A 141,750-nucleotide genomic window follows, 5' to 3' on the forward strand; every position below is an offset into this window, starting at 1 on the left:
ACTAGTAAAGTTTATCTCTCTAACTTTTACCTATTTATAACACATCTATATTTGATTACTCTTTAATAATATTGTTCTTCTTACATATAAAATGGACCATACTTTGTACCTACAAATTGGTTCTTGAAACCACCCAATTAATAAAATTCTAGAAGCAAAATACAAAGTGGTTTGGTAGCCGTGAGAGTCTTATGACTGGTAAAAGATCACTCCACGACCCATGAGGTAGTTGTAGCGACCCCAATTCTAAATATACATATTCACCCTTTAAATATATATACATCACACCCTAGCCTCACCAAGACAAACACAAAACATACATATTTCCTTTGAGCCAATACCAAATAAACAGAGCCAAACAAATTCAACACCAAAATATGGCTCCTCCTGCTACTACGCTGACATCCATTGCGCATGAGAAAACCCTACAACAAAAATTCGTCCGAGACGAAGACGAGCGTCCAAAGGTTGCCTACAACGAATTCAGCAACGAAATTCCGATCATCTCGCTTGCCGGGATCGATGAGGTTGAAGGCCGCCGGGCCGAGATTTGCAAGAAGATTGTGGAAGCTTGTGAGGACTGGGGTATTTTCCAGATTGTTGATCATGGAGTTGATGCCGAGCTCATATCGGAAATGACCGGTCTCGCCAAAGAGTTCTTTGATTTGCCATCGGAGGAGAAGCTCCGCTTCGACATGTCCGGTGGCAAAAAGGGTGGATTCATCGTGTCCAGTCATTTACAGGTGATCACAACGCTATATATAGGAATTCGAAATATCAGGATCTTTGTACACCAAAATAAAATTTGTTAGCTTATTGTTATTTTTAAAAATAAATTGTTAGAACGCATTAACTCGTTATTAGTTTAGTAATACAAGAAATTGAAGTACTACTGACTTATGTCCTAACACATGACATATTTGGATTGTAAATTTAGGGAGAAGCTGTGCAAGATTGGCGTGAAATTGTGACCTACTTTTTATACCCGATTCGCCACCGGGACTACTCGAGGTGGCCGGACAAGCCAGAGGCATGGAGGGAGGTGACGAAGAAGTACAGCGACGAGCTGATGGGGCTGGCATGCAAGCTCTTGGGGGTTTTATCAGAAGCCATGGGGTTGGATACAGAGGCATTGACAAAGGCATGTGTGGACATGGACCAAAAAGTGGTGGTGAATTTCTATCCGAAGTGCCCTCAGCCCGACCTAACTCTTGGCCTCAAGCGCCACACGGACCCGGGCACAATTACCCTTTTGCTTCAGGACCAAGTTGGTGGCCTTCAGGCTACTAGGGATGATGGGAAGACATGGATCACCGTTCAACCAGTGGAAGGAGCTTTTGTGGTCAATCTCGGAGATCATGGTCATGTGAGTAAAATACTAAACAATCTTATAATTTTTTTTGGCAAACGATAGGTTTTGTTAAATTAAATGTTAAATTAGCTACCGACGGAGTTTAAACAATTTTATAATTAAACTTGCAGTTTACAAATATTTTTTAACTCAAACGGTTTTATTAGAACGTTACAAGGTGCATAAATAAAATAAAATTTACAAATATTTCTTAGCATGGTAATGGTTTAAAAGTCGTACAGAAATGGAAGTAAATTATGATTACATTTTTGTCACGTTATAGAGGGGTTCATGTGTCATAAAAAATTCAATAAAAATGGGTATGCTCGTGATGATGATGGTGGGTAATTAAATGCCATTATATTTATGTGATGAGCAAGATAGGGGCGTTTTTTATATGGGGTTTTCTGTACCACACAACAATGCATATGAACACCTCATATTTAATACAATTGCGTGTGCTGTTGGCAATTGACATTAGAGAATAGGAAAATGGCTGCATAGGGTTTATGTTATGGTCAGTCGTTTACATTTATTTGTGTGACCATTGTTGAGAGTGAGATTCCTGATGCATCAATAGTCGAGATTTACTTACACGTGCATGAACGCAACACTAAGGTTTAGCGGTTTAGCATATAACGAAACATAAAATCATGGGCTTGAGTCAATTGAACTGATTGAATTATTGTGCATAATTGTTTGAGCAGTTTCTGAGCAATGGGAGGTTCAAGAATGCTGATCACCAAGCAGTGGTGAACTCAAACAGCAGCAGGCTGTCCATAGCCACATTCCAGAACCCAGCTCAAGATGCAATAGTGTATCCACTCAGTGTGAGGGAGGGAGAGAAGCCGATTCTCGAGGCGCCGATCACCTACACCGAGATGTACAAGAAGAAGATGAGCAAAGATCTTGAGCTTGCCAGGCTGAAAAAGCTGGCCAAGGAACAGCAACTGCAGGACTTGGAGAAAGCCAAAGTGGAGACAAAGCCAGCGGACGACATATTTGCTTAGACTTCTCCCCAGCCACTTAAAAGCTCTTTGTGAAACTATAGCCACGTGTAACTTTGCCTTCCCACTTCTTGTACTCGTAAACTTCACTTTCGTGTGCCATAATGTGTTAGTAGGGCATTTGCTCCCTGGGATGTTTATCTGCCATAAATTGATGATAAATTAATAATCTGTTTACATCAGTGAGCTAACTACATGATTCCCCATATAACTAATTTTTCACTCATGTCATTTATAAAGCTTCGTTTTTACGATATTCAACCATCCATTACTGCTATTGTTCGCTCAATTAATTGGCAGCTCCTTGACATTGATCCGCTTAGCAAGGGAAACATGAAAAACTACGTGGAAGAACTTTGTAATCTTCGCGCTATTGGTTTGTCTGGTCGTCCTGCCATGTCATCTCGTGTTACTGAAGTTTTATGGAAACCACCTTCTCTACATTGGGTCAAGGTGAATACCGATGATGCAGCTTATGGATCACCAGGATTAGCTGGTACTAGCAGCATCTTTCGTGATCATTTTGGTTCATGCATAGGGTGTTTTGCTACTTCTTTAGGGGTGGCTACATCTTTTGAAGCTGAATTGCATGTTGTAATTCATGCGGTAAACTTGGCTTATGAGAAGGGTTGGTGTTACCTTTGGATTGAGTGTGATTCATCCTGAGCTGTTCTTTTCATTTATGCTTCTCATAATAGTGTTCCCTGGCGTTTGAAGGAATGTTGGTCGAATTGTCGAGCGTTGCTCTCTTCTATGTGCATATGAGTTACACATATTTTTCATGAAGGGAATCATTGAACCGTCTTATATGTTGTCTCCTCGACAAATCGAGGAAAACCACCAGACAGGTACTCTCTAGAAGGAAAGGTGCGGTATTCCATTTCAAACTATGTCTCTACTTATTGACTTTCACCGAAATACTGTGCATTTGTTCAGCAAATGGAAACCATCAAAATACCCACCAGGGTGGAGGAAGCTTTGAAAGATTCAAAATGGACAAAAGCAATGCAAGTTGAAATGGAAGCGCTACAAAAGAATAATACATGGAGTGTGGTCCCACTTCCCAAAGGAAAGAAATCAGTGGGGTGCAAGTGGGTGTTCACTATTAAACATAAGGTAGATGGAACAATTGATAAATACAAGGCGAGGCTAGTGGCCAAAGGTTTTACCCAAACCTTTGGGGTTAATTATCAAGAAACTTTTGCCCCTATTGTAAAGATGAATACCATTAGAGTTTTATTATCTCTTACTACAAACCATGATTGGCCTCTGAGATAGTTTGATGTTAAAAATGCTTTTCTACATGGTGATTTAGAGGAAGTGGTGTACATGGATATTCCATCAAGTTATGGCGCTGCGAACTCCAGTGGGAAAATGTGTAGACTTCAGAAGACACTGTATAACCTTAAACAGTCACCCAGTGCGTGGTTTGGGCGGTTTACCCAGGCGATGAAGAAATATGGGTATCAATGGAGAAACGCAGACCATACATTGTTCATCAAACGCAAGGATGGCAAGGTAGTTCTGCTTATCATATATGTAGATGATATGATTGTCATAGGTGATGATACAATGGAAATCAAACATCTGCAAAGGCATTTGTCTTCTAAGTTTGAGATTAAAGATCTTGGAAGAATTAAATACTTCTTGGGAATTGAGGTGACTAGGTCTCAGGAAGGAATATACTTGTCTCAGAGAAAGTATGTGTTGGATCTTTTGTCTGAAACTGGTATGTTAAGGTGTAAACCAATGGATACACCTTGTTTATACCATATTTAGGGCCTCCGTATTTAGATCTCCTATAAATACTCGGGAGACTTAAATGTAATTATGTAATACAGGAAGGGGCAAATATGTAATAAGTAAGGAGCCCTTATTCTATAAAATGACTCATCACCCTTACAATTAGGGGAGGCCAATTCCTAAGGCTCCTCACCCTCTCAACGCTCTCACTATCATTCAGAGCTCTTTCTCCCTCAGATAAATACATAATCAGTATGGACGTAGCCCAAACCTTGGGGTGAACCACAATACATCTTGTGTTATTTACATTTCTTGCAGATTCACGGTCGGATTTACGTTGTACCAAGACCTCTGGTTTTGTGCATCAACATTTAGAGCCATTTGTGGGAATCGATACGAAAAGTTATGTCGGTTCTCTTTCATTTTTTCACATCCACTGTGAATCTGCAAAAAACCCACAAACCTCATTGGATTTTTTCCAAAAAAAAACATTCACTAGCTCTGAGTTACTTTCTTTCTTCATCCATTAGTTTTCTGTTCCAATATTTTCAGTTTCAATGAGGTTCTGTCTCCCTTGCATCCTTGCTTTTCTAACTCTCGTCACTCACTTTCTCTCTCATCGCCACGCAGACCCTCACCTCATCTCCACTTATAGACTTTCTTCTCCTAGAATTCAAATCCATGGAATTGGTCTCCCCGTTTGGATTCTACTCAGAAATCATCGATTCCTCTTGAGAATTGGGGAGTTCACTCCGATCCTACGGCAGAACACTCATCTTTTCCTGCATACTCGTCTAAGATCCGAGTGCCTTAATCGACGGACTGCTCGAAACCCGAGGAAGCTTAACAACTTTTCAGCTCACCCAGAAGAGAGAAACGAGTGAAGAAGATGGACAAGAAGCTTCTGGATGCAACCATGGCGGGAGACACTGCGACGCTTAAAGATCTGATCGCAGAAGACCCACTCGGTCTCGACAGAGCTTTAGTCTCCTGCGTCTCCGAGACGCCGCTTCACGTAGCTTTAATGCTGGGTCACCTGGGTTTTGTTACCGAGTTACTGAGCTGCAACCCCGAGCTAGCCTCCGAGCTGGACTCGCATGGGTCAACGCCTCTCCACGTAGCGGCCGCCAAGGGGCGAGTTAAATCAGTGAGAGAGTTGGTCCGAGTTGGGAATGAGTCGACCTGGGCTTTGACCGACTGAGGTGAGACGGCGCTGCACTTGTGCGTTGGGTGTAACCAGTTGGAGGGGTTGAAGGTTTTGGTCGAGGCAGCTGGGAATGATGATGATTTTGTGAATTGGAAGAATTATGATGGTAACACTGTTTTGCATATTGCCATGGCCAAGAAGCAAACCGAGATTACCAAATTCTTGTTGTTTAAAACTGGCGTGAACGTGAATGCGTTGAATGCAAACAACGCTACCGCCTTAGACATTCTGAAGCAAAGTTCTAGAGATTTGAGGGATATGGAGATTGAGGATTCTCTTCGAGGTGTTGGGGCTTAACAGACATTGACATTCTCTCTCTTTGATAAGAAAAAACCGCATGCGTATCAGCCATTCCTGTCTCTAGCAGTTCATCGCGAACAGCCTGAGTGGCATTAGGCGATGCAACTCTTTTGATTTCCCTTTTCAACTTATTGAGATCAGATTTATATTCCCTTAACTTGGCAAGAAACACCGCCTTCACGCTTGGTTGCAAGTTTCTGGCTTCGAGAAGCACCACCTTCTCTCGATTCGCCATCACCATTTTCAAGAAAGAGACAGAGAGAAATGTGCAGTGAATAGAGAGAAAGAAAAAGCAAAAAGAAAAAAAGAAGTGACAGCATCGTGTAACTTTGCGACACTTTCACGTTGCGAGGCCCTTGTTTGCCATCTGCCAAAAAGGAAAAAGAGAAAGCAAAAGAGAAAAGGGAAAAGAGAAAGCAAAAGTAAAGCAAAATGAGAGAAGAGAATAAAGTCTGCAAGATTGGGTTTTTACTGAGCACATACATGACAACAGCGCAGAGACAGATACAGAGACAGAGAGATATGTGTGGTGGAAAAGTAAAAGCAAAAAGCAAAAGCAAGGAATAAACACCCCACCGGAATGATGTGATTTACTTTTCTTATTTTTGAATGATGTATTTTTCTTATCTTTCGGGAACATCTGTATAAACCCCATCAGAGGGTAAAAAAACAAAAAAAAAACAAAAAAAACGGCAAAGCCCAAAATAAATGGGCTGGAATGTTGTGTAGAGGGCGAAGGCCCATAAGCCCAAAATAGCTCAAACCAGATGACCAAAAGTACACCAAGTACTCCACAATTATTCAGCAACTCACCGCTATTACCACCAACCAGGTGATCAAAAGTACGCCCAGTACTCCAAAATTATTCGGCAACCTGCCGTTATTACCACCAACCAGGTGATGAAATGTACAACCCGTACTCTAATATTATTTGGCAACTAGCCATTCATGCCACCAACTAGGTGATGAAATGTACAACCCGTACTCTCCTTCATGCCACCAACTAGGTGATCAAAAGTACGGCCAGTACTTCATATTATACATGAGCATTACTCATGTCAATCATACATAAACATTCATGAGCATCACTCATATCAATCATACATAAACATTCATGAGCATCTCTCATATCAATCATACATAAACATTCATGAACATCACTCATGTCAACATTCATGAACATCACTCATGTCAACATCCATGAACATCACTCATGTCAATCAAACATTCATGAACATCACTCATGTCAATCAGCTTCAAAAGCTTCATTTACAAAAGCTCTAGCTTCAAAAGCTTCATTTACAGAGCTCCAGCTTCAAAGCTTCACTTACAAAGCTTCAGTGCAGGGTATACAAATACCGCCTCTAAACAACCGCCACTTCGGCCCATACATGGATTCAATTTGAAGTTTCCAGCCAACAAACTCTATTGACCGAAGACTTGAGGGACTACATTATGTACCATATATTGGGCCTCAACTGGGCCTCATGAAAAATACTTAGGGGACTCTAGCCCACCATTCATGTATTGAGAAGCGAGCCCTTATTCTATAAAAGGGACTCCCTCACCACCATTAGAGAGCATTAACTCTAGCCCGTATTTATGTATTGAGGAGCGAGCCCTTATTCTATAAAAGAGACTCCCTCACTACCATTAGAGAGCATCGCCGCCTACTGAGCAACCACCTCACCGCAAGCATCAACTCTAGCCTATCATTCATGTATTGAGGAGCGAGCCCTTATTCTATAAAAGGGACTCTCTTACCTTCAACGCCACAAGCCGAGCCAACCAAGGCAAACATAAGCTATGAGCCGAGTAGCCTCGGAGCATGTGCTATTTCTAGTTGAACATCATTTCAGATTGAGCACCGCCTCATATCGAGCATCAGTTCAAGACAACATCTAGTTACTTTGGCCCACACATGGACTGAATTTCAAGTCTCCAGCCGAAAGACTCTCTTGACTGAAGACTTGGGGGACTACTGTTTATACCATATTTAGAGCCTCTGTATTTAGATCTCGTATAAATACTTGAGGGACTTAAATGTAATTATGTAATAAAGGAAAGGGCAAATATGTAATAAGTGAGGAGCCCGTATTCTATAAAATGACTCTTCACCCTCACAATTAGGGGAGGTCAATTCCTAAAGCTCCTCACCTTCTCAAAGCTCTCGCTCTCATTTAGAGCTCTCTCTCCCTCAGATAAATACATAATCAGTGTGGATGTAGCCCAAACCTTAGGGTGAACCACGATACATCTTGTGTTATTTACATTTCTTGCAGATTCATGGTCGGATTTACGTTGTACCAAGGCCTCCGGTTTTGTGCATCAACACACCTATTATGCAGAATCATTATCTAGCAATTTATCAAGATCAAGTCCCAGTGAATAGGGAAAGGTATCAAAGATTGGTAAGGCGGTTGATTTATTTGTCGCTTACAAGGCCAGATATTGCTTACGCAGTAAGTGTAATGAGTCAATTTATGCCTGCTCATAGTGAGGATCATATGGCAACAGTAATTCGGATTCTGAGTTACTTAAAAGGAGCTCCAGGAAAAGAGTTGATGTATAGAAAGCATAGGCATATGGAGGTGAAAAGGTATATAGATACAAATTGGGCTGGAAATATCACTGATCGGTGGTTTACGTCAGGATACTTCACATTTGTAGCTGGTGATGGAGAAGTAAGAAGCAAAATGTGGTGGCAAGGTCTTCGGCCGAGGCTGAGTACAGAGGAATGGCACATGGTATTTGTGAGCTTCTATGGCTTTGGATTCTACTTACTGAGATAGGGTTTAAACCAAAAGGTTCTATACTGTTGTACTATAATAATCAAGGAGCACAGGAGATAGCTAATAATCCGGTGCAGTAAGATAGGACCAAACATGTTTAGGTGGATAGACATTTTATCAAAGAAAAGTTGGATGTTAAGTTGGTTGACACTCCGTTCCTGAAGACAGAAGAACAGTTGGCAGATATTCTAACTTATGCAGTTTCTGCAAGAAGGTTTCAAGACTCACACGACAAGTTGGGCCTAGATGATATCTATGCACCAACTTGAGGGAAAATGTTGGCGTGAGTCAACAATAATACAATAGGAAAGTAATTGTGTTTGCTAGTTTGAGTATAACTCACCTTTTATGTCTTTAATATTCCTTGTAGTACAAGGATTGAGTATGTATATTATGTGTTGCCTCATATGAGAGAAGAATATAAAAAGAAATATATTGAAACCCTAAAATTAGTTTCATCTTATAATCTCATAATAAGGCATGTCCATCACCAATGTGGGACAAACTTTTCCTCACATCATCAAATCTCAACACAACATGCCCAGATTCAAATTAAATAACCTCAATCAAATTTAGGGACTCGGATATTGTACATGAATTTACTTAATATAATTCACCATCTAATAGTTAGATATTCAAACTAATGATGAATGAGATGAATATTTTAAATAAATGCATACTTTTGTGTACCTAGTCAAATTTGTTTAAAGTTTGAACACATGCTCAATTTATGAAGCACACATAACACGTCATAACTCAATCTCTCTCTCTCTCTCAGATATTTTATCACAACCAAATTTTTAAGAACTCTGTTTTCAGCCTCAGTTTTTTTTAGTGTAAGTAAGATATTCATATATTAAGAAGGAATATGTACAGATTATTGAGAATAGAATGTTAACAATGGATCTCGATAAAAATTTTGCTAGGAATTTCAATCTGAATAAAGAGATAAAAAACGTCCCACACCAACCATTTATAAAGTTTTTCAAACCTTCTACACAAATTGAGTTGTCAATAAGGATATATGGGTACGCGATTCTACCATTTAACAAACTGTTATGAACTTGCTATAAAGAGGCTGATTCAAAGCTCTTTAACTAATCAATTTAGAATGAATGGATTTGCATACTTACTAGAAAAAAAAAAAGAGGCTACTTAGGTTTTTTTCTGGTTAAGTATAGAATTAACATAATGATTAAAATGTATTTAGTGTTTCTCAGATATTTTATCACAACCAAATTTTTAAGAACTCTGTTTTCAGCCTTAGTTTTTTTTAGTGTAAGTAAGATATTCATATATTAAGAAGGAATACGTACAGATTATTGAGAATAGAATGCTAACAGTGGATCTCGATAAAAATCTTGCTAGGGATTTCAATCTGAACGAAAAGAAAAAAAACGTCCTGAACCAACCATTTATAAAGTTTTTCAAACCTTCTGCACAAATTGAGTTGTCAATAAGGATATATGGGTATGCGATTCTACCATTTAATAAACTGTTATGAACTTGCTATAAAGAGGCTGATTCAAGGCTCTTTAACTAATCATTTTAGAATGAATGGATTTGCATACTAGCTAGAAAAAAAAAAGGCTACTTAGGTTTTTTCTGGTTAAGTATAGAATTTATATAATAATTAAAATGTATTTAGTGTTTCTCAGATATTTTATCACAACCAAATTTTTAAGAACTCTGTTTTCAGCCTCAGTTTTTTTTAGTGTAAGTAAGATATTCATATATTAAGAAGGAATACGTACAAATTATTGAGAATAAAATGTTAACAGTGGATCTCGCAAAAATCTTGTTAGGAATTTCAATCTGAACGAAGAAAAAAAAAACGTTCCGCACCAACCATTTATAAAGTTTTTCAAACCTTCTACACAAATTGAGTTGTCAATAAGGATATATGGGTATGCGATTCTACCATTTAACAAACTTTTATGAACTTGCTATAAAGAGGCTGATTCAAAGCTCTTTCACTAATCATTTTGGAATGAATGGATTTGCATACTTACTAGAAAAAAAAATAAAGAGGCTACTTAGGTTTTTTCTGGTTAAGTATAGAATTTACATAATAATTAAAATGTATTTAGTGTTTTAATTGTAAACTAAAAAATGCACGAAAGCTCTAACTTCTGATACGAAATTCAGATTAAAAGTTGTTGCTTGGACAAGTAAATGAGGAAAACCTAATTATTCTAAAGCTAAAAATAGTATCTAAGATTAGGATTCGGCAAGTGTGCGAGAGCTTTCACTTTTTACGTTATTTTTAGAGTGTTGATATCTACACATTTATTTTTATTTTCCACGTACTCCTTTTAATTTATATCATTTGATTATCTCCAATTCATTTGATTTAATGACAGAAAATTAAAAGAAATGTGTTAAAAGTAAAAAAATAGTGTAAATAGTAACACCGTCTTTTTAATATGAAATAATAGTGTTAAGAAAGTAAGGGAGATAAGATAAGGAATAGGATCCTATCGCGATCCTATTTGTAGTGTTTCAAATGATCAATCAATTGTGTTTGTTCACCGTATATAGTGTTGTTAGAAATTATTTTAAATTATTTTATTTAAAATTAAATATAAATAGTATTTAACGAAAATTGACCGTACGATATATAATAAACATACAGAATTATTAATCTTCCGGATCCCCACAAAGAGAATCCGAAAAAGATCATCTTCCATAAGAAATGTGGTTGAGCACAATCTTCGACGAAGCCGCTCACCACACAGACGGTCTTACCAAAACCTCACAAAAATATCTTGCTCTAACTTTTATATTTTATCTCTTGACCTCTTTCTTTTTTGTTAATCAGCGATAGAGAACGAAGGCCTCCTGGGATTTGCTTCTGAAGCTACGGAGAGGCAAATCTGAGGATCTGAAAGTCCATTAAACACCATATACAAGACATCCCTAAATTTCTTTCTTGGTTGTTAAAATAAAAGTCATAATTCTTATTATAAATTGTTACTCAGTACTACGGTCTGATAATATTTATCTTCACTTAAAAGTGAGAGGCCTTAGGTTTGAATCTCATAAATGACGAATTTGATACTAAATATAGCTAAAATACCTTAAAATTTGCACAAATAATCCTAGTAAAATTCTTATAGCATTTTGCAAGTTACATGATCCATTGTTGTGTTTTCCTTGGTTCAATCTCTCTCCCGCTCAATCGCTTGCATTAAAACGAAATCAAAAGAAATTGTTAAGGCCCACTTGAAGTTGAAGCCCAACCAAACTATTCTTTAAGCAGACAGGAAGAAAATTAATGAAAAGATAAAGAAAGTGATAAAAGCAACATCCATCCACTCACTCACTTGGAGTTGGCTGCACCTGCAAACTTCAACAACAATGGACGCCAAACTCCTCCACCTCCTCAGCTCAACGCCAGCCTCCCCAACCCACCTCGCCCTCACAAAACCTTCGCCAACTAAACATAACCATATCTTCTCCCCCGCCCGTCCCCGGCCTCTCAGAATCAGCACACTAGTTTACAACACCACCGGCAGTGATGGTGGTGGCAGCACTAGCAGTCCGGACACTGACGGCAACAGCGTGGCAGCCCCAGACGCCACGGGAGTGCGGTTTAAGAAGAGGTTGAGAAGGCGGACGAAGCAGCAGCGAGAGGAGGGCGGTGAGAGGGACGGGGGACGGGTCATGAAGGCTCAAGCTAGTGCTGCTCCAAAGAAGTGGGAGGATATGAGCCTGGGGGAAAAGGCATTGGAGCTTTATGTGGGGGAGAAGGGTGCTTTGTTTTGGTTAAATAAGTTTGCTTATGCTTCAATTTACATAGTGATTGGGGCTTGGATTCTCTTCAGGTTTGTTGGACCAGCTCTTAACCTGTACCAGTTGGATGCACCTCCTCTCTCTCCCACTTCCATCCTCAAGGGTTCCTGATTGATTCAATCATTCTCTTCTCCAAGAGATTTTCTACTTCGCGTTTTGATTTCGATGATGTTATAGTAGACTTCGTTCACATACAATCTACAACTTATCGATTCTACGAACCAAATACTTATCGTTAGCGAAAGGTCTATAGCTCAACTGGTCAAAAGCATTCACCTGCATCCGAGATTCTGGTGTCCAATTCCTCAACCCCGATATTGTTTGTATTACGAAGAAAACATGCATCTTTATTGTTAGCATAAATTAGCACTCCAGGACAATCCGACGAGAAAATTCCGGAGGAAAAACACAGTTTTGAGCATGTAATATTACTGATGAATAAAGCGTACACAGCCATGTCTTCTCTGTGAAACGGAACTATGGAGCTGTAAATTACATTATTGCAGTGCAACGATTAAGAGTGAATATCAATATGCTATCTGAATAATGTGAGATAACCCGGCGCTTATAGCAAAAGGTTCATCTTCACCTCAACATAGTACACAATGAAAGGCTAAATCAAAACTTGAATGAGCACCAAGCATACAACTTTATGAATTTGAATGGCTACATGGCCTTCACTGGCTGAGCGGTTGCATCTCTTTCAGTCTTGCACCTGCAGATAACAAGGGTTCCAACATTCAGAGCAAATTACTATGTATAATGCAGATCATTTACACGCCTCAACTCGGAGCATAATTGATACACAAAATTTGAAAATTATTGTTCTATCAGGATATATCAAGAAAGAGGTTTCACTGCTCCATCAGGATATATTCCATACCATATGGGAAAACAGTTTACTATGCCATTGGTAAAGTTGGGATTAAAACCCAAGGAAAAGGATGAAGTAACGAATGTTAAGCAAAAGAGGAATCAATGCTTAGTTTAGAAACTAACCTATTGCAGTTTAATCGAGATGCATAATTATGATTGTTGCAATTTGTGCACATCCAATCCCCATTACGCCATTGCTTTGCGCTGCGAAGTCAATAAAATATAAGTAAGAAAATCCTTATCAAAGAAGCTAATCTTACAATAGCTGATTTTGTGCTAAAAAATATAGGCTCATCATAAGTGACGTTTATAGGGGCCATATTTAATTAGGGATAGATATTATCCACGTTTAAAAAGGGGTGGAAGCAAACTGAAAATAGTTAAATAAACATGAATAATACACTGCAAGAACAAATATGCATATAATAACAAAGACTCAAAGACCAAAACTGTTATCTAACCAACCGAATGTGGTACCTAAGCATGCATATGTAAAAGGAAAAGCTGATTCCAAACTCACCCTTTTCCAAGAAGCGTAGGTGTCATTGCTTGCTGTGTGAATGGCATGGGTACTTGCAAATTCGGAGCCACGCCTGAGCTTATATTGGGATGATAAGGAGCGTAAGGTCCAGTTGCGGGGTTACCACTGGTCCCTACTACTTGCTCAAATCCAGGATAGGATTGCTGCTGCCCAACTGTCTGCACATTTAGTGAAAAGAATACGGAGAGAATGAGGAGAGGAAGAAAGCAAGGGATACTGTATGAAACAATATTATAAAGTTTTATAATCTAAAATTCCATAGAAAAGATAGATCATCCTTACATGTCCTACATTCAGTCTCTTGTTATCCCAGTCATGAACAAGCTCTTCGGATGCTAATCGCTTCATTCCAAGAGCTTTATATGAAAAAAGAGGAATGGAAATAAATGAGCATTAGTTACAATATGATACCAGTGATTAATAATGGAACCCAATAACTGTAGCTCAGGTGCTTCTAAAACATAAATCCATCATACGACAATTGCAATGCTGATAAAGAAAGGGCGTACACGGTGGAAAAGCATCGCATTTTTTGCACTGCAGATAAATCAAAGTTTGATCAGAAATCAACAGTTAGGTAAGGAAAACTCTTTGCTTCAAATGCTCATGTAGCATCATCATACCTGTGTTCGAGATGAATAATTATGGAAACCACAACTGCATAACCAATCACCACTGCGCCATCCTTTTGGAACTGAAAGAAGCTGATTAGTAGAATTTGCATGTGGAAGTCCAGCATTATGGTTTCCACCTACAGGCCAAGTAGAAGCCAGCTGAACTCCAAACTTATCAGCCCCTGGTATAGACCAGTTCAGAGGAAGCGAATGTGGGGGAGCACCATTGCCCATCATCATCCTTTGGTCCCGTCCTCCTTGGACCCTGGCAAAATGATGTGAATAAGTTGGGAGAGAAGCTCCGGGGATTGCAACCGCTGGCATTGCCGCTACCTCCTTTGGTTGCCCGCACTTTTTGCACTTTTCTCTTGATGCATAATTGTTGTTAGTGCAACCTATTGATCCATTGCCACACACACCCAACCCACAATCCAGCCAAGTACGCACACCAACAAGTCCACCCCACACCAAAACACCCATACAAGAAACAGAAACCACTCAACCTAATTGATAGCGAGTTGCTAACCATTTTTTTTTTCAACTTGATAAAAAAATGAAAAGCAAAGAAAAATACAAGCTGCAATAACAATTATGCATTCACATTGAATAAACAAGGTCAAGGAAATGTGTCATTACTCATTAGGCTACGAACGTGCAAGTAAGATATACTCTTTCTGTAATTGAAATCGAACGCACCCAAAGAAAAAAGATCGTATATTTGTTCAACTGGGAAATTCAACTTCAAAGTTGTACTTCATTCCTTTCCTATATTCTTATATACCAAACAAAGCATGTACCCTAACTGCCATACTCAACCTCTATCTCTCTCAACAAAACTGATAAACGATTTGTAAAATGACCGTCTTTCCCTTTGAACCCAACTTACAAAAAGGCAACTGAAAATGGGTAATTGGAATGAACTGAGAAGACAGCACTCCCCAAGCTTTAATTCTCAATTATAAACAAGAAAGAAGAGTGTGAGATGTTATTAGGCTTATTACCGTCAATGAAAACTAAAAACTGATAACGAAATGGTTATCAATCGGCCATAAGCATCTAAGTTTCTAACCGTTAATGAATAATAAGGAAAGGGGACTGTTTACATCTCTAATTTTCTTCCTAAAAATAGAAACACCAAACCCGTTGAAGTAACCATTATTATATGTGCAGTACAATTCAATCAAAACCCCATATAAATACCCTTAAACCCTACAACTCCCAAAACCCATATCCATATACAAACCAAAATTAACCCTAGTAAAATTCTAGCAATCTTAGAGAGAGAAAGTTAGAGAGAGAGAGAGAGAGGGGCGTGAGGTCTAACCGGTGCAGATCCAATCGCCGATGCGAGGGAGCCACTTAGAGTCGGCGGGGGTTTTGGTGTCGACGAGAAGGCGAGGCTGCTTGCAGCGATTGCAGAAGGATCTGAAGGCGTAGTTTCTGTTCCTGCATCCACTGCACTCCCAATCCCCTTCTCTTCCTTCCGCCATTGTTTGATTAGATTACAGTTCTCACTCCTACTCCGCTCCTTCGTCTTCCGCCTATATATCTGTGTGTCTGCTAAGCTCCGAGGGTCGACGAGCAAGCAAGCGAGACGCAGGGATCGTACGGACTACGGAACTCTCGAGTTGCCGGGCGAGCTCCTACCTCTCGCGCCCTTGTCCAGTTGACCTTGAAAAAAAACAGGATAATACGGGCCGTCACTAGTTGATTAGGGCCGTGGCCCAATATCTTCAGGCCCAATAGGCCCAGCACGAGTGTTGATGTTTGTTTTTTTTTTTTTTGTACCGCGCAACAAACAAAGCAAAAATCTTTCAAAACAACGGACAAGCCGCGCCAGCCGTTTTTGCAATTCATAAGGTTGTCCCGACGCTCATAACGGCATCATTCTCCGGCCACGTCTATCTGCCTTCCACGCAGACCCGCGGTCGCGTTGGGCATCACACAATCTGTCTCTGAATCCATCAAATAAAACAAAAGACCGACTGTTTTTTCCTTCTTCTGGGTCGGGAAATCACAATCGGAATTGGTATTTACGGATCAAAAGCTCGAATCTTGTAGAAAAATGGTTCGGAGAACTATCGCTTTGAATCGGATGTGAAACATGGAACTGAAAGCTGGGAAAGAAGCCGATTGCAGCACAGAGTCGAAGTCGAAGACGGAGAGATGGTGTTGGCGGTTACTTCTGTTATTAACTATCTCTCTGCTAGCAGCAATGGTTGCACTTACTCTTGTACAGTATTTCAAGCACTGGAAATCAAGCAGGGTCTCAGGTCACCGTGGCGCCATCATGCCAAAATACTCCGAAGCTCTTCAGATCTCCATGCAGTTCTTCGATGCCCAGAAATGTAACATAAACCCAATTCTCCGTTTCTTGTTTTGCGGTCTTTTTGGGACTGCTTCTGGAAAGGCTAAAAGCGGTTTTCTGTCAACTAGAAGCACATTTCTGCTTTTGTTTGTCAGAAAAACTTAAAAACGTTGTGCTTTCTGCAGAAACAGTCTCAATGATCCCTTGATTTTATTTGTAAGTTATAAACCAAGCATGTTATGATCCTGTGTTACTTCTTCTTCTTGTTGCAGCTGGTAAGCTGGTGGATAACCCCATTCCGTGGCGAGGGGATTCGGGCCTCCAAGACGGGAGTGAGGATGATTTGGATTTGTCAAAGGGACTGTATGATGCAGGTGATCTCATCAAGTTTGGCTTTCCCATGGCTTTCACTGCAACTGTGTTGTCTTGGGCGATTCTTGAATATGGAGACCAAATGAAAGCTGTGAAGCAGTTGGATCATGCCCATGACTCACTTAAGTGGATCACTGATTACCTAATCAATGCACATCCTTCTCCAAATGTGCTTTATGTTCAGGTTAGTTACATTATTTAGGTTAATTACTTCAAATTTTCAATGATATCCTAGTAAACTCTTCGATACATGGACGGTAATGCTCAAGTTGTTAGACTGTGAATCGGGACAATTCATTAGATCAATTATTGTCTGAATTTGTGGTCTAGAACCAGTGTCTCGCAAATCGCAGTGTAAAAACATCTGTCTTGCAATATAAGTTTGTTTAGAGAACATTACTCTTAGTATCATGTTTGTTTGAATACACTAGGATTGCTAGATCGTGAATGGGGACAATTCATTAGGTTTATTCTTGCCTTAATTTGATCGCATTCACAGTCAGGCATATAAGAGTGTCTTGCGATACAAGTTTCGTAAGAGAACATTATTTAGTGAACGAATTTTGGTGACCTAGTAGTGCCCTATTCTCTCGGATTTTCTCGCCTACAACTAATAGTATATAATTGTCTATCTCTATCATCATGTGATAAGATTGCTTTGTTCTTAATCTCTTTCTCTTTCTCTAAATTTTGTTTGTTTGTTAATTTGTTAACTTTTATGTGATTGAAGGTGGGTGATCCTGAGTTGGATCACAACTGTTGGCAGAGACCGGAAGTCATGACAGAGAAAAGGCCTCTGATTCAAATCAACACATCCTTCCCAGGAACAGATGTTGCAGCAGAAACTGCAGCTGCCATGGCGTCGGCATCTCTGGTGTTCAGGAAAATCAACTCCTCTTACTCTAAGTTGCTCCTCACGCACGCCGAGCAGCTGTTTTCTTTTGCTGATACTTATAGAGGTGCCTATAGTGTCAGCATTCCCCAAGTGCAAATCTACTACAACTCTACAGGATATGGAGACGAACTCTTATGGGCAGCTACCTGGCTCTATCATGCAACTGAAGACCCAACCTACTTCAAATATGCAACCGAACAGAACGGGCCAGCGTTTGCAAATTGGGGAAGTCCGTCTTGGTTTAGCTGGGATGACAAGCATGCTGCAACTCAGGTACATAGTATATAACAATGGTTTACCATTGTGTAGTTTATAGGCCAAGATTAACTATTACAACTAAGCATTTTTGTTGTTTAACTATCCTGAAGATACGGCAAGCCCTTTTTGTTTAAGTAAAACGGGTTGTGAACCCGCATTTAGTTGCTTCTAATCATTTTCAGGTCATATGCTGTCACGAAAAATTATTTGTTGTAAGTCTCTTGAAGAATAAATACAATTTGTGTCATGTTGGAGCAGGTTCTGATGTCTAGGATAAGTTTCTTTGGCACAAAAGACATGTCATCTGCAGAGAACATTGATCTTCAGGAATACAGGGAAACTGCAGAGGTTTTCATGTGTTCACTTCTACCCGATTCCCCCACGGCAACATCCAGCAGAACATCCAGTAAGCTATTCTTTTTGCTGTCACTATTTCGCACGAATTAGCATCTTCGCACTCACTAATCTCTTCACATATATTCATCATTGTTGTCTGACTACAAGAAACTCATGTACAGAACATGTTAGCTTATGCCTCATTATCCAATGGAAAACAATCGGTTTTTTTTTCCTTTGATACATGCTAATTGAATGCACACGCACGTCACATCGTGTGTGCGAAGACTAAATTGATGAGTGCATGTCATGCGATGTAGGCGGTCTGATTTGGGTGATAAAATGGAACTGTCTACAGCATGCTGTGGCTTCAGCATTTTTAGCCATTCTCTATAGTGACTACATGCTAACATCTAAAACCGAAATCCTGTATTGCGATGGAAAATCCTACAATCCTGTTGACCTTCGCAAGTTTGCCATCTCTCAGGTATTCGATTGGGCTAGTTCATCATCATATATAAGTTGGTTTTTCTTGCCCGTTTTCATCAAACTAACCTAATTGCAAACAAAAACCCTTGCAGGCAGATTATGTGCTAGGAGAAAACCCAATGAGGATGAGCTACCTTGTAGGGTACGGAAGCAGCTACCCTCAATATGTTCACCACAGGGGAGCTTCAATTCCAGTGGGTGCAGAAACCGGCTGCATAGACGGGTTTAAGTGGCTGGACTCACCCAATCCCAACCCAAATGTAGCTGTTGGTGCCCTAGTTGGTGGCCCTTTCATGAATGAGACCTACATTGATTCCAGGAACAATTCAATGCAAGGTGAGCCAAGCACTTACAATAGTGCCCTTATTGTGGCACTCCTATCAGGCTTAGTTGCCACTTCTCCAGTGGCCAAGACTTTCTCGTAGACACAAGATTTTGTGTGGCCCCTCTTGATGCGGGGCTTTAGGCGGTCGCTTGACATTGTAATATAGCATGTAGGTATGGTTATATATGTTCGAGTGACATTGTAATATAGTTCAAACTTGGGGAGGAGATCCGAGTTGGAGTGCAAAAGAAGACACTGCTCTAGCCGGCCAACTTGGTTACGCCGGGTTTTCGCTCGTACGGTATCTTTTTAGTGATTCAGGTGGAGACAGAGGTGATTGATCTCATGCTGGTTTTAGCTAGCAGGAACACCAGACTGGGATTTGCCCATTTCCCTGATGTGAAAATATTGAGCTGTGACTTGATTTATCATTGCTGTTGGATGTTGTTCTCTTTGTAATATTGGCAGGTTTTTGGTTTGAAATGTTGGGTTCTTCCCATTGTGGTATAAGCATATTAAGCTCAACCAGTTAGAAAACACGTCATCTCAATCTAATGTTAAAATGACGACATGATAAAAACTGATAACTTCTGCGAACAAATGCCAAAAATCGGTATGGTCAATTAGTTGCAAAGATCGGTTTTGACATTTGATTGTATATGGATGTCTCAGCAGTGATGTAATGATGCTAAAATAACAACATGATAAAAACTGATCATTTCTAAGAACAAATACCAAAAACTGATTTTCAGCTAATTGCCCCAAAAACAATGCAAGTTTTTAAAGAACTCCAACATCCCAAACAAAACAAACACTTTCCTCATCATAAATCAAACTTAAGAAACATATCTCAACCTAGAGCTCGTTTAGAAGACTTTTAAAATAATTGAAAACGCTTTTATAGAAAATATTTTTTGGTTGCAAAAGCACTTGAAAGGTTTCTTGCAAGAAGCATCAGTTATGTTCTTCTTGAAGTGTTTTCTAGGATTTATTTGCAGTTTTACTTAGAATTTGTTCCAAAAATATTTTCATCGAAAACGCTTTCAACTATTTTAAAAGTACTTCCGAACGAGCTTCTAATGTTATTGATATATTCCATGTAATGGATACGAACTCTATCGATAGAACTTGTTCCAAAATAATTAACATAGCTTTGGAGCTTATTGCGTCACTGAAGAAACATTTGAATCATATGATATTTAGTCGACCCTGTCTTCTTTGTAAGGTTCTAAACCCTACAATTGAATAGAAAAGAGAGGAAGAAACCACGAGGTTCTAAGTTCGATTCGTCCTCTCTCAACATCACTTGCATAAAGGGCACAATATTTATTTTCAAAGCGGATCATAGATTTGATTTCTTCATCGCCCAATATCTCTTATATTTAAAAAAAAAAAAAAGAAATTTTTTAAAAATGTCTTATGAATTTATATATTTTTTTTAACTTGTCATATGAAATAAAATTTTAAGCGACTTGTCATATCATTTTTTCGAAATCATTAATTTGTCATATCACCTAACACCGTTAAGTTTTTTTTTATTCAAAATAAATCATATACAATGCGCATGACTTGTGTTCAGAATTATTTCGAACTTTTGAGACCTTTTCACAAGTTTTTTATTTTATTTTTATACATAGATATATTTAAACATGGAGTGGGAGAATAAATTGGCCTAAGACTTTTGACCTCTTTTTCACAAATTCTCTACTTCTTTTTGGTACGAACCGAAAACTTTTGATGGTAAAAAGAACATGCTAGCTTCGTTTGAAAAACTTATTGTCAACTACTAAGAAAGACATTAGGTTCACTAACATGAATTTTAACTAATTGCAAGCTTGCAAGCTTTGAGAATCAGCGAGGTCATTCATGTCTATAAAAAAATGAAGTTGAAATGTCTGAACCAATCTTGAACAGAGGTGAGGATTTGAAATGTCTAGAATAACTTTAAAAATAAGTCATAGGAAAGTCCCATGACTTATTTTAGATGGATAACTTAACGAAATTAAGAGGAGATAATAAATTAATAAAAAATTGGTATGAAAAACTGCTGAAAATTTTAATTCGTATGATAACTTAAAAAAAATGTAGAAGGTATGTGAATAGACATTTTTCATCAAATTTTCCCGTTTATATTTTGTTTATTTGAAAACAGAAAAAGAAAGGGGCAGACAGAAAAAAACCGGTGTGCTGGACGAAAACGAAGGAAGACGGCACCCACCACCCACCCATCTGCTCCTCCTCCACTCCAACTTTCGTCGGAATTCCTTTTCGTTTCCTCGATTCCGAAGGTCCCTTCTCATCTCTCTCTCTCAACGGTTTGAATTTTGCTTTAATCGTTCATCGTTTCCTTCTCTTTGGTGCGTCCGATGCTAGATTTTCGTTTTATTTTTGGAGATTACGCGCCTTTCTCAGTTTGCTATGTAAATTTGTTCGAAGTTTAGGTTTTTTGTTAAGATCGGATTGTGATTGTATGCGATTAGTTTGATGAGCTGTAGAGCAAAAGTTTACAGAATTAGTTTCGAAATATGATAATTAGGGTTAAGCTTGATTTAAGTTTCTGTGCAAATATAAATATATTTTTTTAATTTTCACTTCCATTTCTCAGAATTTTTGAACTTGAAATATACTTAGATTTATGATTCGTATTTTGGATCTTCTTTAATCTGTCTGTCGTCTAGATTTCTTCTGCGTAATGCTATCGAGTTGTAGTTGAGGGATGCATTTGCGTTGCTGGCCTGTTGTTGTTTGGTTATCTGATTGCATGTATGAGTGATTGTGTAGCTTTTCAGGGAAATACCTAAAAGTACTTGGGCGATGATCACCCATTTGTTCCGCTATTGGTGAACTAAAACATTTCTTACGCGTGTTAATATTTTTTTCTCGAGGCGTAGATTTGGCTCCATTCGACTAAGTTTCGTTTAAGCAACCTATTAGGTTCTTTGTACTAGAGTGTATAACCTACATTGCTTGAACCTTACAACGACCACATCATGCCGAATATCCCAGTTCTTTAGTGCTAGCATATGCAGCTTGGATTTAAGCCTTTTTCCGTGATTGAATAGTTTGGAGTGGTGAATGTGTTTAATATGATTAACCTTATATTTATTTTGATTTGGGTGCATTTCAACTGCATTTACAAGAGAACTATGCCAAATATCCCAAGATGGAAACTTCGTATATTTTTTTATGCTATCAAGCCTATTTGAGTTACTAGGAACCTTGTTTTCTGCTTATAACTTTATTTAAGCTTCATAATATGTTATTCCTTTGAAGGGTCAATAGTCATTGTCGTATTAAATTTCAAAGATTTCATTTTCGCAACTTTGAACAGGGGATGGCAGCAGAGGAAGATGCTGACTTGTCAACCTTGAAGTCTCAGCTGGGTCAAACACATGAACCGTGGAAGCAGGAGATAGAACATCGCCAATCCCAAGTAGATGTATTACAAACAAAGCTTATGGAGGTAAAGCTTTGTATAGAGGGGTCGAAGGTAGATTCCAAAAAGGAACTGGAGATTCTTTGGCGGAGAGTTAAAACTACTGCAACGGTGTTAACATACTTGAAATCAAAATCAAGAGTAATGGCTGTTCCTCATTTAGCACATACATCATGCGGCATCAAACAATTAGAAGGGGTGGGCCTTGTTGATAAAAATGGTACACCATTGTCTGGTTGGTCTAGGAATGTTGATCTTACTTCCTTTGATAGTCCAGATGAAGACACTTGGGTTGGGATTAGCAACCAGCATGGTCCTCTGGATGAACAAGATGCGGCTTATATTGGTGAACTACTTAAATCTGTTCAGATGGTTACGGATGTAATGGAAGCTCTTGTGAAGAGAGTTTTAGTGGCAGAATCTGAAACTGCAATTGAGAAGGAGAAGGTGACTTTTGGTCGGGAAGAAATTAAAAAAAAGTCGGTTCAAATTGAGAACATGTCTGTGAAGCTAGAGGAGATGGAACACTTTGCACTAGGTACAAATGGTATTTTAAATGAAATGCGGCAGAGAGTTGAGGATTTGGTTGAAGAAACTACTAGGCAGAGGCTACGAGCTGCAGAAAATGAACAGGAGCTTTGCCGTGTCAAGCGGGACTTTGAGTCTCTGAAATCATATGTTAGCAGTCTTATAACTGTACGAGAAACTCTGCTTTCATCTGAGAAACAGTTTCAAACTATAGAGAGACTGTTTGAGCGGTGAGTATGTTTACTTCTGCATTCAATATATATTCATTCATCTCGAGTGCTTCCACTTCTATCATTTAGCTGGTTATGCCATATTCTTTGCTATCCTTGTTTTTCTCTTGTTTGTCCCACAAATTATCATGGATTGAGTGCCCCATTATCATGGATTGAGTGCTTTGCTGGGCACTGTATTGCTTGTGTCATGGCAAGTGACATCAAACATGAACATGGTAAGTAGAACTTCTTGGTTTGATCAATTGAGGTGCTGATTTTTTTCTTTAAAACAATTGGCCACTCTCTTGAAATCGGAACTTAGTCAATAGAAAAAGATTTTTACGTTGGTACTCTTATATCCTTTAGTTAAGAAAGTGTTGGGCTTTTTCTTTGTTTAGTTTCATTTACATGGCCAAGGCACATAGAATATTACAGAAAAAATGTATTTGAAGTATTTATAATGCTAAATGATGTTTTTAAACATATCTATTTGAATTTCTTTTTCCATTTTTATGAGAATCTTCTTCTCAGTAAAAAGAAAAAAATAGAGATAATCTTTGTCATTATTTCCATAGAAACATGAACGTGTCAGTCTTCTACATATGTGCATGCGCAGGCATATGCATGTGTTTTCGTGTGTGCACAAGTTCTTACGTTTTTTAACAATCGTTGTAATATGGGTTATTCCTCTGTAGCAATTTGATCTCGGCCCTTTTCTGCAACCATCAACTCTAGGTAGAAATGTTTGGTGCTTTATCATTTGATGTTGCTTTGAAACAGGCTAGTTGCGAAAACAACACAGTTAGAGGGTGAGAAAATCCAGAAAGAGACGGAAGTCCAGAAACTTATGGAAGAAAATGTGAAGCTGAGCGCTCTTCTTGACAAGAAAGAGGCCCAACTTCTGGCCATGAATGAACAATGCAAGGTGATGGCTTTGAGTGCCTCGAACATCTAATTTGCTGACGCTCGCTTGCCAGTGGCTTGCTTTGCAACACAGTTCGGATCAGTTCCACCTATCAACGTACCAGAGAGGCATGCAGGAGTGAGCGACTCTGGATTGCAATCTCTGTCCGAGACTCGTTCTTTCAATTGTAACATTGTGAAGAGCCCCTTGAACTCATTGTCTAGTTCTGCATTTACGCTGTTGTTGGACCGTACCCAGAACATCATACATTGATTGGAATACAATCTCATTGTTAATCACTTGCTGTATAGGTTTCATTTGAATGTTATTGGTGAATGATCTGCACTTTGTCTGAACTCCGGCCACATTCTAACTAGAAATGTTTTATAATCTATAGGCTAAACGGGAAGTTGAATCGGCTCTTTTATTCTCAGCATTTGTATTTGCTTCTAAACAGGTACCACAGAAAGACTTGCACAATTTCCTAAAATTATCATGCATCGCCATGCATTTTATTTTTTTACAAAGTTTTATATTTCACATGATAGTGTTACCTTCCAACAGGATCCCCCCAGGATCTTTTTGGTGAGAATCTTGAAAATCCGTGAATTGTGTCCGTTTATCGTACATCGTGCAGTTTTTGTCAAGTATTATTTGTGTTTAATTTTAAATAAAAATATTTAAAATAATTTTTAATCGTACGATGTACGATTAATGAACACGATTCACGGATTTCTAAAATCCTCATAAATTCGGATTCGTGTTACCTTGACTTTCTTTCTTGTATGGGGCCGTTGGGTTTTTATCCTTTTGTAGGATACCTTGAAAAATAATAAGGGACGGTACAACAGCTATTTTGTTTTTAATTTTTTTTTTCAAAAAATCAAAACTCGTTTGTTAATTATTTACATTTTTTTTAAAGCTATTCCCGTGAGTCAACAAAATTTGTGTATCAGTTTTCATTTATTTTAAAACGCAAGACTTACTACTTAAAATACGAGTTTTCAACTTTCATTTTGACAAAAATTAGGGTTACAACGTAAAATTAATTCACAATATAGTGCAATCTAATAATCTATGCCTATTCAAAGTTACCCCTCTGGTAAATGTGGAATTCGTTCTTAACATTTTTTTTTTAACAAACGATATTATCTCAATAAGGGAGAGGGGGTGATCCAGCTATAATTTGCTTCAAATTCACATTTGGCCAGAATCGAAGTTAAGACTTCTCATTTAAAAATGAAATCATTAGACTGTTGTAATAAGTGGTAACATAATTTTTTTTTAAATAAAGAATTTTGTAAAAAAATAATTTGTGTTTTTTCCCTCGGAAAAAACAAAAGGAAAACTTGGAAATCCCGCTGAAAATAACAAAGGCAAACGAACTGAAACCCTAACCCCTCTTTACTCCTCCAATTTGCCCTTTCTGAAACCTAATTTCTCCAAGGGAATTGCAATACCAGATGGCAAATATTCCCAATTGAAAAACCCTTTCGTGCTTTTCCCGTCGAACTACTTGTTTCGATTCCTTTGTTTAAACTGAAGACACGAAAACCTTGACATTTACTCACAATGTCAGTGAGAAAAGCAGGTGAATCTGAACCGCCTCAGCCGGAGGAGGGTGGCAGCTCTTCCCAACTGTCACAGCCAGTCCGAACTTCAAAGCCTGCAGAAGATGGCGACAAGAAGGTAGTGCATTTTTCCGCTGTTCGTCTTAACATTTGGGTTCTAATTTTTTCTTTTAAATTTGTAAATTAGCTCAATAATGTAGTGGGTTTCTAGTGAATCACAACTTAGAGGCTGGAAATTTTGAGTTTTTCTTCTTTTTTCGTTGCAAATTTGTAGTCTTTTGATATTATTTCTGGAACTAGTAGATTTTTTAGTTCATTGACTTTGAGGAAGCAACGGGAAGAATCGAAAGAGATATGCATTTGTTGGTTCCGTATATTTGAATGCCATTTACTTTTCATTTTAGACGTAATACCATAACATGTATGATGATTTTTCGTTTCGGTTGTCATAGAGCACAAACAAGAGACTTAAGGATGTTGATATCTGTGTGCCGATAGTATACGGGACAGTTGCATTCTACCTCGGTAGGAAGGCCAGTGAGTAAGTATTAATTGGGTCTTTGAATAATTTCCGTTTATGCCTTTTTGTATCTTTGAATAATTTCCGCATATGTTTTCTGTTTATTAGGTCTCAGTCCCATAAGTGGACTGTTTATGTTCGTGGAGCAACAAATGAGGACCTTGGTGTGGTGGTAAAGCGAGTTATATTTCAGTTGCATCCTAGTTTCAATAACCCTATGAGAGTGATTGATTCGCCCCCATTTGAGTTAACGGAATGTGGTTGGGGTGAATTTGAAATTGCCATCAGTCTGTTCTTCCACAATGATGTCTGTGAGAGACAGTTAGACTTGTGAGTTGCGTATTCTGATATTGATTTCATCTACTTGAAAACATCCACAAGACAGATCAGTAATTACCAGAGCTCATATCATGCAGGTATCACCATTTGAAGTTATATACTGAAGATGAATCTGGGCCCCAGTCAACCAAGAAACCTGTTGTTGTGGAGTCTTACAATGAAATAGTTTTCCCTGATCCTTTAGAGGCTTGTTTTGCTCGTGTGCAGAACCATCCAGCTGTAGTAGTACCCCGTTTACCTGCTGGTTTTAACTTGCCTAATCCTGGTAAATTTATAGCTTTGATGGATTTTGAACCTTCGCTTCTTATAATCCTTTGATTTTAAATGTTTATGTGGATTTTTTCAGTGTCAATTGATCAGAAGAATGACAAGGAACGGGGGGACACAAAAGATCATCCCCTTAGTCAGTGGTTCTTGAATTTTTCTGAGGCAGATGAGCTCTTAAAACTTGCAGCGGCTCGTCAAGAGGTTAGAATTAGTACCTATGTTCTCTTTCAATTTTTACTAGTCAATGTGGTCAATGCTCTTTTAGTTTTATTCTATTCGTCTAGTTGTAAAATGCTAATACTTTGGAACTAGTATACAATTTCTTTTTCCTCACTCCCCCAACCTAATAAGAATGGAAATACTGGCCTTTCTTTTTTAGCTTATATGATCATGTTAATTGTGGTCATGTTTAGGGTACTGCTGTCTAAGATTACTAGAGATTACATTCTTTTATTAGCTTCTGTTGAGGTGGTTATGATGATCTGTTTCTCTTCCCTTATAGTGTATGTATATCCTCTCTAGGTCTGTCCATTGTTTTCAAGTCTGAGTCGTTATTGCTGGATGTCTTACATGTCCCACACTATCTTGAATGCATTTTTAATCATCTCGGGTTTCACTTGTAGCTATGACCCTTTGCATGTACTGTTGCCCTTATCAATTCTTGCAACTTGTATTCCTCTTTCTTCTTACTTTTGGTCAAGTCTAATACCGGGTTATAGTTGAGTGTCCTGTGTTTTTCACTAAACAGAAAGCGTATGATGAGTTTCATCTTGTAACTTTTATTTTATGGGCCTGGTTTCACGTGTAGGCATATGCCTAGTTCAAAGTACTGAGTCGTTGCTCGTTTTGCTCTTCCTTTTGTGCCTGTTTGAATGGTCTGACTGCAGATTTCTATATTGGGATTTTTGGGAGAATAACATGTTTACATTGCCTTCAACTTGATAGGTCCAAGCCCACATTGTCAGTGTGAGAAGAAAACTGAGTATGTTGGATGGGCCGCCCCAACTGTCAAAACCACCGTCAGGATACGAATATGCATGATCATGCTAGGTCATCCTTGAAGTTTCCTCGTCGGTGTAAATCACGGAAGATCAATGAATGGTTATTGATGTAAACATGTGTATCCACAGTTACGGTAAACTCCATGTTTTTTAAATCTCTCCTTTAGAGCTAACTGAAGGTTAGTAGAGGAACAACAAAGGAGCATATCACTGAACACGAATTAGAAGTTTGCGTGCACGAACACATGAATGTAAAATATGTATGAATGAACTTATGCGTATGTTGAAGTTACATGTATATTTTGATTGGTCGATTTGTGAGTATGACGTGAACTATCATAAGCCACTCGGTTTCTTTGTGAGTATGACGGAACTATCATAAGCCACTCGGTTTCTTTGCTCATTTTGTCTTAGTAATTTTGATGGTTTTCAGTCTTACAAGCCGAGTCTACTGTCACTGAACGCAAGAGGTTCAATTTCAGCTCTCAGCTAGAAGTTGAATACATGATTCGAACCGCTTCCAGTCATTTCACACATTTTAGTTACTGTTGCATCAAACATTCTAGTCATTTCAAGCAGCTTTAATCTGTTCATTAACTTCTGCTTATTCAGCGACAATGAATGTAATCGGATTAATCAAGTGTTCGAGTGGAACTCTGAATTCAAATGCAGAGAATTCTGACTTTCGATACAGTGATTTGCAATGCAATGTTCAGTTTCTGTGTTGTTTTCCTCTCACGTCAGGTTCTTTAAACATGGCATTCGCATGACCATAAATTGTTAGGTTTTGAACATCTACTGTAACACGAGGTCTCTCTCTCTCTCTCTCTCTCTCTCTCTCTCTCTCTCTCTCTCTCTCTGTGGATTGGCAATCATGGTCGCGCCTTCAGCTAAGATGATATGGTCTGTGGTGCCTCCAGTATTCAATTCTGAACTCTCTACCCATATTCATATCCACAACATGGGTAGCCGCATATGTGACTCGGTTCTTTGGTATTGGAGGAACTCTTTGGTTCATTGAGTTTTGCCATAATGAATTTATAACACCAAACTGGTATATGATATATTGATAGGGAAAATTCTTTCATACGAAGACGTATATCGTATGAATACAGTCAAAACTGCTGGACCAGCATAATTGGTGTTCGTATGACAAATTTTCCTATCAATACATCATATACCAACTTTTAATTGGTTCGAGCGTTAGCATGTAGTACCAGCAAGGGCGGCCATTTGCGTTCATGGGTTGGGTTTTTGTTAACACATATTCCGTTCGAGCATGATTAGAGTCAATCCGAACATGACACGATTATTAAAGGTACTATACGATTGATAGATGACACGATTATTAAAGGTACTACACAATTGACAATGACCCGTTTATTATTCGTAAGTACAAAATTATCCATAAAATATAATATTTTCATCAAAGAAAAGAGTTAAGCTTATAGTCTCACCCCTCAATGGAAATGTCTTATCTTGTGATCTTCGGTTATGTGAATCATATACATGTTAAAATGTTACATGACTGTGAAAGTGTTAAAGCATGTCACTTCCGGGACATGCAAATTGACTCGAAACACGAATTGTCTATTAATTGTGCTACACAGGTTGACACAATTATGATACAAACATATTATGGTATGAACAGTTCATTTCATGTCATTTTCGAGTTTGGTTATCGCGTCGTGTCCAAACTTACCACTCCGCATACATATTCTCATACAACCTGCATGGATACGAAACATTGTGTCTTTGTTTGTTTGTATATAGGAATTTAGGGTAATCATTTGGAATGTGAAAGAATACAACAACAACAAAGCATTTTCCCACTAAGTGGGGTCGGCTATATGAATCCTAGAACGCCATTGCGCTCGGTTTTGTGTCATGTCCTCCATTAGATCTAAGTACTCTAAGTCTTTTCTTAGGGTCTATTCCAAAGTTTTCCTAGGTCTTCCTCTACCTCTTCGGCCCTGAACCTCTGTCCCGTGGTCACATCTTCGAACTGGAGCGTCAGTAGGCCTTCTTTGCACATGTCCAAACCACCGTAACCGATTTTCTCTCCTATTTCCTTCAATTTCGGCTACTCCTACTTTATCTCGGATATCCTCATTCCTAATCTTATCCTTTCTCGTGTGCCCACACATCCAACGAAGCATCCTCATCTCCACTACACCTACGTGTTGATGCTTCACCGCCCAACATTCTATGCCATACAACATTGCCGGCCTTATTGCCGTCCTATAAAATTTTCCCTTGAGCTTCAGTGGCCTACGACGGTCACACAACACGCCGGATGCACTCTTCCACTTCATCCATCCAACTTGTATTCTATTGGTGAGATCTCCATCAAATTCTCCGTTCTTTTGCAAGATAGATCCTAGGTAGCGAAAACGGTCACTCTTTGGTATTTCCTGATCTCCGATCCTCACCCCTAACTCATTTTGGCCTCCGTTTGCATTGAACTTGCACTCCATATATTCTGTCTTTGATCGGCTTAGGCGAGGACCTTTAGATTCCAACACTTCTCTCCGAAGGTTAAGCTTCGCGTTTACCCTTTCCTGCGTTTCATCTATCAACACTATATCGTTTGCGAAAAGCATACACCAAAGAATATCATCTTAAATATTAAGTTTGTGATCTTCGCTAGATTGCTCCGGTCATTAGTGTGGATAAATATGTAAATGGATAGAGACAGGAAGCAAACACAAGATGTACGTGGTTCACCCAGATTGGCTACGTCCACAGAGTAAAGGAGTTCTCATTAATTGTGAAGGGTTTACACAGTATATAGGTTCAAGCTCTCCTTTAGTGAGTACAAGTGAATGATTTAGTACAAATGACATTAGGAAATATTGTGGAAGAATGATCTCGTAATCACGAAACTTTTAAGTACCGAAGTGTGGTATCGTCTTCACTTGCCTTATCTGTCTCATAGGTAGATGTGGCATCTTCTTTGGAAGTACTCTTCCTCCCTCCAGGGGTGGTATCTTTAACTGGTGGAGATGCACAAGGTAATGTATCAATTTCACTTGACGCTTACTTGTAGTTTCAGGCTTGGTCAAGCGCGATACAAACCATGTAGTAGGAGTCCCCCAAGTCGCCGAGCTAGGGGATCTGCTGAAAGAGGTGACAGACAAGGTAAGTAATCAGAGCTCCAAGCAATCAGTCCCAGATCAGAAGTTTTGATTTCGAGTTCCGGCTGATTGTTATCCTTCTCCTTATCTTGCAGGTAGCATGAAGGATAAAGAGAAGAAAATGAGAAAAGGTGATATGAGATACTTTTGCTTTTGAAGAAGTAACTTTCCACAGGCTTATTCTTGAACTAGGCTGGAGGGTTTTCTTGTTTCCACCAGAGTATAAGGCCGACTGAAGAATTTGAGGGTCAAAACAAGTCCATCAAATCTAGAGTACGTTTGACCCTGCTGATATGGGATACTTTTGCTGTTGACAAAGTAGTGGATGTATCGGCACGTGTTCTGTTGCGCGTGTCTCCACATGCTTCCTTGTATCCTTCTCACTTGCCCTATTTGTTCCTCAGGCAGATGTGGTATCTTCTCGGGAAGCATAAGATGTTGAAGATGAGTACTCGAGAGCAATAGGGTTCCAGGCAGTCAGTTCCGGACTGGAAGCTTGATTCCAAGTGCTGACTGATTGCTCTCTTTCTCCTTGTCTTGCAGGTAAGAACAAGGCCAAAGGAAAAGACAGGAAAAAAGCATGATATGGGATACTCTTGCTTTTAACCCTGATGATATGAGATATTCTTGCTCTAGTGTAGCTTGTTTGCAGAGGTATTCTCGGGGGGAAAGAAAGCTGAGTATTTCGAGAGGCTTCGTTGGGAGTGCCCTCTCAGATATGAGGAAGGGTTGAGCATTTTTGCAAGTCTGCCTGTCCGTTGAGGATGGAGGTCGACATATATAGGAGTCTCCTTAACAATGAGTAATACTATTCTTTTACCCTGCTTGGTCATAGCACGGTAGTGGGAGCTGCCAGCTTCACGTGTTTTAACTCTGTCAGAGCACTTTGAAAAAGTGGTCTGTGGTATCTGGAAAGCTGATGTTACGTGTGGAGATTACAGACAAGCTTTATCCAAGGAGATATGGCTCTCGAAGTTGAGAAAGCGGTGTGAGGATTACAGACAAGCTTTATCTAAGGGGCTCTCGAAGTTGAGAAAGCGGTGCCTTTTCGGTTTTCGAACAAGCAATCCTGTTGGGGATCTGTCTCTCGAGATTCGGAGAACGGTGCCTCTTCGATTTTTGAGAAAGCAATCCTGCTAAGAGTCTGGCTCTTGAGATTCGGAGAGCGGTGTCTCGTCGCTTTTTGAGAAAGTAATCGTGTTGGGAGTCTGGCTCTCGAGATTTGGAGGACGGTGCCTCTTCGATCTTGAAGCAAGCAATCTTGTTGGGAGTGTTTTCTCGAATGTGAGTAAAGGTTAGGCCTGTTTGCTAGTCTACCTTGCCACGGAGCACAGAGGTTGACCCACAGGGACTTTCCAATTATCCAGCAATGGTCCTGTTCCTTTACCCTTGTGGGTAAAAATATGGTAGCTAGACCTTCCAAATTTATGTGTCTAAACTTTGTTCGTGCTATTTCTTTGCTATTCTTTTACCCTTCTTGGTCATAGCGATGTAATGGGAGCTGCAAGCTTCACGTGTCTAAACTTTGTCAGAGATTTTTGACAAAGTTATATGTGGTACCCGTGAGCTGATGTTGCGTGTGGAAAGTGAATGATTGAACAGTAACATTCACGTGCTTTCTACTTCACTAGAAATCTTCGACAGAATGCCCGTGATTTCCGCAAAGTTGAGTGTGCATGTGACAGGTGCTGACAAAGCTGAAAAAGCAGGTGCCTCTTCGATTTCTGAGATCGGCCCTCGTGGTCTCTGAGCAGCCCAGCTTTTGAGAAAGCAAGCGCCTTTTCGATTTCTGCGATCGACCTTCGTGGTCTTTGAGCAGCCCAGCTTTTGAGAAAGCAAACGCCTCTTCGATTCCTGAGATCGGCCCTCGTGATCTCTGAGCAGCCCAGCTTTTGAGAAAGCAAACGCCTTTTCGATTTCTGAGCAGGCGCCTCTTCGATTTCTGAAGCTCCATCGAGTGCGGATTTTTATAGAGGCTGGTATTAAGTTCCAAAGCACACTTGAATCTCCACCAGTAGAAGCTCCCTTCTTGCATTTCTAAGATCTTGATTTGTCCGACTTCTTTTCTCTTCAACACCTTTGAAAATGTCTGGCCCCTCCGACCGTCGTTTTGACTTGAACCTTGTTGAAGAGGCAGCCACGCCTTCTCCAGACAACATATGGCGCCCATCCTTCGTATCCCCTACTGGTCCTCTTATCGTTGGGGATTCCGTGATGAAGAATGATATGACCGCTGCGGTGGTGGCTAGGAACCTTCTCACTCCCAAAGATAATAGACTACTTTCTAAACGGTCTGATGAGTTGGCTGTTAAGGATTCTCTGGCTCTCAGTGTTCAGTGTGCAGGTTCTGTGTCTAATATGGCCCAACGCCTATTTGCTCGAACCCGCCAAGTTGAATCATTGGCGGCTGAAGTGATGAGTCTCAAACAGGAGATTAGAGGGCTCAAGCATGAGAATAAACAGTTGCACCGGCTCGCTCATGACTATGCTACAAACATGAAGAGGAAGCTTGACCAGATGAAGGAATCTGATGGTCAGATTTTACATGATCATCAGAGGTTTGTGGGTTTGTTCCAAAGGCATTTATTGCCTTCGTCTTCTGGGGCTGTACCGCGTAATGAAGCTCCAAATGATCAACCTCCGATGCCTCCTCCTTCTAGGGTGCTGTCCAGTACTGAGGCTCCGAATGATCCCCCTCCGGTGCCTTCTCTTTCTGGGGCTCTGCCGACTGCTGAGACTTCTCCTAAGCAACCTTTGTGAAGGCTCCCTCTTGTTTGTTTATTTTGACTTGTGTATATGTACATATTTGTAACTTCTTAGAGATATCAATAAATAAGCTTTGTTTCATTTCAACGTATTGTGTTAAATACACCAAAGCCTTCTTCACTAAGTTCTTTGAATTTTTCTTTTGTTGAAGCTTGTATGTTGAAGCTTTGTGAGTGGAGCATGTAGGTTGAGGTAGTGTTCCCTTAATTTCCCGGGTGGGGAAAACTTCTCGATTGGAGACTTGAAAAATCCAAGTCATTGAGTCAGGTCGGCTATATGAATCTTAGAACGCCATGCTGGCTGAATTTTTGAGCCTTAGAACATGGGTTAATTAAATTCTCTCAAAAGTGAGTTAGAGAGACAGAGGGAGAGAGAGACTAGTACTGTAACAACTGGTGCTCATTTTATTAGGAACATGTGTCTTTAACTTACCAGCAGCTCCTGCTGCATACATCTTTGTATTTGTATGGTCTGGTTTTTGGCTTTTGGTTTTATCAAAATGGTAAACATGGGCAGTCTTAAATGGTGAGACATTTCCAGAACTCGTTGCGCATTTGGAACTCAAGTTGAACATGTGCACCTACAAATTATCTCTGTATATACATGTGTGTGTGTGTGTAAATGAATTCATCTGCAAAGTTTGATAATTTTATACGAATTTTAATTCTATTATTTTTGTTTATAAAAATGTATGGTTGTCAATGAGTTTCAGTGCCACAAGGCGGCAAGCAACACCAAAAGATGTGACTGAGAGAAGTTTGCCCCCCGTTTTGGAGGCTTAGGGCAACTGGGCTTTTTCTGTTGGGCATGGGAGTTTGGTTTGTTGCTTTTTCTGTTGCTTTGTGTACATGACAAGCATAGAAAAAACGGTGAGACAAATGCGTGTTCATTTGGTCCCCTATTGACATCGACGAGATCCTAACATATTTCTGAATCATTAGCACTCCTGAGTGTGGTAGGAATATAAGGTTATATTTTGATGACACTCAAGTCTTTACGTATTTAGTTAGGAACTATCATTTCTTATACCACACTATTGAGTCTTAAACAAAAGGCTTCTAACAATTCCACTCACATGTGGACGCAATTTGTTATTAAACGATAATATATAAACATCCATTTGTAGACCGTTCAAGGACGAGAAATTGAAGTAGGATATTGATTTGGTGGTGGAGAATATAAGTATGAGATGAACAGTAAACTCAAACGTTTTATGTTCTCAAACGTTTGATACGGAGAATAACATGTACTCAACCTAACTTTAAACCTAACACCACCTTTTTATCTTAAGGCTTTGTATCCAATGGAGTAATTGCATATACGCGTGATTACTTTGCTTGGTACCGAAGAAGAAAAAGGCAAATCCACACCATTATTTGGATTTGGACCACCTTTTGGAAAAAAGAATTATATTTCACTTGCCAACCAAAAGATCTTTTGACCCCTTGTTCTTGAAAGATTTAATATTGTTTTTCAGTTAGCTGGATTCTATTGCACTTAAAAACGAAGATTTCGCCTTTATTCTTAATAGTCACTAAGTAACTAATTGAGGTTAAGAGTTGTATCAACTTTCAGCTTAAGCGTCTGTATTTGATTAATAGTTGATAATTATTAATCGAGTTAACAATTTAGTTACTTTTTACATCTTTACAAATCTTATTTCCGTAATTTTTTTTAATTGTTTTTGTATTCGTAAAGCACAAAATGAAAGTTGTTAAAGAAAGACATGCTTAAATTTTTGGATTGTATGGTTTAGAAGAAGACTGACGTATTTGCATATATATTAGTCTGGTTGTATTTCTCTCCTTAAAACTAAAAGAGGCTGCATATTCAATCCTCCTTCAAACATTCATCAAACAAATTTGTTATGCAGTATGCACCATGGACGCCCATCGTCTATTAAACAAATACAGTCACTTTATTTTTTGACCAAGAATTGGATGTACCCAAAAAGTTTACCAAATAAAGGACATCGCAATTTCTTTACCTTTTTGGTGCGACATGCAAAATAGTTTACTATAATAGAGAGTTAGATCCATTCAGTGTCTTATTTTTTTTCATTTAAATTATAATTTCATTTACTATAAAATTTAAAAGATTGAAATGTCATTTCTTGACCCATTATTATTCTTAAAATAGCTTCTAGTATGCTATTTTCCCACACATTATAATTCCTAAAAAAATTGAAATGATATTTCTCCAACAACGGAGTCTGATCTGCTAATAATCTATCAGCAACGAATGATCTCCTCCAAATGCTTTGCTGATCTATGATTATGCACTCCAATAAATATCATTAATATCCAATCATCATCAGTTGCTAACTTCTTACACTTTAATTGGAGGGGCGTCCATAATTTTTCGTTCCAAAATTCCTTCAATCATTATTCTTTATGTCTTTTTTGCAAATTTGTCTTACATATTATCCATTCTTGTTATTCTGTTTTAGTTCAGGATTAATTTATAATGGATGGAACACAAAATTGTCAAGTTTATAGAGGAAAGGGATCATAGCTAAATAATTAAGAGCAAAGGGTCATAGCTCAGTAATTAAAGCAAAGGGGTCATACTAGGTCTGAATTTTCTTTCTGCCAATATCGTTTGTATTTATAAAAAGAAGGTTACGGAAGCATGTATTATGCAACTCCAATTTTAGCTACTGTATATGCTATATTTACATTATAAAAGTTCGAAACATCCAATAACTTTTACTATATATAAAATAACATTCTTGTCTGCGTTAGTGACTATGAAACGAAACCTAATTGAAAGAATATGTTCCGTTAAGGTTGAGAGGAATACAAGAGAGTTGAGTGTGACAGATCCTTCCATCAAGAAAAACATTACAGATTTTTCTTTGGCCAATCCACTGTTCATGATAGTAAACTTCGAACAAACACATTCTCGAATTTTCCAAAGCTCATATATACAGAATGAATAAAACTATTTGAACATCTGATCAAACTATTTCTCTAAAAGGGGACCTCAACCTCTAGTTAATAATTAATAACCATTTTATAATCACTTTAGTTTTTTTGATACGGAGAGTGTTGTAAACATTCCTAGAATAAGTATGATTGTGTAAATCCTAGATTAGATTTGATTCTAGTTATCCTTTCCTATTACAACTTGTATTACTTGGAGGAGAATGAATATCTTCTCTCCCTTTACTACTATAAATAAAGGCACAATGTAGGAGGGATAACAACACACACATTCCCCTACAATTCTACAAACACACATCTCTCTCATCTCTCTCCACTGCCGCCGGCCCTCTCTATATTGTCAGATAAAAATAGACCACAACAGAGAGAACATATCACTTTAGTTTTTGTAATACGGAGAGAACATATGGTAGAAAGGAGAGGGAGAAAGAATAGAAAAGGGTGGGAGGATGAAAAATACAGAGAATGTATACTTTTAACTGCATTGAAAGATTTGAGAATCGAAGAGAAAAGGAAGAACAAAAGAGAAATGAAATCTCTTGTATATTGAATACAATGAATGTCTCAAAGTTACAAATGAAAGTTACAGAAAAATTCAAGTTACAAAGCACTATAGCTGGCTATTATAAACTTATTAACCATCCTATTGAGCTAGACCAATCTAATTCATTATAAATTAACCACTCACAAGTTAATGCTTGTCAATATGTACAAAATAAAAACCTGAAAAGGAGAATCATATATTTTTTTAGTTTTCACTTATGTAAAATTCCATTGTGATTTATTGTTTTCCTCTGTCTTTCGATCTTCTTTCTTCCTTTTATCTTTATGCCATTTGAATTCTGAATTAGAAAGACAAACAACACAAAAAACAAAACTATTATCAAACATATTTTAAACATTATTAGGAGTAACAGAATACTCGTATGAGTAGTGTGGATGCAAATTTCTTTCTCCTTGATCTTGGACAAAATTGCACCTACAAAACAATTAACACCTTAGGGTCAAGGCCAAGAGCCTCACGCGTCCACGATGAATAGGGGGCTTTGGCCGAAGAACCTCCGATGCCAAAATTAGAATTTAGAGAGAAAAGTGTTCAGAGAGTATTGGGAATTTCGCAAGTGTGTTGGATTGATTTTTTGGTGAAAATGGGAGCCTATTTATAGGGATAGGGTGTAACTTATGGTTTAATGTGCGATTTAATTGATTAATTAGGCAATTAATCCATTAATTGGTTAATCAACATATTTTTAAAATAAATATTTTGGGGGTTATGTAATTTATATGGGATGTTTTGAAGGTTATGAAATAATTACCTCATGAAAAATATAGGATAAGGATGGATGAAATAACTTTAAATTTGTTACCTATTTTGGACACTTTTGATTTGGTTGAAGGATGATTGCCCGCTGCTCGCGCGTAGGAATCCCGTTGTACCTCAAGAGTATTTTTGTTCTCTTTTATCTAAAAATCTACGTATCGCCTTGTGATTATTTTTTGTTCCACAAGTAGATACTAAACTAGTACATAGAGATAGAGAAAGGGTTCCCATGGTGTACATTTCGAGGGAAGCAAGGGTAGGCCAAGCCGCCCCAATGGGGTTGCTAGCAACCATGCATGCCTCTTGAACACTGTTTTCCCTAATTGACTTGTGAGTTGTTCTTTGCCCCCACATATCACATGGCCTTGTTTGCTCACAAAACCAGTTCCCTAATTCACTCCCTCCTCATTTTTTTTTTTTTTTTTTTTTTGAAAAACACTCCCTCCTCATTTAAATACCTCCCTAGCCCTCCAATCTCCCCCATCAAATCATCTTACACACTTCCCCTCATCTCTCATCTCTCTCTCTATACCCTCAACCCATTACACAATACTATTCAAACCTTTTACACAAACACAACAATGGCTATCAGCAAAAAATCAAACAAGCTACCTCAAACAGCAGCTTTAAAGCAAATTCTGAAGAGATGCTCAAGCTTTGGGAAGAAAAATGTGTACAACAATGAATGTGGTCTTCCGGACGATGTGCCAAAGGGGCATTTTGCAGTGTATGTCGGTGAAAACAGAAGCAGATATATTATCCCAATTACATGGCTGGGGCATCCAGAGTTCCAAACTCTTCTCCAAAGAGCTGAGGAGGAGTTTGGATTTAACCACGACATGGGTTTAACTATTCCTTGCGAAGAAGTCGTTTTTCGCTCTCTAATCTACCAAATATATTGATTTCTTGATCGTCGTCTGGGTGATAAAGAAAAGGAAGGGTTTTTCTTTTTTGGGTTTCTGCAGAATGTGCAACAGAAATGAAGCTTATTGCTAGCTGCGTCATTCTTTTTTCACGCTTTCTGCAAACCTTGATTAATTTGTAATATAAATTGATGTATATGTCGTCGAAACTTGGTGGCTCTAATTGACAGTGATTTATTAACGTTAGTGATTGTATATTGATGATGCTTATGATCATATGTAAGGAGTTATTCTTCAGTGAGACATTTAATGAAGGACTTCAAGGGGAGCTCTAAATCTCCCTTTTTAATCTCTCTCTCTCTCTCTCTCTCTCTCTCTCTCTCTCAATCTATTCTGTCTCGTTTTGACTTCTATCTTTAGGTTTAGACACCTTAATTATCTTGCATTAGTATGAAAAGTTGGAGTTCATGCAATAAACACTATGAAAAGTTGACTGATATCCTTCACGTGAAATGCTAAGGAGACTCGCTCAAAAAGCAAGTCTCCCAGACTCACTAGCCACATACGAATTGGCTTAACAAAGAAATTGTAACACGAGTCTACCATTAAATAATGAAATAAAAAAAAAAACTGCAACAATAACTATGAGTTTTGAAGAAACCAAAACGTCAATCTGACTTCCAGACAAGCCCGACGAGCTGTGAGGGCCACCTTGAATTATAATTTTTACCGAGTAGCGGGTAGAATCTTTTGCAAACGAATACGCGAAGGGCGACAGTCTTGTTACAATATAGTAAGTTATTCTTAGTGGATGTCTTGAAATTATCCATCGTCATTATTCATTTTTGACTCTCTACCTTCACATTTAATGGGTTTATTAACAGAAATGCCACATGGCATTATTCTAGTGGTTAAGTTTGTTAATATAAGTAGAAGAGTATTATTGTAATTGGGATATATGGTTATATAAAGGATTGTATAGCTATCATTTCCTTAAGTTTAGTTGTATACATTTTCTCTAATCAATCAATACAATCTCTCTTGTTTTCTCTCTACCAATTCTTTCTCTTCCTCTGTACCAATCTTCATCTTTTGCAATGTATTTAACATGTTATCAGAGCCACCAAGGCTCACGCCATGGATCTTGGTGGTCGATTCCTCTTCTATTTTTCTTCTTTACTTTCTTTCGTTTCCGCGTATTTGATTGTTTATGCTTCCGTATTCATAGTTCTTATATTTTTTTTTTTGGTCTTTGGATTTTTCTTCTGAGGGTTTTGTGTTTAGTTTTGGGATTTTTCTGCTATGAAAAGATCCAAGCATTTTCATGGATAACAGGAATCAAGAATCTCAATTTTTCATCTGGGTTTCACCGCAAATTTTCACTGGGGCTTCGAGTTCGAGCAAATTGGGCTGCTAGAGAAAGATTTCCCTGGAAGCGACATAGAGTCGCTTGATCTCCAACTCCGAGAGCTGAACCTGTTTCCCCGGCTTGGCCTGTCAGACCTCCTTAAGCTGAACCTGTTTCCCCGTCCATTGCTCCCTGCCCCTGCGATGCCATTCAATTGGGTTCTCAGATCCTCCCTCGAACGGCTCGGATATCTCCTCGAAAGAAACCCTAGAAATCCCAGAGAACAATCTTTCGGGTTTTCTTGAATCTGATTCTTAGTGTGGGTTGAATCCTCAGAGACTGATCTTTTGATGTCAGATTGGGTTTCAATGGAAGATAGCAATTTCGGGATCAAAGGATTTATGGGGTTTAATTCCAAGTGCAAGATTTCTAGGTTTAATTAAGAGATTATGGAAAAGAGTTTCAGTTTTTCAGGGTTTTGAGTTTGGGTTGCTTCTTGGTTCTTGAAAATGGCAATGGACAGGGTTGCAGTCTTGCTCAGACAGGGGTGCAGTCCATGTGTTTGTTGAAATGCCCAGCTCAGAATTTTCATATGAAGGATCTGCAAATTTTGGTAGGACGACGCCGGGTATGGAACCCATGCCTATTTTGATTTGCCTTTAGATGTGTATGCTCAACGAGAACTTGAGTCCCTGGCTCTGTTTTCTTGCAATTTTAATGCATCTTTGTATGTGAATTTTGGTCTACTATAGCACATATCATTGGGTTGGATTAAGCTGCCGGTTTTAGTTCAAGAAACTTTGTTAGCACAATGTAGGTTTCTTGAGAGCCTAAGTCTGAAGAAATGTCGGGGCATGAACTAGTACCTCGATATTCGTGGGAAGAACTTCAAGTTAAGCTAAAAAAAAAACTTTGGTGGCGTTGTTGGAATCAGAGAGTTGTCAATTGGTTTTTCTCCATTTACGATCCTGAAGATGTTTTCCGCTAACTTGTTTGGTGCTCAAGTTGGAAGTTCGAACGTCTGAAAGGTGGATTGTTTGTATGAAATTGCACAATTTGAAGATTTTGGGAAGTTCATGCTGAAAATCAGGTGAATTCGTCTTTGCTAATGATTATGTAGTGTTTGGGAGTTTTGGTTAAGAATTTTTATGTGTTGATATCAGAAAGTGTCATTCTTTCTGTGTATATCTTGGAGTGTTATTCTCTAGGATTTGAGTTTCTTAGTTAAAGATTGCGATTTGTAAATGCAAAGGCAGGAAGTGTCATTATTTCTGCGAGTATGGAATGTCATTCTCCTTGGTTAATTTTGGTGTTAGTATTTGGGAAGATTTAGTAAGCTATCAGGAGTGTCATTCTCCTTGATTGATTTGGTTTCTTGGAGTGTCAGTCTCCTTAATTGATTTGGTGCCAGTCTCTGTACAATTTAGTTAGTTCAAAATATTTTTTTTTTTGGCTCAAACTCCTCTGTAGATGACGAAGACTTCAACAGATTAGGATTAGAAACTGTATTGTGCAGAGCATTTTTCAGCAACAACATACATTTCAGCGAGCCTCATGGGTTGATCAATTGAGCTCTCAAGGATAAAAGCGTGCTTGTATGGCTTTCAAGAAGTGGTTTCCTCAGTCACATGGTCCTTCTACCAAATCCCAGGCTTCACCACAACCTTTGTCATGCATTCAAAACGTCATGCAGTTCTAGATCAGTTTCAGAGCTCTAACTGGTTCAAACTTCACTTGGCTACACCAAGTTCAGTTTGAGGGGGGAGTATTAACAGAAATGCCTCATGGCATTATTCTAGTGGTTAAGTTTGTTAATATAGTTAAAAGAGTATTATTGTAATTGGGATATATGGCTATATAAAGGATTGTATAGCTATCATTTCCTTAAGTTCAGTTGTATACACTTTCTCTAATTAATCAATACAATCTCTCTTGTTTTCTCTCTACCAATTCTTTCTCTTCCTCTGTACCAATCTTCATCTTTTGCAATGTAGTTAACAGGGTTTACAACTAACGTTAACATAACATTTGGAATATAAGAAAAATAAGATCACATTATAATCCTCAAAGTTTACAATTTCCAATTTTATAATAATGGTAATTAAGGTTAATTATAGTTAATAACACATAACGACATTCTTATTACTGTAGCAAGATTGGTTTTTACACTCTGAAATTCATATATTACACTGTCAATGTGAGAAGCATGTTATGCATGAATATGATTACATACATAATCATCTTTTAGGTTAAATGATTCTAGTCCTTTTTAAACGATACGAGAAATTTTTAGTTGTGACGGGAATACGGATGGTACACCATGTGTTTTTATGCAAGTGGTGGAAAATTTTAATTTTTAAGTTATTAACCATTTAACACACATAACTCACTATTTATATAGGAACACGTGGTGTACCATCTCATGTGACGGCCACACTGAAAAATCTCTCCCATGGACAAACCTTTCAGTAAATAAACCAATAGAGAGGATAAATTAAAGGAGACGAAAAGTTATCTCAGAAAACTAAAATCAATGGAGAAAAATGTATATATTCAACGAATTAATTTAAACCCCACGGAAGTTCACTTAATAACTAATAAACATTAAGTTAAGCAAAATGTTAATCGTCAGGAAAGAAGACATAACAAAACCCAATTCTATAGCCATCGGTTCACTTTGGAGATAGAATGAAGTTGTTGGTTAGAGTTAATTTAGGGTTCCAACTAATTAAGGTTTGTGTAAATGGTACGGATCATTTGTAGGTGAGAACGACCTATATATTATTTTTCGTCATACACTTAGGGCTCGTTTTGAAGTGTTAAGTACTTTTGATGAAAGTACTTTTTGAGTTCTAAAAGCACTTAAAGTACTTCCTAGAAGAAGCACTTAGTTATGTGCTTCTTGTAGGAAGCACTTCAAGTGCTTTTTAAAGATCCTAAATAATACAAACTTTGTACTTATTTGATAGTTGGAGACACCCACACAACATGATTAATTATATCGTACAAAGTTGAAGTACCTACTTCATATAATTTGTGGGAAAATGATCCTCGTTAGATCCTTTTCCTAGGGATCCATGGGATCCCGTAATCTTATCTGTTCATCGTATATCGTGCGATCAGTTTTCATTAGGTACTATTTATATTTAATTTGAAATTTAAAATTTAAAATGATTTCTGACCGCACGATGTATGATGAACGGATAAGATTATGGGATCCTTTGAATCCCTAGAAGAAGGATCCGAGGATCCTTTTCCTAATTTGTGGAAGTCACTAACTTAAGCAAATCCGTTGATCTCTACTATTTTTATTATGGATCCTAACCAAGTGCCAACCACAGACCACTATCATGCTCCACAAATTCGATCTTCTTCAAAAGCCATGAAAAAAAAAAGATATTAAAAAAATACTCAACCAACATTAGTATAAAACCTAATCCGCTTAATGGTTAGCTGTGACGCGCATGCTTAATTGGACTCCGTTTTTGTACGTTCAGAGGCACATGAAAGTATGTCTCATTGTCCATTTTGAAGCTCTTGGTGGTTAGGAGACTCTTAGACCTAGTTTGGGAGTGAGGTGCTTAAAAAAAAAACACCTATGAAAAAAAGCTGTGAGAGTTTTAGGTGTTTGGTAAACTGAAAAAAAAAAAGGGCTTATTTTGGAAGCTGCTGTGAGAATAAGCTGAAATCAAAGGAAAAAGCTGAAGCTGCTATTTGCAGCTTTGGAAAACTGGCTTTTTTTCAAAGCACATGGAGCTACAGTGCTCCTTTAATGAAAAGACCCACTATCAGACTGCTTTTTTTTCCAAAAGCACTTTTACAAAAAAGTTTACCAAACGCTCTGCTGCTTTATTTCACAGCCGCTTATTCTCACAACAGTTTTTTTTCAAAGCACAGCAATACCAAACCAGCCCTTAATCATACTTCAGTTAATCAATTGCATCATTAATTAGACGTACGTACCCTAATTACGATCTTAATACATTAACGTTGGATCGATTATAGCTATCTAGCTATCGTAAATACGGCATGCAAATAATTTGGACGGTGCAAATTCCTTTTCATTTCCTTAATCTCCAAAATCCCAAACTAATTGCGTTTAGAGGCATATAACCTTATTTTGGTAGATAGGGATTGGTAACTAACCTAACATTGTGCTATATAATCAAGGAGACAAAGCTCACATGAGAGTGTTGTGATCAAAGAAAGACGCCATAATGTTTCACATCATCTTTTTCTAAACACCATAGTTAAAGGTTCCCCTTAATTGATTATTAAGTTGATTGATCTATTTTGCCATCCATATCAATCAGTTTTACCATTTCCAGTTCAGTTCTTGTAAATAATCCCTTTTCGTGCACTTCAAATCATTTTGCTTACTATTACAACGTAAATTGAAAAGAACGTCTCGGTACATTATTATCCACAATAAAATTATCAAAAAATGATCCGGACACACAAATGAAAAAGTGCATTCGGATTAATAACTTATACCTAAATCTTAACAAATAAAAAGTTTTAAGTCAATGAAAGTGCCACTCATCATGGTCCAATGACAAGTTAACCAAGCCTGGGTAAAATGTACTACATAAACCCCTATAACCTAGCTAATATCATAACTAACCCCTCTAGACACTAGTAGAAAAAACAGCTTGCACGACAAATAAACATACTCGTTGTGCAAAAATGGCAGGAAAGGAAAATAAATAAATAAATTTATGTGACAAATACTTATTGCCGTCGGGCAAGAAAACGCGGGAAAAAAAATTTTGCCGCCAAATGTTTGCGCGACGAAAATTTCCACATATTTGTCACGTAAACTTTCACTGAAATGGTTAGATGCCTTCAAACGCTCCCATTTAGTGCGCATTTATGACGCGTTTTGCGCGACGAATAAACCAATTTGCGCGACGAAGTGGTTCATTGCGCAAAGTATTCCGAGTGCTATATAAACACAATTTCAGATTCATAATTTTCAAAGATTAGGTAATGGCCGATTCTGGAGAAGGCTCTCACAAAAGGAAAGTTGTATTGCGAGTAGAGAGGTACTGACACAAGCAAGTGCCCTACTTTGAAGACAAAAGTAGGGTTGATGCGTATGCCAAACTTAGGTTTGATATTGGGTGTTTGGTGCGGAGGGAATGTTTTGCCGAGTTTAAGTCTTGGAAAAAGATGCCTGAGGAGTTGAAGAAGTTCATGCTAAGGGAATTATGGGTAAGTTTGTATTAAATAATGTATAATTACTTTTGTTAAAAAGTAGTATTTTTAAATTACGAATTTATTGTTATTGGCATTAATGTAGGTTCATTGGGATGTTGATGAAACCGATGAGATGCAGCGGAAGTATCTGGATGACCTTTTCAAGAAGCATTTCTGGCAGTGGAAGTTTGATGTGTTGCGGGATACGGAATGAGGTACTGCTACCCCAGAGGAGGATGATTGAAGTTGAATTGTATTTTTTTTTATGAAATAAGATTTTTAGGACTTTATATTTGATTTTAATTAATAAATTTATGTTATATGGATGACTATTAATGTTTACATTAATTATAATATGTATTTGAGATAATAAATTAGTTTTGTTAATTAATTTGGTAATGTTTAATTAGGTTTGAGTTTTTTATTTAGTTTAAAATAAAAATTTACATTAGATAAAAAGAAAACGGAAAAAAAAAATATGCATTTTGCGCGACCAAAATAGTATTCGTCATGCAACTTGTTAACATTAATAAATTATAAAGTAAACAAAAAAAAATGTAGACTTGAGCGACAAATGATATATTAGTCACGCAAAGTGTATTTGCACAACGAACACTGTATTTGTCGCGCAAAATCATTCGTCCAAAAGTTAACTTTATAATCTGGATTCAGCTGCAAAGGCAGAACTGCAATAAAATTGCAGATTTAGCCTCTGCACTCCTCCCCTTCGTTTTTCTTCAATCCGACATCTGTCACTTCCATTTTCTCTCAATTTCATCATCTAATACTCCATCCAGGTTGATCAAGCTATCTCGGTGTGTCTGGTAAGCCTTTTTTTTTTTGTTAGGGTAAAATTATTAATGTAAATTCATACTAAAGCCATGAAATTTGTTATCTATAGGGATAGTGTGTGATTAGAGATTGGTGGAGAACGATTTAGAAGGTATTTTCTTTGTTTTATTTTTAAAAAATATAAAATTAATTAAATTATTTTGTTATGTTTATATTGTGTTGTGAAATTATATTAATATTATGTTGTTAAATTTGTACGTGACGTACAAATATGTGTTGTGATTACAAAGTTAATTATAATTAACTTCGTACTTTTTTTTTTTGAGTAAAATTTAGTTTCCCGTTCGAGGATTAGTTGGATTTCGTGCATGGATGCGAAAACATGACTGCGGTCCAATTGATTCTTGAATTGTCCCATTATTTGGACACTTTGGAAATGCATAGTTATGGCGCGTAGTTTATGGTTGAAGGATTAGGTTTCGGTTGTCGGGATTTCGGTGCCATCTCTATATGTTCTTTGGGTGGCACATAGGTATTTCATATCTATGTTTTCCATCTGAAGAATTTACCGAGATGCTACCGAAATTCCTCCACATCAAAATCTAATTTGATGTAACCATAAATTACGTGACTTAACATTGCATTCCCGAATGGGATAGGGCCCTTACCTGATGCATAAGGTGACAATATCATTTGTATGAAGTTGTTGTGATTGTTGTACTATTATTGTAGTTGTAGGAATTATGGACAAAATGTGGATACAAAACCCGAATAGATACGTTGACGAATACTTGGATGGAATTGAGGATTTTATTGAATTTGCACGTACACACAGCCCAAATGCAACTAGAATTCGGTGTCCATGTAGAAGGTGTAACAACACGTTAAGGGACAATTGAAAATGTTCAATTTCATTTAGTAAGGAATATAATGGTGGAGACCTATATTACTTGGAACCATCATGAGGAACAATTAGACAATGCTTCGTCTTCAAACACCACAAAAGTGGGCAATGTTGAACCTATTGTGGATCCTAATGAACAAGTCATGGATATTATAAATGATGCTTTTCCATTAGCATCAACAAACACCAATCAGGAAGGGAAAAATGACGTGCCTATAGCAATGGACAATGCAAAGTTCGAACAATATGGAAAATTATTAAAATTGCCAACCAAGAGTTATACCCGGGGTGCGAGAGCTTCTCGGTTCTCACGGCCATTGTGAAACTAATGCACGTAAAAATAAAGTATCGTATGTCGAACTAGTGTTTCAACTACTTTTTGGGGGTTTTCAAAAGAATGCTTCCAAAGGACAATTGTTTGCCGGAAGACCATAGACATGCGCAAAAGGTGTTGAATGGTCTCAGATTGGGTTATGAAAAAATTCATGCTTGAAAAAACAATTGTATTTTATTCTTTAAAGAGAATAAAACATTGGATAAATGTCTTGTATGCAATGAGTCGAGGTTCAAAATGACATCTGAGAATAGAAGGACTAAGATCCCACAAAAAGTCATGCGTTATCTGCCCTTGAAACCTAGGTTGCAACGATTGTATATGTCGACACATACTGCCACTAACATGAGATGTCATAAGGAAAAACTTGTAGAAGACGATGTGATGAGGCATCCTGCAAATGGGGAGACATGGAAAGAGTTTGATCGAACGTTCCCCAAGTTTGCTGCTGATCTTCGAAATGTTAGATTGGGATTTTCCATTGATGGATTCAATCCATTCGGGGTTCTAAACCTACACCACAACACTTGGTTGATTTTCATATAATTTGCCGCCTTGGAAATGCATGAAAAAGAATATATAATGATGACTCTTTTGATAACTGAGGATCTTGGTAAGCTAATCGATGTTTACTTAAGGCAGTTGGTTGATGAGTTCAAGGATTTATGGACAAACGATGTGTGCATGTACGATAAGTGTACTAGGAAGATGTTCACTTTGCAAACAGCAATTATGTGGAATGTGAATGATTTTCCTACATATGCAATGGTTTCTGGGTGGAGCATTAGGGGTTATATTGCCTCAGACCTATATAATGGTCTGGTGATCAGATTTTGGAACAGCTTAACCGTTTGGATTTTGCTCTATTCGAGAAAACAGTGAGTAGGACCAGACCTTCTACACATATGAACTGAACGTACAAGTCTATATTTTTTAAGCTCCCGTATTGGTTGAAACTAAAATTGAGACACAACCTCAGCATTATGCATGTTGAGAAAAATGTATTTTGACACATTGGTGGGCACCATTCTAGAGATCGAGGGCAAGACAAAGGACACGATCAAAGCTCGTCTTGATTTGGAAAGAATGGGCGTACGGAAGGGTTTATGGATGAATAGAGACAGTGATAAAGGCAGAAGGGATCTTGCGTTTTTTTCCATGAAATTGAATGACAAAAAAGAGTTTTTAAAGTTTGTATCGTCTGTAAAGTTTCCAGATAGGTATGCTTCTAATATCGCGCGTTGCGTGAATGTTGACGGGGGTAAATTTGCTGGACTAAAGAGCCATGACTGCCATGTGGTTATGCAATGCCTACTTCCTGTGGGTATTCGACACCTATTGCCAGAAGATGTTGTGAAGCCAATCATGCTGTTGTCTAGATTTTTTTCCCAACTGACGGCAAGAATGTTGCGAAAGACGGACGTTAATCAGTTGCGCCATGACATTGTCCAAGCCCTATGCAAGTTTGAGATGATATTCCTTCCAGCTTTCTTCACAAGTTTGATCCGCGTGATGGTTCACTTGCTGAAATAGGCATTGCTTGCTGGTCTTGTCAACTATTGCTGGATGTATTCAATAGAAAGTTATATAATCCTCATCATTTGTTTATTCATCATTAACTCATGTTTACTAATTTGTATTGTATCATTTTATTTTGGCAGGCTTCTCGGGGAGTTGAAAAAAAATGTACGCAACAGGGCAAAGCCTGAAAGATCAATTATAGAGGCTTGGGTTCAATATGAGTCGCTTACATTTTTTGAAATGTATTTAAAAGATGTGGAGAAGACTATCAATCGTCCTCAGCACAATAATGACCAGGGTGTGAGAAATGAGAAACTTTATGTTTTTGCCCAATGCGCATGACCCTTTGCAGATCCTATACTAGGCAAGTCGTTTTCCAAAAATGACATGGAGGTAACGCACTGGTTCGTACTGAACAATTGTGACAAGACAATGGTATACCTAGATGAGCATGAATAGATGATGAAGCAAGAACATCCATCACATTTGTATGCCAGGAAACACCGTGAATTGTTTCCATAGTGGTTTCTCAAATATGTAAGTTATAAGTGTTTTGTGTTTGACATATATATTGTAGTATTTAATTTTCTCAAACTAACATGTGTATGTTTTTGTATAATGTTAGGTGAATAAATTGAAAGCATCAAATTCCCCCACTTACAGTGAAGAGTTATATACCTTGGTGTTCGGACCGATTCGTGCTAAATTGTTCTCAGGTTGCCATGTTAATGGCATCAAGTTTTTGAGGGCTGCACGAGATGACAAGTTGTGTACGCAAAACAGCTGTGTCCATGTCCCAAGTGAAGGAGAAAGCACGGATATTGATTTCTATGGCAAACTAACAAGTGTTGTGCAATTGCTTAACAAAGACCGATGTCAAATGATCATGTATAAGTGTCGATGGTTTGATACAAACCCAAATAGGCATGGAAGTGTTAAAATCGACCATGGCTTACTATTTGTGAACACTAACAGAACTTGGTACAATGATGACCCTTACATTGTGGCAAACATGGCAAAACAGATTGTGTATCTAGATGACCCTAAAGCCAATAGAGGTTGGAAAGTTGTTCAAAAGATGGATCAGAGGAATGTGTATGCTATACCAGAACAAGACCCTATTGACGACGACGTCGACAACGTCACTAACCAACGTTTAGAATCTTCAATGGAAAATGATGCGGAAACATTTCGAAATACAAATCTTATCCAAGAACCGTTTCAGATACAAAGAGTGGCTTCAATCGAAATACCGATTCAGTCAATTACAATTGACCTCGGTAATCTTCCACGATATGATGGTGTAGTGGGCCCGAACGATGATGATAACATACCTATCGAGGAGGAGGTTTGGGAGACGGAAAGTGATGATAACGACGATAGTAAAAGTTATTATAGTTCGAATGATGAATAATGCAACTTATTTGTGACTTGCTCTGTAAAACATATTAAATGATATTTTTTTTGTAATTTATTTATCTTATGTTATAAATAAATTGTTTTTATCTGAATAAATATAAATTTAAAAAAATTTGACCCGGGTAAATTATATTTTCAACTCATTGTGCGACGAACATGTAGATATTCGTCATGCAAATTGTGCGACGATTAAATTCCTTTTCGTCGCGCAAGGAGCTGAAAATTTGACATTTTGTGCGCGATGAATATATTTCTATTACGTCGCACAAGAATCTCAGGATTTAACTGAAATCGCAAACACTTTCCCCTCAGCTCTTCCTCTAACAACCCTCTGTAAATCCTCTCTCCCTCTGACAACCCTCTCTCTCACTAAATCTCTTTCACCCTCTCCGCCGCTCGCCACCTTGGACTCTTTCTTCCTCTTCCGACAGCCATCTCTCTTCCTCCTCCGACAGCCGTATCTCTGAGGTATATGCACAATTTTAGGATTATTTCATGCTTTGATTATAATTAGGGTTCTAATCTGCTTTAATTTTGTATATGCACAGCATGGGAATGATTATTGACCTAGATTAGGGTTCTGTGCAATAAAGATTGAGATACCATAACAAAATCGACCTAGATTAGGGTTATGGCACATTGGCTTGAATTCTCTCTATTTGTTAACCGATTTATATCTGTCTTTGTGTTCAAGTTTTTTTAGATGAATATGTTCATCAGATGGTTCAAAAAAAAGAAGAGGAAGATTAGATTTGCATTAATTGAGCTTCATTTCAATCATTTCAGTGTCATTTTCTGTTGTTGGTGTTTGTTTTTGCTTCATATGCTTGTTTTAATGATGGTTTTCTCGGGTTTTCTGTTCTAAATTTGCCTGCTATTTCAATTTTAACAATTGGAGCTACTGGGGTCTGCTTTCATTTTATCACACTAGTTTAATATACTGTTGCTAGTTGTATATGCATTCAATGTCCTATTGCTAGTTCTATAAGGAGAAACCCCAGAAATGTCTGTCTTCGGGTATTCTGTTTCCACCAGTTTGTGACGAGGACGATGCTAATATACTATTGCTAGTTCTATATGCATTCAATGTCCTTAATTTGCAGGGATTCCTACTTTTAGAAATTTTAGGGAAGAAGCCAAGCAAATTGGCATCTAGAATATCATAGAAAAAGTTGCTATGGCTTCATTATATATTGATTTGATCGGTAAAACTACTTAGATAAGGATTGAAATTCAAAAAAGCACAATGTGCTAGTAAATTAGTACATGGAAAGTTCTTACAAAACAAAGTACTTCAAAGCTGAGATTAATAAGCTCATATCCATATATAATTAAACTTGGCCAACTTGACTAGGTGGGATAAAAAGAACCCAACAAGCTAAGTTTCTGGATCAGTTCTGGCTACTCTGCTAGCTCTATTTGGCATGCTATATATGTACTATATATAACACCACCATCTTTATTTGATTTTCCATACATATATAACTTCATTCTCTCTTCTCCTTCTTCTCTCCCTTTCTTCTTCCCTCTTGCCTTTTTTTTTTTTTTTTTTTCAGTTTTCCTTTCAGTTCTGTTTCGGTTTTGGGAGCTTGGTCTTCTTCCTTCTCTGAGCTTGTCTCAATTCTTCCCTGAGCTTGTCTCAGTTCCAGGCTTCATGCCCTTTCTTGGGCGACCTTCGCTCTTTCTCCACCCTCCCTCTTTTCCGGCCGTCCCTTTACAAACCCAGAACTACTTCTTCCCCCCCACCTTTCCTCTCTACCTCATCGCCTCATAACCCACCCGCACCCCTTCCTGGGCTCCGACATGTGTGCGCCAAATCGAAAATGGTTGCCAGATCCATCTCCCTTGCTCACTTCCCTCCCCCCAACCGGCATGCCGGCATCCCCTCGAGGCCAAGTGTTATGCGGTTCCGACCAAAGTAAGGGTATTTTACATACCCCTTAGCCTCACCTTCTATCCATGTGTTCCTATGTTTGTTTATATTTGCAGGGATTTGTGATGGTGTATCAGATATGGTAACCATTTCTCGGTTTGGCGTCTCCAGTGTCGACTTTTGGTTGTGGTGTACTGTTAGTTTCGGGTTTGTAAGTTTTCTGTTACAATGTCTTGGTCGAATTGACCTCTCGGTTGCTTTCTCTAGTATTGCTGCTCTAGTGGCTACTGGCAAGACGTTCGTAATATCAGCAACGGCGGCGGTCTGCTTTTGGAAGTTAGGGATTAGGGTTTTAATTTTCGTTAGCTTCCTTTTTAGGCTGGGCTTTATGTATTTGATTCCCCCGAATTTGCTTTGGGTTATTTTTCCTTTCCGTTTGGATTGGCCTGTAACCTTTTTTACTTAATGAATGTTCCTTTTTGTCCAAAAAAAGGTGGTGAGTTCACATAATACGTAGAGCAAACAATTAGTAATAAAGTGAACCTGCAGAAATGAGACATCAACGTTAACGTACATATTAATTATGCAGAATAAACACTAATAATATTCTTTATTAAGTAATAAGCCCACATATATATCATACCCTGCCACCAATTTCCTCTTGAAGCACTGTTTGCACTATTCCCATTTGCATCGTCCTCGTCACAAAGGGTCCAAAACACCAGTTTCCTCTTGAAGCAATTTAATTACCCTGTTTTTCTCTTATACTTGCTTCGGTATTATTTAGAACTCCTTTTTGAATCCTAACAATAACTTGTTGTGATTGTTGTTAGTTCTTTTTAGATACTATTTCTTTTCGGAACTTGAGTTATTTTATATATGGTCGGTGTACTCTACTCGTCTGGGGATCTATACGAACTTCATGTGAATCAACAGTATTCCTGAAAAGTTTCAAAATTTATATGGTGTCTAAGAATTGAAATCTTCTTATTCAGAGATTGTGTATCATAAACAGTTGATGTAACTTATAACTAACTTTATATCTTGCTACTTATGAGTTTACAGTTGCTTAATGTTTAGTATTTTGAATTGTAAGCTGCCTCATAAACTTTTCGCTGGGGCTCCCCCTACACAACCTGTTTATCTTGTTGGTTATTTTCATTTTATTTATTCAATTGGATGTTCGATATAAAGATGAAATCGTGAGTTCAATGTTTCAATTATGTCTAATAATGTTAGAATTACTCTCAATCTTGAATATTTTGGTTTAGTCAAGTTTAGTCAATAATAGGCTGATGTTATATGGCCTTTATTGCAGTAGCCAAGAGTGTTTTACATTGATTTTCATGTATTGGGTTACCCGGTTATTTAGCATTTAATGTTAATCCAATGTATGTTTAGGTTGTGTGTCTAGAGTTATTAGTTACATTTATGGCCTTTGAAAAATTCTTTTATGACACGATTGATTGGGTTTAGACAATTTCCCATGAGTATATGTTTCTCTCTAGGAAAACTTGTGCATTGGTATTTTGAAAGAAAGGGGTGTTGGTATTTTGAAAGAAAAAACCTTCTGTGTATTGGTATTTTGAGCAGCCCTGATACCATATTATTTGTGAATTGGATTGAATTTCTGTTCTATTTTGCTCCATATCACAACATATATATGCATTGATTTTTTTTCTTCTAATTGTGTAGATGTCACAGCTTATTAGAAGTCGTAAGACGGTGACGACTGCACCCCGTTCGATACCCCCGCCTCCTACTTTATCCACCACTGCTCCAGCAGAAATGGACCTCAGGCTGGTTAATTTGATTGATCTGGTTGGTCCCTGGGTCTCCCAGGTGTTGGCGTCATCAGTAGCGCTACCTATTAGCGCCAAGCATGGTCACCACCTCCCCCGCACACCCGACACGACATTGGCATCCACTATTGATGGCTCGGAGTCACAACAAGGAAAAGTTAAACAACGCCCCGCACGCTGATAACCGTTTTTTTTTTCTATAGTGCCTTGGTGATTTCTCCATATAGACTGTTCTATGTGATATTGGATTGCCTAATGATGCTGGGAGGGTGGTTATTAGTTCTTTGTAGGGAACAACGTGTCTTTAAATGTTTATTCAATTTTCTTTAGTCCTGAGGTCAGTGGCTACCGTGCATTTATCTAATTCGATTACTTGTTCAATTTTTTGGTTTGATTTTTGCTGCTAGTTAAGATTAAATATTTTGGTTAATTAAATTATGCTCTAATCAATCTCTGGACTGGAAAAAGCTCACTGATTTTTTGTTCTACTTAGTCTTCGAAATTTCGTTTTTGCTGCTCGATCTTTTGTTTTTCTGCTTAATTACGAGTTTTACTAGTTTAATTTTGTTCAAAATTTGAGCTGGAGTTGCTTTAAGTTTGATCTTTAGTTTGTTAGTTGGGTAAGTAGAAGGAAAATGTGTAAAGCTGATAATTTAGTTTTCTCTACATGTCCTTTATATAAAGGATTTTCATCTGAATGATCATGGTAGGCGTTAGGCCGTTAGTCTTCAAGTATTGAAGCAATTCATATGGCATTTGAATTTGCTACTTAAATTCCCAGGTTCTACTATGTAATATTTCACTTGGCATCCACTACTGAAGCATTCAACTGTTGTGATTGTTGTTGGACATCATATATTATTAATTACAATGTACAGGGTTTGGGAAATGTTCTAACTTTAGGGGAGGTTTTCCCGAAATTTCAATATAATTTGTAGTGTTTGACTGTTCTTTTTTTTCAACGAAGAAAAATACCCGGGGACCTTGTCGCTACTTGAAGACGGTGAAGGTCACCCAGGTGACGAACAAACGTATCACGATTGGATTGGCTCACGACGTTCGAACCTATTGCCCTATGCGATGGAAGTCTTGGAAGGCGATGCCAGAAGAGGTGAGGTTGAAGGTGCACGCTTATTAGTCGGTAAGTATCATGCCTTAATGTATGTAATTAATTTGTTACATTGTAGATGAACTACAATTTTGACGACATCAACGACAATATGTTGGCGTACGTCAACATGCTCTTCGTTGAACGGTACAAGCAGTGGAAGAGCGACCTGCACCAATATTTTCAGACATTTGATGATTTGCATGTCGCTGTTAAGAAGGGTTACTCGAAGGAGTTTGAGGATTGGGAAGAAAATTGGGTGTGGCTCTGCAGTCATTTTTAGGAGCCCGGCTATGTGGCACGTTTTTTATATTAAGTCTAAAAGTATTTTACGTTTCTTACTAATGTTTATTGATTTTTTAATATTTCATTTAAATTAGAACTAATACGTTTATTTTTTGTATAACAAAAGAATGTGAAAGCCAACAAGATCAATCGGGAGAAGAAGACTCTTCTCCACCATTCGAGTTCGAGACCTTTCTCATATAGGATGGAGATGCGGCAGCAGGTAATAATAAAGCTTTTCATATTCAATTTTTAATATGTCAATAATATTTTTTTTTTCGTACTAACATTTTTCTTATCTTGTTCTATTCAGGGGGTTTCAAAATTTCCAAAGATCGACGTCTTTGCAGACGTTTATGTTTGACCCGAGGATGAGTTGGCTGAGTCCCTTCATGTAAGCATTCTTCAATTGTAACTACCATCTTACGCAATCAAGTATAATGGTTATTGTTTGAATGTTATTATTAATATTTCATGTTATATTACACATGTGAATATGATAGAGAAAAGGCAATTGGTTCTTTAGGAGTCCGTCTCCCAGCTTCTTCCCGAGACTTCGTTCGAGTCTGTGGATCCCCCCGAGGATGCGGGGTTTCAGATCCTTACAGACACCTTGGATCAGACTCTCGGGTGGAGGTCGGGGACGTATTGTAGGGGGGATGGGGAATGCCCGGTGGCAGGAACCTAGAGCCTCTTCATCCTCGCAGTCGAGGGTGAGGTGACATCTTTGACAGTAGAGGTGGCCGACCTTAGGACTGAGCTCGCCTCATATAAGAGCCATATGTCACTGATTGTATAGGCCCTCATTCAGTCCAGCATTTCTTTCCTGGATATTCGTCCCCCGTCAACGTCCGATCCCCTCCAAGCCGAGCATGCCCAAAACTCTGCCCCTTCGACCCTTGAGCCTGTCCTCAACCCCGAGCCCTTCTTGCCCCAATCTTTTCAGCCGCATGCGAACGACGACCCCGTAAATTATTCCACCTTTTTTTCTTAGTTGTTTAGTCCATTACTTTTAAAACTTTTTCCTTGGACATACATTTTATTTTTATTTTAAATAATTATTTTTCTCTTCATTACATTTTTTTATTTCAATTTAATTTTATTATTTTATTTCAAAATTAAAACTAGAACAAAAAATCTAATTTAAATTTTTTTTTTTTTGCATGACGAATAGCTTCGTCGTGCATACTTTTTTGCAATAACTCACTTTTGTCGCGCAAGAACAATATGTCATTGCACAAAGTTTTTAGAGACGAATATTAGTCGTCCTAGGTTTGTGTCTTGGCATTTTGTGAGACGAACATATTTGTTCCTAAAAATTTGGTGTGACGAATGAGGAACCGTCGCGCTTTATTTTCCGCAACCAATGCTTTTGTTCGTCACGCAAAGTCTTTCTTTACGATTTTGCAAGATGGGTTCTGTTCGTCGCGCATACGTTTGTGAGACACTATTAAGCTTTGCGCGACCAATTTCTGTTTGTCACGCTAAATGTTAAGCGTGGCAGTGACATCTAAGACACAATTCGTCCCAATTAATATATTTGTGGCTAAATATGAGTGCTTTGTGTTCCAAAGGAATTCCAGTGCCAGCTACAAAATTAATTTTTTATATATAAAATTTATGAATTTGTGACATGCAATTGCATACAACAGTACGTAATTAAATTGGTTTTATAATCTTATATTCAGATGATATACCAAATTAACACACTTGTCATTTGTCCAAATGGGTTTACAACATGCTTCATACATTTAACTAATTAAGCCCCTTGACTCCCTTCATGAATTAATGAATTGCCGGAGGATATCTTGTTATTGCATGTAACTTTCCTTTCACTTAGGGTCTCATGCGCCCTACCAACACATAAAAATTGATAAATCATAGAGAACCCAACATTTTAGATCTTTACCAACAAAACATTTAAGATTAATGAATGTGAGAGAAACTAAAATCCAACACATGGCTGAATTTGCATGGACTATATTAGTCAGCCACAAAAAAATTTCTGATACGAGTCTCTTTCTCTGATCTTGCGAAAACCACAGTGCTGCTGCGATCTTAATCTGAAATGGGGCTTTCCCACATAAATTTGGTTAATTTGAATGCAGGAAACAGATTGTGTTGGGAAAGTGGGACAGGTAGAGGTGGGTAGACATGGTGGGTTCATTTTTATCTTTGTGAAATTAGGGTTTTGATTTTTCAGCACCACACAACTGCCACAAACCAGTTTCGTATCTTTTCACAAGTTGCCAAATGAGGTGGTGGAATATCAAGAATGTCTCCTGGAGCTCAAACTATATGTCTCCCAAGTTTGCTGGTTTTTGTCCCAATTATATATGTCACTTGTGGAATTAAAAGACGTTAAAATTTAGATTTGTTCACAACATCACATGCATTGTTTTCGTCCAAACGCGGGCTTCTAACCACAGAAATGGTTATGATCAATGTGACTGGAAAAAAAAACATTAAAAAGTAAGAAATTCGATTAAAAAATGTGTTATGGTTGAGTGTTTTGGACTCCCTGCCCCTATTATACCAAATAAATAATGATTTAGAGATGACAGTAACATCAAAATAAATTATTATTCATCAATTATTTGATAATTAATTAAGGATTTAAAAAAAATATGAAAAAGTTTGAATACTTATTAGAAATTTGACTTATAGCAATTAAATGATTTTATATTTTGTCACAAGTCTACACACACACACACACACACACACATTACCCTATTTTCATAAATAAGTTAATAGAGAAAATTCTCATCTCCAATTAAAAAGTCAATACAACTTGTAAAAGATTGCTCTCTTTATTTTCTTTTGCTGATTCAACAATAACTATCAGAGGGAATTTGAGATAAACCATAGGACTCAACAATAATAGTTAGGTATCGAATTTATCGTTCATGTGAGTTAAACTTGCAAGCAGAGATGAATATCACTACTCTAATAACATGTTTACTTGCAGTCGAAGAAACCATAAATCAGAACACATGAAAAAAAAAATAAGGATGAAAGGGAATATAAACCCTTTCCGTCGCTTATTCCTTGATTTTTATTAAACACATGATCTTAATAGATACTAATTTCTTGCAATTCCATTTTTTTAAGTAAACATATGCCCTAATATTAGACTGACTTAATTCAAATGTTGAAAATAGACGTTAAATCTGAAAATTACTTATTTGTCCTTGTTCAACATTAACTAACCCTATAGCCTGTGTCTCGGGTTCCCAAACGCCCCAAGTTTCTGTCTGCAAAACCGTACAGAAATTAAAAATGACGCACAGCACCAAATTTTATAGGATTTTCACATCCTTAAGGTATTAACCCCATTAGGTTTCGCTCTCTTTGCAATATGGCCCCCAATAAGGTTACCGTTACCGCATTGAAGCGGCATGTTATGCTGGAATTTACAATTAACGCCGTTACGGCATCCGTTGGAGCCCTTAAAGTACTTGCACTGTTTTGGCTTCTTTGGTTTCTTTCCTACTGGTTTAAAGTTTGGTGCCATTTTCATGTCTTTCGAGAGATTAAATTTGTTACCAATTTGTTTTTGTGCAACAAAGGGGTACTGGATTTCTTGCTTTTCCGCTCCATGTTGCATGATGAGGTTCTTACAGTTGTTGATATTCTTCGCCGGAAGGAGCAGGGCTTCCTTGACTAAGAATGCCGGTGATGGAGCTCTGTTCGGATAAGTCATTGCACCGATGGTGGGTTGTGTTTGAATTTGATTTGGCAGCCTAGGTAACGTGCCAAAGTTGGAATGGGTGACGGGCACGGGTGGTGATGGTGCGGGTGGGTTCAACCCGGACATTTGAACACTACCTGATTGAAGAGGGATCGCATTCATAGTAGTTCCCAGTCCCACTGTACCAGCCATAGGGAACAAGTTTCCACCAGCAGTCGTTAGCATATCAGTTTTTGGAAGAGATGAGGGAACTGATGGAACTGTTGTCCTTGGCATGGGTGCAGGTGCAGTAAAGGAGTTGGTTGGTGCAACTCCTAGTTTGGCCAGTGATCCGGGTTCGTTAATCAATTTCTGGATCATTTTCGGGTCATTTAGAATTTTAATGAGCAAATCGGTATCGATCAAACTTCCTTTCTCTGCGCTTTCCACGATTGCAGTCAATGCGACTGCAGCAGCAATCACATCCGCATTTTGGCTAGGTAAGTTTCCTAGTGATGGTTTATCATCGGCAATTTGCTGAGGAGACGCGGGCAGACCTTGGGGCAAGGCTGGTGGCTTACATTCTACATCGGAATCCAAGTCCATATCAGATGATGGTAAATTCTGGGACTCTTGTTCAATTTCTTCAATTGGAATAAGGGGGACAGATGGAGTGAGGCTATCGTCACAACGCTCAGCTTTTACATCCGCAGAAACAGAGGGGCTGTTTAAAACATTAGAGCTGATCAGGTTCCATTACGTAAAAGAACAAAAGACTATGAAACATACGTCCAGACACAAGATGGAATGCTTACTTAGGGGGAATTGCAGAAAGACGAGGATAAACTGCTTCGAGCACTCTCGTCACTCTCAACTTTTGAGCCTTGACTTCCTCACTTTCCTCACCGGCTGCTACTTGCCAGGCCTCATTCATGACAAACTGTTCAAATAAAATCAACATAACACCATTGAAATGAATAACTCGACTCAGATTACAGACCATATATTCTCATCACATGCATACTTAAACAACAATTTAGAAAAGATCTAACGCCTACTCACCTTGGAAGGGCATTTCCATTGAATCTGACGGAGGAGGGGCCGTTCCACTTTTGGTTGTCTCACTGGAACACAGCGTTCAAACCCAGGGGGAAAATCATGTTCTATAGGAGCTGAACGCGACATATATGACGCCTTTGCTTGAAGATGATTTTGATATTTCACGCCAACAGCCACAGGACAATCTTCGGAAGAGAACAGCTTTACCTATCCAACAGAAAAACATCGAGTCCGGTCACAATGAACAGATGAATGAAAACAATCAGTAGCATTTCCCACAAGATATTGGAAAGATAAATTTCGAGAATCGAATTTATACAACTAGAAAAAGCATCCGACTGCAGGAAAATGTTGAAACGACGGTTCAGCATTTCATTATATGTCCTGCAAATTTCATGACAGCTCAATCTTGGAATTCAAACATCAAGGAAAAACAAGCCTGATAATTTGCATCTCCTACAACTCTTATGTAGATTAAGTGGTGAGCTATTACCTATTCAAAAGCCTAGACGTTAAATCACCCCTCATTATATATTACAAATTTATTCAAAATAAGTTACCCATCGCCCACCACGTGGACCATACGCATACAAACTCACCAAGGGGTTTACCAATCCGCCCAAACTACAACATGTGGTGGGCGACGGGTTACTTGCTTCATGATGAAGTATTAATAAATGTACCATTGGTGGATCGTAACACCACGTGATGGTATCACTCAAGTGTGTACGGATAGCCACGCGATGTCATAAATTGTACACATCATAACACTAAAACAGGATTTAAACCTGCTGATTCTTGTAAGATCCTAGTTAGTAATTCTGTTGATCATAAATACAGAGAACAGCAGTACAGTTTCAGCAAGAACTTCATCGTGTACGATTTTGTTGCGATGAAATCAAACTTAATCCTAATGATTCATGGTATAATCCTATCGATTCTTGCTCTAGATCAGTTGATTAATGCTATAACTCTGTTAATCCTTAGTATAAACTCAATTTTAATTTTTTTTTTACAATATTTTGGATATTTGGCCTTGATATTTTCATTAATCCAAGCTTTTGTCCAATATTGCAATAAATTTCCTCTTTTTTTGAGTTTCAATGAGTTTCTGATGATGATTTCAAATGAGTATCCAAATCCAATTAGAAAGACTAAAACAAGTAAAACGATAATTAAAAATTAATAACCAGAAGCAAGCTTTAATCAACCACATCTTAAGAGTTTTAGTTTCGTTAATTAAATCTGGGAAAATAATCAAAGGGAAAGAACAAAACTGATCGATTGGAGTACTTTCTCAGCCGCCAAACAGAAAAACTCGAATCGAAAGAAAGAAGGAACAAATTGTCTGGGAAAAACGCAAGAAAAGGTTTCAGAAGAATCGGCGATTATACCTGACGAAGATCGGGTCCAGAAGCCCAAGATACCGAATTCGATTTCCTCGACCGCTTCAAATTCATTCTCATAATCTCAATTTACACAAAATTCTTCCTACAAATTTGTAAAATTACCGGTCCGATTTATACAGATTTTGGAAATTGAAACCCTAATTTTTGAAACCGGGAAGAAGATTAGAGGCGATGCGTCGTCGCTTCGAGTGTGGGTGGGTGTTGGTAACTTGGTCGTCTTATATGAATCGAATTGGGTGACCTGGTTTGGGGGAGCGTCTAATTGGTTGTTTTGGGTTTTCCAAATTTTTTAAATTTCAATTATGACGTCATATTTGGTAAGACCCGCGAAAATGCGCTAATTCTTATCTGGCCTTTCATATGACCCTTTTGGGCAATTTATATAATTTTCTTTTTTGAATTTTTATTTAAAATGATCTTTGAGATTGATACTCATCATTTTAGTAATTGATAATAAAAAGAAGGGATTCTTGAATTTGAAAAAAATATATTTAAAAAAGTGGTCACGCGGTCGAACATGTAACAATTTAATGAGGATATCGACATATTTTTTACGAAAAAACCAAAATGATTTACAGTGGACAAACTCAATGACTATTTCTATCGATTCTCATTATTAAGGACCAAAGTGAGTAGTTATGCCAATCACAATGACTATTTTGGATAAAAAGCCTTTTTTTTTTGGATTTTTATATTTCCTTGAGGGTTGGACAACTTGAAAATACATTAGTTTTGGAATTATATGGTGTAATTTTTTTTTTTTATGCAAGTGATATTAGAGGATAAGAAGTTCGAATGTAGAATTGAATGCACGAATACAGTTCTAATCACTTGAGTTACAAGTCTTTCACAAATTCGTATGATATTTGGTTAACCTAATCTCTTGAAAATGTTAAAACACCTTTTGTCAAAATAGGTAAAACACATTACATTTTCCAAGTTTATTGAGAAGATAAAATACATTGTACCATATGTACTTATTTTCCTTAAATTATCTTTGTCCAAAGACACCACGTCGACAATTAAATATTTTGAGGTCTCGTGGCACCTTCGCAAGTCAAAGCATGCCGTGGTCGAAGGAGAAGGAAGCTAATATTCTACGTTGATGCGTAAGTAAAGAACGTGAAGAACACACCACACTCTTTGAAGATTCTGACAAAAACCTTTAACCTAATACTTGATTGACGGGGGTATACAGTTGAGGGGGAAGCAGTCAAAGATGTAGACGTAGACCCGAGGTTTAGACACATTAATTATATAAATGTGCTCCATTTCCTACACACGTTACTTTGAATCTATTTCTCTGAAATTTAGATAAATTTATTATAATTATTTTATCATTTTGAAAAAAATAATAATAAAATAAAAAATCAACACCAACTTGTACATTCTTTCCATTTGCTTGATATTACTTTTGTAAGCCTATGATGGTTGGTTGAGTTGATAATGATTGTTCTATTTGCTAAACCAGAACTTAAATTCGAGTCCCGCTATTAGCAATTCCTCTTGGTTGGTGATCCGTACAAACAAAAAAATAGGTTGAAAGTCCCTCTATAAGTTCTTAGAAACTTGTGATATGCAGTGTCCCTGGATGTGGATAGGCTAACCTTTCATCCCCTAAACTTTTCAGGAACAAGGGATATTATTTTTGTAAAACTTTGATGTTTTATGGTTTGGCTTTATGATGAAATTGATGTTCCACCATAAAACCAATTGGCAATATGGAAAGTAACCAAATACCATATAAGCACATAACAAACCTTGTCCCTCACCGATGTGGGACAACTCTCAATACGCCCCCGCATGTGTGGCGGATTTTCAAGCCTACATGTGGACAACAACTGAGTGACTTGGAGCGCGTGTGGCCATTTGACTTCACACGAGGACAACCTGCTCTGATACCATGATGAAATTAAGGTTCCACCATAAAACCAATTGGCAATATGGAAAGTAACCAAAGACCATATAAGCACATAGCAAACATTATCCCTTACCGATATTGGACAACTCTCAACACTTTAGAACTTACAAAGGGGATTGATTTTTTGGCTCAAAACTTATGTTCCCTTATGTTCCCTTATGGGGAATGCACATCTTTTGTTTTTTTCTGAATAATGTATATTTAGTCTACAAATTTCATAATCGAAATATTTTACTTATTAATTTTCATTTGAAGATCATTTCTACCAAAAAAATAAAAAAACATTCAACTCGGAGATCGTTTAATCATCTAAATGTATGGAACAAATGAACAGTGTTAGCACCAAATAACATACTCATGATAAACCGTCAATTTATTTAGGGAATTGTTATTAGCACTCCAAACTTTCTATATTAGGAAAAAAATACACTTGTGAGGAGTGTATAATGAGATTTTTGAAGTGCCAATAACACTTCCCTTTATTTATACATATTTTGATGACTAAATGACCTTCAATTCAAATAATATTTTCATAGGGATGATCTTCATACAAAGATTAAGAAATTAAATGGTTTCAATTATAAAGTTTAAACGGAAAGATACCTTATCCGCAAAGATATGTGCATTCCCCCAATAGGGAGAAAGCAAGTATTATTCTATTTTCATTGTTGGACCATGAAGTGAGCTTTAGACGTGGGTGAGCTGAATGTGTTTGTCAATGTTAGGCGTAATATTCATACTCGTTTTTCCTTTCTCCAATTAGGGTAAAGTGTTGATTTAATCTCTGAATTATCACCTTAATGAAAATTAAGTTCCTAAATTATTTTTTTGATAAAATAATTCCCTAAATTCATTAAAAATGGCTAATTTCATCCATACTATTTATATTCAAAGTTATTTCATCTATTTTTTTTGTCAACGTAAATCACTTAATATACTTTAGAGTGTAATACCGGCATTTTCTCGCCTACAAGCTTTTAACTTTTCATATAGGTTGTGAATCTAACGTCTAATTTATCATTCAAAGTTAACTCTATACACTATTTCTTTATGAAAAATTACCAATCCACACTCCAATGCGTATCACATGCAAGTAATGCGACTTAAATTAACGGAAAGTTGAATATAGTAGCTTCAAATCTACTATTAAGAATGTAATTGTCAGGTTTTTATAATTCAATGACTGATTTTTTTGAAAAAAAAAAAGTTTATGGACCTAATTTTTACTCAGGTGATAATTCAAGGACTAAATTGCCAATTCACCCTAACAAAATGCATTGAGCTATAGTCCTATGTCTTTATGGGGGCAACTTATAGGAGATCGTATATCGTCACGTGACGGTTTGTATAAAACAATAATTTGTGAATAAAAAATTTACACATGTTTATTCATTGGCATAAGATGGCACCATAACGATGTATCCATCGTGTAAGTCTTTCTCTTTTCTGGAACCATGTCTTAATTCGGCTTTGTTCAAAGAAATTGAGAAGATAAATCATGACATAACAAATTTTTTATCGGAAATAAAAGCATACATGAGTAATTTTACATAAAAAAATTTGTACTTTATGCACATTTTCTCTTAATCTTGGCATTTGATTTTTCTTTAGTTTGTTCAAATCCAACATCTAAAGACTAAAGGAATAGAGGTTGTGTAAGGAGAAAATTACATGACACGAACATATGATCATTCTATCAATTTGTGTCAATAATACAAACATGTAGACAAAAAGTGTTATGCTCGTAAATTCGCTATTATATATATATATATATAATAATAATAATAATAATAATAATAATAATAATAATAATTCACCTTGTTTACACCTTTGTTTTACTCTTTTATATAGGTTTTACATTATATTTGTGTTTTGTAGGTTGTAACAAGCAAAGAGTGCAAAAGGAGCTAAAAAGGCTTTTACAATCCTATGTCATCAGCATAGCCTCTGCAAAGCAGTCGAGTTCATGGATTAAACTATATTGACTCAGGAAGAACTAGGAGATGTACCATATATGTTTGGAAAGTTATGGATGTCTATTTTCCGTAGAATTTTACGGTTCTTGAATAGCATTTTTCTTGAGAGAGTTATGGAAGTTTTAGTACATAAATGTCGGGCTACGCGCGAATACAAAGCTTTCTACAATTGTTATCAACCTGGCAGATTAAGGGAGGGTTAAAATTCCTATTTATTAGGAGTTCTAACTAGTTGGAAGAAGCCAAAAAGTCTGGAAGGAAATAAATAAGAAGACTAATAAGATGGGACTTTAAAGCCCATTGAATTAGAATGAAAAAAGAAGGCTAATTGCCCTGTCGGTTACAACTAGAAGGAGAATGAAGGAGGATCCCTAATCAGACCAACAAGGGGCATGAGATATAAAAAACAGAGAAGGAAAAACCTACGGTAGAACGGAGAAAAAGGAAGGACCTGAGCACCATTCTGCAATTCGTCATCGAAGAGTTTCTTCTTCTCCTTTTACTTCCTGTTTTGTTTGTCTTTACTGCCCATTTAGATTATGAGTAACTAAATTTCATAGTTGGGATTTGGTTGAAGTCCTAATCATGTTTCCTTGAGTATTTTCGATACACTTTGTTACAAGACAATTTGTTGATGCTTTAGTGATTAATTCCAGTTTTAATTCCAATCTTATTTAGTTATTTTATGATTTATCACCATAGAATAGCTTTGTAATTGAGTTCGTTACATGGGTAAATTTGGATGATCGAGTCTTGTACCTATGCCGAGTAGCAAGAGAACTAGTTATGGTTCTTGGAATTAATTATCACGAATAACCGGAATAGATACCATGTTCTAGGATTCGTGTGTTTATTGATTTCCATTGTATTATGCTTTCTCAGAGTGCAACTTAGTAGATACCATACTAAATACTTTGAGAATGAAAAGATTTAGCGTAGACATCCATGCTTAATTCGTTGTTTAGGGAAATCAATAGCTTAAAGAGTAGATGCCATGCCTTTAGGTTGACAAACATTAAGCATCAAAAATCTGTTTTGTATCATCGTGTGTATCGGTTGCTTAGGTGAAAAAAGGTTAGAGATGGAAACCAAAGTCCTAACCGTTCAAACATCGTTTTCAAAACCCTTAATGTCAATTAATTTTATTTGCGTACGTTCTTTATATTGTGTTTTTATACTTAAATTTAAGACATCTCAAACTATTTTGTTAAACCTTTATGTGCATAGTTGCTAGTTTTGTGAATTAATTAATTTAAATTGTTAGGAATTATACTCTAGATACATATTAGTGCAATCCTTACAGGAATGATCTCGTACTTGCTTTCTATACTATTTGTTTGATCTTGTGCACTTGCGAGTTTAAAACGAGCTTTTAGTAGCTTTGTTGATGCACAAAATCAATGAGGACTTTGGTACAACCAAAAGTGTCAAGTTTGTGACATTCGCTAGATTGCTCCGGTCACTAGTGTGGATAAGTATGTAAATGGATAGAGACAGGGAAGCAAACACAAAATGTACATGGTTCACCCAGATTGGCTACGTCTACGGAGTAGAAGAGTTCTCATTAATTGTGAAGGGTTTACACAAATACATAGGTTCAAGCTCTCCTTTAGTGAGTTCTAGTAAATGATTTAGGACAAATGGCATTAGGGATTATTGTGGGAGAATGATCTCATTTTATAGAAGAGAGTTTCTAGCTTTGTTCGACATTGACACGTGTCGTGCTGTGATTGACCTCTGATATTGACACGTGTTGCGTTATGATTGGTCTTTGATGTCGACACGTGTCGTGTTATGATTGGCCTCCTAGTTGAAGGGAAACTCTTCTAGGTCCTTGACAGTATAACGTTGTTCGGTGCTTGGTAGTTTCGGGATTGGTCAAGTATGGTACAAACAGTGCTCCTCTAAGTTCCCGAGTAAGGGAAGCTCCTCGGTTGGGGACTTATAAGATCCAAGCCACTGAGTAATCACGAAACTTCTAAGTACCGAAGTGTGGTATCGTTTTCACTTGCCTTATCTGTCTCATAGGTAGATGTGGCATCTTCTCTAGAAGTACTTTTCCTTCATCCATAGGTGGTATCTTTAACCGATAGAGATGCACAAGGTAATGTATCAATTTCACTTGAAGCTTACTTGTAGTTTCGGGCTTGGTTAAACGCAATATAAACCCTATAGTAAGAGTCCCCCAAGTCTTTGAGTGAGGGGATCTGCCGAAAGAGGTGACATACAAGGTAAACAATCAGAATTCCAAGCAGTCAGTCTTAGATCGAAAGTTTAATCTCGTGTTCCGGCTAATTGTTCTCATTCTCCTTGTTCTGTAGACATCAACAAGGACTAAGAAAAGGACATGGAGAAGAGATGATATGAGATACTTTTGCTTTTGAAGAAATAACTTTCCATATGCTTATTCTTGAACTAGGTTGAAGGGTTTTCTGGTTTTCTCCAGAGTATAAGGCCGACTCAAGAATTTGAGAGTCAAAACAAGTCCATTAAATCAATAGTTCATTCGACCTTGATGATATGGTATACTTTTGCTGTTGACAAAGTAGTGGATGTGGTATAGCGAGGCTTTGCTATTTGGCAACGTTACCAGCAAAAGGTTGTTGAAGTGTCTTGAGCTCTTCGGATAGGGTAGCAATGCCGAGCTTGGATTTGATTTAGACTCATCCGTCTGGATTATGCGGTTCTGTAGGAATGGCATCGTGCTATAGTGATCTGTTCCAGCTTATGTTGAACCTTCTGCTTCAATCTTTTACATAGTATAAGTGGTGCACAACCTTTCCATTTAAATGGTCTTTCAGAGCACTACTTCTCAGCGACTCATCCATACTTGGCAGCTTCAATGTAAATAGCCAGTATCATATCAATTGTTTTAAGGTATTTGTCGAAGGGATTCGTGACCTTAACAACAGTTGATGATGAGTAATCGAGAGCAATGCTAGGTGAGCAACCATGCAAAGGTTCCGGGCAACCAGTGCCAGATTGAAAATTTGATTTCAGGTTCCAACTTATTGCTTTCTTTCTCCTTGTCTTGCAGATAAGAACAAGGGAAAAGGAAAAGACATGGAAAAAACATGATATGAGATACTCTTACTTTTGAACCTAATGATATGAGATACTCCTGCTCTGGTGTGGCTAGTTTGCAGAGGTATTATTGGGGGGGGAGAAAGCTGAGTATTTCGAAAGGCTTTGTTAGGAGTGCCCTTTCAGATATGAGGAAGGGTTGAGCATTTTTGCAGGTTTGCCTGTCCGTGAAGGATAGAGGTCGACGTATATATGAGTTTCCCCAACACAAGTAGTAATGTTATTCCTTTACCCTTCTTGGTCATAGTAATGTAGTAGGAGCTGCAAGCTTTATCCAAGGAAATCTGGATCTCGAAGCTCGGAGAGTGGTGCCTCTTCGATTTTCGAGCAAGAAGATATGTTAAAGATCTGGCTCTCGAAATTCGAAGAACGTTGCCTCTTCAATTTTTGAACAAGCAATCCTATTGGGAATCTGGCTCTCGAGATTTAGAGAGTGGTGCCTCTTCGATTTTTGATAAAGCAATCCTGTTGGGAGTCTGGCTCTCGAGATTCGGGGAGCAATGCCTCTTTGATTTTTAAGCAAGTAATCTTGTTGGGGGTATGGCTCTCTAGATTCGAAGAGCGGTGCCTATTTGATTTTTAAGCAAGTAATCTTGTTGGGAGATCTAACTCTCGAGATTCTGAGAACGGTGCCTCTTTGATTTTTAAGCAAGCAATCCTGTTGGGAATGTTTTCTCGAATGTGAGTAAAGGTTGGGCATTTTTGCCAGTCTGCTTTGCCACGGAGCACGGAGGCTGACACAAATAGGTATTTTCTAGTTATCAAGCAATGGTGTTGTTCCTTTACCCTTGTGGGTTATAGTAGGGTAGCTGGACCTTCAAATTTTATGTGTCTAAACTTTGTCAGAGATCTTTAGCAAAGTTATTTGTGGTACTCGAGGAGCTGATGTTGCATTTAGAGATTTTCAACATATTTTACTCAGGAAAATCATCTTCTCGAAATCTGGAGAGTGGTGCCTTTTCGATTTTTGAACAAACGGCCTTGTTGACCTTTCTTTTATAGGGGCACCAATTGTGTGCAAGAAGTACGTTCAGAGAGTTATTGCTTATAGGAATTTTCCCCTTATTTTTGTACTTCAGAGATTTATTGGACTCATTTTTCCTTCATCATTTCTAAAAATGTTTGGCCCATCCGACCGTTGTTTTGACTTGAACTTTGGTGAAAAGGCAGCCATGTCTCCTTAAGACAACATATGACGCATATCCTTCTTATCCCTTACTAGTCCTCTTACCAGTGGGGACTTTATGATGAAGAATGATATGACTACTGCGGTGGTGGCCAGGAACCTTCTCACTCCCAAAGATAACAGATTATTTTCCAGACGGTCTGATGAGTTGGCTGTTAAGGATTCTCTGGCTCTCAACGTTTAGTGTGCGGGTTCTGTGTCTAATATGGCCCAACGCCTATTTGCTCGAACCCGCTAAGTTGAATCATTGGCGGCTGAAGTGGTAAGTCTCTAACAGAAGATCAGAAGGCTCAAGCATGAGAATAAACAGTTGCACAAGCTCGCACATCACTACGCTATAAACATAAAGAGAAAGCTTGACTAGCTGCAGAAATCTGATGATCAGATTTTAATTGATCATCAGAGGTTTGTGGGTTTGTTTGAAAGACATTTATTGTCTTCGTCTTCTGGGGTTGTACCACATACTGAAGCTCCAAATGATCAACCTTCGGTGCCTCCTCTTTCTGGGATTATGCCCAATACTGAGGCTCCAATTAATTACTCTCTGGTGCCTCCTATTTCTAGGGCTCTGCCGAGTGCTGAGACTATTCATGAGCAACCTTTGTGAAGGCCCCATCCTGTTTGTTTGATTCATGTGTATGCACGTATCTGTAATTTATCGGAGATATCAATAAATAAGCTTTACTTCATTTAGTGTATTGTGTTAAATACACTAAGGCATCATTCACTAAGTTCTTTGAATTTTTTCTTTTGTTGAAGTTTGGATGTTGAAACTTCGTAGGTGGATCTTGTAAGTTGAGGTGGTGCTCCCTTAATTTCTCGAGTGAGGAAAACTTCTCGATTGGAGACTTGAAAGATCCAAGTCACTGAGTAGTCGTGAAACTTCTAAGTACCGAGGTGTAGTAGTATATGGTAGGAGTCCCCCAAGTCTCTGGTCAATGAAGTTGACGAAGGAGGTGTCTTGCTAGTAGCCAAGTTTCCAAAGTAACAAAACTTCACCATTTTCCTTTCTAAGTGGTAGCCCAAAACTCATCTTTCATATATATTTGTTATGAAAGTTGTTAGGCCCAAAGAAGGGGAGGCCTAAGCCTTTTTTTATTTTCAAAATTTCAAAAATATTTCTTTTTTTTTTTTGGTATCATGAATTGATTTTGCTTCACATTATTTTGATCAAGAGTGAGTGAAGCTTTTGGCATTTGTTGAAGTTTTTGTTGGTGAAGCTCTGAGGTTGAAGCTTGGTAGGTGAAGCTTTTTTGTTGAAGCTTTTTAGGTGAAGTTTTGAGATTGAAGCTTTGTTGGGTATCATGAATTGATTTTGCTTCATACTATCTTGATCAAGAGTGTGTAAAGCTTTTGAGAATTGTGGTTGAACTCATTTGATGAAGCTTTCTTGGCACTATAAATTGATTTTGCTTCGCACTATCTTGATCAAGAGTGTGTGAGGCTTTTGAGAATCGTGATTGAACTCCTTTGATGAAGCTTTGTTGGCACCATAAATTGATTTTGCTTCACACTATCTTGATCAAGAGTGTGTGAAGCTTTTGAGAATTATAGTTGCCCTCCATTTGTTGAAGTTGTTGAATTTCTCAATTTCCTTTTTTTATTATTATTATTTTTTTTTGGGAAACTAGAAATTTGAAAATGTGGGAGAGACAACATATACAAATTTTGCTTCCGTATTGTTGAGCAAGAGATTGTGATGCAAGCCCCATATTGTAGTAGTTGAAGGTTTGGATGAACCATATAAATTGAATTTGCTTTTAACAGTCTTGATCAAGAGTGTGTGAAGCTTTCTACGAGTTGTAGTATTTGCATTGTTACAGAGGAGAAATGTCTGAAGTAGATGCAAGAGGGCTGAAGAGCTTGATCTTCGTATACCATGCATTGAAACCGTTGTTGGCTTGCAATAAGACTTTGTTGGTGACTATAACTCTTGTTGGGCATAAGGGCTCCCCTAGTTGAGTTGTAAAGCTTAAGGGTTTTTGATTATTTGTGAATGCTAGGAGTTCACATGTACAAGTTATACCACTCGTCTTCTAGTTTGTGGAATGAACGGTGAGTTGCTTTCATCACTTAGTTGGTGATACGAAGGTGAGTTCCTTCATCACCTTTCATCATATTTCATCACCTGGTTGATGGCATGAAGGAGAGTATGGGTTATACATTTCATCACCTGGTTGGTGGCATGAAGATGAGTTTCTTCTTCACCTGGTTGGTGATAAGAGTGGCAAGTTGCCAAATAATATTAGAGTACATGTTGTACATTTGATCACTTGGTTGGTGGCACGAAGGTAAGTTCCCAAGTTGCCAAATAATATTAGAGTATGGGTTGTACATTTCATCACCTAGTTAGTGGCACGAAGGTGAGTTCCTTCATCACCTAGTTGGTGAGAATAAGGGCAAGGTGCCGAGGCACATTGTAGCAAGTGTCGAATGACACAAAGTATGTTGAACCCTTTTGAAATACAGTTGGCTTATGTATGAATATGTTGGAATGTATGATGTTTATGTATGAATGTGTTGGAATGTATGATATTTATGTTGATTGATATGAGTTATGCTTATGAATGTTTTGCTATGCATGAAGGAATCCATGCTTTTGATATGTGAACCATGTTGGTTGTAACACTTAGTATCACTTACTTTGTGTCAAAGTACGCATGTTGGAGCTCTGAGTTGGAGTATAGAGGTAGGTCAGCGTAAACCAAGTGTTCCAATGCTAGGAATGCAAAAGACTCAGAAGAAATTGTCTGAATTCTCTATTCTTTAAATATTTGCTGAATGACTTGTGTGACAAAAGATCTCAAGCGGTTGAGGGTCAAAACATTTGTAATGTGTATGCCTTCTTATAATAACATTTTCTTCATTACCTAGTCCTCCACTTTGAAAGAGTAAGGCTTGGCCCCTTAGTCATAATAGTCGACGGTACATTCACCCCTAGTTGTCTTGATACGAACTTTTATCCCTTTTGTTGTAATGAGCTTGCTGAGAGTAAAAATCCTTCTTCTTACTAAGAGTTGAATACGTTTGGTGACTTAGCGAGTAGCTAAATGAGGCAGGAGAGGATGCAATGGGTGTTTGAATGGCCAATATCTCCTCACTTGGTAGAACTTGACTTCCACTTCCCACTTGTTGATATGGGTAAATGATAGGAGCATATTTATGCAATTGAGCTAGCTTGTTCTCATACATTTATATTGTTATTTCTTAGTTAATTATGTATTTTAAGCTATTTTCGTGTGTTTGTAGGTCCATAGGCCTTACAAAGCAATAAGATGCATTTTGGAGCAGTTTTGGGCTTGGAATGGATAACACATGCATGGAGCAAGGTGGATGGACGAAATTGAAGACTAAAGAGGCTAGGAATGTGTTAAAGAGAAAGAAGAATTAGTGTAAAAAGGATAAAGAGCTCAGCCACAAAGGGGTGTCACTCCACCATTCACATTTCCATCATTGCCGTGCACCACCATTGCACTCCCTTTGGATTCCTATGCCGTGCATCATCATCTATGTTCCCTCCATTGACTCATTTATTGCATCATTCCACTTCCTTTCCTTTGTCTACCATGTGCACAATATCCTTTCACCTCATTGTACTTATTGATTCACCACTTACTCACATTTCCACCCATGCCATGCATCATCACCCTTGTCCCCTTCATTATTTCAGATTTCATGCATCATTACATTGAATCATTGCACTTAATTGCTACACCATTCCTTGTTCCCTCCATCATTTCAGATTCATGCATCATTACATTAAATCATTGCACTCAATTGCTACACCATTCTTTATTTCTTCCATCATTTCAGATTTCATGCATCATTACATTGAATCATTGCACTCAATTGCTAAACCATTCCTTGTTCCCTCTATCATTTTAGATTTCATGCATCATTGCACTCAATTGCTACACCACTCCATGTTCCCCTCCATTGCCATGCACTTCCTCTATAAAAGGAAGTGTGTGTAACATAAATTGAGTCATACTTTGTTAGATCATTCACTCCCATTTCAACACAACCTTCATCCAAACACATCCATTCATCCTCACATCTATTCCTCCATACAAACAAACCTTCAAACACTCACCAACACCTTGTGCCGTAGCAAAGGAAGGGAAGGAAAGTGCTTGGACATGCTTGCTGTCCAACTTGGATCGTTGGAGCGTTTAGGTGTTTTCTTTCTTTTGTTTCTAATGTTTAAATTCATTTTCTTTTGTTTTGTTGTAATTATGAGTGGCTAAACCCCTCTTGGCTAGAGGTGATTTCAAAGCCATGATTATGTGTGCAATATAATTTGATAAATTTCAGTTATGAACTCTTGAATAGTGAATGCAATTGGCTTAACTATTTGATTGATAACTTATTTGTATTTGTTAATTAAGGATCGACACTTAATTGGCATGCATAAATCCGTTGCTAGAATATAAGGAAGTGTCACATAATCGTTACAAACTTATATTCACATGTAGTGAAGGTCGCTTATAAACGATCGCGTTAAGTTCAATTCCTAGCATGAGTGACATGATGTCATAGTTGCAAGTGCTTTGTCAATGCTTATGATTTTCATTAAACGTAATGATCTTTGATTGTATCTCTATTATGATGTCATGTAGGGAACTTTAGAAGAATGTTTTGGGTTGTCGAATGATGTCATCCAATCCAATAAAACAAGGAAAATCTGAGAGTTAACTAGTGATGTCACGGTTAATTTGGAGCATTGTCGTTCATAATTCAATGAAGCAGTAACTGGAAATCAAGTTATTTGCATACATGTCATGTGTGGAGAAAAAGCCTCTAGCTATCCCATCCATCATCTTATTTCTCAAATTTATTTTACAATCTGTCTAGTTTTTCCTAGTGTCTAGTTTAAGGTTTTTTAGTTGTTTTAAGCTGTTTTGAGTATTTTAAGTTTGCTTTGAGTCTTGTGAGTCTTGTTAAGTGTTTTTAAATTTAGTTTTATGTTTTTGAGTCAGTTTAGAGGTTATTAGCAAGCCCTCCTAATCTCCGGTCTAGAACGATCCTTACTTATACTTGTACTACAATTGTCAAAAGAGGGTTAAATTTGTGTGTTAAGATAATTTTCGCATCAGTAAACCATATGGAGGTTCCTTTGGTATGTCCTTACCTCGGCAAATGAATGGTTGTAAGCTTGCATCATTAACTCAGAGTAAGTCTTCCAAGTGTTAGCATTTATCATGTACTTGAAAAAGCATTCATGCATGCCTACTGTAAAGTCCTTGAGTATTATTTTATCATCTGCCTCAGCACAACGAGAGCACTCATAGCTGAAGCGACCGGTATATTCACGCAATGACTCATTTGATTTCTGACGAATAATGTATAGGTCATCAGCGGAGTGTACGTGATCAGCTTGGAAGATGCGTTGAGCCACGAATAGTCTCCTTAGCTCAGCGAAAGAATCCACAATATTAGGTTAAAGACAACAATACCAATTGAAAGCTCCACCAAAGAGAGTTGAGAGGAATATGAGACATCGTTCCTCATCATTATGTATTCGATATGCCATGGTAAATTCAAAGAGGTAGATATGCTCAATCGGATCTTCCCTCCCAGTATAAGATTGTAAGCCAAGCTTTTGTTTCGTTTCTCTTTGTAGATGGGTGCTAAAGATTCTCTTTGTCAGAGGGCCGGGCCTTGGTTGATCCCAGCCAAGGATTTGGGCATGACGCTCGGCCTTTAGCCTGTTCACCTATTCAAGGAAATGCAGGATAATAGGGTCCTAAGTGGAGTCAGGCATCATTAGAACTCTCATTTGCAAGTTTTCCTCATCCCTTGGAAGTATGAAAGTTTGGTCAAAGGCATGTTGCTTTTTCTTAGATTCACCGTACTGGCTTTCAAGACATGCCGTTTGGAAGTCCCTCGAGTCTCCTTCACTTTCTTGTCCCTTCAAGGCATGTGGTTTCTTTCTTGGATTAGGCGTTAGCCTACGTTATGGTAGAGGACTGAGCCCTTCGACGACTCTTGGGTCTTTGATCCTTGAGCCTATGTGGATAGAATTTTTTTAACACTGTCTTAGGAAGTCTCGACAGTCACTGTAAACGGCTCTTGATCCTTTCATTCCTCCTGCAATAAGGTGTCTTCCTCAACTTCTTCTACTTCTGGTCGAAGCAGCTGGGTTGAGAGAAGTCTCATGTTGATCAACATTTCGATGAGTAGCTAGCTCCTCGTCAGGAATACCCATGTCGAAGGCAGGTGACCCTCCGTGTTAAAGGGCACCAGTTGATGGTTGACTTCCATGGAGTGATGAGCTCATGTGTTTAAGTATGCCTAGCCTCATGGAGCATCTTGAATAGCTTCTCATACTGCTCTTGGAGGACCTAATTCTTCATTGCTAGCTTGTTGTTCTGAGCCTCTAACTATTCGACTTTAGCTTGAAGAACGAACTTCTTTCGTTCCTTTTTTCGCTGCCTCACACTAGGCACAATGGAGGTGTCGTTTTGTGTGATGTGGCTTCTTTCGCTCCCCATGTTGGAGAGGGATGCCTGGTCAAAAGTGAGTGTATGAATGGTGGAAACCAGCTTGACAAAGTTGAAGAGGGTAGGAATAAGTGTGTTTCCCACAGACGGCGCCAAATGTTGATGCACAAAATCAATGAAGACGTTGGTACAACAGAAAGTGTCAAGTTTGTGACCTTCGCTAAATTGTTTCGATCACTAATGTGGATAAGTATGTAAATGGATAGAGACATGGAAGCAAACACAAGATGTACGTGGTTCACCCAAATTGGCTACGTCCACGGAGTAGAGGAGTTCTCATTAATTGTGAAGGGTTTACACAAATAAATAGGTTCAAGCTCTCCTTTAGTGAGTTCTAGTAAATAATTTAGTATAAATGGCATTAGGGATTATTGTGGGAGAATGATTTCTTTTTATAGAAGAAAGTTTCTAACTTTGTTCTGATATTGACACGTGTCGTGTTGTGATTGACCTCTGATGTTGACACGTGTCGCGCTATGATTGGTATTTGATGTCGACACATGTCGGATTATGATTGGCCTCCTGGTTTGAGGGAAACTCTTCTGGGTCCTTGACGGTATAACGTTGACTGATGCTTGTTAGTTTCGGGATTGATCAAGTATGGTACAAACAAGCTTAATACTTAGGTTGCTAAATGCATAACAAGTTTTTGGCGTCGTTGTCGAGGATTGTCCCCTAATCGGCGTCTAGGATTTGTATTTCTAACGTCATTTTTTCCCTTATCTTTTTAGTTAGTTTTAGTTTAGTATTTTAACTACTTTTAGTTATTTATCATTGTTTTATCTTATTGCATAATCTTATGTGCGTAGTTTCTAAAGTTTCTTCGTTAGTTTTGCAGTGCATGCAAGGAAGAGGCTCACTCCATCTAGCGATTCTTCCCATTGATCACGAGCTTGAGCATACTTTACGCAATTTGAAACAAGCGCAAGGGCAGTGAGCTAAGTCCAAACCGAAAATGGTTGACAAAATAGTCAATCTTAGAGTCCCGATGCAGGATAAGTTCTAGCCTAAGAACATCGAATATCCATCTTGTATTACCTTCCAACCTAATGTTCAAGGGAATATGCATATATCACCGTAGCTACTTAGCATGGTTCCCTATTTTAGTGGCAAAGTAAAGGAAGATCCTCATCTTCGCTTGACAGATTTCTTCGATCTTTCCAGAACGTAAGGCGTTCAAGGCATTACTCCCGAGCAAATCAAGTTAATTTTGTTTCCATTTTCATTGAAATCTAATGATAAATTGTGGTATAATTCTTTGGAACTAGGATCAATTCAATCATGGGAGCAGTTGGCAACCAAGTTCTTGAAAGAGTTTTTTCCTGCCGGAAAGACTAAGCAACTGAAAAGGGAGATTGAACTTTTCCAACAAAAAGACAGTGATTTATTCTTTGAAACTTGGAAAGACTTTAAGAACAAGCTTCTTAAGTGTCCAACTCATAACATGCCCAAAGATGATCAGGTACAAGCCTTTTATGAGGGTTTAAATGATACTAATAAAACTATTGTTGATTCGGCTTGCAATGGGATCCTGATGAAAAAAAAATGGTGAAGAAGCCATTGAAATGTTTGAAGAGTTGAGTGAGAATTCACAACAATTCTTAACGAGAGGAAGAAGCACCACGAGGAGACAAGGAGTTTATGAAATTAAAACCAATGATGGTGTGCAAGTAGAGATGGCAGCTATGAACACAAAGATTGACATGCTTGTTAAAGCCATGTCTTCCCTTAGCAGCAGCAAACTCCAAGGGATGAGGTATGTGCTATTTGTTCTCGTTCTAACCATACAACTAAGACATGTCCTATGTCTTCTTTTACAGATCAGGAACATGTACATACAATCAAGGGTGGAAGCTTCACCCTAATCTTTCATGGAGGAATGGACAGAATGGTCAAAACCCATAAGAGCAACAAATAAATTACCAACAAGGGACCAACTTTCAAGCTCAACCACAAGTTCAACAATTGACTCAAGCATAAAAAAGAAGCTAGACTTTGAAAGCACTGTACTTCAACTTCTTCAACAGCAACAACAAATAAGTAGTCAACAGGGTCAAGCTATTCAAAAGTTAGAAGTGCAGTGGGGCAAATGGCTAAAGAATTGAGTGAAAGAAAGAAATGAGAGTTCCCATCATAACCTATACCCAACCCTAAAGGTCAAGAGGTGCTTAAAGCCATTACAGTCCTAAGGAGCGGCAAAGTTGTTAACAAAAAAGTGGGAGTAGACGATAAAGAACGAGAGTCTGAAGTTGTGGGTGCATCACCAACAAAAGCAATGGCGTCCACCAAGGTAAGTGAGAAGGAGAAGGTGATACTGCCACCCTTCCCTCAAAGGTTAGTCAAGCAAAAGAAAGAACAACACTTACTTGATATTTTTGAAACTCTTCGGAAAGTAGAAATCAATATTCCTTTACTTGATGCTATTAAGCAGATTCCATCTTATGCTAAAGTTTTAAATGATTGTTGTACTCACAAAAGAAAGTTTAAGGAACATGAGAAAGTTGCATTAACCGAAGAAGTAAGTGCAGTTTTGTTGAGAAAGTTACCTCTTAAACTAAAAGATCCAGGGAGTTTTACTATACCTTGCACTATTGGAAATTATCATTTTGATAAATCTTTGTGTGATTTGGGTGCAAGTGTTAATCTAATACCTTTCTCCATTTAAAAAAAAAATTAGGTTTAGGGGATTTGAAGCTAACATCGGTTTCTTTGCAACTTGTAGATCGATCAATCAAATACCCAAGAGGAATTATTGAAGATGTTTTAATCCGGGTTGACAAATTAATCCTCCTTGTTGATTTCTTGATTTTAGATATGGATGAAGATAGGGAAGTTCTGATCATATTAGGTCGTCCATTCTTGGCCACTGCCCGTACATTGATTGACGTTGAGAAAGGCACTCTTACCATGCATGTTGGCGATGAGGCAAACAAATTTAAAGTATTTGGAGCAAGTCAAGATCTGCAAGAGACTAGTAAATGTTACATGATTGACTATGTTTATGAAGATTCTTTCTCTCTTCTTATTGAGTCTTCCAAAAGGCCTTCTAGCAACCACTGGTTGGCTAATGAAGGAAAATCAAGTTCAATCGTCAAAGATGAAGGGTGGTGGAACAAGAGATTCGTGAACAAGAATAAATTTGATGTGTTCCCCCATTTTAATGATCTGCCGTCTTCAACTTAATTCGAAGATGGAAAGCTTGCTGGGTTAATTCTTATGGAGATTTAAGATTGCATCTATCCAGCTAAGTCTCTCTACTTTCTCTTTACTTTTGTTTTCATTTAATTTGTTTTGTTAGGTTGTTAAATTGTTCTTTCTTTTCCCTATTATTTATTTTTCCATTCTAAATGCTAGTTTATCTTACAACAATGAGGACAATGTCGATTTTAAGTTTAGGGGAAGGGAAAACAATTCAAACTTGGTTTTTATATTTTCGTTTTATTTAGAGTAAAAAACAAAACAAAACAATTCAAAAATAGAAAGAAAAAAAAGGAAAAAAAAAATGTTTCGAGTCGCTTTTCGAACATCTATGATGACATTGAGTTAACTTATGAGATGACTTCACTACGAATTTTCCATAATTGCGTATTTCTTTGCATCCTTCACTTGATAGCATGACCTAAACATGATTTTTTTTTTTTGGAAGCTTTGAATGCACGTAGACATGGTTGATATGATGTGTTGTGGTCAAGATAAATATATGTAAACACTTGTGGAGACATACATAATCCTTGTGAGCTTTTGAGCCTAGTATATGATTGAACCATTATGCTCAATCACATTTGTTCTTGTGTGTATGATCTTATTTTTTTACATGCATCTCTAGAACTTGCTTTATATCATTCGAAATGTACATCAATTCATGTAACAAACTTGGAAATGATATAGACATTTTTTCTTTCGTTTGAGCCTTTCTAGCCAACATTTATTTTTATTACTGAAAATATAACTTTAGCCCTTAAAACTTAATTTTCTCTACATAAAACCCGACATAGGTTTTTTACTTGAATAAAACCCATTGACTAGATTCTAAATCAACAAATTCATTAATTATGTTTGACTTTACACATTTAAAAATTCCGAATGCCTAAAATACCCCTATTTGAATTTTTTTTATTTTATTGATAAACCCTATTTGGATGTTTGATGTACATAATTAATGTCATGCAGATTGTAAGGAAGAATTAATGATTTTACAAAAAAGAAAAAAAAAACCACTAACGTTATAAATTCATTGCCTAATATATAATAACATAAAACATGTCTAATATATGTTATTATACATACTTAATTAAGTCAATAAAATTATATTTTACATATTAATGTAGATAAATTATTTCACATACATACATACATACATACATACATACATACATACATACATATATATATACATATACATATATATACACATATATATATACATATATATATATATATATATATATATATTGGCAAGAAATAATTAAGAAGACTAATAAGATGAGACTTTAAAGCCCATTGAATTAGAATGAAAAAAGAAGGCTAATTGCCTTGTCGGTTACAACTAGAAGGAGAATGGAGGATCCCTAATCAGACCAACAGGGGGTGCGCAAGATATAAAAAACAAAGAAAGAACAACCCATGGCAGAAGGGAGAAAAAGGAAGGACCAGAGCACCGTTCTGCAATTCGACATCAAAGAGTTTTTTCTTCTCCTTTCACTTCCTATTTTGTTTGTCTTTACTGCCCATTTAGATTATAAGTAACTAAATTTCATAGTTGGGATTTGGTTGAAGTCCTAATCATGTTTCCTTGAGTATTTTCGATACACTTTTGTTACAAGATAATTTGTTGATGCTTTAGTGATTAATTCCAGTTTTAATTCCAATCTTATTTAGTTATTTTATGATTTATCACCATAGAATAGCTTTGTAATTGAGTTCGTTACATGGGTAAATTTGGATAATCGAGTCTTGTACCTATGCCGAGTAACAAGAGAACTAGTTAAGGTTCTTGGAATTAATTATCACGAATAACCGGAATAGATACCATATTTTAGGATTCGTGTGTTTGTCGATTTCCATTGTATTATGCTTTCTCGGAGTGCAACTTAATGGATACCATACTAAATACTTCGAGAATGAAAGGAGTTAGTGTAGATACCCATGCCTAATTCGTTGTTTAGGGAAATCAATAGCTTAAAGAGTAGATACCATGTCTTTAGGTTGACAAACGTTAAGCATCAAAAATCTGTTTTGTATCATCGTGTGTATCGGTTGCTTAGGCGAAAAATGTTAGAGATGAAAACCAAAGTCCTAACCGTTCAAACATCATTTTCAAAACCCTTAATGTCAATTACTTTTATTTTCCTATGTTCTTTATATTGTGTTTTTATACGTAAATTTAAGACATCTCAAACTATTTTGTTAAACCTTTATGTGCATATTTGCTAGTTTTGTGAATTAATTAATTTAAATTGTTAGGAATCATACTCTAGATACATATTAGTGCAATCCTCGTGGAAATGATCTCGTACTTGCTTTCTATACTATGTGTTTGATCTTGTGCACTTGCGAGTTTAAAACGAGCTTTTAGTAGCTTAATACTTAGGTTGCTAAATGCATAACAAAAAGATTACACATGTCCTTAAACATTGATATGAAACATCACGATGAGTACTTGTGTCATGTAAGTTATTCTTGTGTGTAGAAGGTGAAATAGTTATACATAAATTTGGTAAATACATTTTTAAAAAGTGATGAATCATAAAATTGCTATGTACTTTTTCAAAATTAAGAAAAAATCTGATATGTTCCTAATAAAAACGCTCTTACTTAAACACTTGCGAGTATAAGTGCTTCATACTCAAAACAATCCTAACAATCCTAAGGCTTTCTCCAATCCAAGGGTAGGAAATCCCAAATTTTAGCCCCATATTTTCAACTGTTCATCATTCTTGTGGCTCGAGGAAGACATGCTTGAAGAAATTCTACAAAGATGCAAGGAAGATTCGTTAGATGGGAGCACAAAAAAAAACTTTCGATCCATTCAAGCGGGCTAAACCCAGCGGCTCGCTGCTCTCCCCCTTTCCCTTCATGCACGGGCCCGAGCCTAGCATGTAAAAAAAACAAAAAAAGAACCAGGCCCCAAAAATTAGCAAAGGAGGGAGCCCAGCCCGCGCTGGCTCCCCTTTCTTCCTCTTGGCCCAAAGGCTTCACGGCCCAATCCAACCAGGAGGGGGCCGTCGCCCCCGTGCTGCTTCTCTCCTCACCGCCTAAGCACAAAGGCCCAGACTACAACGCCCAAGCACCATCACAAGGTCAACCCATGGTAGCCACTTTTTTCAAGCTTCCTCGACCCCCGTCGAGCCAAAATTCAAGCCCTAAGGCTCCCAAAAAATTAAGAAGACAAGGAAAATTAATTTCTTCTTACCTTGAAGCAATGAAAAGATGAAGCAAGGAATGAAAGACGATCCTTTGCACATGCAAGATGTAGAAGATTGCTAGAGGAGTGGAAACAAATATCATCTAACATTTCTCTCTCTTGTAAGGTAGAATAAATCACTCTCCAAAGTTAATTTAATAATCCACTTAAGGTGGACTTAAATAGGCTTTGAGAGAAATTTATTTCCCTTTCCTAGAAGGATCTAATTTCCTATTAAAGAGGGAATCTACATCAAAATAGGAAACAATCCTATGTTTCCTAAAGTAAGAAGATCTCTACACCTGCTGCCCTTTCCTACTAGCAGCCCAACAGGTGTGGGGGCATTTGTGGAGCAAAAAATAATCAAGAAAAATATGGAGGTGACACGTGGATTTTTGGGTAAAAAAGACAAGATTACCCTCGATGCACACCGGGATTTCTAAGCGCAAGTAGTGGGCAATTATTCCTCAATCGAGTCAAAAGTGCCCAAAATAGGTATTTATTCAAAATCTATTTCATCCATCCTCATCAAATCTTCTCCACAATGTAACCCCCAAATCATTCCTTTCTAATTATATTAATTAGCTAATTAATTGATTTATTAATTAGCTAACAAATCATGAATCTCACCCAAAAAACCATCCAAGTGGCCGGTCCCCATCCTCCCAAAGGGGCCGGCCACACCCCTATATAAATACCCTCATTTTCTTCAAAACCTAAGTTCTACACTCTTGCCAAATTCTCTAAATTCTCCAAACACTTTTCCCTCAAAATTCTAACTTTGGCATCAGAGGTTCTTCAACCAAACCCCCCCCCCCCCCCAAATTTATCGTGGGCGCGTGAGGCTCTTGGCCTTGACCTAAGGTGTTGTTTGTTTTGTATGTTCAATTTTGTCTAAGCGGAAGAAATTTGCACAATATATATAAAGCCAATGAAAAATGTGACTAGAGATTTTGGTGTCACCAAGCTTCAACAAAAAATTTGGACAAAAAAGTGCCCAAGACAAAAAACTTCAAAAGCGTCCCAAAATAATGCATCAAATAAGGTAGGGGCATTTTTGTCAGTTTAATAGTATTTTTTTAATAATTAATATTTTTGTGGTTTGTTTGTTTGTTTTTAATTATTACCTCACAATAGGTTAGTAATAATGTGATTCAATTTCTCTATTTTAAACACGTTCAAAACATCTTAAGCGGCATGTAATGCCAAATATAAAAAAAGTTATTCGCATGCGGATAATAATGTGATTAAATTAATTGTCAAGTGATTTTTTTTTTTAACAAACGATATTATCTACACTAAGGGGGAAGGGATGGGCTTAGCCTCAGAATGAGCTAGCAATAATGTGATTCAATAAGTTGTTTATTAAATATTATTTTCTCTGTTTTAAACAAGTTCAAAACATCTTAAAAGGCGTGTAATGCCGGTTAAAAAAACAAAATTCTTTTGCATGCTGATAATAATGTGATTAAATTAGTTGTTAAATGATTGTTTTTTTTTCAATGAAAAGGGTGAATAGTGATTTTGGTGTCACCAAGCTTGAACAAAAATATTTGGACAAAAATGCCCCCAAGACAAAAAACTTCAAAGGCATCCCAAAATAATGCATCAAATAAGACAAAGGCATTTTCGTCATTTTAATAGTAGTTTTTTAATAATTAATTTTTTGTGTTTTTTTTTAATTTATTTATTTTTTAAAATTAGTACCTTTCAATAGGTTAGCAATAATGTGATTCAATTTTTCTATTTTTAAACACGTTCAAAACATCTTAAGAATCGTGTAATGCTGGATATAAAAAAGATCATTCACATGCGAATAATAATTTGATTAAATTAATTGTCAAATGATTGTTTTTATTTTTATTTTTAACAAACGATATTATCTACACTAAGGGGAGGGGGTGGGCTTAGCCTCACAATGGGCTAACAATAATGTGATTCAATCAGTTGTTTATTAAATATTATTTTCTCTATTTTTAAACACGTTCAAAACATCTTAAGAGGTGTGTTATGCCGGTTATAAAAAAGGTCTTTCACACGCGGATAATAATGTGATTAAATTACATTAAATTAGTTGTCAAATGATTGTTTTTTTTTAACAAACGATATTATCTATACTAAGACCATCTCCAATGGTTGGGCTAAAATCCAAATATTTTAGCCTGGAAAATTTAGCTTTTAGCCCAGAAACAACTTTTTTGCTTCAACCGTTCGCCTAAAATTTTAGCTTAGGATTATTAAAGAATGAACTTAGGCATTTTTTTTTAAATTAAATTTAAAAAAATATATATGTAGACTATCGTAAATTAATTTTATGAACATTTTAATCTAAAAAAATTTAAATTCCGATAAATATTGAAAAATCACTAAATTTTTCACAAAGCAAGCCTTAAATTATTTTAGCCGTTGAATTTAAATTTGGATCATTAAATCTTTTTTTTACCGTTAGATTTGATTATATTCGATCTCAACCGTTGGATTCAATGTATTTTAAAATAACATATTTAAAAAAAAAAAAATTTGAATTTGGACCGTTGAATCAACCAACGGTCCGTTAAACCAAGCCCTTGGATTCAAATTATAGCAGTTGGGATTTTTGGGTGGCCGACAAACGGCTGACAGCGGGGCCCACCCCTATTAGGAAAGGTTTGCAAGTGCACCGCGTGGGGTGCATTGGAGTGTGACTAGGCCGAGACTGGGCCAATTGCTAGTGAGTCCAGTCTCACCGGGGGGAATTTTGGGGGGTATTTGGCCCAGCTTTAACATTTGGCATTTAACCCAATATTTTAGCATGGGTTGGAGATTGTTTGGGGGGGGGGATTTGGGTTGGAGATGGTCTAAGGGGAAGGGGTGAGCTTAGCCTCATAATGGACTAGCAATAATGTGATTCAATAAGTTGTTTATTAAATATTATTTTATCTATTTTAAACACGTTCAAAACATCTTACGATGCGTGTAATGCCGGTTATAAAAAAAAATCTTTTGCACAGGGTAATAATATGATTAAATTAGTTGTCAAATGATTGTTTTTTATTTTTTTTAAACAAACAATATCATCTACACTAAGGGAGATGGAGTGGACTTAGCCTCACAATGGACTAACAATAATGTAATTCAATCAGTTGTTTATTAAATATTATTTTCTCTATTTTTAAATACGTTCAAAACATCTTAAAAGGCGTGTAATGCCGGTTATAAAAAAGTCTTTCGCACTGGATAATAATGTGATTAAATTAGTTGTCAAATAATTATTTTTTATTTTTAAAAAACGATATTATCTACACTAAGGGGGAGAGGTTGGGCTTAGCCTCACAATGGGTAAGTAATAATATGATTCTATCAATTGTTTATTATATATTATTTTCTCTATTCTTAATGTAAATTATATAGAGTTCAATTTTATTATGTGAATTCAGATGTTTTAATTGGTTTATGCAGGGTTTCTTCTAATATGATCTAAAATTATTCATTTACTTCAAATATTTGACTTTTCTTTTGTCAATTTACACATATAAATATATTTAAGATGTGTAAGTCGCGTATATCATGCCGTAATTCAAAAAATGTATTATTGTGAGTGCGTACATGAAGACTAGGAGATTAATAAATGAAAATGAATTTCTTACAAATTTGGCAGATCTTAGCTCCCAACGTGGTGCTATGGGACCCAACCATCATCCAAGCTGGCGCCCTCTAATACGTCACCAAAGTAAGCGCTAAAAGCGCGTCCGTGTCCAACCGCGCCACCAGAGCTGGATCTGTCCTTCCTGCCCTCTTATAATTCTTCCGAAAAGTCCATCATCTCCTCACAATCTCACTCCCCCTCTCCATTTCTCCTCACACCCCCCACGACTCCACCACACCCACAATGGCATCCGAAACCGACACCGCCAGATCCGGATCCTTAACCCCCAACGGCTCCGCCCCTGATTCGCCGGAGCACCGCAAGGTCGCTCTAATCACCGGCATCACCGGCCAGGACGGCTCCTACCTCACCGAATTCCTCCTCGACAAAGGCTACGACGTCCACGGCCTGATCCGACGGTCCTCCAACTTCAACACCCAGCGCATCAACCACATCTACATCGACCCCCACAACGCCCACAAGGCCCGCATGAAGCTCCACTACGCCGACCTCACCGACTCCTCCTCCCTCCGCCGCTGGCTCGACATAATCGCCCCCAACGAGGTCTACAACCTCGCCGCCCAATCGCACGTCGCCGTCTCGTTTGAGATCCCCGATTACACCGCCGACGTCGTTGCCACCGGCGCCCTCCGCCTCCTCGAGGCTGTCCGCTCCCACATCGCCGCCACCGGCCGCACCGACATTAAGTACTACCAAGCCGGGTCGTCCGAGATGTTCGGGGCCACCCCGCCTCCTCAGTCCGAAACGACGCCGTTCCACCCCCGATCCCCCTACGCAGTTTCGAAATGCGCGGCGCATTGGTACACCGTGAACTACCGCGAGGCATACGGGCTGTTCGCGTGCAACGGGATTCTGTTCAACCACGAGTCGCCGCGGCGGGGGGAGAATTTCGTGACCCGGAAGATCACCCGGGCCGTGGGTCGGATCAAGGAGGGATTGCAGAGCAAGCTGTTTTTGGGGAATCTGCAGGCGTCGAGGGACTGGGGTTTTGCCGGCGACTACGTGGAGGCGATGTGGATGATGCTGCAGCAGGAGAAGCCGGACGACTACGTGGTGGCGACGGAGGAGTCGCACACGGTGGAGGAGTTCCTGGAGGTGTCGTTTGGGTACGTGGGATTGAACTGGAGAGACCACGTGGTGATCGACAAGAGGTACCTGCGGCCGTCGGAGGTGGATAATCTGAAAGGGGATGCGAGCAAGGCGAAGAAGGTGCTGGGTTGGAAGCCGAAAGTCGGGTTTCAGCAGCTGGTGAAGATGATGGTGGACGAAGACGTTGAATTGGCTAAGAGGGAGAAGGTGCTTGTGGATGCTGGGTACATGGATGCTCAGCAACAGCCTTGATATCTCCGGTGCTGGGTACACGGGTGCCAAAAAGAGTTTTAAGTTATATAATGTGGCTTAGTTCTAGAGCTCAATAGAGTTTGCATTCCAGTAATTAATTGTTCAGTGCTGTTCGTTTCGAGGGTTGTTTTTGTTTTTAATTTTTCTGTAACTTTGATTCATTTTTCAGCAAATTACTTGTTTCCTACCCTGTCATTTTCATTTTCTTGTTTTTCAGAGAGATGTTATTAGCGCTCGAAAATGGTCCTCGGTTAATCCAAAAATGAATCAAGGACTAACAATCAACTAGAATTTTTATACGCCTCAATGTTGCCGAAAAGAAATTAATCAAACGTGTTTTCGTTCATAGATTTTGTACACGAAAAAATGCAAAATCAGTCTAACTTGGATGCTGCGGATGGTAGACTTTGGTCTGGATCTCTTTGCACGTCGGATGAGCTAGAGCTAGATTGGATTTCTTGGCCGGTGGTGCAGACTGCAAACGGCTTGATGGATGACCGGAGGGATTCGGGTCCTTCAACAGATATTCTCCGGCACAGTGCATCACAGTTGCTAATGACCTCTGTTAACCTTCCTTTAAGCTCCCCAATCTCCACCTGCAACGAATGAACTGCATGCGTGTTCCAATACGAAGATAGAATAAGTGGAAAAAGATCTCAGAAAGTTATGACACACATGCGATGGATGGTAGATACTGCCGATTTCACCATATACTAGGTCCATTGAAATCCGCCGAGGGAAAATGTGTATAACGTGATCACTTACCTTCGGATAAATGTTGTGAAGATGTCTTCATTGCCGACACTGAATAATTAAAACGTTGAAGAAGTTTAGCAGCCAAAGCATCCGTAACCTCTATTTTATTTTCTACCTCTCCCTGCAATAATTAGTAAGGTTTAAACGGTTCCTCTGGGGGAGAAGGGATGCCAAACAACTTTAGCTAGTACAAATCTCGGCATGAGAAAAAACAGGCTTCGGATAAGGAAGAACAAACCACATACTTCATTCCAAACATATCAAAAGTGTATGACTATGTCAGACTCCAACGAAATTTATTAACACTAGTTTATACCGCACTAAATGGAAAGTTTGCACCCGGTCAGAAACCAGCTCATTGCTTTAATAAAGGGCCATCACATGAAAAAATAACTTGAATTTCATTGCGACATCCTTAAAGTGGTCACCTCCTTGAAGTTGTTCAACTTAGTTCAGATTTAACCATGATCCACTTAATTCAGTGGTTTCATTTTACCAACCAGAGCATCAGAAGAAAAAAGTAAACGATCACACGCTCTATGCGTAAGGACACTGAAGAAGATACGCTAATCCTTGACCCACGTTCTATTTTCTACTTCGATTTTAAACTAAAAAATTGCCTCCTGAACTTCGAAATTATATGAAATAACCCTCCGACAGTAGAAAACGGACAGTCAGTGCATGCAAGTGTGAACCCTAAAAACCAGAGATTTATTTCTTCAAACAAACTCAGATATTCAACGAGGACAGTAGAAATCTTGTGAAAACAAACCTGTCTTTTGCTTATCTTTTGGACATTATCCTCCTGCCACTCACGGTACATTGAGAAGAGTTCCAATAGCACTTTCGGATCCACAACACCTACATTGTCAATTCATAACAGAGTAGCAAAATTTCCGCATCAAAACTAATAAAATACAAGCAACAATCTCGTCACGAAAAAAGACACAGCAGCTACAGAACTACAACCATTATACTAATCGCTGTGGAATTCCAAATTCAGCTAGTCCAATTCCTCTGTAAGGACTTCATTATGGTGTTTATTCACCTCAATCTTTTTCGTAATCGAAAAATATAAAATTCAGCGAAGCAGCTTACTTGGCACTGAAGAAGACGAAGGCTTCCTCACTAAAATGTCAGTCAAGCTGCCCTCAGCCGGGGGCGAAGTCAGCAGGGGCGTCGACTGCAATCAAACATTTCAAAAACGCAAATTCAAAAACTCGTTTTCAGAGAACAGCAACCAATTAACTGAATTCAAAATTTCAAACCCTAGTTTTTTTTTTCTTCTGTTTTCTTAAATTGATGAAAATTTGGGAAAGTAGAATACAAAACTCACGATTTTGAGGGATTTGAGCTTCTCTAAGACGGGATCGGCGGTCTCTGATCGTTCCGACACGGTGGTGATTTCTTCGGCCGGCCTCTTCAAGCATAATTAAAAATTTAAAATGCTAATTTAAATAAATTTGGATAATGAGACAAATAAAATTACAATTGGAGATGATTAAGACGGAGAAGTACCTGTGAGCTTGAGAGTGTGGATTCTGAGGCACCCATCGGTGCTGCTTCTGTACGACCGAAACGCAGCGTCCAAGTGGAGCTGAATACTGCGGAATTACAACAACGTTCGCGCGTGTACGGAAAGCGCGCCCCGACTTTGAGTTTGGTATTGGGCTTGGAGTGTCGCATTTACTTATTTATTTGTGTTGAGCTAGACAGTGAGGAGCCAAGTCACATATTTTGGAGGTGTCTGGATCCTGTCCGTGGCAACTGGTAGGGATCATTCTGATCAGTGTTCGTGGACCGTTAGATTTTTATCCATCGGTTACAAATAAGGGACCTTCTAAAAGTTATAATAATTGTAGCCGTTGGATAAAAATTTAACGGTCCACGAACACTGATTAGAGGATCCCGACCAGTTGCCTCAGAGAGGATCCAAATCCGTACAAATTACTAGTTTGATACTAATAAAAGCAAGTTTACTGTGGTACAAATTACTATTTTGATACTAATACAAGCGAGTTGATCCGTTGTAAAATTGTCTTCACAAACAACATTTGCAAATCCTATCTCACGAGAATTGCACATAAAAAAGCAAGAAAAGTATTCAAGTCAAATCTTAATCCGTGAGAAAGACTTATATAAAACGGGTTCACTATCATGTGGAGTTTTGCATCCAATATTATGTTGTCAATAGTAAGTTTTTCTTCACATGATAATTTAGTATTGAATTGAGACGCCGCGTAATGGTAAATTTGTTTCATGTAAGTTGTTCTCCTAATTTATCATCCTAAGTAATTTGTAGCATAGTAAAATTAGAGAAACAATAGTAACAATTCAGATTCAAACTATCGAATAATGCATATGATATGGCAATGTTGAATAAAAAAATATCAGCGAAAAGATTATGACAAGGAGAATTTAAATTCGACTACTAAACTAACGTTTGCAACGGAACTATCAGAAGAGCACAAATTTCAAATGCACCAATAAAACCGTTTTTCTTGAAATAAGCCACTTTTCGTACACGCTAGAAACAGAGGAAGAAAAGAGAAACTATTTAGTGGACGTTTGTTTTCCAACGAAACTAGCGCGTCGCTCTCCATTTAGCAAACTCAAAAGACAAAACCTTATTCGCGTCGAAACTGAAAACTCCACCGTGCTCCGCTACTCACGGTCAGATTCACAAACTCCGACAACCAAACCCCTATCTCCACTTCCCTCTCAATTTCTTCGCGTTTGAGTCGCTGCATATCCTAAGCATGAGACCTCGCAAGGCGGACGCTTCCAAACCGCCGACCGCTAAGAAAACGCCGCCGGCGAGGAAAACCGCCGCTAAAGCACCACCGGCGGCTTCCCCGCCGGACTTAGAAGTGGCCATTCTGAAAACCGTCGAAACAAAGCGCGGTTGTGCCGGCCGACTGAAGCAGGCCAAGAAGAACGAAACGACACCGCCTGCTGATTCGAAGGCCCCCAAATCATCAGGTAGTTATTGAATTAGTTTGTCAGTTAGTAGATTCATTATTTAATTTCAAACTTCAATTATTTAGTTTGATTAAATTAGGGTTTTATCATCTGGAATTTTGGTTGCTGCTGCATGTAGAAGTTGAACTTTGTTACTCAGCTGAACTAATTAAGTTGAAGATTTTTACGACTGATTATTTTAGTTCTGAATATAGCATTGTGATAGTTAGTTATTCACTTAATTTTTTTTCTTTGATTTAAATTATTGGTTGGATTAGTAGCTGAGGGGACTGAGGGATCAGCTGGTACTGCTAAAGTGGCACCGGCGGCTAAAGTTGCTGTGGTGAAAAAAGTACCTGCGAAAAGGTTGTCGGCGAAAGTTAAGACACTGGCATCTGCTAAATCTGTTTCACCGCAGACACCGAAATTGGGGGCATCAGTGAAGGCGAAAGCAGATGCATTGAACAAGGGGAAAACCGCAGATGTTAGTGACGTGGAAGTTACAGAAAAGAAAGCGGTTGCTGAGAATGTTGGAGAGTCTGCTAAGAAGGATGGAAGCATTGTGGAATTTGAAGTAAGCACTGTTGAGAATGTTGGAGAGCCTGCAACAGTCAAACAAACAACCGTGGAAGTAAAAGTAAACCCGAATGAAGATGAAGAGGATCCTGAAGAGGAAGAGGATCCTGTTGAGGAGGAGGATCCTATAGAGGAAGAGGATCCCTTTGAGGCAAAAGAATCTGTAGCTGGGGAGGTTTCAGAGTTTTCTGAGAATGAACTAGCTTGTGATGTAAAGGAGGGAGTGGAAGTGACAGAGGAAGAGGATCCCATTGAGGCAGAAAAATCTTTAGTTGGGGAGGTTTCAAAGTCTTCTGAGAATGAACCATCTCGTGATGTAAAAGAGGGAGTGGAAGTGCAAGAAGGTCAGGAGGAGAAGTCGGAGAGAGTAGAAGTGAAAGGAGATCAGAAGAAGGAGTTGGAGGATAATGGAGATGAAGTCGAGACCTGTAGTGAGGCTGCTAACAAGGTAGAAAATTCCAAAGAGGGGTTACAAGGAGAAGATGTTGAGCATGGTAAAGGGGTGTATGATGGTGATGAGCAGATGGAAGAGTATGGTGAGAAATTGGATCGTGGAGAACATGGAGAGGAGGAACTTCCAGAGGATGATGCAGAGGATCCCGCGGAAGAAACTGAGAGATTGGCTGATGAACATAAGGAATTTACACCCCATGAGCACAAGATGAGGAAAGAACGTGAGATATTTCTTGGTGGGCTTGATCAGGATGCTGTGGAGGAAGATGTGAGAAGGGTCTTTGAGAGGATTGGAGGGATAGTTGAAGTTAGGTTACACAAGAATCCTTCAACTAATAAGCACAAGGGTTATGCATTTGTGGAGTTTGAAAATAAGGAGTATGCCAGGCATGCTTTGTCTGAAATGAAAAACCCTGTTGTACGGATTTTTCTTTCTGCCTTTCCTGTTTCATATTTTTGTAAACTTCATGCTAATTAACCAATTTGCAGATAAGAGGGAAGCGATGTGGGACAGCACCTAGTGAGGACAATGACATGTTGTTTGTGGGTAATATATGCAATACCTGGACAAAGGAAGCTGTAAGTGCCAATATCATATCAGTCTTGAATGCATAACCTGATAAACAAATAAAGGTCGTACCCAGTGCACAAGGCTCCCGCTTTACGCAGGGTCTGGGAGAGGTGAATGTCGGCTAGCCTTACCCCCATTTATGGAGAGGCTGCTCCCAAGTCTCGAACCCGAGACCTACTGCTCATGGGCGAAGGCACTTGCCATCGCACCAAGTGCGACCTCTCCTGATAAACAAATAAGTAGCAAAAATGAATACTTGTATGGCTCGTTCACTCTTTCCCTTATCTTAATGTGGGATGACAGATTAAACAGAAACTGAAGGATTATGGTGTGGAAGGTGTTGAGAATATAAATCTTGTTCCAGATGTTCAAAGTGATGGATTGAGCCGCGGTTTTGCATTTATTGAATTCTCTTGTCGTGGTGATGCTAGGCTTGCATACAAGAGGCTTCAACAGCCCGATGCTATATTTGGCCACGCTGAAAGAGCTGCCAAAGTGGCTTTTGCTGAACCTATACGTGAGCCTGACCCAGAGATCATGTCCCAAGTGAAGTCTGTATTTGTCGATGGGCTTCCACCTCATTGGGATGAGGACAGAGTTAGAGAGCAATTTAGATGCTATGGAGAAATCTTACGCGTTGTTGTGGCTCGGAATATGTCTACAGCCAAGCGGAAGGATTTTGGATTTGTTGATTTCTCTACCCATGATTCTGCAGTGGCCTTTGTTGATAGTATAAATAACATAGAACTGATGGATGGGAATTCAAAGGTATTCTTGTGTTCTGTGTGTGTGTGTGTGTGTGTGGGTACAAAAACAAATGATTAGGTTATCTGGCACATTGGAAAAATAAAAAAATATATGGGAATGTTCTTTAACTGATTTGCATTTGTCCGTGCAATCATGTAGGCACATGACCAATTTGAAATCCACCGCACATTCCACCCTTCACAGCCTGAGTTTTAGGCAAAGGATTTGAAAGTCTTGCTTTCACTTTTACCTAGAGTTACAAAAATCAACATGGGTAGGTAACAAATTAAAATAGGGATTAAGAGTACGTTACTTCAATTACAAATTCTGACTGATGCAATCATATATGAAGAAAATAATGGCCAACAAGTAATTGCAATAACAATTGTAAATAAAGTTCATCCCTTACATGTGTATGTATGCATGTGTGTAGGATGGTGTCGGTAGTGGTATCTTTTCAAGATCTGGTAAGAGATATGTTTGAGTTTTGATTGAAAATTCATTTTGATTTGCACATTGTTTCTTGTTCTCACTCTTTAAGTCTCTATTGCTCATAGGACGGGGTTTTGGTCGCGTTGGACATCATTTCAACCGTGCAACGTTCCAACCTGACAGACATTTCTATCGTGGTGGACGTGGTCAAACTGGCAGGATGGGTTTCCCGAACGAATATGACTTCGATTACCCATACGAGTTTCATGGACAAGGTTTTTATTGTGATTACATTTGTGTCTTGTAGTTTCTCCCCCTAACAAAACTTACTGATTTTGTTATGTTTATCAGGGGGAAGAAGGGGCTCTTTCAGGGACGGTCGTTATGGATTTGGTGGAGGTGCTCCAGTTGCTGCCCCACCATCAAGACCCTACACAGATCGGACTTGGCATGATGCCCCTGATAGAGGCTATGGTATGCATATTCCTCCTAGGAGGCATCCATATTCTCCAGGACAGTTTGATGGACCATTCATGGGGGGTCATTTTGATGAACCTTATTTTTACAATGATAACGCACATGGAATAAAACGTCCATTTCACATGAGAGTAAGATTCCCTTGATTTTTTTTTTTTTTTATGTTTTTGTTTTTTTGTTAAGCATTTTATGGCATTCCTTATCATATGAAACTGCTACTTCTAGGACTATGATTATGACTACTCGGAGCCTAGTAGTTGTCGCCCACGGTTGGATTACACTGATCCAGCAGCTTCGTTTCATGGAAACCATTATAGGGGTAAAGAGTTTATGCTCAGTTTTCTTTTAATTTTCCTCTCTTCTCCTCGTCTTGCCCGTATAGTTACTTTTATGTCAGTTTACTATCTTAATTGACTTGTCTTTTAGATACTTACGGAGCTCGCAACAGTGTCTACCCTCATGATTATTGTGGTCCTGGAGTAAGCAATTGATGTTCACTTCATCCTTACTTGACATGTTACATTAACGTAATTATGATGCATCAAATCTTGTTTTGCAGTATAATTCCGGTCCATATTCATCTTATTTCGAGGGCAATCACTCATATGCAGGTGGCCGCTACTATTAGACTCAAGAACTTTTTGGTAATACGAGTGTTTTGTGATTTTAAGTTCAAATCCGTTATTGTGAATTTGGTACGTTAATGTCGTAATGGTACTTATTTAATTGTGATCAGGTGTACTTGATCGAAGATGGGCTAGCAGCTTGCTGTTTGAAAGAAGTTGCATAGTTTTTTCTCTTCTCTGTCTTCATCTTTCCTTTCGTCCTCTATCTGTCTTCTTTACTTGTTCGTTGCCCATTAAATTAATTTTCAGTAGGATTTCCAAATCTTTTCTGTTTGTAGTTTAGGTAGTCTCCAAGGGCCTTGACTTAAGAAACTAGTAATTATGTGTATAGTGGAGGTGGAAGGAGACCGACTCATTAGGCATGGACAACTGGAGCACTGTGTTATAGTTGTTCTTTTGAAGTTAAGGTACTTGTTTCATCCCTATCTATAAATACCGACCCGGGCCAATTACTTGTTGATTGCAGTTAATTTTGTGGTTTAGAGAAGTCAAGTTTGGTGATTTTAGAGATGACAGGTTTTTAGTTTAGGGTTTATCCTTTTTCATGGAGATGCAAGGGTTAACGTCAGAAATGCAGATGAAGATGAACCGACGGCTTTTTATGGAGAGACAAATATGCATAAATTATGGAGTTCTCTTCGAAATCAATGAGAAACATGTGTGATTATATTCTCAGAGGTTTTTCTAAATTAGGGTAGGCTCTATATGACATTCTGATGTTGGTGTATATGATGTTATGTAGTGATTTTCTCCACACTGAAATGTAGCTTTGGGTATTTAGCATGGATTTAGCGGTTCATAACCAGTTTTGCCTTTTGTCATGAAACTGTTCTGCCAGAGGTATACCTTAGTTTTCGTATTTTTCCGAGGGATGATGCCATTTGGAATTACAAAAAATTCAACCACATTTGCTTTGATGTTATAACTGCGAGGAGCATAAGGGATTGATCAGGTCATATGGTGCCCAGTTATATCAATTTCATAAAAGTTTTATCCTGTGGAAGATCCCCGTGAGGAGGAATAAGGAGTTCATTGCTTTTCAGGTGATAACTAGTTGTTGGGCAAGTAGTTTTAAAGCTCCGACAAATGAATTTTTGTGGTTGTCATCAAGAAATTTGGACTTTCTATGGTAGAATTTTCTTCTCTAGTTTTGGCATATGCTGGCCATTTATGATTTTTTTTTTCTGGAAATTCGGGGCCAGATGCTGAATGTATTTGGTTCTCAATTGAAGTTAAAGGTATATTGTCTGTTGTCTCAAACGGGTAGTGGCTCAGGCTGTAATTCATTCTGATTATCCAATTACTTTTCGTTAGGGCTTTAGATTGTATCATCATTGTGATTGAGTAGGCAAATGCTAGTCATTCATGATGTTTCTGCTAATCTAAATGCACTACTTTTGGGTTCTTATTTGAAGGAATTTAGTCTTTGTTTTGTCAAATGGGTAGTAGCTCCGTCCTACCGATCCTCTCCCAGAAGAGGATCTGTATGACTCTGCTATAATTGGTTTTGACATACATAACACTGCTCACTAGAGGATTAGGTATTATACTGACCTGTCATTGATTGGTGTTATGACCCGTGCCTCTTGTCGCATATCGCATAACATTAAGATTTTCTTACTAGCAGTTGTATATAGGTTCCATTTCTCTGTTGAAAACATTGAGCATACAGAAACATGGATAACTGCTAACCGTATAGGCTTGTTTGGTGTCTAGGATTGGATTGGATTGGATTGGATTGGATTGGATTGGGTAGCTCCCTAGATCCAATGTATGTTGAAGGAAGAACTGGATCTAAACTTCCAAATTTTGGGAGGGATAATTTTTCTTCTTACGAGTCCATCTTTTACCCTCAATTGACAGAAACTGGACGTAGGCATACATTGAATTTAGTGAGTTATCTAATTCAGCCAATTTTGAACACCAAACGAGGGCATGTAGAATGTCATGATTGACGTACGTCGGTACAGTATGTGGTGTGTTTGATTTTCTGCATTATGGTGCTACTTGTCTGTTTGGCAGTCTCGAGTCAGACATGGTGCCGTACAGAGAGTTGAATTACGAGCAGGATATTACAAAGTTCCTCTGTCATGTCATTTGTTCATTCAGGTTTGCATAACAGAGAAAATTCTAGAACAAAAACCAAGTCTTTACGTTGGACAGAATTTGTAAAGACGTTGATAGTTTATATCTTGTTTATTATAATTTCCACCAAATACTACATTGTAAGCTACGGTTGATCGATGTCTTACAAAGTTTCGATCAATTACGGATGTGGAAATTTTGATTACGACAATGGTCATTGAACTCTAATTGCCCCCACGTGTTTAACTTTTGTCCTTTTTGTCATTGTTTTGTACACGTTATTGATTTTACTCCTTAAAAAGGAGATCAAATTGACGAAAAGAGTAAAGTGGGACATATAACGCAATTGGAGGACCATAGAATTTAAACACAGAAGGTTGAACACGGATATACGTACCACCTAGGGCGTATTCAACTCATACTTGAAATTTGGGCATTTTCACAATGTAATTGATGGGAAACAAATGGAGTATAGAGAGAAGATAAATTGAATTCCAACAAAAGTAAAAGAAGACGAACACAATTAGAACAAAGATATTTAAGATGAGTAGAGCTATATGTGTGAGTACGAAATTGTGTTTATATTTATGCAAATATACCAAATGTTTATTTTTGTCCGTGTTTTTTTCTCGCTTTTTTCTTTTTGTGCACACTTCTCTATGTCTGTGTCACTTGATTCGCATTTGCGGAAATTATTTTGCTAATGATAAACCTCATTCAACCTACAAAAACAAATGTTTCTTTCTTTCCCTCTAAAGAAATTGTTATTCTTTTGTTTTTCTACCACAATTCCACACTTAAATGTAAACCATTTTTGCTCCTTCAACCCACATTGCAAAAAACACACTTTCCTCTCTTCATTAACCCCAAAATTCCACATCCAAATAAAAATTAAACCCGCAGAAAATCCCCGACAAGAACAACCAGAAAAACACAGACAAACACACTTCCCACCACAATCAAACTCGATAACAAAACCAAAATTGCCACGCAGAAAATCCAGCATCCAATCTCTATCTCCACGTGTACGTCCCCGATTTCTCCTATGCACACCTGGCAATCCCCAATACATCGAATCGCCCAATCACAGCCCAGAATTCCCCAGCCGCAGATTGCTCCCTCCATTTAAATTCCAAGAGGTCCAGTGTCTAATCCCGTCAGTCGGTTATCTTTCTACTCCAGAAACGAAAAATTTAGCGTTTTCTGTTCTCCGTTTTTGCGATGTCAGTCACCGAAGAAGCTCAAGCACCCGCCGTGGATGCCCCACCGCCAGAGGAGGCTCCGGTGACGGAGGAGCCCAAGCAGGAAGAAAAGCCAACTAGGCAGACGAAACCCAGGACTCCAAAAGAGAGGAAGCCTGCACAGCCAAAACCCAAAACCAAAACCGCCGCTCATCCTCCATACTTTCAGGTACTTGAATTTGCGATTTCAGATCCCGATTTCTTCATTTTCTCCATTTCTGCTTCTGGGTTTTTTATAATGGTGCTCGAATTCAAGATTTGTGATCATTTTCTTCAGTTTTTGAATTTTGGTTGCGAATTTTGTTTGCAGATGATAATGGAAGCACTTATGGCGCTGAACGAGAAGAGCGGGTCGAGTCCGTACGCCATAGCAAAGCACATGGAGGAGAAGCACAAGGCGGTGCTCCCGGCGAACTTCAGGAAGACTCTGGCACTGCAGCTGAAGAACTCGGCGGCGAGAGGAAAGTTGATCAAGATCAGAGCCTCGTACAAGCTCTCCGAGGCGGGCAAGAAGGAGAAATCGACAGCCAAAACAAGCGCCGTTTCGAAACCAAAAGCGGAGAAGAAGACCAAAACGACCTCCTCTGCTAAGAAGCCCGGGAAAAAGAACAAGATGTCAACCGCCGCGAAGCCCAAGCAGCCCAAGTCGATCAAGAGCTCTGCTGCTAAGAAATCGAAGAAGTCTGCTGCTTGAAATATGTGAAGACGAAGAAAGATGTATAAAAAGTAGGGCAGAATAATAAGTTGGAGAAAGTTGTGTTTGTCGGTGCTCTGTTTTTGTATGTGAATATATGGAATCTTTTGGTGTATGGAGGAGATGGCCGTAAACTTTGGAAAAATGGGGTCTTTTTGTAATCTGCAAGTTTTCTTGGAATGAAAGAACTAACTTGTGCTAATTGCTGAGTTTTGCTTTGCATCCCCTCTTTCATTGGGCGAGCCAGAAATTATTTCAATGGTAATAACTATGAAGAAAGGGTGTATGATAATACAAACCCCTTTAAAAAAACAATCTCACCCTAATAAGTAACATATAAACAAACAAAAAAAACAAGAAATAAGAATCTTATACCTCCTAAGTCCCTACAGTCTTTCCAAATTAATCTCAATTTTTAAAAAAATTCTAAACAAGTATTTAAGTTATTGAAAATATTATATATGTTATAAACTTCTTATTTAAGCGTAATTAAGTAAATCTTAGGAGGTGTAGTCAAATTTGGATTTAAGAGGATTTTAAAAGGTTTTAAAATCCTAGTGTAGTCAATTAAAAGATTTTAAAGAATTTTAGAATCCATTCAAATCTAGGTGTAGTCAATTAAAGGATTTTAGAATTCTTTAAAATCTAGGTGTAGTCAATTAAAAGATTTTAAAGGATTTTAAAATCCATTCAAATCTTAAGTATATTAAAAAAAATTATGATTTTGGAGGATTTCAATAAATTGTGGATTTTGTAGGATTTGAGAGCCAAAAGTATTAATAACCAAGATTAAAAAGAATCCAACTTCACCCCTTAGAATTTCAAATCCTTCCACCACAATCCACCACAATCCATTCAAATTCTTTAAAAATCCATATAAGTTTTGTAGGAGTCTTTAATCCTCTTTGATCTTATCAAATCTATCACTATTAAAATCCTTTTAAATCTTAGTTTGATTATATCCCCTTTAGATTTGATTTGATTTTAGTTATTCTTCCATATTAGAACTCGTATTCTTTGGAGGAGAAGAATTTCTTCATTTCCTTATTACTATAAATAAAGGCAATGTGTAGGGAGAATAACACATCCTCTACACAACCTTACAAACGCATCTCTCTCTATAGTTTATCTGTGCCGCTGGCCCCCCTCTCTTAGTTAAATATAGGCCATAACACATTATCAGCATGCTCCTACCGCTACACTTAGAAATCTAACGTGGAAGTTTTATGCATCAAACCAGTTCAATAATATCATCATGCAATCAGGTTCTTTCAAAACAACGGTTATCTTGATATTTTTGCAGCTCTGATAGCATGAACATTCACCATGATGCATGACTCAATTTATGCTTTTCGAATTTTAGATTCTACATAAATTATGTATGCATTATATTCATAATTATTAAATTATGTGAATTTAATATTACCATGAATTGCATCAAATATATGTACATGCATTAAATTATTTATATGAATATGCATTGAATTAATCTGGAAATTGAATTTTTTTTTAATTAAAATATGGATTAAGGTTTCTTTCCAAACCCTTCTACTGTGAAAGCCACGGTTGGTAAGCCACCAAGTCGTCAAGCCATCAGCCCTTAGGCCTGCAGCCTGAGTGGCTGAGCCGAGCCGCAAGACCATAGAACTGGAGACGAAGGCTTCTGGTTTTGAAACCCAGAAAAACCTAACGCCTTTAATGGCGTCTCCACCATCACAGGTGGGCCTGCAACCCAACCTTGACCTTCGGTCACCGTCATGACGGCCTGAAGCTTGTCCACCGACGAAGATTGACTAAAATTCCTTTGAATCTCGTTGGATTTTTTGAAATTCCTATTTGAATTTCTAGGGTTTTTTGGTTGAAATGTTGAGATTTCAAAATATCCGTTTGTAATCATGGTCGAAAACACCCAAAAAGGGTACCACTGAGTCTTCCCGTCCAAGATTTGGCCACCTGCAGTGGCGGCGCTGGTCATCTTCTCTGGCAAAAACCCCTAGTTCTACTAGGACTTCTTAGCCCAAGCTCGATACCAATTTTTGGGCCTGGCATTGACTTAAGCTGAAAGAAAAAAAAAGGTTTTTCTTTTCTTTTGGGCTCATTACTGCAAGCCCAAACCCTTATCTTGGCCCACTCGTGACACCAACCCAATTGGTCATCGATGTCCCCATGTCCCCGTTGCAGTGGAACCAAGTCTATGTGGTTGTTGTGGATTTCCTATGCTGCGACACACCAAATCCCAACCTCGCTGGTGCATCCATGCTCCCTACCGTACATGGTCATCACCCTTGCCTGGGCATATTTTGAGCCCGGTTTTCCTTGGTAGCCCTTTTGCTGCCTTGGGCCTATATCCTTTTGGCCTGATCAGCCCATTCCAGCTCAAATTTGGGCCTGGATCTCACAATATTAATTTGTTCAGCCCACCCTTGGGCTTTTGGCCCATATTTTTTGGCCTTGAACTTAATTGTTATTTTTCACCCACACTTTACTTTTGGTCCAAAGTCCAAAAAATTAATTCAATTATTATAATTCTAAGACCTGAAATTCTATTTGCATATTTTCTTGCATATTTCTGTATATATATGCGTTTGTTTGCAAGTAATATGAACCTGAAGTTTATAAACTTTTCTCGAAATAATTAATTGAATGAATTTAAGTTTTCAAACTTTTATGCATGTGACCGCTTCAATTAATTTTTATTTCTAGGTATGACTAGTGGGAAAGTTAGTTGTCTGGCAGATAGTGCAACCACACACACCGTTTTGTGTGAACACATCTATTTCACTAACTTTATACCTAAGGATGCACATCTGACAACCCTTTCAGGACCATCCAACCTGATCGAAGGATGCGGTAAGACACGTATAATGTTGTCCAATGATACAATAATAACCATTAATGAGGCACTCCATTCTCCACATTCCGGAAAAACGTTGTTGAGTTTCAAGGGCATTAAAGATAATAATTACCATGTTGAAACCTATGTAGAAAACAAGGTTGAATTTTTTTGCATTATTTCCTACGAATATGGCCAGAAGCGTATTTTAGAGAAGATGGAGCGTATCCCGAGTGGTCTGTATAATACAACCATACGCCTTATAGAGAGCCACTATGTGGCCGGCCTTACCTCTGGGACCGCGCATAAAATTACACTTTGGCATGATCGTTGGGGACATCCTGGACGAACAGCGATGCACCGTATCCTCAAATTATCACATGGGCATCCACTAACCTGAAGTTTAGGTTCGATTCAAGGAATCACATAGCAAACCTGTTATATGGGAAAACTTATTATTAAGCCTTATTATGACAAGATTTGCTCGCATCCTCCTATTTTTCTACAAAGGATTCAAGGGGACATTTGTGGATTGATTCACCCTCTCTGCGGACCATTTAGATATTTTATGGTTTTGGTTGACGCTTCCACATGTTGGTCATAAGTGTGCTTGTTGTCCACAAGGAACCCTGCAATCTCCAAACTATTGGCTCAGGTTATCAAGCTCAGAGCAAGTATTAAAATATCCATTTTCTATTAATTTCTCTGATCATAGAGGGGCCTCTTTAACATTATGTATAAATGGGCTATCCTATTGGTACATATATGGTAGATGGACGCATTCAATCCTTGTTTGTCCATTAATTCCCAATTCTTTTATGCATTGCGGGGTAGAGCAACATGGTAGCTCGCAAGGCTCATAACCTTGAGGTCATGGTTCAAATCCCGTCTCCACAACATTTTTTTTTTGTGGACAACAAAATATAATAATGAATTACCCTTTTCATTTTGGTGGGAGGAAAATAGAGTGGACAGTAGAACCCCTATACTATTGTGGTTAGCTATACTTAATGCTTTATCTATTAAATAAAAAACAAAATTTAATATACGTATCTATTATCCTGAGCAGATAGTGGGAATCGAACTGCTTCTTCTCCTTGGCAAATAGAAATTTTACCATTCGACTATATCCGCATTATATATAATTTATTTAGTATTTATAATATTTTATAAATTATAAATTATATTTTATTTTTTATATATCATAAAATAAATAAATAAAATTTCATTTTTTAAACTTATTATAATTATAGAATAATAATACAATAATACATATTTAATATACAATATATGCTCACCATCCTAATTTTCCGATCAAATCTATTCGATTGGATAACTTTTGATGACTATTGCATGTCTGTTAAGGTTGAAGTAACAACTAGCACCCCATGTTCACACCCAGAACTGCCTGGTAGAGGCATTCATTAAGCGGTTACAAATGAATGCTCATTTGTTGGTCATACGTACCAAGTTCCCGATCATTGCTTGGGGCCATGCAATATTGCATGTAGCCATGTTAATCCGCCTGAGGCCTGTTGCGACCTAACCATATAACGCCATTCAGTTGGTTACCGAATACGAATTCGACATATCGCATATGCGTGCTTTTGGTTGTGCAGTCTATGTACTGATTTCGTCGCCTTTACGTACAAAAATAAGGCCTTAGTGGAGGATGATAAACTATGTCGGATATGATTCTCCTTCAATCATTCGTTACTTAGAACCTTTGACAGTTGATTTGTTTACCGTTCGTTTAACGCATTGTCACTTCTATGAGACAATCTTCTTGTCGTTAAAGGGAGATAAGAACGTTACCATTCATGAAGAACAACGTGATTTATCGTGGAGGATTCCCACTTTGTCTCAAACCCCGAAACACGCTCTCAATTCGGCTAAGGTGTTGACTCTATGGTTTGAAGCAATCCGAAAGAATATGGTATAATTGCCTGAGTGAGTATTTAACTAGTCAAGGATATGTGAACAACGAACTATGCCCTTTGTGTTTTCATTAAGAAGTCACATTCTGATTTTGCGATTGTTGCAATTTATGTCGATGACATGAACCTCATCGAAACTTCTAAAGAGCTCCAGAGAACTGCCGCACACCTGAAGTTAGAATTTGAGATGAAAGATCTAGGAAAGACTTATACTATTTCGGTCTCGAGATAAAGCACCGTTTAGATGAAATTTTAGTATATTAATCGAACTACACTCATAAGGTGTTGTGCTGCTTTAACGAGAATAAAACAAAGCCTTCGAGTATTCCTATGGTCGTTGGCTAGATGTAAAACGAGATCCCTTCTATCCGAATGAGGGATGAATAGATTTTGGAGCATGAAGTTCTTTATCTAAGTGCTACATGCGCTTTATTGTACTTAGCTCAATGTACTAGACTCGACATCTCCTTCGCTGTTGATCTTTTAGTAAGATACAATAATGCACTAACACGTAGACACTGGGCCTGTGTTAAAGACATATTCCGCTACCTTAAGGGTACCACAGATATGGGCTTATTCTATCTCTATGGATCTTAGAGTGATGTTGCACCCCCTTATCTCGAGTCGATTCTCGCCTTGTTGGTTATGCCAATGCATGATACTTATCTGATCTGCACAAAGAGTGTTCTCAAACGGGTTATGTCTTTATTGTTTGAGGCTCCATAATCTCTTGGAAGTCAACTAAGCAAACCTTAGTTGCCATTTTGTCTAACCATGCTGAAATTCTCGCCCTACATGAAGCAACTCGGGAATGCTTCTAGCTGAGAGCAGCTGTGGGCCATATTCGAAGCTTCTACAATCTTCACCTTGTCGTTGACGTCTCGACGATGATCTATGAAGACAACGGAGCATGCATCGAACAACTCAAGAAGGGTTACATCAAAGGAGATAACACCAAACACATTGTCCCAAAGTTCTTCTTTTCACATCAACAACAAAAGCATCGCAAGATTAAAGTCACACAAATCCGTTAACAAGACAAATTGGCTGACCTCTTCACCAAATCACCACCGAAGGCAACGTTTTAGAAGCTTGTTCAAGGAATTGGTATTCGTAAACTTTATGAGTTGTAACATTGTTAGTCTCTTTGGAATTATGTCAAACTCAGGGGGAGTATCCTGAAGTATACTTGCTTGATCTTAATGTACTTTTTTTCCCTACGATTATGAGCATTTTTCCCACTGGGTTTTTGCAAACTAATGAGGTTTTGACGAGGCACCCACCTTAGGTTGATCATAGCCCTGATGACGTCCTGTAGACGTTTCATTTGGCTTTGCATTACTCACGCATTTTTCCTTAGCCTATGGGTTTTGCCTCTACTCGGTTTTACCATAGTCATTGGTTTTTTGTGAGACTTGCTTCCTTATGCAAGTTCCTACCTTATTTGAGACTAGTGTGTTCCCAGAATAGTGTCGACGAGTCGACTTCCTCATACCTTATTTGAGACTAGTGTGTTCCCAAAATCAGTGCCGACGAGTCGACTTCCTCAACTCTACATGATGCTGAATCTACTTGAGTATTTACACACTCAAAGGGGAGTGTTATAAACTTGTTATTTAGGTGTGATTGTGCAAATCCTAAATTAGATTTGATTCTAGTTATTCTTCCATATTATGACTTGAATTCCTTGGACAAGAAGGAATTCTTCCCTCCTTTATTACTATAAATAAAAGGCACTGCGTAGGGGGAATAACACATCCTCTACATAACTCTACAAACACATCTTTCTCTCTATATTATCTTTGTGCCTCCGGCCCCTCTTTCCCTGTCAATTAAATATAGGCCACAAGAATATCCATTATATTAAGTATCTAACCTATTGAAAATATCATGTCCACTATATCCCAATTGATTTTTCAAATATAAATTTCGAAAACTCATCAATTGGGTATATCATGGTCAATATTACTATTAGTTGCCTCAAAATCTAAATTCCAAACATAGATTGCACAATCTGGAACTTAATGATCAAATGGGTATGAATTGAAGAAAATAGATCCAAATTGAACTTATATTAGGAGGGCAATATTTTAACAAATGAGAGGGTTAAGAACTCAGATAGAATTTCAAGGAGCTTATTTTTGCTAATGTGTTTTCCTCATACGCCGATTGTCAACTCGTAAAACTTCTAGTTCTTCTTTGTGAGCGGTGAAGATAATGATGGCCACATCATGATAGTTCATATCTTTTCAGCAACCTTCATAACCTTTTTCTTGATGTTAGTGGCTTGAGTTATAGTTGTACAGTGGAGTTGGTGGTTTTGTATTAGGTTTGATGTTGATGGCATGATGAGAGTGGTGACAATTGATGGAGGCTATCCTTTCATGATTTTCTATTGATTCCGGAGACAAAGTAATCTCTAGTTAGTTTAACAAAATTTAATTGAGGCTTAACGGATTTGACATTTTCAATAGGTTAGGTACTTATTTGGAATGATAAAAAAGGTTGAGACCAATTTGGAATGACACTTAAAGATTGGGGGTTTTGGGTATTTAATTCATAGTATTTTGTTCAAAGAAAATTGCAAACTTATAGTTGAGTGATTACTTAATTACATCATCCATTTAAAATTCATAGAAAGATTTAAAAGAGGGAATCTTTTTGTCATGGAGACGCCACAAGCAATACGTAAAGAAGAGGACATTCTAAATAGAAGGTACAGTTGAAGAGTTGGATTGTTAATTGATTTGTTTAGTTATAATATTTGGTAATTCTAAATGTGTTAAAAAATTTAATGGTCTGCTTGATATTTAACTTGAATCGATTTTTTTTTAAACTCAAAAATAGTTTTTGAATTTCAAGCCAAGAATTCTTGTTTGGTATGACTATTTTCAAAAATTGAATTCAAAACCAACTTAAAAAAATAGCTATATATTAAAAACACAAAAAAGTCATTGTTTAGAGTTTTTAAATCAACTCACCGATCTTCTCCCCACTAACATTTAAAGCCACTTAGTACTACAGTCTAGTGGTATACCACTTTACTTGTAAGTGAAATGTCTTATGTTCGATTTTCGCCGAAAGCGAATTTAAACCACATTATTGCTAGCCCATTGTAATGCACCCCCTCATCTTTATTATATATAATATTGTTTGTTCAAAATCAATCACTCTCAACTCTCTCTCTTTGCATCCTATCTTTCTCCTCAATCTATCTTCTCTCTCTTCCTCTTCTCCTCTCTCCTCTCTAATCATTCCTCTCTCCTCTATTTTCCTCTTCTCTCTCCTTTTTCACTCTTCCATCCACTCTTATTTCTCTCAACCAAAGAGTTGATTATTGCATTTTTTTAATTTTAATTGTGAATACTTAAAAAACAATTAAATGCACAGTGCCATGAGCAAACACCATAGAATTCATCAATCATCTATTCTCTCTTACTGCGGGCCTCCCTCTCCCTCTCTATGATTCCGAGCACAACCTAAAACGATAATGAGATTATAAGCGTATTGTACATAATTAATGTTCAGAGTTAGTGACATGACGAAAGTTATGGTTTAGTGATCACAAACGATTACTCTTGGATAGAATTCTGGAAAACTAGAGATTGTGAGAAAAACTCTCGTTTTCTAAGTTTTATTGAATGAAAGATGCTCAATACAAGACTTAAAGAACATATTATAAAGGCTTGCTGACCTAAACTGCACAAGAAAACTCAAAGACAAGCAATAAAACCCGTGAAACCCCAAAAGACAAACAATAAAAAAAACCCTATTTGGTAGTAGGTTGCAGTTTTGATTGAACCCTATTTATTAGTAGGTTGCAGTTTTGACCCTTGGGATAGGAATTGCTTTAACATCTTTCTGCAAAACATGGCTCAAGTCATTTTTGAGAAAGAAAAGACAGGATTTTCTGTGAATGACGGCTTAAGCCAGTTTTGATACCTTTTCTACAACCACAACATATAATCTTATAACCTTAAATTACCAATTATCCAATCACTTTTCTTAATCACACGACGCCTTCTTCTTTTTACTCTTTCGCGTCTAAAATAACACTAATTCCATCCTTCGTCAGGTAAGAATTTTTAGTGTCAGAAGGGTCAAATTATAAGCATATTGTATATATTAATAATTTTTTAAATTTACTGTTATTAAGGGGAGGGTGAAGAATTCAAAACCATTAAATAATTTAGAAGAGGGGAATTTCGAACAAGAGCCCTGTGAGTGAAAACCCAATACCTTATCCATTAAGATATTAGACAATATGCGATAATTAATAAATTTTTATGAAATATAATATAACTTGATGAAAAAGCATAAGAATGATAAAGGATAATACTTGCATTCTTTCTAAGAGGATGAACTCATTTTCCTCACTTGCAAATAACGTATTTTCACCACAAAATTTCATAATCAAAATTGTTTAGTCTCCTAATCTTCATTTATAGATCATCCCTATATTCGAATTAGATATCATTAGTCGTCCAAATGTATCAAATAAATCAAATGTGTATGTACCCAACATGATTTTCACAATGAGCCGCTTATTTTTACTATACATTTACCAAGTACCATATTCACGATAAACAATCTTTGATTTGAATGATTTTTTTTTTGTACAAATGATCTTCAAATGAAGATTAGAAGATTGAATAGTTCCAATTATAACATTTTTATGGTGAAGATACATTATAAATAAGTGGGAATGAGTCCATTCCCTGGGAGGAATGCAAGCATTATTCAATGATAAATACATACATTTTTAAGCCCTTCAGACATCCTGTTTAGAGCAACTCCACCCATGGAGCCCTCCCCCTGGCAATCCACTATTGAATCCACCCTTTTGAACAGTAATTGCCTTTAATGAATAGTAACTGCCATTAATAAACAGTAATTGCCATTTGCATTTCCACCCTTGGAGCCCTCCCTCCTAGCAATAGGCAATAAAATATTAGTTTTTTTTTGTTTGTTTAAATAATACAAAATAAAATTATTTGTAATTTCAGATAAGATTTTTTAAATCATTCTCGTTGCGCCACGTGTCATTTTATAAAAAAAACAATTATTTAGCGATGGATTTCGATAAGATTTTTATCCAATGTCATCGTGCCATGTGTCGTTATCTTTTGAGAATCTTTGACGATAGATTTCGATCAGATTTTAACTCGTTCAAAATTGCGCCACATGTCATTATCCGAAAAGATAATTATTGGAGATCGATTTTGATAAGATTTTTATCCAATACGATCGCGTCACGTGTCATTATCTTTTCAGAATCTTTGAGGATAGATTTTGATTAGATTTTTAACGAATGACGGCATGCCATGTGGCCTTATCTACAATCCAATCCTTTCTGAATCGTCCATATAATCCACCATCCATCCTCACAAATCTCACACCAATTTTCTCAACATCTCTATCTTATTATTCATAGTTTCTGCTTCTTCTTCACCATCCATCATTACAATGTCTTCTTCTTCATCAAGGATGATGTGGAAATCGATCAGCAAGAGGAAGAATTGTTTAACCAATCTGAAGGAATGTTCAACCTTTAGATAGCCGAAAATGAGATGGAAGAGGATGAGGAGCGTAGAAGGAGAGATGGCGAAACAAGAATGGCCAGAGCCTCACATTCCCGTCGAGTCATCCAGACTGTTGCTCAGATATGCAGGCCCAACCGTTTAAGAAACCTTGATAAAAGCAGGCAACGACGGGGTGAAGAGCTGTTGGACGATTACTTTGTCCATAACAGTGCATTTCTTGATACGTACTTCAGACGCCGTTTTAGAATGGAACGACATTTGTTCAACAGAATCATGACTGATGTTTGCAACCATGATTCTTACATTGTGCAAAAGAATGATGCTTGTGGTGTTATGGGTCTTCTGCCTGAGCAAAAAATCACTACTGCGTTGCGGATGCTTGCGTATGGAGCATCTGCAGACCAAGTGGATGAGATAACGAGGATGGGGAAATCAACCATTCTTGAGGCCCTGATGAGGTTTTGTGGAGCAGTCGAATCTTTGTACACCACAGAGTACCTCCGAAAACCTACTCGCATGGACTTGCAAAGGCTTCTGAAGAAGGGCGAGATACGAGGTTTTCCTGGGATGATAGGAAGCATCGATTGTATGCACTGGACGCGGAAAAACTGTCCAAGTGCATGGCAAGGCGCATAGGGGGACAGAAAAGGAGCAAAATCTATCATTTTGGAGGTAGTGGCATCTTTTGATACATGGATATGGCACGCCTTTTTCGGGGTTCCGGGGGCTCAAAATGATCTCAACGTCCTTGCCCAATCCCCAGTGTTCAACGACGTCTTGCAAGGAAAGGCACCAAAAGTCACGTACGTCGTCAACGGACGTAGGTACGATGGGTCATACTACCTAGCTGATGGCATTTACCCATGGTGGGAAACATTTGTCAAAACAGTGCCACGTCCGCGAAGTGCAAAGGAAAAACACTTTGCAAGCTGTCAAGAGGGGTGCAGGAAGGATGTGGAGCGTTGTTTTGGTATCCTTTAAGCTCGTTGGGCGATCGTCAGGGGTGCTGCCAGAATGTTCGATGTAGAGTCACTTCGATCCATCATGATGACGTGCGTCATTCTTCACAATATGATTGTGGAAGATGAGTTCGATTATGATGCGGTTGATGAATATGAGCCAGAGCCAAACACGATGAACAATTCAAGAACACGGATATATTGTGCGCATGATGCCACCGAAGAACCCGTGCAACACGAGCCATTAGAAAGGGATGAACGTTACAATGAAAGGGTCATTCAACGATATACTGCACTTTAAAGGTCATCTATGCACAATGATCGGCAAATTGACTTGATAGAGCACCAGTGGGCATTGAAACAAGCTGAAGATACTTAAGTTTATTTAGTATGTTTGTTTGTATTTGGTGTGTTTATGTAATTTTATTTGGTGTGTTTTTTGTAGTGAGTTTTTTATTATTTCGTATGTTTATGTAATTTTATTTGGTGTGAATTATTTGGTATGTTTATGTAATTTTATTTGGTGTGTTTATGTAATTCCAATTGGTGAGTTTTTTAGTTTTATTTAGTGTGTTTTATAATTTCATTGTGCGTGAATAATTTGATGAATAAAGATTCTATTATTAGGATAAATATATTACGAAATTAAATACATGTACTCTCACTTTAAATAAAGTACTAACTTCAATAAAATGGAAACAACATAAATAATAAATTACAACCCAAAGTGATTGGAAAACTATGGGCTCCGATTACAAAAGTACCCTATTCATCACCACTTAACCAATCTGTGGTGCTAGGATCATCTTGTCTTGTTGTGCTAGGATCATCTTGTCTTGATCTCGCTTCTCTTGCACGCCTCATTTGCACCACATCTGTTTTCTCCGACTGCCAAAAATATTTAGAATTTGGAGACATCCCTTCTAAACACATGTTCATAATGTCACGATCTCGTTGTGCAATTCTTTCTTCTCTAAGCAACTCCCTTTCTTGCCTAAGTAGCTCTCTTTCCCTCTGTTCAGCTTGAAATGTTTGTTGAATAGCTGCAGCTTTTGCCTCATCTCTAGCCTTTTCAGCCTCATATTTCGCCAATTCTCGTGCCAACGTCAATTCACCTTGACGAGCAAGTTCTTGCATGTACTTTCCATAATCATTCTTGGAAGCACTCAATTTCCTTTTTGAAGCCTTCTTACCTAGAGGCCTAATTGGATAACGGGTCGACCCCGACGCTTGTTCAAGAATGGGCGTTTCAGGCACTTCTTCTCCATCTTCTTCATCAACATGGAAGCCATGATCGGGTCTAAAGTGTGGAGGGGTGCTGTGTAGAAGGGTGCTGTTCATGCATACTTCTGGACCAACAGGCACAACTTTGAATTTAGGACAATCTTTAACAATATTCCAACATTCCCACCGGTGGAATGATTTGTTTCTTGATTTGATTTTGGCAGCATACCATGCTTGTGCTTGAAGTTGCTACAAATGAATAATAATGAAATTATTAGGTAACAAATAAATAATACAAACAAATAATAATAATGAAATTATTATTAGGTAACAAATAAATAATACAAACAAATAATAATAATGAAATTATTAGGTAACAAATAAATAATACAAACAAATAATAATAATGAAATTATTATTAGGTAACAAATAAATAATACAAACAAATAATAATAATGAAATTATTATTAGGTAACAAATAAATAATACAAACAAATAATAATAATGAAATTATTAGGTAACAAATAAATAATACAAACAAATAATACTAATGAAATTATTAGGTAACAAATAAATAATACAAACAAATAATTATAATCAAATTAGGTAACAAAATAATAATACAAACAAATAATTATAATATATTCTTACCTCATCCGTATAATTTGCCCCACTTCGAACATTACTACTAGCTTGTGTCAAGGCATCTCTCCACGTACTAAAGGAATGGCAAAGTATTTTCCAACGACTAGACATCGATTCTTTGGTTCTTTTCCCACCTATTTGCTCAAGAAATTTGGTATGAATTAAACTCCACATTTCTCGCAACTGCATCTCATTACCCGTAAGGGAATTATGAGTAACTTCAACCCAGCTAGTGCATAACGTAACATCTTCAAGAAGCGACCAATTCGTACCTGCATCAGTAGTCATTTTGTGGAAAAAAATTGGATTGAAACTTTGAGAGAAAAATAGGAATTTGATTGAAAGTAGTTGAGAAAATATGAAATTGTGGTGTAAGGTAGATGGAGAAGAAGTGGTATTTATAGAAAAGTAAAAACAACTTTTTACAAAAAAATTTCAGATTTTTTGACAATTTTTTTCGGATTTTTTACAATTTTTTACAATTTTTTTATTCAAATAATTAATCTCTGCCGTTGGATTTTAAAAAATTTGAATTCTAACACTCCAGATTGTGCCACGTGTCATAACGGTAACTTTTCTTAATTTTAAAACTATTTTCTCTTTTTTTTAATTTATAAAGCAGATTAATATCAACCGTTGATCTTAGATCGAACGGTTGATATAAAATCAGTTTTTTTTTATTACCGTTGCAAATCAGACGGATCGTATTAAAGAGCCGTTGGGATCGAACAGACCGTGGGAAGCCACGTGGCTTCCCAACGGTAACTGGCGTGCGGGCCACTTGCCTGAAATCCTGTCGGGTGACGCGCCCCCACTCGCGAGTGAGGGGCACGCGCCTGACACAAAAAAAAAAAAAAAAAAGCCCGAACCCAGGCCTGACATCACGGGCCTCGGGCCACAGGCCTGTCAATTGCCCACCCCCTGGCCCTCGGGCTCCCACCCTCACTCGGGCTCTCCATGGCTGGAGAAGAACCAACTGGCCCTCGGGCCCTTTCTTGCAGCCCGTCCCCCCAGCAAAGAGCATGGCTTTAGTTGCTCTTAATCCTAATCATTGATTTTTTATTTTTTATTTTTTTTTTGTTTATTGAATTTGATGGGTTAACGTATAAGGAATGTGAGAGAAGCTAAACATGGTGAGTGAAAATTACTTTCTTAAAGTTTAATTTTTTTGGGTTGTTTTATGAGTTATTTTTGTTTATGTATTTGCAGATAGGATAAAGAATCAAGTAGTGCACTAATAACAAGGCATGGTTTCGATTTGGTAACCAAACTGAAAAGTGGCTTCCGAAAATCGAATGGAAAATATCAAATAAGAGAAACAAAAACCGATTCCGAACTGAAAAGATTGATTTACCGAAAATTGGTGATCCCGAATTTTCGGTTTTTTTGGGTTTGGAAAATTAAAATCCCTTAAGCCAGAATCAAAAATCATTTTCCAATTCTGAAATAAAAAATCCTAAATTTTTCCTCTAATTCTAAATTCAAAAACCCCAAATCTTGAAAGAGTGAAGGAGTGATGAGCGAGACGGCTGACCTTTTACGCCGTAGTGATGTGGTTGCTCCTTCAAATGATTCTCGGTGCTGTGTAGCAGCAATGTGGACGAAGACTTAGATTGGAGTTCTTAGGGCGCGTTTACTAATCCGTAATCAAATTGAGGAGAATTGAATTGAGGAGGAATTGGATTGAGGAGGAATTGAAATGAGGTGGAATCAGAATCAGATTCCTGTTAAAGATGTTTACTAAACTGTCTGGAATCAGATTGAGAATGATGCAAATTCCATAATAGTTGTTTACTAATTTACCTGAATCGGAATCAAAAGCAAGTTGATTACTAAAATACCCTTGTATATATACAAAATTTTAATTTTATTCAATTATTTTGTATATATAAAACTAATACAATTATTTACCCTAAAAATTAAGAAATATTTATTAATTAAACTACTCAAACTTGTGTGCCTCACACCGCATACTATTTACCATAAAAGAAAATGAATATAAATTGTTCTCCAGCAAAACGAAGAACACGACAGGGCTCTGGGCTTTTGCTTCACAGATCCTGCGATTTCTGTGATTTCATCATGAATCTTTGCTTTCTTTTCAATATTTTAGGTATTCTCTCTCAAATTCCATGCGGAATCTGCATTTCATTCATCTTCTCCGGTGCGGCTTGAAGTTTTTGCTCCAAATTCATTTCCGTCAAACCCTAACTGTGCTTCAATAAACATTGGCAACATGGTTCAGATCAAACTGAAGTGCGATAATTACCTATCGTGGAAGTCTTGTTAGTCGGAGTCTGGTCCAACGACGATCCCGATCTGTGATGGCGGTGGCGTTGGGGAAATTTTGTTGGTCCAAGATCAGAAATAGAGGGACAGAAGCAGGTTGAAGGAGGAGAAGATAAGAAGATAAGGGTGTTTTGGGTAAAAAAAACCCGATTCCGGATGAAGGCTTTGTCCCGGAATCCGAATACTAGCTATTGTTCAGTAGTCTGATTCTGGGAATATCAGGAATTGGATTGTTGATTTTGAGTGGACCCTGCATAAATTTTTATTTCCAAATGGATGGTAAACACTGGAATCCTTCCAATCAGGAATGATTCCCTTTCATTTGATTCCAACCCCGGTTGGTAAACACGCCATTAGAGTTAAATGGCGATGTTACCATTGGGGCTTTGGATCTTCACATAATGGGTCGTGGAGGGTCGAGAGGATGAGTAAGTCGGAAGTGGAAGATGAGAAAGAAGGCTTACCTTCTGCATTGCAACGGTCGGAGGCGAAAGAGATAGAAGGCTTTGCATCTGAGTTGTCGAAGGAGATAGAGAGAGAAATGGTGTCGCGTTGGTGGTGTGGTCGGTGTGTGGTGTAGTGTGAGTCTGGTGCGGTTGAAGAATGAGATAGAGAGACAACGTCGAAGAGGAGTCGAAGACGAAGAGAGAGAGAGAGTGTGAGACAAATCAAAAACGAGAACTGAGGTGTAGAGAGAGAAAGTTGAGTTTAATCGAACGGTTGAGATTAAATATCAATCAAACCGACAACTGTAATAATTTATAATCGTATATATTATATATTTTGAAATTAAAAAATATATATTTAATCGGTTCAGTTCAGTTTTATCGAACGAGTGTGATACCAATGCCCGTACCAAGTTTTTTGGTTCTTGTTATTGAAAATTTCGGAATTACCAATTCAATGTTTTCAAATCGATTTCAATAAGGATTGAGTTGCTTTCAATTTTTTCGGTATTTTTTTTCACCCCTACTAAAAGCACAAGATAGAAAAAAAGAGCTTTACTTATAGTGACACAAATATATACCATATTTCACATAACTCCACACCTTTTAAAGCATTACAAAAAGGGACAAAAAACCCAATAACACAAAACCAAGCCCAACCCAAAAAGAAACGGACCGACTAAAATTACGGCGCATGCCACTTGACTATAAACATTAATAAACGGCCACGTTCACTGTTGATGCACAAAATCAGTGGGGACTTTGGTACAACAGAAAATGTTAAGTTTGTGACATTCGCTAGATTGCTCCGGTCACTGGTGTGGATAAGTATGTAAATGGATAGAGATAGGGAAGCAAACACAAGATGTACGTGGTTCACCCAGATTGGCTACGTCCACGGAGTAGAGGAGTTTTCATTAATTGTGAAGGGTTTACACAAGTACATAGGTTCAAGCTCTCATTTAGTGAGTACTAGTGAATGATTTAATACAAATGACATTAGGAATTATTGTGGGAGAATGATCTCCTTTTATAGAAGAGAGTTTCTAGCTTTGTTATGGCCTTGACACGTGTCATGCTGTGATTGGTCTTTGATGTTGACACGTGTCGCCCTGTGATTGGCATCTTGGTGTTGACACGTGTTACGCTGTGATTGGCCTCCTGGTTGGAAGGAAACTCTTCTAGGTCCTTGACGGTATAACGTTGACCAGTGCTTGGTAGTTTCGGGATTGGTAAAGTATGGTATAAACAGTGCTCCTCTAAGTTCCCGAGTGAGGGAAGCTCTTCGGTTTGGGACTTGCAAGATCCAAACAGTTGAGTAATCACGAAACTTCTAAGTATTGAAGTGTGGTATCATTTTCACTTGCCTTATTTGTCTCATAGGTAGATGTGGCATCTTCTCTAGAAGTACTTTTCCTCCATCCAGGGGTGGTATCTTTAACTGATGAAAATGCACAAGGTAATGTATCAATTTCACTTGAAGCTTACTTGTAGTTTCAGGCTTGGATAAGCGCGATACAAACCATATAGTAGGAGTCCCCCAAGTCTTTGAGCGAGGAGATCTGCCGAAAGAGGTGACAGACAAGGTAAGCAATCTAAGTTCCAAGCAATCAGTCTTAGATCAACAGTTTGATTTCGAGTTCCGGTTGATTGTTCTCATTCTCCCTATCTTGCAGCTAGCAAGAAGGATAAAGAGAAGAAAAAGGAGAAGAGATGATATGAGATACTTTTTCTTTTGAAGAAGTAACTTTCCACATGTTTATTTTTGAACTGGGCTGGAGGGTTTTCTGGTTTCCTCCAGAGTATAAGGTCGACTCAAGAATTTGAGGGTCAAAACAAGTCTATCGAATAAAGAGTGTGTTCGACCTTGATGATATGGGATACTTTTGCTGAGATGAATCAGCACGTGTTATGTTGCTTATCTCCATATGCTTCCTTGTATCCTTCTCACTTGCCCTATCTGTTCCTCAGGCAGATGTGGTATCTTTTCTAGAAGCATAAGATGTTGAAGATGAGTACTCGAGAGCAATGCCAAGTAAGTAATCAGGTAAGGAGTTCCAGGCAAGAACAAGGGTAAAGGAAAAGACAGGGAAAAAGCATGATATGAGATACTCTTGCTTTTAACCCTGATGATATGAGATACTCTTGCTCTGGTGTGGCTTGTTTACAGAGGTATTATCGGGGGGAAAAGAAGCTGAGTTGTATGCCCCGATCCTGACGTACGTCCAAGATTGACACCTGATGTCATCAAATAACCATATATCTAACATACTCGTGTCCGAGATATATACCAAGCACATGCCATGCCTCGAATTGCGTAGTAAAATTTGTACACTTTATGGCTGCATCTAACCTTCTTGTTTGACTGCCTACGTACCCTACCCAGGGATCAAGCTATTCGTAGTTCATCATGCACTATAATTGACATATAACACAGTCCGTTTAAGCTGAAAGGCATAACATTTCTCAATCAATCAATAGAACTTGACAAGCATGAAATTACTAGACTCAGGGTTACATTACAAACCCACCTGAAAATCATGATTTCCTTTCAATCTTCTATATAAGTCATTATGTCGCAACATGATACCGCAATTCACAACATATATCATATCAAAGAACCGACGAAGCACAATACAATTCTCTATCCATTCTAATTAACTAATTTGACCAGAATAATAACAACTATAACCATATCTTCTAAATTCATACTTTAAGAAATCATAACAAATCCTGAAGGAGTCACCCAAACGTCCAACAGCTTTTCTAATTCAATCCACAAGATTCTCAAAACCATTGCTCACAAATATACTAAAACTAAGGCTAGAGTGACACAGTTAAGCCATCCTACATCTCTGAAACTGATATCAAATCTAAGAAACCAATAAATAAAGTGATGCGACTTTGGACCATTCAACGGAATCCAAACAAGGATATGATTCTGAACCATCACTCAATGGAATCACTTGCACTATCAACTTCTCATGACCACTAACTATCTTATCATACAAGCATAAAAGTTATACATAGTTATACGCATACATGCTATCGATTCCACATATCAACCAGAATCTAGTCATATGGAGCACAACACAAGGAATACCCTCAATTGCTATTTCTACTAAAAATCTAATAAAGTAACTAACTCATCTCCTAACTTTCATCTCCATCTCATGCTAGGTAATAATGCCAAGTTCGAATAGGTATTCATTTGGCAATCATACCCAATTAATTATCAAACAATATTTAGATCCCATAATTGTCATTCACATTATTAAAAAGTTAATTAAACACATAGATACCACAAACATCATCAATACACAAGCCTAAACATATTTAATTAGCATAGGTCTATGGCTAAATATATAAAGTTCACATTTCAATAGAAATCATATTTATAAGACCAATTCATATTCACAAATGATACTAAAATAAGAAATTAAGATAATAATCATATCTCATGCATTCAAGTTACTATCTCACCAATATAGGCCACACTAGACTTAAATTAGTTTCGAAGTACTAATTTTGTTATTTAAAACGTTTCAAGACGTGTTGACCACAAATCAACTCTTGGTCAACGATAGGGTCCACAACTCTACGTAATTTGATCCTCAAGATCCACACGTTGGATTTCTGATCCATAACTTCCCAAAGTCCACATTATGCTTCTAGAACAACATACTAAATTCCCATTGCGATCCAACGGTCGGATCTCCACCAATTACTAGAATTAAGTGGCGGTCAACAATTTATTTTGCCAACTTAGAAATCCAATTAGGGAAGATCCATACGTCAGATTCCCAATTCGTAAGTTTCTATGATGCACAAATATTATGTTCTATCACACATTAAGGTTTGGTGACGATCCAACGGTCGGATCGTTGATTCATATTTTGACCAAGTAAGGTATCGTAATGAAACGAAGTCCAAACAATCAATTTACGTCATACGGATATCAATTATGAAACCAAGGCATTTATTTGAACTTAAAAGGACGTCTTCGACCCACTGGCCAGGCCGCCGTCGCAGGTGGCAGTCGACCGCCCCGACTTGCTGAAAAAATTCAACTATTTTTAAAAATTACCAAAATTTACAAAAATGAAGCTCTCAATGAGTAGAGCAAGTTTTATACCTATGGCCAAGTTCAATTTGGCCAGGAAAAGCCTCCAATTACCATAAACCCGCCAGAACCCTAGAATTGGGTGTTCTCCAATTCGTCAAAATCGTAGATCCACCGCCCCCAAACTAGTTTGGGCTTTGATCCAGGCCTTAAGAGGAGTTGGAAAAGGGTGGTGGTCATCGGCGATATCTACAAAAATGGTGGAATTGCCGCCAACACCCATAAATCTCGTCGGGTTGTTTTCTACCAAAACAAAACCAAATTCTTTCTAATTTCGGGTGGAAATGGAAAAGGGAGGGCTAGGGAGTTGTTTGGTAGGGGTGGAAGGTTGTCAATCGTAGGAAAAATGGACGGGAAACCAGTCGGAATTTGTTGCAGCCACGAGTCGTGTCGAGGAAAATCGGGTCAAGGGGAAAGGAGGTCCGGGTTGTGTGTTTCCTCCCCTCCTTCCTTTCCCTCCTTCTGCTTCCCCCATTGGTCACTCCTTTTCTTCCCTTTCCTCTCCCCTCCCCCCGTTGGTCTCTCCCTCTTTTCTCTTTTCTTCCCCTGTCTCTTCCGCAACTCACTTCTTTCTTTTTTTCTTTTTTTTTTCTTTTCCCTGATTGGTTCCCTTAAACTCCCTCATGAATTGGGTTGGTCCTTCCTTTTTTTTCCTTGGTCACCATTTCCACGGGGAGTTTTAAAGAAATTAAAATCTATAGTCTAGAAACACAACTTTAGATGTCCGCAACTGTACCGTTATAATCCGGACTTGCAAACGGCTTTTGCCTATGCGTTCATGGTTCGAGATCTATCCAAAAATATAAATTGTGACCTCGAAAGGTTTACGAATTTTAGATGATTAATTTCCAAACTTTAGCTTCGTAACTAGTTTAATTTAAATCTAAATTCAAATAAATTAATATAATTTCTCGTAAAATAATATAAAGTCTCAATAATACAAATATGTAGATTATAACAGTGAAATCCAGGTACGGGATTTCACATGAGTATTTCGAGAGACTCTGCTGAGAGTGCCCTCTCGGATATGAAGAAAAGTTGAGAATTTTGTTTTATTTGCAGGTCTGCCTGGGTGTGGAGGATGAAGGTCGACATATATAGGAATTGTTCCAACAATGAGTAGTAACGCTGTTCTTTTACCCCTTTCGGTCATAGCAATGTAATGGGAGCTGCAAAATTCATGTGTTTTAACTTTGTCAGAGCACTTTGAAAAAGTGGTCTGTGGTATCTGGAAAGCTAATGTTGCGTGTGAAGATTGTAGACAAGCTTTATCCAAGGAAATCTGGCTCTCGAAGTTCAAAGAGCAGTGCCTCTTCGGTTTTCGAACAAGCAATCCTGTTAGGGATCTGGCTCTCGAGATTTGGAGAACGATGCCTTTTCGATTTTTGAGCAATCAATCATGTTGGGAGTCTGGCTTTCGAGATTCGGAGAGCGATACCTCTTCAATTTTTGAGAAAGCAATCATGGTGGGATTCTGGCTCTCGAGATTGGGAGAGCAGTGCCTTTTCGATTTTTGGGAAAACAATCCTAGTGGGAGTCTGGCTTTCGAGATTTGAAGAGTGGTACCTTTTCAATTTTTGAGCAAGCAATCTCGGTAGGAGTTTGGCTCTCGAGATTCGGAGAGCAGTGCCTCTTCGATTTTTGAGAAAGCAATCCTGGTAGGAGTCTGGCTCTCAAGATTCGAAGAGCGATGCCTCTTCGATTTTTGAGCAAGTAATCCTATTGGGAGTGTTTTCTTGATGTGAGTAAAGGTTGGGCATTTTTGCCAGTCTGGCTTACGACGAAGCACGAATGTTGACTCACATAGGGACTTTCCAATTATCAAGCAGTGGTGCTGTTTCTTTACCCTTGTGGGTAATGGTATGGTAGCTGGACCTTCAAAATTTATGTGTCTAAATTTTGTCAGAGATCTTTGGCAAAGTTATATGTGGTACCTGAGGAGCTGATGTTGTGTGTGGGGATTGTCAACATATTTTACTCAGGAAAATCTGCTTCTCGAAATCCGGAGAGTGGTACCTCTTCTATTTTTTAACAAATGGCCCTGCTGCGCTTTCTTTTATAGGGGCACCAATTGTGTGCAAGAAGTACGTTCAGAGAGTTATTGCTTGTAGGAATTTTCCCCTTGTTTTTGTACTTCAGGGATTTATTGGACCTCATTTCTCCTTCATCATTTCTGAAAATGTATGGCCCATCCGACCGTCGTTTTGACTTGAACTTTGGTGAAGAGGCAGCCATACCTCTTCAAGACAACATATGACGCCCATCCTTCTTATCCCCTCCTGGTCCTCTTATCATTGGGAACTCTGTGATGAAGAATGATATGACTGCTGCGATGGTGGCTATGAACCTTCTCACTCTCAAAGATAACAGACTACTTTCCAAACGGCCTGATGAGTTGGTTGTTAAGGATTTCTGGCTCTCAGTGTTTAATCCGCAGGTTCTGTGTGTAATATGGCCCAACGCCTATTTGCTCGAACCCGCCAAGTTGAATAATTGGCTGTTGAAGTGATAAGTCTCAAATAGGAGATTAGAGGGCTTAAGCATGAGAATAAACAGTTGCACAGGCTCGCACATGACTATGCTACAAACATGAAGAGGAAGCTTGACCAACTGCAGGAATCTGATGGTCAGATTTTACTTGACCATCAGAGGTTTGTGGGTTTGTTCCAAAGGCATTTATTGACTTCGTCTTCTGGGACTGTACCGCTTAATAAAGCTCCAAATGATTATCCTTTGGTGCCTCCTCCTTCTGGGGTTCTACCCAGTACTGAGGCTCCGAATGATCACGCTCTGGTGTCTTCTCTTTCTGGGGCTCTGCCAACTGCTGAGACTTCTCCTGAGCAACCTTTGTGAAGGCTCCCTTTTGTTTGTTTATTTTGATTCATGTATATGTACATATTTGTAACTTATCGGAGATATCAATAAATAAACTTTGCTTCATTTCAACGTATTGTGTTAAATACACCAAAGCTTTTTTCACTAAGTTCTTTGAATTTTTTCTTTTGTTGAAGCTTGTATGTTAAAACTTTATGAGTGAAGCATGTAGGTCAGTTTCTAGCTCCGCCAGAAAGAGTGGAAAGGAAGATAAGACATCACTATTCGTCGATGTACATCTAATATGCCATGGTGAACTCAAAGAGGTTAAGGTGTTCAATCGGGTCCTCCATTCCAGTATAGAGTTGTAAACCAAGATTTTGTTTTGTCTTCGCTTGAAGGGGGTGTCGAAGATCCTTCTTGTGAGAAGGCCAGGCCTGGGTTGGTTCCAGTCAGGTATCTCAGCCTGACATTTGGCCTTCAACTTGTTTACTTCCTTAAGGAGCTGTAGGACAAGGGGGCCCTTAGTGGAATCATGTAACACTGGAGCTTTCTTTCGTAAATCTCCATCGCCTCTTATAAGTAGGAATGTTTGATCAAAAGCATGTGATTTTTTCCTGGACTCACCGTACTGACTTAAAGGTATGTCTTTCGGAACATCTCTGAGTCCTCTATACCTTCGTGTTTCTCTAGGACTTGTTGCCCCTTCCTCAAATTGGTAGCCGGCCTGGGACAATGGAGGGGACTGAGTCTTTCAGAGACCCTTGGGATATTGATCTTCGAGCTTACATGGATGAGATTGTCTCGACGTTACTTTAGGAAGTCTCGACAATCGCGAAAGACAGCTTTCGATCCTTCTACTCCTTCTGTAAGGATGTGCCTTCCTCTACTCCTCCTGCTTCGGGTCGAAGCAACTGGGTTGAGAGAAGTCTCATGTTGGTCGCCATTTCGATGAGTAGCTCGCTCCTCAACAGGAATACCCATGTCGAGGACAAATGACCTTCCGTGTTAGGAGGCACCCAGTTGATGGTTGACTTCCACAGGGGTGATGAGCTCGTGTGTTTTAGTATATCTAGCCTTGTGGAGCATCTCAAAGACCTTCTCATACTGGTCTTGGAGGATCTCATTCTTCATCGTTATCTTGTTGTTCTGAACTCTTAGCTCATTAACTTTAGCTTGAAGAACAACCCTATTTCCTTCATTCTTTCGTTGCTTCGCACTAGGTGCAAGAGGGGTGTCATTTTGTGTGTTGTGGCTTCCTTCACTCCCCATATTAGAGAGAGATGCCTAGTCAAAAAAGAGTGTACGAATGGTGGAAACCAGCTTGACAAAGCTGAAGAGAGTAGGAATAAGTGTCGTTCCCATAGACGGCGCCAAATGTTGATGCACAAAATCAGTGGGGACTTTAGTACAACAGAAAGTGTTAAGTTTGTGACCTTCACTAGATTGCTACGGTCACTAGTGTGGATAAGTATGTAAATGGATAGAGACAAAAAAGCAAACACAAGATATACGTGGTTCACCCAGATTGGCTACGTCCACGGAGTAGAGGAGTTCTCATTGATTGTGTTCTTTAGTGAGTACTAGTGAATGATTTAGTACAAATGACATTAGGGATTATTGTAAGAGAATGATCTCCTTTTATAGAAGAGGGTTTCTAGCTTTGTTCTGGCTTTGACACGTGTCATGCTGTGATTGGTTTTTTATGTTGACACGTGTCGCCCTATGCTTGGCCTCTTGGTGTTGACACGTGTTGCGCTGTAATTGGCCTCCTAGTTGGAGGGAAACTCTTCTGGGTCCTTGACGGTATAAAGTTGACCGGTGCATTGTAGTTTCGGGATTGGTCAAATATGGTACAAGCATTCACTACACGACAAAAATCATAAAAACTAATCGGTTTCTTCCCATTTTCCATTCAATACCAGTGTTCCTCTTCCCCAAATCTATCATTTCAAATTCACTCTCACGCAAAAGATACTTCACCGGACAAAAAACCTTAAAATCTCCATAATTTTTTACACTTTCAAGCTGGAATTTCAGTAAGTGATTCACAAAGTTCAGCCGGATTTCCAGAAAGATCAGTGTTTCAAAGGTTTTCCTATTACTTAAAATTGTCCTTTTGCATGATTATAATTCAAACTCTGTAACAAATGAATGCATTACTAAACTTTTGGATGCATGTTTTTGCACTTGATTTTGCAAAAGAAAACTGTAAAAAACACATGCATTATCAAGTGTTTTTTGCACTTGATTTTACCAAAAAAATTCAATGTTCCAGTTTATGAAAAACCAATTTCAGTGTTTTAGATGTTTCAGTTTCGCTATTTTAGTTTATATGTATACTGATTCTTAAACATCTGAAGAAAAAAAATGAATATGCGTCTAAATTTTGTGAGTAAAAATATTAACCGTATATTTTTAATGCTGTACTTTGAACTGATGTTGCACTTTGTAAATTAATTTTGGTTCTACTTTCTGTTTGTAAATTGATTCTTAATCATCTGAAAAAGAAAATGAATATGCGTCTAAATTTTGGTAGCAAAAACATTAACCGATTAGCTTTGATTCTGCACTTTGAACTGATGTTGCACTTTGTATTGATGTTGCACTTTGTACATTAATTTTGGTTCTACTTTATGTTTATAAATTGGTTTACGCACAATTATGCATCTACATTATGCGTTAACAACCAATTCTGCATCTACCTTGTTTGCTAAGTGATGCTGCATTTGTTTGTGCGCTAAGTGATGCTGTATCTACTTGCTTGCTAAGTGATGTTGCATAAAGCTTGCGCACTAAGTGATGCTGCATATAGCTTGTGTGCTTAGTGATGCTGCATCTAGCTTGTCATTTATATGACTTCTTATTATTGTTTCATTTTTTTATGACAATGACGACAATAGTAAAACATCTTGCAATAAAAAATAAATCAACTTCTCATGCCGTAAAGCGTCGAGCAACAGATGAGAACTATGTTCAAATAAGACTGAATCTCTTGGACTTTGCAGAACTAATACAATAGGTCAAGCCAAAACTTAAAGAAAAACCAGAAGTCTTGAGATTCATATATTAGTCACATTTTGGCAGACTAGTGAAAGCTTACATAAAAGGTGAATTACAAATGAAGAAATCAAATTGGGATGTCATACATATAGTGATATGGTATCACATTGAAAAGGGAATGTTCAAATTCAAAAATGGATATTGCAAAGTAAATGTTGATGATGGCCAACGTATATTTGGGATCCCAAACCAAAGCAGAGAAGCCCATCAGTCAACAAGAGACTCAAGAATCCCAAAGTCGAAAGAAAACAGATTTGTTGATAAATACTTCTCGAAAATGACAAGAATTGGTAGCAGAGAAATTGCACAAGCAATTCAAGTTGCATTAGATACTAGGACAATAGAAGGGGATCAAGATGTAGCCTGCCTTATAATTCTATATTTGCTAAACACAAAGTTGCTTGGGAGTTCAGCAGAGAAACTCCCTTGGAGTTTGGCCAAGAATTGCAACTCCATTGATAACATAAATCAATACAACTGGATCAAGGAAACAACAAGATACTTGATGGAATCAATCAATAGAACACATAAAAGAAAAATACACAAACAAACAACCGTTAGTGGCATTGTTTTACTTTTACGGGTAAGCAAACAAAAACTAATAAATAAAAAATCAGTTTTTGTCTTATTTTACAAAAATATACAAATCTCTAACTTTTATTTTGTCTATAGTATTGGATTTGTGGTCACACCACAATCATCAACCCAATAGAAAGAAAGGAGAAACGCTCGCCAACATCAATGAAGTGGGATTTGGAAATTCTACATGAAAAAATCTATAAAGAAGCAAATGAAGATTTGGAGGTGAAACTGATACTACATATACTTTTATGTAAAACGTGATTCTACATGTACTTTGTGTGAAAAGATATTCTACATGTACCTGTTGTGTGTTGTTTTCAAACAAAGTATAAAAAAACATAGCTCTTTAAACTTTCACAGATGGAGAATGCAAAACAAATTCAGGAGTCAATAGAACAGGGCCCAGAAGATGATGATGACGACGTTGTCGATCCTCCGCCTGCATCAAAAAAGAGGAAAATGGAAAAGAAAGTAGCTAAGAAGGGACCAAAAGCAAAGAAGGCTCAACCGTAAAAATAAATAATTAGTGCCTCAACATGAAGATCCAGAAGAAGTTGAAATGGTAGTGGGACATAAACAAATAGCCAATAAGGATGAAACCATAGCGGCACTTAAACTTTTTGAAAGGTGATGTTGATGATGCTGATGATGAAAGAATTGTTTCAGATGTGCCAAAAAAAAGCAATGATCAAACAGATGATGAAGAATTTCAAATGGCACTATCTGCGTGGATAATAAAAACACGAAACCAAGATAAGCTAAAAAGTCAAGACGATGACCTAACAGACAAAATGGTAAATCCAAAAACAAGCTAATTCTGCTTAAAATTTGTATTTATATTTTACATAAAATCATGAGTTTGCCATAAAAAAAAATTTAAATGTCATAAACTGAATGATTATGGTATAACTGATGCTGCATACTAAGTCTTGTACAAGTAATAATGCATGCTAAAAACTTATATAAGTCTGGTATAATTGATGCTGCATACTAATTATGTTATAACTGATGTTGCATACTAATTCTTGTACAAGTAATAATGCATGCTAAAAACCTAGTCAGGTATAACTGATACTGTATACTAATTGATATAACTAATAATGCATACTAATTCTTGTATAAGTAATAATGAATGCTAAAAACTTATATAAGTCTGGTATAACTGATTATGCATACTAATTCTTGTATAAGTAATAATGCATGCTAAAACATAGTCTGGTATAACTGATGCTGCGTACTAATTATGGTATAACTGATGTTGCATACTAATTCTGGTATAAGTAATAATGCATACTCAAAACTTATACAATTCTGGTATAACTGATGCTGCATACTAATTCTTGTATAAGTAATAATGCATGCTAAAAACTTGGTCTGGTATAACTGATGTTTATTACTAATTCTGATATAACTAATGCTGCATACTAATTCCTGTAGAAGTAATAATGCATGGTAAAAACTTAGTCTGGTATAACTGATGTTGCATACTAATTCTAGTATAACTGATGTTGGATACTAAGTGTGGTATAACTGATGTTGTATACTAATTCTGGTATAACTGATGATGTATTAATTTTGTTTTAATTGATGCTGCATACTAAGTTTGGTATAATTGATGCTACATACTAAACCTTGTATAAGTAATAATGTATGCTAAAAACTTATACTAAGTATGGTATAACTGATATGCATACTAAGTTTTTATCTTTGTGATTATAATATGTTGGTACCATATATTGGGCCTCGTCTTTGGGCCTTATTACTGAGCCCATAACCCATGTAAGAGGGGAAAACAACCCTTATTCTATAAAAGGGACTGTCCCTCACCCTCATTGAGGTGACAATGTCTCACATCTAGGGATGGGCAAATACTCATTGGTTATGCGTAACCGCGGTTACCCGCCCATTTAAATTAAACGGTTACGGTTATGGGTAACCGTTTAGATAAATAAACGGTTATGGGTATAACCGTTTACCCACGAAATTTAAATGGGCGGTTATGGGTATTAACCATGGTTATAAACGGGTAACCGTTTACCCATTTATTTTATATATGTAAAACTAACGCAAAACATGTTCTCGATCCAATAATACTTAGCACCTAATAAATTAGCAAGGAATTCATCGGTCATTTTCTTAATAACACTACTACATGAATGATGATTCTCATCATCAAGGAATTGGCCAAATTAATTTAAATTCCTTGCGGGTAACCGTAAAATTGACAGAAATGCTTTGATTGAATTGTCTTCTAAACAATTTTTGTAACCCAATAATACTTAGCAAATATTATATTTACCTTCATTGGTAACAGTTAAAAATATTGTCCGTAAACTATTATTTCAATTATTGGAATGGTATAAGGACTTAAAAAATTAAAATATGGAAATATATGATGAATGTACCTATAACGGTGTTTAATTGTCAAAAAAAAAATTATAACAATTTTTTTTTTATTTTCAAGTTGTTAAAAACATGTAGACGGGTGAAAAAAGGGTAATGGTAAAAAAAAAAAACAGATAAACGGGTTAAAAATGATAAATGGGTAAATGGGTATTAAACAGTTACGGTTAAATGGGTATGCGGTTATGGATATGGTTAACCGTTTATAAACGGTTATGGGTATGGGCATAACCGTTTAGGCAATTACCCAACGGGTAAATGGTTATGCGGATATGAGCATAAATGGTTATGGGTAAATTAACCGCGGTTACCCGCCCGCATAACCATTGCCCATCCCTACTCACATCCATATAGCCTCACAACAATATAGAGGGCAATACCCTCTCAGCCAAACAAAGAGTAAAATGGCAAGGGCCGCATCCACAGAAAGCTCCATTGCCGATCTATTGTAATCCATACATTCATACAGTGAAATGGAATCAACATCAGTGTGGACGTAGCCCAAACATTGGGGTGAACCACGATACATCTTTGTGTTCTTATGCGTTTGTGTGATTCATGGCCGGATTTACGTTGGTCTAAGATCCTCCGGATTTTGTGCATCAACATTTGGCGCTGTCTGTGGAAAACGACACGAAAAGCTATGTCGGTTCTCTTTCATTTTTTTCATCTATCCACCGTGAATCTGCACAACCTAAGAACCTAAAAACCTCACTCTTTGGGCTTTTCTAGAATACCTTCGCAAACCTCCAACCACCTCTCTCTCTTCCATTGAACCTTACCTGAAAAAAGCAGACTCGTCAATCCATCACCATCTCAAATCCCTTCCGTACTTGGACCACCTCAAATCCCTACAACCAAAGAAAATCAATTGCCGTCTTTTGTCGTTACTTTCACAAATCTCAGCAGAAAGTCATGGGGGAAAATGGTGTACCATTGCCAAAATTGGGATGTCAATGATCCAGCATCAGTTGAAGGATTCACTGTAATCTTTAACAAGGCTAGGACTGAGAAGAAAACGAGTGGTAGACCTGACTCACCACCAAAGGAGGACCACACATATAAGCAAGGAGCAGTTCTTGGAAAGCCTCCATCTAAAAAATGGTTTTGCTGCATGCGTGCGGAGTCATGAGGAAGCACCACCACCACCACTCACTTCGAGAACTTCCCGGTATTCCCTCAAACAATTCTCATGACCAATTACCGAATGCAGTCAGTCCGTGTAGGCACCACGATCTTCTCGGAAATGGTCAACAAAGTCGACTTCTTGGCCACCCCTTTCAAGATATCTACTGACAAAAAGATATCCACCGATTTCTTTCTTGCGGTCGGGCATGATCTGGCAACGTAATTTTTTGGCGGGCAATTGAAGCTGGATGTGGATGGGTATGTTGTGACGGAGCAGGGGACAATGGAGACCACCTTGAGAAGAGTTGTTACGGTGGGAGATGTTCAGGACAAGAAGCACTGGCAGGCTATCACTGCTGCTTGAACAATTTTCGAGCTTCAGTTCAACATAAAGGTCAGCGGTAGGTGGCAAATCTCTGGCTTTCATAATCCTGACATAGAGATACTGGGAGAGAATGAGCGACGGTCCTAGATCTTTAAAGACAACCTCAAGTACATCGACGCCTACTCCTGCGACCACTTCAGGATGTTCGAGTTCAAGGTCAGGAGGTGCACACGTGGTCGTTCATCCAGTCTACCTCGCCGCTGTCCTTGAATACCTTGCCACTGAGGTCAACAAATGGTTTCGACCGGAGAAGCTCAGAGGATTCCAACCCAAGTCTTCGACAAAAACCTAATCGGGGAAGATAAGGATTCCCTTTTTCTCTAACTTATCATTTGTTTATTTAATAGTTTATTATTTATTTTTTATCATTTCTGACCATCACATGCATTCTATGATAGTTTATTACTTGTCTGTAATCATTCCTGATCATTATATGCGCACTATACAAAATAACTTGTTTACTTAATCTGGCATTATTATTATTAGTCACATGCGCACTATCCCAAAACAGCCCCACGAAGGAAAATATTTTATATATATAAGGGGCTAAGCAGAGCTTGGCATCTAAGCATGGCTTTTGTCGACAACCCCCATGCAAAAGATAAAAACTTTATCTTTTTTATTTAATATGTTATTAATATATGTTATGATGAAAGTAACCTTTATTATTTAAATGTTATGATGAAACCTTCATCATGAAGGGACAAATATAACCCACTATCCCAGAACAGCCCCACGAAGGAAAATATAATATATATATATATATATATATATATATATTATTCATCACCTAGTGACATATATTTAACCCAAGTACATGTGCAATATTTATTCATGGCCTAGAGTATTCTGACTGTCATTAAACTATGTCACTTATACAACATGTGATTTACCACACGACTAAATAAATTATTTATTTGTAGTAGGCACATGGTACAATATTTTGTATTACCAAACTATGTCAATTTGATTTATTCATTATACGGTCATACTTATACTGTCATTTATTGTCAGGAATTATTGAGCAACTAGATCTACTGATCAACATTGTTGTTGATTAAAGAAGCCTACCAACTTATAGACTAATGGGCCACATGCTTATGGTGATAAATATTTAGTCTGAACAGTGATCTCTTGTCTGACCGGACACCCACTTGCTTGGACACTTGCTTATTTGGACACCTATGTGCCTGGACCCAACTCAAATACCTTACAGATAGCCCCGACTTGATGACCCTACGTATGGCCCCGACTTAAAGACCCGAATTGTGGACCTTATCCACGGATTCGACATATAGACCCAATATGCAAACTCGACAAGCGGACCCGAATCATGTCGAGAATCAACTCATACTGAGTGCATGTTGACATAAAGTACATACTTGCAATGAGGAACACCACAAGCCGAGCCGCCTCGCAGCAAGCATAGCCTCTAGCTGAGCAACCTCGCAATGAGTATCACCTTCGGTCGAGCAACCGCCTCGTCGCGAGCATAGCCTCTAGCCGAGCAGCCTCGCAACGAGCATTGCTTCCAGTCGAGCAGTCTCGCAACGTGTGATACCTCTAGCCAAGTATTGCTTTATGTTGAGCATTACCTTGTGTTGAGTACTGGTTTAGGACAATATCTAGTCACTTCGACCTACACATGGACTGAATTTGAAGTCTCCAACCAAAAGACTCTCTTGACTGAAGACTTGGGGGACTCTTGTTGGTACCATATATTGGACCTCATCTTTGGGTCTCATTACTGAGCCCATAACCCATGTAAGAGGGGAAAACATCCCTTATTCTATAAAAGGGACTGTCCCTCACCCTCATTGAGGGGACAAGGTCTCATATCCAGAGAGCCTTACAACAATATAGAGGGCAATACCCTCTCAGCCAAACAGAGAGTAAAATGGCAAGGGCTGCATCCACAAAGAGCACCCTTACCGATCTATTGTAATCTATACATTCATATAGTGAAATGGAATCAACATCAATGTGGACGTAGCCCAAACATTGGGGTGAACCACGATACATCTTTGTGTTCTTGTGCGTTTGTGTGATTCATGGCCAGATTTACGTTGGTCCAAGATCCTCCGGATTTTGTGCATCAACATAATCCATAACTGATGTTGTATAATTATTCAGGTATAAAACTGAAGCTTTGTCTTTATAATCAATAGCTGATGTTGCATACTAAATCTTTGTATAAGTAATAATCCATTGAAGCTTTGTCATTATAATCCATAACTGATGCTGCATACTAAATCTTTATCATTTAATTCTTGATTTTGAATACATTCAAGATGAAAAGGGTGGAGAACAAAATGAAAATGAAGATAACTTTGACACACTAGTTGATAGTTAGAGTATCTTTGGCACCCAAATTCCAAATGAGCAAGTCCAAGATGACAAAAATATTGCACATGATTCTGCCTATCAAAGTGTTGAAAATAAAGAAAGAAATGTGGACATCATAGACATTGACGAGACTGAAATTGATAGGGTCATCAATGATGTGGTTAAATTCCAACCAGAAGAGGCAATACCAAAAGAGGCACCAGGTACATCAATTGAACAATCAATTTCTCCAGTGCAAATCCAAGAATCAGTTTCTATAGTGCAAGAAGAGGCAGTGATAATAGTGGGTCAAAGCATCTCAGTCCCTCCACTAACAGTTCAAGATAAGGAACACGAAGGAAATGCACCATCTGTTCCTCAATTGCCAGTTCTTCCTGAAGATTTGACAATCAAGACAAGGAAGCAACAAACATTCTATGAATGGCTTTTTGCTCTTCTTACGGGTAAAGAAAAATGGGAATGTGAAAACTCAGAAAAGGAGTTAACACAAGAAGAGTTTTCTCAAAGCCAAACAGATGTGGTAGAGTACTAGAAAATGAAGGCGAAACTTCGGTTTCAAATATTGAATAATGCTATCAACATATGCCACTTCAAGAATTCTGTTATTACAAAAATAGTTGAAGAGAAGGATGTTTTGCAAAGTGATAATAAGGACTTGCAAAAAGAAAACAAGAAGTTGCAAAAAGAGAAGAAAAAATTGGAAAACCAAAAAAGTGAACTCGAGAAGATGAGCACTACATTCGAGCAACAAAAGAAAAAATGGGAAGAAGAAAAGAATGAGTTGCTGGAAAAGAACAATGGACTGGTCAAGGAGAAGAATGAACTTGAATGGCAGCAAGAAAAGTCCTACAAGAAACAGTCTGAACTCAATGCATTAAACAAGGAAAAATGGAAAAAAATAAAATAAGAGAGAAATTTCAAATTCTAAAAGCTGAGTAGATTTCTCTTGTATACAATAAAAAATTTCTGAGCTAAACAAGACCTTGGGTTTCATCAATGAGGTTAAACCAGAAAAAACAAGAGAAAACGGATAAACCAGTTCATCAAGATTCTGCAACTGAAAGCGAATATGTTAAAATTGGGGGAAAAATCTTAATCGCTTTTGATCAAGAGGTAGATATCCAGTCAAAATAGGTTCTGCAAACTCTAGAAAAAGGACTAATAGAACCTCAAACACCTATTAAGCCACAAACTCGAACAATGGTCAAGCGCATCAAGCAAAAAACAAAAAAAATAAAAAGAGAGATTTGGAATTCTATTACACTGCCATGAAGAAAACAAGAGAATCAAATGTAACATCCCACATTTACTAATGAAGAGAGGGTGATGTGCTTTACATGTACATGCCCACCTCCTATAGCATGAGGCATTACGTAGTATGTTTTAAGAAAACTATACTTGTTTTACGACGAGGGGTTAGTATATTCGAAAATAAAGGTTTTTACAAAACGTTGTTTTACTGACCCACTCAACTTTGTTTTTCGTCCGTCCAGGTTTAGTAGCTATGCTTACGTGTAAACGAGGATTCTGGCAAATCTCAGGAGATGGTTATCTTTAGTGGTATAACCCTTATCCTAATTACTGTACTGTTCTTATACTTTACCATCACATGTGAAATGAGTTCAATCCCGCTCACCCCGCACACTCTTTTGATTAGGCACTTTTAGGTTTAAATTTATTCACATTATTTTTCCACTACACTACATTTTATGACTTCGTCACCCTCCAGGTGTCGGCCAGCACAACTCGATTTCGAAGTCTAAGTGGACTTTTTGGGTAGGGTTGTGCCATTGAATGAGTGGAAAGGTCATTCAACATACTTTCACCTACCCACAATTGATAAAAAAGCCATCAACATTTTCTAGGAAAAAGCACCAGTGTAAGAATAAATTACAACTAAATCTATATTTTATGTTATACTTCAAAATACTGATTATGCATTAACATGTTTCTATGTATATTGTATTCAGGGACATATATTGGTCATCAACTACAAATGAGTTCAGCTTCTATGACAATTTTGTGATGAAAGAATATATGGATGGATTCCTTGCAGATGAGAGAGTTACAAATACTGTCATTGATGCACACAACTACATTCTAATGGACCAAGAAAGCAGTTTGGATCATCAAAGCTTCTACTTCTTGGTCAATCTCTTTGTAAGTTATAAATATTAAATTTAGACAAAATCAATTCAATGTCAATGAAACTACATACTGATGTTTCATATACATGTCCACACTGATGATTCATACTGATTGTCCATATACTAATTATGTTCTGGATAAACAAATGAACTTCACCAACTATGAAAACGGCAAAGCCAAAATGAAACAATTAAAGCACAGTTTAGGGGAGCAATTAAACAAGCAAATGGGAGTTATGCGAAAAATCTTTATACCTCTTATAAATCACCAATACTTCACATTGCTTGTGTTTGACACAGAGGAGAGGCATTTCAATTTTTACAACTCTAATAGAAAAAACCTCTAAGAAGGTGAAACAAACATCCACAATGACAATGCATAAAAGTGGTAAGTGTAAATTCATTATTGCTTATATTTTTAGTGATTTCCTAGTACATTTTTCAAACATACGCTTAATTTGTATATAGGTCAATTTAGTTGAAGAATAGTACAACAATAGAGACAGATTATTCTATTTTCCATTGAATGAAAGGAAAAGTTCAACAACTGACTACATCCGAAGGAGCCCTACAAAGGCAACTTTTGAGACAGATGAAGATAAACAATGTCCTATTCAGCTTGGATTGTAAGTATAAATGGGTATTTTGATTGTTTTAATTGAATTACTGTTCTTGGTTACATATTTATGGTTAAACTAATTTTTGCAATGAATAAGATAGTAAAATGATGCTTCATTTTAAGTCTGGTATAATTGATGCTGCATATTATTAAGTTTGGTATAACTGATGTTACATACTCATTTTGGTATAACTGAATTGCATACTAATTCTATATAATTGATGCTCAGTGATAAATGTTCGATGATAAAATGATTTTACACCAATCATTAGATTCCATATAAAATAATAATTCTGCATACTGAATGAGTTTACTATAACTAATGCTGCATATTGAAGCTATATTCTTTCATAACTCAAGTTGTATACTTAGTCTGCTTTAACTGATGTTGCATGCTAATTCTATTCTTTCATAACTAATGCTCAATGCTAATTATGCAAACTTATTTTACAGAGATGATTTTGGTGTATTTGTGTTGTACTACATCCAAAAACATAGCAAAAGGCGAAAAGATGAAAATGTGCTTCACCAAGCGGGAAGTCAACTATGTGCGCCATGATGTTGCATCTCAAATAATACATAATAAATTGAGCTGAAGCATGAAACTTGAGTAGCAAAAACAAGTAGCTGAAGTAAAAGACAAACAAAAACCATCTTGAACCAATAAAAAAAAAGTTGGACTTCTAACATTTCAATTGTTATGAACTTTGATGTTTAAAATTATATTGTTATAACTCACTTTTACAAAAAAAAAATTTATATATGTTTATGTTTTTCAAATTTTATGTTTCATTTTGAATCTATTCATTTCAAATGTTACATAGCTTTTTCAATCTGTTCATTCATTTTCTTCATGATATAAAATGTGCAAAATTGGGAACAACAAGTTTCTCCCCAATAACTCCTTGTTATAAAGAACATATATATAAAACTGATGCTGCACAAGTATTACGTTGAAAATTATTATGATTCGAATATTACATTTCTTTTTTTAATCTATTAACTGGTTTCTAATCCATTGTCTTTTAAATAAATGTTTATATAAAACTGATGTTGCACAAGTATTACGATGAAAATTATTAAATGTTTATGGGAGGGGAAATTATTATGATTTCAAATGTTACGTTTTTGAATTTATTAACTGGTTTCTAATCCATTGTCTTTTAAATAAATGTTTTATATAAAACTGATGCTGCAAAAGTATTACATTGAAAATTATTAAATGTTTATAGAAGGGGAGGGGTTCCCCCCAACCCCCAAAATTTATGCCAACTGATTTTGCAAGATTTTATGAGCTAATGCTGCACTAGTATTACGTTGAAAAATATTGTTTATATAAAACTAATGCTGCATAAGTATTACTTTGAAAAATATTGTTTCCTATCCATACAAACATGAACTTAATTGTTAAAAATCAATTCTTCATAAGAGCACCTCCAGCGTGGGCTGGAGCTCGGGGGACAGTTTGGTGAACAGAGGGCCTGAGAGCCCGGCCGATTGAGTCCAACGTGTGGGAGCCTGAGGGGCAGGCCCCGCCCAAGCACCAGGCCTATCACGAATTGCCAGCCCGCGAGCCCGATGGCTATCTGACGCAAGGCTGACGTCAACCAGGGATGGATCTAATGGACGACTCAGATTGTTTTGTGGAGATTCCATCGTCGGGTTGGGGTTGGGGTTGTGGTTTGGGCTGGGGCTGGGCAGATGGGCGAGTTGACCAGGCGCGAATGAGGGAGTTGGCAACTCGGAAGCGGTGGAAAATAGCGGAGGCATTTTTGGTGGCGGGAGTGACGATTGCCGGTTGTAGAGAGTGGTCGTTGGTTTCGTCAGCGCAGAGGTTTTGGATGTCTTTGAAGGAGGAGAAGGAGAAAGGGGAGGATAGGGATTGCGTGTCGTGAATCTGAAACGTTGATTTGCTCCACGATCGCCACATTTAAGGGTTGGGATCAGAAGTTGGATTTTCACTAGCAAAAATCCAAATGAAGAACTAAAAAGATAGAAACTTTATGAATCAGGTTGAAAAACATAAGAAATATGAATTGGGTTTGCTCTGTCTTTTGATTTTATGGGATTTTTTTAGGGAGATGGATGTTGGTTTTTGGGTTTTGCTTTGCAATCTATTGCAAAATTGCAATGAAAAAGAGCTACAACTTGTACGTTATGTAGAGTTTAAATAATAGGAAGAATACTCCTTTTCCACCCTGGCTTTTGTACTTCTGATTTTGTCTGCCACTGTCATCCAAGTGGACTTTATTATGTTCATTATCATGATTCAAATGAGAGACTAGATTCTCTAATCTGAGATTTATAGGGTACGGGTATATCGTTGTGGTGACGTTTTATTTTAATAAAATAAGAATGTGTATAACTTTTCGGATAATGACACATAGCGCAACGAGAACAATTAAAAATCTTATCCGAAATTACAAATAAAATTATTTTGTATTATTTTATAAATAAAAAAATACTAATATTTTATTGCTTATTGCCAGGGTTATTGAAGTGCAACGGTGGAGATGTAAAAGACGGTTACTGTTCATTAAGGATAGTTACTATTCATTGGGGTGGATAGCATAGTGTATTGCTTACGGGGAGGGTTCCTACGGTGGAACTGCTCTAAATTGGGGAACCAAAAATTGCAAAATACAAAAAAATGATCATGCATACAAAACATATAACCTAATTATGCATAAAATCAAAAGCTTATTCTAAACGAAAAATAACAAAAAACCTTATCTGATAACAAACTTCCATAATACAAAAAACTCCAACACTGAAAAAAAAAAATCAAATTAAAGCCTAACATGTCTACTTGTTATGGTGTGAAATCTAATGACAATGACTACATCTTACATCTCTTGTCTCATTTTTAGACTTGTAACGATGAATACATGGTCTACCACCTTGTCTCATTGTAAAAGGGGGCTTAACAACAGCATTTAGTATATCAAAAGTGGGCTTGTTCAAATCAGAAACTGGGACAATAGGAAACTAATAGCTCAGTTTATAAGAAGAAATTTTCCAATAGTTATCTACGAAATTCTCAGTATCATGTTGATCATGCATAATAACTTGCAAAACATGAGTACAAGGAAATCCTTTATGTTTCAATTCAACACATGAACACTGATATTGATCCAACATAACAACAAAAGAGTTTCTATCCCCCCCCCCCCCGAGCCTCAAACACATCATCAGATGACCTACTAACAATCCAATGACTACCTTCATGAACAAAACCTCTAAGATCATCTTTTTTTATTTTGGACATAACAAAGAAAACCACTTTTCTAAAACACGCATCCTATCAAACATCATGACCATCAACCTCCCCTTAATTAATTCAATCAAATCAAGAATAGGCATGCGACGCTCTTAAAAAATCATTGCGTTACATGACTCATTTTGCCCCATCGATTTCCTCGAAAATGTATAATAGAATAATACTCTTTTGGAATATCATCTAAAAATGAATCAGAAATATCTCTACCAATACTTCTCATTTTCTCAATATTTCTATCAAAATCTTCAGCACTACATGCATACGCACAATTCTTGAAATATTCACACAACTGATCCTTCAAAAATTTATTTCCTGCACATTGCCTCTCTAAATTTTCCCTCAAATATATAATGTAGAAACCATGAGAATCAGTAGGGAAGTACTTTTGAATAACATTCAAAAGCCCATGATGTCGGTCAGTAATAAACGTGACATTCTTTCTTTGGTAATTTAATATTCGAGCTAAATGTTCAACAAACCACGTCCAATTATCTTCATTTTCTATGTCAACAATACCATAACACACAAAGAAAATCTCTATATAATAATAATAATAAAAACAGGTTCTGCACATAACATTACTGATGTTGCACATTATTAAACGGATACTGCACTTTAATAAATTGATGCTTCATATTATTAAACTGATGATGCACATTATTAAACTGATGATGCACTTTAATAAACAGATGCTGCACATTATTAAACTAATGATGCACTACAATAAACAGATGCTGCATATTATTAAACAGATGATCCACATTATTAAACTAATGTTGCACTTTAATATACATAATGCTGCACATTATTAAACTGATGTTGCACTTCAATAAATATATAATGCATATTATTAAACAGATAATACACATTATTCAATTGATGATGCACTTTAATACACAGAACGCTGCACATTATTAAACTGATGCTGCACTTTAATAAATTTAAAAAAAAAATTACCATTATTTTCATTTTTAGCACAACAACAAAAAATAGTACCAGTATATATTCCCTTCAAAAGCATACCATCAAGGAACAACAGTGGTCTGCACCATATGAATCCTTTAACACAAGCTCCAAAAGATACGAATAACCTTTCAAACCGATTACTATCATTATCAAGGTACCAAGGCAAAAATCCAAATGAGAGAGCCTCATCACCATTAATCTCATTATATGCAACCTCTTTGTCATGCCAAGCTGCATGGTATTAACATCAAGACCATAATTCTCCTTAATTTCTCTCATAACATCATTTGCCTTAATAGACGAATTCGAACGAAACTTGGCAGCCAACAAAGAGGACAAAACAGAAGGGTTAAACCTTTTATTCTCCTTTTGACGAATACATCCAATGCAAGTATGAATATTATTTAATTTTTTAATGATAAAACAACCAATAGGTTGTTGCACAACAGCATGAACATGCCATTGACATCCTTCCGACATTTTCTTTGAGCAAACAACAGTAACACGCTTCCAATAATTCCTAGTGAATTGGAAAACAAAACCAACCTCAATAAAGTATTGTGTAAGTTTTCTACGAAACTCAATTGCACCATCTTTATAACTTTGACCCTCATAAGAAATATAACTTTGCCACTCATTTGTTGCATAACGATGAGGTTTATAAGAGCCATACTTACCCAAAAATTGGTTATCATCTCCAATACTGGTAGCTTCACTTATGTAAGACAACACACTACTAGTAGAAACAATAGACATCTTCTTCTTAGCTTGAACATAAACATCAACAATTGGATTTGAAATCAAGTTATTCACCAGTAGAAGGGTTTGAATATCTTCATTGCACTTTAATAAACAGTTTGGTTCACCTCCATATAATGAGTATTTCAAGAGAAAACCTCATGATGACAAACTTGGAAACCTCAAAGTTAATTGCCCACACAAATCCTCATAATTAATTAGCGGATAAAGCGGCACAACTACCGCACAATTTTCATATGCACACTTCAACACTTTAACAATGGACATGATCTACACCAAAAAAAAAACATAAAGTTAAACTGATACTGCACATAAATAATTATATATATATATATATATACATTTTAAAATGTAAATCTATAATCAACAGAAACTGATCTTGCACAAATATTTGTAACACAGTGCAACGCAAAACTAATGTTGCACAAGTATTACGTTGAAATTACCGTTTATGTAAAGCTGATGTTGCACATTCATGTTACATTAGTATTACGTTGAAAATTATTAAATGTTTATGGGGAAGAGTGTTCCCCCCTAACACCCCCCAACAAAAAAAAAAAAAAACTTATGCCAACTAATTCTGTATGATTTTATGAAATGATGCTACATAAATGTTAATAACCTTTGCCAACCCCCACCCCAAAACTTATGACAATTGATTTTGCAAGATTCTATGAGCTGATATTGCACAAATATTACTTTGAAAATTAATGTTTATATAAAACTGATGCTACACAAGTATTACGTTGAAAATTATTAAATATCTATTAGGGGGTCCCCTAACCCCCCCCATCAAAAAACTTATGCCTACTGATTCTGCACGATTCTATGATTTGATGCTGCATAAATATTAATAGTCTTTGCTAAATACTAAACTAACTCACAATACATTCCAATTCTAACAAATATATATATATATATATGATAACTATATTGCAAAAACACAAAAGGAACTTCAATGAAAAACAAAAGTAGCACAACAAAAAAATCACATTCGCCAAACACTCAATCAAATGAGGTCAAATCGAATCAAAATCTTCAAAACTGAAAAACCGTGACTGCAAAAAAAAAGAACAATCCAAAAAAATTCAATGCGACCAATAAAAAACTGAAAAATCATAGACTCTTTCAAAATTTAAACCAAAATAAATTAAAAAACACACAGCACTTTGAAAATCTAAATCAGAACACATAAAATTAAGAGAGTTAAACGTGAGAAAAACACTTACCTTCGAAAAAAACTTGAATGATTCAAATAGAAACTATGGCGAGAGATAATTGAGGGAGATGACGAAATATAAATCGGAACATATAAATTTCATAAAAAAAGAAAAACATCAGAGAAACGAAAATATAATTTGAATGATTTGAATCATCACCGATCGCTATTTAACAGAATACGGGAACTCCATTTCTAACGGAAAAACCGGACATGATGTCATCTTACGTGGGTTTTAAAAATGTCATTTCTTGAAATGTTTAAAAAGTGGTGTCTCAAAATATAATTAAGTATTGAAAGTATACTCTAAGTGTAATTTTTTTCATAAAAAAAAACCTAAAAATGAAGCAACACTGGATTTTATAAAATTCGATAACTCTAGTGTTTTCCATCCTCTTCTTTCTTTTGGAAATGGATATGATCATGATATGACCATGCATCATAAAGCATTGTTGCAAACGTGTCTCCATCCTCAGCCAGAGGTTTTGCTTTAATTTGCATCGAGTCCATATTGGATGCTGGGCTGAGTTGAAAAGACCAGTCCAGATTCATTGTTATCTTTCAGGACAAGAAATTTGAATCGAATCTATATATGATTCAAGGCTTCAGGCATTCCCAG

General features: G+C 37.6%; 15 protein-coding genes and 1 pseudogene across 27 annotated transcripts; 13 read left to right on the forward strand and 3 right to left on the reverse strand.

The window, feature by feature from the left end:
• The first annotated feature begins 377 nt into the window (after positions 1-377).
• Positions 378-2,361, forward strand: LOC103436139 (naringenin,2-oxoglutarate 3-dioxygenase-like). Its single transcript, NM_001293954.1, has 3 exons — positions 378-743; positions 938-1,366; positions 2,059-2,361. The coding sequence occupies exons 1-3, from the start codon at positions 378-380 to the stop codon at positions 2,359-2,361; spliced, it is 1,098 nt and encodes a 365-aa protein (NP_001280883.1).
• Positions 2,362-4,990: 2,629 nt separating this feature from the next.
• On the forward strand, positions 4,991-5,605 carry LOC103436181 (ankyrin repeat-containing protein NPR4-like). The gene is made up of 2 exons (XM_029093395.1): positions 4,991-5,248; positions 5,342-5,605. The coding sequence occupies exons 1-2, from the start codon at positions 4,991-4,993 to the stop codon at positions 5,603-5,605; spliced, it is 522 nt and encodes a 173-aa protein (XP_028949228.1).
• A 5,887-nt stretch (positions 5,606-11,492) lies between these two features.
• On the forward strand, positions 11,493-12,667 carry LOC103436141 (uncharacterized). The gene has a single exon (XM_008374567.4). The coding sequence runs from the start codon at positions 11,761-11,763 to the stop codon at positions 12,304-12,306; it is 546 nt and encodes a 181-aa protein (XP_008372789.1). The 5' UTR covers positions 11,493-11,760; the 3' UTR covers positions 12,307-12,667.
• LOC103436140 (uncharacterized) lies at positions 12,589-15,716 on the reverse strand. The gene is made up of 7 exons (XM_008374563.4): positions 15,551-15,716; positions 14,236-14,621; positions 14,122-14,149; positions 13,895-13,968; positions 13,592-13,770; positions 13,195-13,275; positions 12,589-12,910 (listed from the first exon to the last, which is right to left on the reverse strand). The coding sequence occupies exons 1-7, from the start codon at positions 15,714-15,716 to the stop codon at positions 12,862-12,864; spliced, it is 963 nt and encodes a 320-aa protein (XP_008372785.1). The 3' UTR covers positions 12,589-12,861.
• Positions 15,717-15,873: 157 nt separating this feature from the next.
• Positions 15,874-19,692, forward strand: LOC103436142 (endoglucanase 24-like). Its single transcript, XM_008374568.4, has 6 exons — positions 15,874-16,574; positions 16,807-17,090; positions 17,637-18,074; positions 18,318-18,465; positions 18,716-18,882; positions 18,977-19,692. The coding sequence occupies exons 1-6, from the start codon at positions 16,331-16,333 to the stop codon at positions 19,307-19,309; spliced, it is 1,614 nt and encodes a 537-aa protein (XP_008372790.2). The 5' UTR covers positions 15,874-16,330; the 3' UTR covers positions 19,310-19,692.
• A 1,601-nt stretch (positions 19,693-21,293) lies between these two features.
• LOC103436143 (uncharacterized) lies at positions 21,294-24,588 on the forward strand. Its single transcript, XM_008374569.4, has 3 exons — positions 21,294-21,497; positions 22,541-23,403; positions 24,166-24,588. Exons 2-3 carry the CDS (start codon positions 22,544-22,546, stop codon positions 24,338-24,340), a joined length of 1,035 nt encoding a protein of 344 aa, XP_008372791.3. The 5' UTR covers positions 21,294-21,497; positions 22,541-22,543; the 3' UTR covers positions 24,341-24,588.
• A 1,016-nt stretch (positions 24,589-25,604) lies between these two features.
• LOC103436144 (transcription initiation factor TFIID subunit 14b-like) lies at positions 25,605-28,301 on the forward strand. Its single transcript, XM_008374570.4, has 6 exons — positions 25,605-25,978; positions 26,313-26,401; positions 26,489-26,710; positions 26,797-26,984; positions 27,066-27,187; positions 27,932-28,301. Exons 1-6 carry the CDS (start codon positions 25,862-25,864, stop codon positions 28,025-28,027), a joined length of 834 nt encoding a protein of 277 aa, XP_008372792.3. The 5' UTR covers positions 25,605-25,861; the 3' UTR covers positions 28,028-28,301.
• A 10,329-nt stretch (positions 28,302-38,630) lies between these two features.
• On the forward strand, positions 38,631-39,372 carry LOC103436135 (auxin-responsive protein SAUR50-like). The gene has a single exon (XM_008374558.4). It carries the CDS (start codon positions 38,738-38,740, stop codon positions 39,056-39,058), a length of 321 nt encoding a protein of 106 aa, XP_008372780.1. The 5' UTR covers positions 38,631-38,737; the 3' UTR covers positions 39,059-39,372.
• An 11,301-nt stretch (positions 39,373-50,673) lies between these two features.
• Positions 50,674-57,825, forward strand: LOC103436136 (uncharacterized). 4 transcript variants are annotated; one of them, XR_011576167.1, is made up of 5 exons: positions 50,674-51,004; positions 54,105-55,322; positions 55,399-55,643; positions 55,732-55,827; positions 55,918-56,089. XR_011576167.1 is itself a non-coding variant. In XM_070813807.1 (5 exons), the coding sequence occupies exons 1-4, from the start codon at positions 55,287-55,289 to the stop codon at positions 55,966-55,968; spliced, it is 363 nt and encodes a 120-aa protein (XP_070669908.1). In that variant the 5' UTR covers positions 55,145-55,286; the 3' UTR covers positions 55,969-55,998; positions 57,713-57,825. The 4 variants fall into 4 exon arrangements, 2 of the variants coding, with proteins under 2 accessions (XP_008372782.1, XP_070669908.1); XM_070813807.1 differs by lacking the exon at positions 50,674-51,004 and adding an exon at positions 57,713-57,825 and having other exon boundaries at positions 55,145-55,322; positions 55,399-55,578; positions 55,918-55,998; XM_008374560.4 differs by lacking the exon at positions 50,674-51,004 and having other exon boundaries at positions 54,471-55,322; positions 55,399-55,578.
• Positions 57,826-58,768: 943 nt separating this feature from the next.
• LOC103436137 (zinc finger CCCH domain-containing protein 6-like) lies at positions 58,769-61,980 on the reverse strand. Its single transcript, XM_008374561.4, has 4 exons — positions 61,728-61,980; positions 60,337-60,540; positions 60,090-60,214; positions 58,769-59,998 (listed from the first exon to the last, which is right to left on the reverse strand). Exons 1-4 carry the CDS (start codon positions 61,797-61,799, stop codon positions 58,915-58,917), a joined length of 1,485 nt encoding a protein of 494 aa, XP_008372783.1. The 5' UTR covers positions 61,800-61,980; the 3' UTR covers positions 58,769-58,914.
• A 24,703-nt stretch (positions 61,981-86,683) lies between these two features.
• Positions 86,684-87,997, forward strand: LOC103436130 (GDP-mannose 4,6 dehydratase 1). Its single transcript, XM_008374550.4, has one exon. The coding sequence runs from the start codon at positions 86,684-86,686 to the stop codon at positions 87,800-87,802; it is 1,119 nt and encodes a 372-aa protein (XP_008372772.2). The 3' UTR covers positions 87,803-87,997.
• An 80-nt stretch (positions 87,998-88,077) lies between these two features.
• LOC103436132 (uncharacterized) lies at positions 88,078-90,268 on the reverse strand. Of its 2 annotated transcripts, none has more exons than XM_070812631.1 (6): positions 90,077-90,268; positions 89,895-89,978; positions 89,657-89,741; positions 89,331-89,419; positions 88,568-88,679; positions 88,078-88,398 (listed from the first exon to the last, which is right to left on the reverse strand). In XM_070812631.1, the coding sequence occupies exons 1-6, from the start codon at positions 90,242-90,244 to the stop codon at positions 88,379-88,381; spliced, it is 558 nt and encodes a 185-aa protein (XP_070668732.1). In that variant the 5' UTR covers positions 90,245-90,268; the 3' UTR covers positions 88,078-88,378. The 2 variants fall into 2 exon arrangements, with proteins under 2 accessions (XP_070668732.1, XP_008372773.2); XM_008374551.4 differs by having other exon boundaries at positions 88,078-88,412.
• An 810-nt stretch (positions 90,269-91,078) lies between these two features.
• LOC103436133 (uncharacterized) lies at positions 91,079-96,206 on the forward strand. 9 transcript variants are annotated; one of them, XR_011575762.1, is made up of 11 exons: positions 91,079-91,540; positions 91,798-92,966; positions 93,038-93,127; positions 93,423-93,887; positions 94,300-94,333; positions 94,424-94,573; positions 94,650-94,906; positions 95,001-95,095; positions 95,131-95,254; positions 95,335-95,419; positions 95,512-95,866. XR_011575762.1 is itself a non-coding variant. In XM_070812634.1 (11 exons), exons 1-10 carry the CDS (start codon positions 91,318-91,320, stop codon positions 95,401-95,403), a joined length of 2,589 nt encoding a protein of 862 aa, XP_070668735.1. In that variant the 5' UTR covers positions 91,079-91,317; the 3' UTR covers positions 95,404-95,419; positions 95,512-95,866. The 9 variants fall into 9 exon arrangements, 4 of the variants coding, with proteins under 4 accessions (XP_070668735.1, XP_070668733.1, XP_070668734.1 ...); XM_070812634.1 differs by having other exon boundaries at positions 95,131-95,167; XM_070812632.1 differs by having other exon boundaries at positions 95,001-95,094; positions 95,202-95,254.
• On the forward strand, positions 96,190-99,623 carry LOC103436134 (histone H1-like). Its single transcript, XM_008374557.4, has 2 exons — positions 96,190-98,896; positions 99,038-99,623. Exons 1-2 carry the CDS (start codon positions 98,708-98,710, stop codon positions 99,419-99,421), a joined length of 573 nt encoding a protein of 190 aa, XP_008372779.1. The 5' UTR covers positions 96,190-98,707; the 3' UTR covers positions 99,422-99,623.
• A 10,183-nt stretch (positions 99,624-109,806) lies between these two features.
• Positions 109,807-110,370, forward strand: LOC139191752 (uncharacterized). Its single transcript, XM_070812763.1, has one exon. It carries the CDS (start codon positions 109,807-109,809, stop codon positions 110,368-110,370), a length of 564 nt encoding a protein of 187 aa, XP_070668864.1.
• An 18,827-nt stretch (positions 110,371-129,197) lies between these two features.
• Positions 129,198-129,418, forward strand: LOC103420025 (protein NOI4-like; annotated as a pseudogene).
• The last annotated feature ends 12,332 nt before the right edge of the window (positions 129,419-141,750 follow it).

The sequence above is a fragment of the Malus domestica genome, chromosome 15 (genome assembly GCF_042453785.1).
Source record: "Malus domestica chromosome 15, GDT2T_hap1".
Taxonomy (NCBI): Eukaryota; Viridiplantae; Streptophyta; class Magnoliopsida; order Rosales; family Rosaceae; genus Malus; species Malus domestica.

What these genes read in the sequence shown, in the direction of transcription:
- LOC103436139 (NM_001293954.1), top strand. Translation starts at nt 378, where the DNA reads ATGGCTCCTCCTGCTACTACGCTGACATCCATTGCGCATGAGAAAACC. An exon ending in TCGTGTCCAGTCATTTACAG is followed by an intron (nt 744 to 937) that starts GTGATCACAACG and finishes TTGTAAATTTAG; the next exon opens with GGAGAAGCTGTGCAAGATTG. An exon ending in ATCTCGGAGATCATGGTCAT is followed by an intron (nt 1,367 to 2,058) that starts GTGAGTAAAATA and finishes TTGTTTGAGCAG; the next exon opens with TTTCTGAGCAATGGGAGGTT.
- LOC103436181 (XM_029093395.1), top strand. Translation starts at nt 4,991, where the DNA reads ATGGACAAGAAGCTTCTGGATGCAACCATGGCGGGAGACACTGCGACG. An exon ending in CCAAGGGGCGAGTTAAATCA is followed by an intron (nt 5,249 to 5,341) that starts GTGAGAGAGTTG and finishes GGGTGTAACCAG; the next exon opens with TTGGAGGGGTTGAAGGTTTT.
- LOC103436141 (XM_008374567.4), top strand. Translation starts at nt 11,761, where the DNA reads ATGGACGCCAAACTCCTCCACCTCCTCAGCTCAACGCCAGCCTCCCCA.
- LOC103436140 (XM_008374563.4), bottom strand. Translation starts at nt 15,716, where the DNA reads ATGGCGGAAGGAAGAGAAGGGGATTGGGAGTGCAGTGGATGCAGGAAC. An exon ending in CCTACGCTTCTTGGAAAAGG is followed by an intron (nt 13,276 to 13,591) that starts GTGAGTTTGGAA and finishes TTGACTTCGCAG; the next exon opens with CGCAAAGCAATGGCGTAATG. An exon ending in TCTCGATTAAACTGCAATAG is followed by an intron (nt 12,911 to 13,194) that starts GTTAGTTTCTAA and finishes TGTTATCTGCAG; the next exon opens with GTGCAAGACTGAAAGAGATG.
- LOC103436142 (XM_008374568.4), top strand. Translation starts at nt 16,331, where the DNA reads ATGGAACTGAAAGCTGGGAAAGAAGCCGATTGCAGCACAGAGTCGAAG. An exon ending in GTTCTTCGATGCCCAGAAAT is followed by an intron (nt 16,575 to 16,806) that starts GTAACATAAACC and finishes TTCTTGTTGCAG; the next exon opens with CTGGTAAGCTGGTGGATAAC. An exon ending in GCAAGTTTGCCATCTCTCAG is followed by an intron (nt 18,883 to 18,976) that starts GTATTCGATTGG and finishes AAACCCTTGCAG; the next exon opens with GCAGATTATGTGCTAGGAGA.
- LOC103436143 (XM_008374569.4), top strand. Translation starts at nt 22,544, where the DNA reads ATGGCAGCAGAGGAAGATGCTGACTTGTCAACCTTGAAGTCTCAGCTG. An exon ending in ATAGAGAGACTGTTTGAGCG is followed by an intron (nt 23,404 to 24,165) that starts GTGAGTATGTTT and finishes GCTTTGAAACAG; the next exon opens with GCTAGTTGCGAAAACAACAC.
- LOC103436144 (XM_008374570.4), top strand. Translation starts at nt 25,862, where the DNA reads ATGTCAGTGAGAAAAGCAGGTGAATCTGAACCGCCTCAGCCGGAGGAG. An exon ending in CAGAAGATGGCGACAAGAAG is followed by an intron (nt 25,979 to 26,312) that starts GTAGTGCATTTT and finishes CGGTTGTCATAG; the next exon opens with AGCACAAACAAGAGACTTAA. An exon ending in TTTTAACTTGCCTAATCCTG is followed by an intron (nt 26,985 to 27,065) that starts GTAAATTTATAG and finishes GGATTTTTTCAG; the next exon opens with TGTCAATTGATCAGAAGAAT.
- LOC103436135 (XM_008374558.4), top strand. Translation starts at nt 38,738, where the DNA reads ATGGCTATCAGCAAAAAATCAAACAAGCTACCTCAAACAGCAGCTTTA.
- LOC103436136 (XM_008374560.4), top strand. Translation starts at nt 55,287, where the DNA reads ATGCGATGGAAGTCTTGGAAGGCGATGCCAGAAGAG. An exon ending in GGAAGGCGATGCCAGAAGAG is followed by an intron (nt 55,323 to 55,398) that starts GTGAGGTTGAAG and finishes GTTACATTGTAG; the next exon opens with ATGAACTACAATTTTGACGA. An exon ending in AGGATTGGGAAGAAAATTGG is followed by an intron (nt 55,579 to 55,731) that starts GTGTGGCTCTGC and finishes GTATAACAAAAG; the next exon opens with AATGTGAAAGCCAACAAGAT.
- LOC103436137 (XM_008374561.4), bottom strand. Translation starts at nt 61,799, where the DNA reads ATGAGAATGAATTTGAAGCGGTCGAGGAAATCGAATTCGGTATCTTGG. An exon ending in CTGGACCCGATCTTCGTCAG is followed by an intron (nt 60,541 to 61,727) that starts GTATAATCGCCG and finishes TCTGTTGGATAG; the next exon opens with GTAAAGCTGTTCTCTTCCGA. An exon ending in AATGGAAATGCCCTTCCAAG is followed by an intron (nt 60,215 to 60,336) that starts GTGAGTAGGCGT and finishes TTATTTGAACAG; the next exon opens with TTTGTCATGAATGAGGCCTG.
- LOC103436130 (XM_008374550.4), top strand. Translation starts at nt 86,684, where the DNA reads ATGGCATCCGAAACCGACACCGCCAGATCCGGATCCTTAACCCCCAAC.
- LOC103436132 (XM_008374551.4), bottom strand. Translation starts at nt 90,244, where the DNA reads ATGCGACACTCCAAGCCCAATACCAAACTCAAAGTCGGGGCGCGCTTT. An exon ending in TTCGTCTTCTTCAGTGCCAA is followed by an intron (nt 89,420 to 89,656) that starts GTAAGCTGCTTC and finishes TTGACAATGTAG; the next exon opens with GTGTTGTGGATCCGAAAGTG. An exon ending in AAAAGATAAGCAAAAGACAG is followed by an intron (nt 88,680 to 89,330) that starts GTTTGTTTTCAC and finishes TAATTATTGCAG; the next exon opens with GGAGAGGTAGAAAATAAAAT.
- LOC103436133 (XM_070812632.1), top strand. Translation starts at nt 91,318, where the DNA reads ATGAGACCTCGCAAGGCGGACGCTTCCAAACCGCCGACCGCTAAGAAA. An exon ending in GAAGGCCCCCAAATCATCAG is followed by an intron (nt 91,541 to 91,797) that starts GTAGTTATTGAA and finishes TGGTTGGATTAG; the next exon opens with TAGCTGAGGGGACTGAGGGA. An exon ending in ATGATTATTGTGGTCCTGGA is followed by an intron (nt 95,255 to 95,334) that starts GTAAGCAATTGA and finishes CTTGTTTTGCAG; the next exon opens with TATAATTCCGGTCCATATTC.
- LOC103436134 (XM_008374557.4), top strand. Translation starts at nt 98,708, where the DNA reads ATGTCAGTCACCGAAGAAGCTCAAGCACCCGCCGTGGATGCCCCACCG. An exon ending in CTCATCCTCCATACTTTCAG is followed by an intron (nt 98,897 to 99,037) that starts GTACTTGAATTT and finishes TTTTGTTTGCAG; the next exon opens with ATGATAATGGAAGCACTTAT.
- LOC139191752 (XM_070812763.1), top strand. Translation starts at nt 109,807, where the DNA reads ATGGCCAGAGCCTCACATTCCCGTCGAGTCATCCAGACTGTTGCTCAG.